The sequence below is a fragment of the Anabrus simplex genome, chromosome 8 (genome assembly GCF_040414725.1).
Source record: "Anabrus simplex isolate iqAnaSimp1 chromosome 8, ASM4041472v1, whole genome shotgun sequence".
Classification (NCBI taxonomy): Eukaryota; Metazoa; Arthropoda; class Insecta; order Orthoptera; family Tettigoniidae; genus Anabrus; species Anabrus simplex.
In genome coordinates, this window is record NC_090272.1 from 121,521,041 (window position 1) to 121,665,219 (window position 144,179).

The 144,179-nt window shown below is 39.7% G+C and overlaps 2 protein-coding genes across 2 annotated transcripts; one reads left to right on the plus strand and one right to left on the minus strand.

Annotated features, from left to right (window-relative positions):
- Nucleotides 1-21,120: 21,120 nt before the first annotated feature.
- LOC136878873 (dipeptidyl peptidase 1) lies at nt 21,121-99,955 on the plus strand. Its single transcript, XM_067152431.2, has 10 exons — nt 21,121-21,252; nt 47,043-47,222; nt 60,757-60,911; nt 66,783-66,932; nt 74,124-74,269; nt 79,335-79,460; nt 83,224-83,410; nt 92,407-92,515; nt 94,893-95,044; nt 99,324-99,955. The coding sequence occupies exons 2-10, from the start codon at nt 47,057-47,059 to the stop codon at nt 99,507-99,509; spliced, it is 1,377 nt and encodes a 458-aa protein (XP_067008532.2). The 5' UTR covers nt 21,121-21,252; nt 47,043-47,056; the 3' UTR covers nt 99,510-99,955.
- Nucleotides 99,956-123,021: 23,066 nt separating this feature from the next.
- Nucleotides 123,022-141,711, minus strand: mRpS28 (mitochondrial ribosomal protein S28). The gene is made up of 3 exons (XM_068228825.1): nt 141,387-141,711; nt 132,912-133,033; nt 123,022-123,403 (listed from the first exon to the last, which is right to left on the minus strand). The coding sequence occupies exons 1-3, from the start codon at nt 141,687-141,689 to the stop codon at nt 123,247-123,249; spliced, it is 582 nt and encodes a 193-aa protein (XP_068084926.1). The 5' UTR covers nt 141,690-141,711; the 3' UTR covers nt 123,022-123,246.
- Between the last annotated feature and the right edge of the window lie 2,468 nt (nt 141,712-144,179).

Sequence of the window (144,179 nt, forward strand, 5' to 3'; positions counted from 1 at the left end):
ATTAATTGCGGAAGCATTTATAAGATTTTAGTAATTTGGTTGGTTGCAATTTCAAAATTTTGTTGTTGCCGGTGCAGTAAAGTTTTTATGTTTGTAGAATTTGTATTTCTGAAGATAAACTTTTACTACTTAAAGGTGAAGAAAAATTTTGCAATGTCCACCCAATATTGCTGCTGAATTTCCAAGAGTAGTTATTGCTTAGGGTGACAGTCCATATAGCTGATGTAGATTAAGAAGGATGGCCAGACCGGCCGTTGCAGCTTGCGTCCAAAAGGAGGCCGCTCGGACCCCTCAAGTACCCTGAGATACCGCTCGCCCGCACTATGAGGGGAGCAGAGGTGTTGGAGTACGCCGCGCCCGCGGTGAACAGATACAGGCTGCGGGCCAGTAGCAGGGCGTGCGCCGCACATCAGCCTTGGCCGGGAGGTGAGCTCCGGCTCGCCGTGCACATGTCGTCCTCGCTGGAGAGGAGGGGGCCCATCCCCCTCCCCAGTCGCTGCACGGCGCTGCGCGGCTGCGGGGGCGCTGAAACATTAAAGCTAGGCGGCAGAATTGTGTTGGACAATTATTTTCTTTGAGGGTACAGGCTTGTAGAGAGAGTGAGGGGCCAGCGGCGTGCAGATATTCATGGTATTCATTACGCCACTGTGTAGAGAGGAGCAGGAGACGGGAGCGTGGTAATGGCCGTGGCAAGAACAGGATGGCAGTTTAACGGGTCGGGGCAGGTTTTACATAAGGCTTACATCTAAAACCAAAATATTACAGAAGGGGCAGAATGCCTTAAAAGTGAACTCAAAAAAAATATAACCTTCATATCCTTTCGAAATAATATGGAGCAAGTTAACACAGAAATTACACCGGTTTCACCTGGGACAAGTGAACTCTAAATATCCTCTCGGTGGCTGGATTACTTAGCAATAAGGTAACCGGCGTAAGAAAATCGAGAATGATACAAGGCCCATGAAATCTGGGGGCAAGCTTGCCCGCGGGAACAAAATTTTTGACCATAACCTGGTCACCTACCTTCAAAGTGGTGGGTCTCCGTCCACGATCATACCTTTCCCTAACCTTTTCATGAGATACTTTAAGATTAGCTTTAGCCTTCTTCCAAAGATCTTTAATGTTGTCCGGATCTATTGTCTCGGGTAGAATGTCACTCAGAGACCAGAGGTTAGAGAGCGGCGAGTTGGGAACAAACTTGAACATCAAAGAAGCTGGAGTAAACTTGTGAGATTCATGAACCGCCGAATTCAAAGCAAAAGCTAACCAATGCAGGGACGTGTCCCACCTGGAAGGGTCTTCATGATGATAAGCAATGAGAGCGGACCTGAGATTACGGTTAACTCGTTCAGCCAGAGATGGTTGCGGGTAATAAGCAGAAGTAGTTACATGAGAGATGGACAAGTCAAAACAGAATTTACGAAATGAATTAGATGTAAAAGCCTTAGCATTATCAGATACAATGTATTGGCACGGACCAAAAGAAGCGAAAATAGAATTTAGGCAAGTAATGGTGGACTGAGCGGTAGCCAGCTTAGTCGGAAATAACCAAGAAAATCTGGTAAAACCATCTACGCATACAAAGATAAATTTGTTGGCATTTCCCTTCGACTGGGGGAAGGGTCCTACATAATCAATATACAGGCGTTCCATGGGGCGCGACGCTTGATGAGAAGACAAAAGGCCTACTTTAGTGGACATGGTGGGTTTACTGATCAAACAAGATTTACAAGCTTTTACAAGTTCACGAATTTCACCGTCCATACCTTTCCAGATGAACATTTCACGAATCTTTTCACGAGTTTTAAAGATTCCAAGATGCCCCCCCAATGGGGTCTCATGATAGTATTTGAAGATCATAGGTACAAGAACCGCTGGAACAACAACTTTCATCAACTTATCATGCCTCGAAGGGCAACATAGAACACCATTCCTCAGAACATAAGGGACAACATGTTCCCCAGAAGAAAGGGTTTCCATTATAGGAGCCAGCGTCGGATCTTCACGTTGGTATTTCTCAATATCCCTAAAAAGCATGGGAGCACCTGTTAAGATGGCATTAACACCAGATAGTATGGACTCGGAAGGTGATGAACTATCGACCGGTTCGTGGGTCTCGACGTCGTTATGAAACATACGGCTGAGTCCATCAGCAACAACATTTTCGGTACCTCTGATATGTCGTACATCAAATTGGAAGGCAGAAATACGGATGGCCCAACGGGCTATACGACCAGTACGACGCGGCCTACCTAAGACCCAGCTTAAGGCTTGATTATCTGTCTCCAGGTCGAATTTGACATGTTCCAGATAGAGACGAAACTTTTCTAAGGCGAATAAGACTGCCAACCCTTCGAGCTCATAGATGGAATACTTGGCTTCTTGAACCGATAGAGTCCTAGATGCATAGGCGATGGGACGCCTCCCTAGTTCAGTCTCTTGAAGAAGGACTGCAGCTACAGCTGACGACGACGCGTCCGTTTGGACGATGAATTTCTTCGAGAAATCAGGCATAGCAAGTACAGGGGCATTACAGAGAGCTAATTTAAGATCTTCGAAAGCGGCTTGTTGAGAAGGTCCCCACTCGAATTTGATGCCTTTCCTACGAAGAAGGTTTAAGGGCGCCGCTCTATTAGCGAAGTTAGGAATAAACTTCCTGAAGAAATTCACCATACCAATGAATCTAGCGATACCTTTGATGTCCTTGGGAGGTTTAAAATCACGGATGGCCTGAGTTCTAGAATGATCGACAGCTACACCATCAGGTGACACAATATGCCCAAGGAAAGACATAGAGGGCTTAGCGAAGGCAACCTTGGACAACTTAACAGTTAACCCCGCCTTACGAAGGCGATCGAGAACTTCTCGCAGATGATCTAGATGCTCTTCAAAAGTCTCGGAAAATACGACGACATCATCCAAGTAGTGATATAAGTACTCAAATTTGATGTCGGAGAAGACCCTATCTAGTAGCCTAGTGAGTACAGCTGCTCCCGTGGGGAGCCCGAAAGGCACGCGGTTGTATTCATATAAATTCCAGTCCGTGGCAAACGCTGTAAGGTGTTTAGACTCTTCGGCAAGGGGAATTTGATTATAGGCCTGATTCAAGTCCAAGATGGTGAAGAACTTGGCCTTACGAAACCATGAAAAGCAAGAATGAAGGTCGGGAAGGGGCACAGATTGCAACACCACCTTCCGATTGAGAGCCCTGTAATCAATGACAGGCCTGAAGCCTCCTTGGGGTTTCGGGACTAGAAAAATAGGCGAAGAATACGCTGACTTAGAGGGCCTAATAATACCATCCTTCAACATCTGATCGATGATTTCTTTCAGAGCCTTCATTTTAGGTGGAGATAGCCTATACGGTGGAAAACGGACAGGAATCGAATCCGTAACCTCAATTTTGTATTCAATAAGGTCAGTAACACCAAGAGAATCAGAGAACACCTCGGGAAACGACTGACACAGTTTGCGAATACTATCAGCCTGCTCCTCAGGTAGATGTCTAAGGTCTAACAACATCTCATCCTGGGTAGGCGAAATAGAAGAACATGACACAGAATTACACTTTAATAGTGGTATTTTACAACTAGAAGCAAATTTGAATGTGCACGACCTAGACTGGAGATCGAGCACAAGACCAGTGTGAGAAATAAAGTCCGCTCCCAGTATGATGGGGCAAGACAAGTGCTTAGCCACAAACAATTTGATCTTCCATGTAAATTTAAAAACCCGAATTTTGACATGTATGGAACCTAGAATTTCTAATGGAGATGAATTAGCCGAAACATATTGAACAGGAGAAGAGACATAGTCAGGGAGTTTACAAACAGATTTCAATTTAGAATACCAATCAGCCGAAATAATGGAACAAACACTGCCTGAATCTAAGAGAGCTGTTATAGGCTCGTTATTTAACTCAATCTTAAGAAAAGGAACAGGTGCGGGGGTATCCGCCGCAATCCTAAGACACTCTTTAGGGCATTCAAAAGATGAATTTGAAGGCTGGTCGTTCTCTGCATTTACAACCTGTTTACTAGGGGCTAAGTCTCGGGAAGATGGATTAGTCGGCTCAGCCGACGCCACTAGTCACTTTTTATTATTGGAATAGCTGGAATTTGCACCAGAAGTTGAGCAGGAGGGGGTGCTATTTGAGTTTGGGCAATTCTTGGCGATATGTGAGAAGGCCCCACACTTAAAACAGCCTTGTGATGACCCTACTCCATTCCTTGTCCCACTTGACTTGATCAGAGGACACTTATTCCGCAGATGGTCAGGCGACCCACAAGCATAACATTTACGGGGATTGACTGGTCGGCGAGGTGGAGGCCGAGTGTTACTAAAGGAAGGCGGGGGTTCTTTCGCCACACGCAAGGAATCGGCATACCTAACTCCTTCCGCAGAGACGGCTAATGCTTCCAGTTCAGAGAAGGTTTGCGGGCACGCCGCGAAACACAAATATGACCTGTAGGGTGGTGAAATCCCTTCAACAATAGCTTGCACGATCTGATCCTCAGGGAAGTGGAGAGCAAACACCCTAGTATAAAACTTAATATCTTGGATGAAGTCTGCCAGGTTTTCATCCAAGCGCTGTACCCGATAATAGTATTTCTGAATAAGGGAGGACCTGGCCCTAGCCGGGATGAAGTTAGCTAGCAAATGGGCGTGGAAATCCTCAATAGAAGATTGCTCGGCAATGGCTCTAACTATTTTGTCAGATAGAACACCAATAGCATAAGGATAGATAATTTGCAAAATTTGACATGGGGAAAGAGAAAACACAAGGGCATGATCCTGAAATTCCACTAGAAATCTTAAAAATGAAATTACGTCACTGGTGGTGTTGACGGAAAACTTAGAGATACCTCTAAGCAACATTGCCAATGGATGAGGCAAGCTGCTGAACCCAGGTGACATAGTCGTTAAAGGTTTCAAGGGCAAGGAAGTTAATTCAGAGCGGATGTTACTCAATGACGCACGGCGTTCAGATTCGTTGTTCGATGGGGCAGAGATAGTTTGAGCAGCAACTGTTATCCTATTGACTTCTCCCTGAGGAGGCTCTTCCTCGTTACCTACATTCACCGTGGCGGGTTGATCAGTTTTGGGAGGAGCTTCGCCGGTTAGCAATTGAGTGACCTTATTAGACAATTCAGAAATAGTTTCAAGGAGCGTATTAGCTTGCTTCCTCTGAACGTCATTCACCTTTAGAGACAACAGATCATTAACTCTATTTGAAAAGTGATATAGTCTGCCTTGCACACGCTTAATTTGATTAGGAGATGGATCATTTTCATCAAAAAAACTAACTACAGAAGCTAGCCCAGTAATATTCTCGACAATCGTGGAAAGAGAGTCGTCAATTTCTTTCTCTCCCAAATTGGGGATGGAAATGGGCAAATCAAGGGACTCTCTAAGCTTGTTAGTGTCTATTGCAACCGTGCCTCCAGATTGAACGTTTCTGATAGTTAACTCATATATCAACTCCTCTTTGCGCAAGTAGTTAAGGAGGAGAACATCGCGAGGGCCGGGCATGATGACAGAACAATTTTGAAAAACTCAAAAAATTCCAGCAACTGAGAAAATTGTTAGAGTTCGAATCAAAGCAATGTTTAGCCGTCAAAAGGGGCTAAATTGAGACCCATTCAACCACGCTCTGCTACCACTTGTTACCGTGTTTTAGCGGTAGTTAAGCATGAAAGAAGGTGCTGGGTGGTGAATAGGTCTCAAGCTACTAAAGAGAAATTAAATTTTAAAATTTAACAAGGTTATATTTTCTTTTCAAAATTAGGTAACAACAAATAGAACAGGTACTTAGTAGCCGAAATACAACTTGAAATGTACAATTACAGGGATTAAAGAATTTGGGCTTCGAGCCCTGAAAACACAATTCTTGAGCAACTAGCTCAACTTTACGATATACCAATTTCAACAAAAGGGGCAGAAGACCCCACTCAAACCCTGGAGCCCTTGCTCCAAATTACACAGCAAAGCCTCCTCGAGGCATACAACTCTCAGTTTTAGAAAAGAGCCACTCGCTCTTAAAGTTAAGCCTCTTCCAGGCCACACCAAACTCAACTTTCAAGTTGTCCTCAAAGGACATATACACAGGGGTAAAATACCCAACCTACTGAGGTCTATTAGGTGAGAAAAGATTAATACGTGACCTCTAAAATACAACTTGAGAGGAGGCGAACTTGCACTCCTAATACACTTTGCTTTTAAAACCTAATCTGGCTCTGGGCCACTAACGCAAGGGCTAATCCCATACTACAGAGGTGGCTTAGAGAAGAACACTTTACATTACATAAACGAAGAAAAGTTTGAGAAAATAAGTTCACCTCAAAACAAATGTGAGTGGGAGCTCGAGAGGGTTAGCACTCTCTATCCCAATATGTAACTTTACAAGAAAAAGAAGAAAAGAGTAGTTACATTTTAGGAAAAGGTTACATGATGGAAAACGCTTCGAACCCGCCGCGAGAGTTAAACTGCCGACCTAGCAAGAAAAGAAGATATTAATAGGCCATTACCTGGTAGTAGATCGCTGCCGAGGAAAGAGGCGCTTCCCGCCTCCTGCTATGTACTTAATACACTGAAAGATGGAACAGAAGTGGCCCGGAGACCCCAAAATCAGCAGTTTATATCCCCTCGCGGAAGATTCTAGGCGTTAGGGGAAATAAAACACCCTCCCACAAAATTTTTATTGGTTCGGGAAAAGAAACCCCTACATAGAGGAAAAAGAAACACATTATTGGTGGAAAATTAATTAAAGAAATTCGGGATTGGCTAGATCCAAACTAAGGGGAAAAAGAGGGGTATACAGCCAACTTAAACAATGACAGAAGGAAATTTAACAAAGAACAAACTCTTGAAATAAAAATTTCTCCAACAACATAGTTCTTTAACTCCGCACTAGGTCGCACTATTGTTGATCTTCAGTAGTGTCCTCTAGAAGAGAAAGTTCACACTTCTTACTTCAAGCGAAACAAAAACACATCAAAAGTGACACAGTTCAAAAACTCAAAATTTTCCACGTGGTGACATCTTCTGAGAAAGTAGAGAATTAATAGAATAGATAAAGTTCAACCTTCCTCCAGAAGAGGAGTTTCAACTGGCGCAACTTTTAAATAAACAGAGTAGAGGTGTACCGCCCGGTACAATATTTATCATTGTTTATAATTTAAAATTTATTATTGTTATTTATTGTAGCTACTGCTAGGCTCGTGCAGCCCTTGCAAGGCAGATCCTCCGACGAGGTTGGGTGACATCTGTCGAGTGGAGGAAATTGCGTGTTATTGTGGTGGAAATAGTGTTGTGTGTGGTGTATAAGTTACGGCCGGTCGCCTTGCCCCCCAGGAATTAACCTGGTACTCATTTTTGGTGTAGGCTGAGTGAACCCACGGTATCTGAACTTGGGAGCGTGGGTTGGCGAGCAAGGGGCCTTTAGCTGAGTCCTGGCATTGCTTCCACTTACTTGTGCCAGGCTCCTCGCTGTCATCTATCCTATCCGACCTGCCTTGGTCAACTCTTGTTCTTTTCCGACCCCGACGATGTTAGGTTTGCGAATTCTAGGGAGTCTTTCATTTTCACTCCCTTCATGGTCCTTGTCTTTCTTTGGCCGATACCTCCATTTTTCGAAGTGTCGGATCCCTTCAATTTTTCTCTCTCTCTCTCTCTCTCTCTCTCTCTCTCTCTCTCTCTCTCTGATTAGTATTATATATAGGATGGTTGCCTAGTTGTACTTCCTCTTAAAACAATAATCACCACCACCATCATCACCTCAGGGCCATGTCCACCTCCGAAGGTGGAAATCTCGTTTCTTAAATTTTTGGACTTCCTGACGGGCAATATATAAACACTGGTGGAAAATAAAATCCCAACAATAAAAAGGAGTTGTGCGATATAAACGAAATTCGAAGGCGTGTTTGCACATCTGAAGGATGACGCCTATTTCAATTTAGTGCTAGTAGCGCCACTATGACCTTGCGAAGTAAGTTTGCGTTAAATGCGCGCTGTACACTTCGTAAGAGCTGGTCATCGTCCAGTATTGACGTTATGGGGTAGGTGTGAGTCAAGCACGCATTTAATGATACGAAGAAGGCAGTATCAGCAACTTACTGAGTTTCAACGAGGCCTTATCTACAGTGCATCGGAGTTGTCTCAAGAAGACCGGGGTACAGCCGCATACGGGCCACTAGAAGACGAAAGACCTCTGTATTCGCCGCATGCCTGTTGTGGATCGTACTGCATCTGCGGAAGCCATTAGAGCTTCAGTTGTCACCAGAGTGACACAGTGAACAAACAGATTACTTGAGGGATAGCTCCGAGCCAGACGTCCTATAATATTCATACCACTAACTCCGAATCACTGCCATCTGCGAATTTAGTAGTGTCAAGCTAGAGCTCAGTGGAGGGTGAAATTGAGTTCTGCTGTGCTCTCAGATACCAGCCGTTTCTATCTTGGTGCCAGTGATCAGCAGGTTGGTAAGAAGGAGTCTAAGTGAACACTTGGAAGTAAGCTATCTGCAGCGTCGACGCACTGGACCTACACCAGGAGTTATATGAGGAGCAATTTCTTTTAACAGCAGGGACATTTTTGTCGTTATCCCAAGAAGCTTGATAGCGGATGTATACGTCAGACTGGTGATTGAACCGGTTGTGCTGCCATTCATTCGCAGTATTCAAGGGGGTGTTATCCAACAGGATAATGCTCGTCCGCATACCGCTGCTGTCACCCAACGAGACCTTTGGCCCAGTGAGCACGTATGGGGCATTACAGGATGACAAATCCACTGTCATACAATACCAACATTAACCGTTGCTGACTTGACTGAAAAAAGTGCAACAGGAGTGAAACTCCATTCCACAAAATGGCATATGGCACCTGAACTACACAATGCATGAACGTTTGTATGCTTGCATTCAAAATCATAGTGACCACAGCGGTTATTAATGTTTATTATTATTATTATTATTATTATTATTATTATTATTATTATTATTATTATTATTATTATTATTATTATTATTATTTCCTTTCTTTCTTAATCTGCTTACCCTCTAGGGTAGGTTTTCTCCTCGGATTCAGTGAGGGACCCCACCTCTACCGCCTCAAGGGCAGTCAGTGTCCTGGAGCGTGAGACTTTGGATCGGGGGATACAACTGGGGAAAGGACCGATACCTAGCCCAGGCGTCCTCAACTGCTATGCTGAACAGGGGCCTTGTGGAGGGATGGGAAGATTAGAAGGGATAGACAACGAAGAGGGAAGGAAGCGGCCGTGGCCTCAAGTTAGGTACCATTCCGGAATATGCCTGGAGAAGTGGGAAACCACGGAAAACCACTTCGAGGATGGCTGAGGTGGAAATCGAAGCCGCTCTACTCGGTTGACCTCCCAAGCTTGAGAAGACCCCGTTCCAGCCCTCGTACCACTTTTCAAATTTTGTGGCAGAGCTTAACCGGGCCTGCAGGGGTGGCAGCTAATCACACCAATCAGTACGTCATAGGGCGGATTATTATTATTATTACTATTATTATTATTATTATTATTATTATTATTATTATTATTATTATTATTATTATTATTATTATTATATCACAATCTATAATGCACCACTGTATGTGCAATATATCAGTCCTGAGATGATAGTACCATGACGGTTACCTTACGACCCTTAGGGACAACGCTATTCGGGAGAATTTCACTATTTTCTTTGTATGGACTCCTGTGTGTAAATTCCGACCCACGGCGTGCTTATCGCTGAATGGAGTATCTTACGCCCGACATAGCGGTAGCGCTGCGGTAGACTTAGGACAATTAGGACAAAAGTTACATGGTGTACGAAATTTTGAAAATTACTAAATGCTTTCAACAAATGCTCGGGCTATGTAATAAATTGGCCGTCCATGTCACTGAAGGGCCAAACAGATAAGTTAGTTCGCAACTGTGAACATAACAACAGTGAAGATAAAATTAGTTAACCGGTATTTATTTATTTATTTATTTATTTATTTATTTATTTATTTATTTATTTATTTATTTATTTATTTATTTATTTATTTATTTATTTATTTATTTACATGGCAATTGCTCACATCAATACCAGTCGTCTCTTAACGTAGGTCAGGGCGTTACAATAGGGCAGTCCCGTGCTTGGCCTAGGGCTAGCCAAGGCCACACTAGATAGACAGGCCACAAGGCTCGGAGCGTGACGTCACGCTAGTGGCTGGCGTTCATCATGGCAGTGTAGGGCCCGCTCTCACTTTCACCATGATATTGTTCATTTATTTTACCTTAACGATAAAATTGAACACTCCTTCAATTGTGGCTTTACTTAGGCTTGTATACTACACGAGTTTTATGCGGGGAGAAAACTGGAAGGGCAGTAGGCTACATGTACATTTCTTTACGTAAAATTATGATGACATCTGTCACTTGTAACTCAACACGGTATCTTTAAAAGATTAGAACGCATAATACGTATACAAAAAGTTTTAATGTTACTAGGAAAATGCATGATGGCAATTCACAACAAAAGTCCTGAAACCTTTCTTAGAAATTAAGCTGCAACTTAAAACTTACCTAAGAATTCCTAAGGTTTCAGTTTGTACATTTTTATTTTCCTGAGGATTTCTTCTTCTCAGCGATGAGTTTATCTACGGTAACTTTTCTATTGTTATTCAATAATATATTACAAAAGATGTATATACATCTGTCAACGAAATGTTTAAAACTATTTATTTAATCACAGCATGTTTAAACATTTTCGTTTTCCAGAACATTGTTGACAAGCGAAGTCAGAATTTTTCTCTGAGAATCCTCATGTAAAAACATTAGTATACAGGTTTACATTTTGTAGCTCTAAAAGAGTCTGGTACGACACCTTTTTATACAGGGCAGGAGCAAGCCAAGGCCGCACTAGATAGACTCAGACATTTGTCAAAGTCAGGATAAGTTGTCAGCTTGATTAAGCCAGTTATTTATTAATATTTTAAATAAATGACCAGTATCAAACAATTTTGTGTGTGTGTGTGTTTCGTCAAATAAATTTTGAAAAGTGGTTTGTAAATTGCTTTTGCACAGCTTTTCAAACATTTTCCTGTTATTATTAGAAATTATGCATGCTACCTTATAAGCTATAAGACTATCTGTTAATACTTTAAAGACTTGCAAAGTTAGTTCTTCTAAGAAATGTCATATTAGGTTCTTACATGGAAACAAATCAACAACGTCTTTATTTTTTTAAAGACTGGATGACAACATAAAAGTTTGTGCAGTTGTAGCTAATGTAGTGTTATTTTCTCCGCTTTTACTACTAAAAGCAACTCCCTCTACCTTTCCTCCTAGCGGGCGATCTGGCCGTGCGGCTGTGAACGTGCATCGGGAGATAGTGGGTTCGAATCCCACTGTCGGCAGCCCTGAAGAAGGTTTTCCGTAGTTTCCCCATTTTCACACCAGGCAAATGCTGGGGCTGTACCTTAATTAAGGCCACGGCCGCTTCCCTCCAGCTGTTATGCCTCTCCTATCCCATCGTCGCCATAAGACCTATCTGTGTCGGTGCGACGTAAAGCCACTAGCAAAAACAAAAATAAAACCTTTCCTCCTTTATAGTTCAGCTCACGTTTTATGTAGACTCCATTCAACAAGTTACAAAATATGTCATGCTCCTTTAACAATTTTAGTTTCTTTTTTCAAGTAATTCCAATGTGAATCATCAATACCCGAATTTCCCGTGCCTAGTTTTGCAGTAAAAGACTGTGAATAACCAAGTGGGGCATTGTAAGAAACGTTGACTGTCTTATCTTCTTTTACGCCCCAGGAAATGCGAAAAATATTGAAGTGAACCATGTTATTAGAATACAGGAGTAAGATACTTTCTTTGCAAAGGCTATATTTAACTGTTCCTTTAAAAAAATATAATTTATCAGTAATGATACACTCATTAACTTCACTTTCAATTTCATCGATTATTTTGTGTACAGATGTCCGCCTCTGTGGTGTAGTGGTTAGCGTGATTAGCTGCCACCCCCGGAGGTCCGGGTTCGATTCCCGGCTCTGCCACGAAAATTTGAAAAGTGGTACGAGGGCTGGAACGGGGTCCACTCAGCCTCGGGAGGTCAACTGAGTAGAGGTGGGTTCGATTCCCACCTTAGCCATCCTCGAAGTGGTTTTCCGTGGTTTCCCACTTCTCCTCCAGGCGAATGCCGGGATGGTACCTAACTTAAGGCCACGGCCGCTTCCTTCCCTCTTCCTTGTCTATCCCTTCCAATCTTCCCATCCCTCCACAAGGCCCCTGTTCAGCATAGCAGGTGAAGCCGCCTGGGCGAGGTACTGGTCATTCTCCCCAGTTGTATCTCCCGACCAAGAGTCTGAAGCTCCAGGACACTGCCCTTGAGGCGGTAGAGGTGGGATCCCTCGCTGAGTCCGAGGGAAAAGCCGAACCTGGAGGGTAAACAGATGATGAAGATGATGATTTTGTGTACAGATTCTATTTTATCGTGGACAGTCACTTTTGAGTTACGAGCAGGTCTAAACAGGAAGTTATAAATACTTTTCTAATTTGACCATTTTAATATGTTGCCCCCATCACCTAATGCACGTATATCAGGGTTATAACTCATGAAAATATCATGTTTAATGGATTTAAAATCAAGAGCCTCGTTTAATGTTAAGGAAGTACCCATTTTCGGAATATTTTGCTCAGTCACATACATTTTGAAAATACAGACTTTGGCTGTTAAAGTTGACGGAAACTTTGTTCAAATCTAATTTGCGTTTAATACTGAAATTACCCTGAACGTCGTCGAAGTCCTTGATCCTGTCATATTCTTCCTCAGCTTTCTTTCTTTCCTTCCTCTTCCCGTTTTTCAATTTCTTCTTGTCTTTGAATAGGATTTTTGCTCGTTGTTGGAAGATTTTTTATACAGATAGGCAGGCACATTTTAAAACTTAGGAATAGCATCGTTTGAGAGTTTTAAATGGTTAGGTTTTACAGTTAAAAGAGACTCATCAGGTCTTTTAACGGAATCGTCCCTAATTACGAAACTTCGTCGAAGTGTTTTATGCACACAACTGAGCTTGCTGAAGGGATGAATTCAGTTCGATGGATAGCTATGATCCACTTTTGTTTCCGAAACACGCCAGTAGGAAATTTAAACACTGAAATATTAGGCTGTTTTGAACTGTAGTTTATTCTACAACCAGGTATACAACACGACGTGGCCATAATTCACAATGTTCACACACGTTTAAATCATTCAACACCATCGATAGCCTCACTGCTGCGAAGTTCAGATCAGCTTATAAGTCACTGGCGAGAAGTGAAGCGGCTGGCGACTAGTGTGACGTAGCGCCCGAAGTGGAGGGGGAGCCTTATGGCCTGTATATCTAGTTGGCCTTGGGCTAGCCCGGGCAGTCAAAGCTTAGAGCAGGGCCTCTCAGGGTACATGCGCCGGTGCATTGCACGGCGCAAGGTGCAAAAGACGACTTCGCCAGTTTGACGAGAGTGCAGACCACCCACTTCTCGATTTCGAGAAATAGTGCGCGCTCTCTCTCTATCTATCTCTATCTCACTCTCTCTCCCTACACCTGTATCGCTCGCTCTGCAGCGCTCCACCATCCGAGCCGAGCTAAGGCGAGCTTAGCCGAGCCAGCTCGAGACAAAACGCTGTTCCGAACCAAGCCGAGCCGGACCGATGCACAGTGCACAGAACCCCTGCGCCTCAGTTTGCACGCGAGAGATTTTGGGCGTTTGAGAGGCCCTGGCTTAGAGTGAGGCCCGAAGGAGAGAGAGCGAGTGAGTGGGAAAGAGATGAATGGGAGTGAGTTGTATGGACAGAACATTTCATGAGACATAGAAAGAATCCTAGAATTTCAAACACCAGTCTTTTAAGAAATAATCCAACTACTCGTCTTTTTTCTCTGCATTTAGGACGACACCTGCTATTTCTTTGATTATTTTACAAGTTGCTTTACGTTGCATTAATACAGATAGGTCTTACGGCGACGATGGGATAGGAAAGAGTGGGATGGAGGTGGCCGTGGCCTTAATTAAGATTCAGTCTCAGTATTTGGCTGGGGTGACAATGGAAAACCACGGAAAACCATTTTCAGAGCTGCCGTTCGAACCCACGGCCAACTCGCTCAGTTTTCTTTGATTTAATCAACTTAATGACGTCAGGGAAAATTGAGCAGAATGAATGTGTAACCCTGCTTTAAACGCAGCAACGGAGAAACATGTCCAAATTTTACTCTCATTCAGTTCTCTTAGACAGGGCGAGTTGGCCGTGCGGTTAGGAGCGCGCAGCTGTGAGCTCGCATCCGGGAGATAGTGGGTTCGAACCCCACTGTCGGCAGCCCTGAAGATGGTTTTCCGTGGTTTCCCATTTTCACACCAGGCAAATGCTGGGACTGTGCGTTAATTAAGGCCACGGCCGCTTCCTTCCCATTCCCCATTCGTAGGCCTTTCCTATCCCATCGTCGCCATAAGACTTATCTGTGTCGGTGCGACGTAAAGCAACTAGCAAAAGAAAAAACGTTATCTTAGAATAGTAACTGAAGCTTTCTCAAAATTTACAGGAAAGGCATCATGTTGTTTGGGTCATCAGTCCATAGACTGATTCGAAGCAGCTCTCCATACTACCCTATCCTGCGTTAACCTTTCCATTTCTACGTAATTACTATATCCTACAACTACTCAAATATGTTTGTACTATCAGTCAATCAATCAATCAATCAATACTGATCTGCATTTAGGGCAGTCGCCCAGGTGGCAGATTCCCTATCTGTTGCTTTCCTAGCCTTTTCCGAAATGATTTCAAAGAAATTGGAAATTTATTGAACATCTCCCTTGGTAAGTTATTCCAATCCCTAACTCCCCTTCCTATAAATGAATATTTGCCCCAGTTTGTCCTCTTGAATTCCAAATTTATCTTCATATTGTGATCTTTCCTACTTTTATAGACGCCATTCAAACCTATTCGTCTACTAATGTCATTCCACGCCATCTCTCCGCTGACAGCTCGGAACATACCACTTAGTCGAGCAGCTCTTCTTCTTTCTCTCAATTCTTCCCAACCCAAACATTGCAACATTTTTGTAACGCTACTCTTTTGTCGGAAATCACCCAGAACAAATCGAGCTGCTTTTCTTTGGATTTTTTCCAGTTCTTGAATCAGGTAATCCTGGTTGTGGTCCCATACACTGGAACCATACTCTAGTTGGGGTCTTACCAGAGACTTATATGCACTCTCCTTTACATCCTTACTACAACCCCAAAACACCCTCATAACCATGTGCAGAGATCGGTACCCTTTATTTACAATCCCATTTATGTGATTACCCCAGTGAAGATCTTTCCTTATATTAACACCTAGATACTTACAATGATCCCCAAAAGGAACTTTCACCCCATCAACGCAGTAATTAAAACTGAGAGGACTTTTCCTATTTGTGAAACTCACAACCTGACTTTTAGCCCCGTTTATCAACATACCATTGCCTGCTGTCCATCTCACAATATTTTCGAGGTCACGTTGCAGTTGCTCACAATCTTGTAACTTATTTATCACTCTATAGAGAATAACATCATCCGCAAAAGGCCTTACCTCCGATTCCACTCCTTTACTCATATCATTTATATATATAAGAAAACATAAAGGTCCGATAACACTGCCCTGAGGAACTCCCCTCTCAACTATTACAGGGTCAGATAAAGCTTCACCTACTCTAACTCTCTGAGATCTATTTTCTAGAAATATAGCAACCCATTCAGTCACTCTTTTGTCTAGTCCAATTGCACTCATTTTTGCCAGTAGTCTCCCATGATCCACCCTATCAAATGCTTTAGACATGTCAATCGCGATACAGTCCATTTGACCTCCAGAATCCAAGATATCTGCTATATCTTGCTGGAATCCTACAAGTTGAGCTTCAGTGGAATAACCTTATGCCCAGGTCTACCCCTACCGTTCTTACCACCTACATTTCTTTCAAAAAGATTAACTTATCAAGTCCTGGGTGTCTTACGATGTGTCCTATCATTTTCATCTCGTCAAATTTCGTCAAATCCTTCTTCTCTCACCTATTTCATTCAGTATATCATCATTCGTGATTCGGTCTACCCATCTCACTTTCAGTATTCTTCTGTAACACCACATTCCAAAAGCTTCTATTCTCTTTCTTTCTGTGCTAGTTATTGTTCATACCCATGTTTCACTTCCATGTAGTCGATGCTTATCAACTTCGAATTGTTTATGGGCTCCATAGTTACCTAGTATCAGAGTTATAATAAAGATGGGGATACTTCAAAATCTCTCTCCTGTAATTAATTGTTTTTCGAACTGTGGAAGTTATACCTAAATAAGTACGAATTCTGTCCAACAAAATCGACAGAGTTTTGCCTTGGAAAATAAACGCATATATCACTAAAATGATTTTTTTTACAACTTGCTTTATGTCTCACCGACACAGATAGGTCTGATGACGACGATGGGATAGGAAAGGCTTAGGAGTGGGAAGGAATCGGCCGTGGCCTTAATTAAGGTACAGCCCCAGCATTTGCCTGGTGTAAAAATGAAAAACCACGGAAAACCATCTTCAGGGCTGCCGACAGTTGGAGCTCGAACCCACAATCTCCCAGATGCAACACATTATTTGTAATGCCGGCTAAAAAGGAAAGGTCAGGAAACCTGCGCGTGCATACTTGCATTGGCCCCGATATACTGCACCAAGAGGAAGAAAGTAGCGAAGGTCGCCGTGGGTCACCACGTGGCTGTCTCAGGGCTCCCAGCGTAGACCCACTTACACATGACGCTGTCTGCTGCACACTCCAGCCTCGTACACACTCTATGGTATTTGAATATGTTATTGTTAAGAATATCGTCAAGGACTGTCAGTTGCTGCAGAGTAACAAGTTGCTCAATTGATGTTTTAGTGGCATACAATTCAACAGTTGTAGTACAACAGCGGAAGTGAATTGGACCGTGCATCTTGGCTGTTTTGCCCCGAATTACTTTCTTGCTTTTTTTTTTTCATAGAGGAGAAACTCGCCCTGTATTAATTCCTTACTGCCAATCATCAGCAGTTCTCTCCAAGAAAGCCTGGATACCTGCAGTAGTTTTCCCACTGCTTTCCACATCAAGCCAGAAGTACTAGGCTCACACTAATTAACTCTGCAAACGACACCTCACAATTCATCAGAGAGAATGGCAGCATAAGGTGCGTCGTTTACTAACATCACTCGTAGAACTCTGTCACCAGGGGTGTTGTAGTCGAATGACAATGTCATCGACTTCTCACCGAAGTGGCCACGGTTCGAATCCCGCTTAATACTCGGAGGATTTTATATCAAAGTCACGTCCCAGTGGTTCGGATTCCGCATAAAACTGTAGGTCTTGTGGCTCTGATCACGATATCAAATATCACGTAAATCTGCAAGCTTGCTTTAGTCTACTTTTAACTCTGTCACGTTTAAATGACGAAAATTTAAAAATGAGTTCAACAAGAAACTTGTTCTAGGAATTTATAGGATTCCGTGGACACTACACCACTCAGCCTACGTGATTAGAATTGAGGAGCTATCTGACGGTAAGATGGCGGTCCCGGTCTCGAAAGCCCAGAATAACGGCCGAAAGGATGTGTCGTGCTGACCACATGACCCCTCGTAATTTGCAGGCCTTCGGGCTGAGCAGCGGTCGCTGGACATACCAAGGCCCTTTCAAGGGCGTTAAGTGCCGTGGGGTTTGGTTTGGTTTGGTTTGGTTTGGTTTGGTTTGGTTTGGTTTGGTTTGGTTTGGTTTGGTTTGGTTTGGTTTGGTTTGGTTTGGTTTGGTTTGGTTTGGTTTGGTTTGGTTTGGTTTGGTTTGGTTTGGTTTGGTTTGGTTTGGTTTGGTTTGGTTTGGTTTGTGGACACTACACCCCAGAAACATCAAGCGTTGTAATCGATATAATTTGTTCTTGCTGCATTTTAAATTTTAAATAAAAGTGTAAAATGAAATAAGAAAGAGAGGAAGGTGAAAGTTTCCACTATCGAGCCGATGGCCTAGATAATAATAAACACCATTGCATCCACTATTCGTAACCTCAGCACTAAATGGGATAGAATGATGAGTGGTGAGCACAATGACCTGTCTTTTCCCTCAGGATTAAACCTGTTGTACAGTGAGTGGATTCTCGTGGAAGTCTCATTTCTAAAGTCTTCGACATCCTAACGGGGATGAATCACACTGGCGAGAAGATACAGTACCCTGTATCCCTGTGTATTGTTATCCCAATGTTTTTACTATACTTATAGCCAGTCATCTAGACTCGACTTTAATAGATATGTACTTTCAATAGCACAACAATTTATTCCATATGACCTTTAATATAAGAATTGTACACAAAAGACGTTCAGTGGCTGGACGAAGGCTATCTATGCGGAGTCCAATAACGATCAAGAAGAAGACTTCCTAACGGGGAATCCAACCCATGTCCTCCAGGTGAACCGAGGATGGCTTCTCCCGTGTACATATACAGTATGATGTAAGTTAACCTAAACTGACAGCATATTTACCTGTCTTGCTCACTTATCGGCAGTGCATATGTTTTAATGTGTTACAAACATATTAGGTCTATGAAGTGAAGGCCTAAAGTAGTGACAGAGTAAATTATTTATCAGAAACCCGTCAAGGTGCAAAGATTATGAGTAGAGGTGTAATGAATATGATATAGCCCCGCCTGCAAAATTATAGTTGGGCCACCTCAAAGAAATTGTATAAAATCAATCAATAACACACATTAATTTAACCGCAGCTAATACAACAAAACTTTAGTGCAACCTATACCCAGTAAAGTATGTGCAAAAGACTAACTGTAAGATTACAAAACTAGCCTAATTCATCGATTCTATTTTAAACATTAAATATACTCTAGTCCACCTCTGTGGTGTAATGGTGAGCGTGATTAACTGCCACACCCGAAGGCCTGGGTTCGATTCCCGGCTCTGCCACGAAATTTGAAAAGTGGCACGAGAGCTGGAACGGGGTCCACTCAGCCTCGGGAGGTCAACTGAGTAGAGGTGGATTCGATTCCCACCGCAACCATGGATGACGTGGTTTCCCGTGTTTTCCCACTTCTCCAGGCAAATGCCGGGATGGTACTTAACTTAAGGTCACGGCCGCTTCCTTCCCTCTTCCTTGTCTATCCCTTCCAATCTTCGCATCCCCCCTCAAGGCCCCTGTTCAGCATAGCACGTGAGGCCACCTGAGCGAGGTACTGGTCCTCCTCCCCAGTTTTATCCCCTGACCCGAAGTCTCACGCTCCAGGTAAAGGTAGGATTCTTCGCTTAGTCCGAGGGAAAAACCAACCCTGGAGGGTAAACAGATTAAGAAAGAGAGAAAGAAATATACGGTAGGGGTTGAAATACACCAACAACTTCTATCTTTTGTGTCTATATTTTTAAAACTGTGCTGTAGTCTAGTGAAAATGGGCCATGCTAAAGTATTGATGAATTCCCTGACATCAGTGGATCTTGTCCTTTCACATTCGACGCTGAAGGAGGCTGAATCTGCCTTGGGTCATAACATTTCATAGTTCATTAAAAGTTCTAGTTCGAAAATGATCATTCGGCGAAAGAAGTAGTGACAGGAATACTTAGAATCTGGTAAAACTCCGTACGTAAGTCTGGGACACTAACTTACAGCTATGATTTTTAAGACATTTATAGAGGTTGTCATAGCGATTTCTTTTTTCAGTGCATTTTGTGAGAGAGCGTACCGCTCATTCACTAGAGACGGCTGTGCTAGACTAATAATAATAATACGAATAATAATAATAATAATAATAATAATAATAATAATGTCCGCCTCTGTGGTGTAGTGATTAGTGAGATTCCCATCTCTGTCATGAAATTTGAAAAGTGGCACGAGGACTGGAACGGGATCCACTCAATCTCGGGAGGTCAACTGAGTAGAGGGGGATTCGATTCCCACCTCAGCCATCTTCAAAGTGGTTTTCCGTGGTTTCCGATTTCTCTTCCAGGCAAATGCCGGGATGGTACCTTACTTAAGGCCATGGCCGCTTCCTTCCCTCTTCCTTGTCTACCCTTTCCGATCTCCCCCCTCCCCTACAAGGCCCCTGTTCAGCATAGCAGGTTTGGCCTCCTGGACGAGGTGCCGATCCTCCACCCAGTTTCATCCCTCATCCAAAGTCTCATGCTCCAGGACACTGCCCTTGAGGCGGTAGAGGTGGGATCCCTCGCTGAGTCCGAGGGTCTGGAGGGTAAACGGATTAAGAAAGAAAGAAAGAAAGAAAGAAAGAAAGAAAGAAAGAAAGAAAGAAAGAAAGAAAGAATTAATAATAATAATAATAATAATAATAATAATAATAATAATAATAATAATAATAATAATAATAATAATAATAATAATAATAATATTTGCACCTGATATATATTGCGACATGTAAAAATAATATTTTTCAACCTATTCTACCAAAGCATCATTATATAACCTTTCCCGTTCAGAATGTCATTCGGGTAAAATTCTATATTTTTATTTATTTATTTATTGCGGGAAAATATGAGGGCCCAGGTCCGCCTGCATTTTTTTAATTTAGTTATTATTATTTCATTCTCCCATGTGAGAGTGGGCCATCAGCTCAACTTGGAGCTCTTACGCCTAGAATACAGAATTATTTTATTTTTGTACGTATCTATAGAGAGTGTGTGCTGTCTCACACGTTTTGTAGTTTTGCAAAAAAATTAACTTAAGATCTACTTTGAACAAGGATTTGTTGGCACTTTCTGATAATAAATCATTCATTTCTAGTTAATAACTCATGAAAGAGAGTGGGAAGGAGCATAAACATTCTTTTCGTAAGAATATAAATAAACATTGGTTCAAGTTAAAATATTTTCAAATTTAGCCATGTCGTCATAGTTCTTTGAGAGTAAGACACTTTGTAGTGTTTATTGTTTTCTACAGATGGCGATGAACACCTCCACAGAGTCTGCAGCCATGACTGCAATGCCACTGAGTAGCTGGCGCTTTTGTGAGTGGATGGTGGGAATTTCCTTGTCTAGAGCAGACCCGTGACGAAGGTCATTAACTTCTGGATGACGCCAGTTCGTGGTCATGTGACCATGCACTACGGTTCAGGAAGTATGTGTTTCTCTTCACACCAGGCGCTAGTGTGCGATATCAGCGAGTTGTATATTAAAGGCCGCGCATCGCTAACGTCAGTCAGTCTGCCTGCATTCGCTCACGGGGATAGACCGGTGAGTACTGATTACGAAACATACCGCGTAGCTTTTGTTTGTGCTCGGGGGCCAAGACTGCGCAACTGTTCGCCGGCAATTTCTTTGTTACATTTGCTCCGTGGTTAATTGGTTAACATCCTGGCCTTTGCGTCAAGGGGTCTCGGGTTCGACTCCCGGCCAGGTCTCATCTGCCTCGGGGGATGGGTACTTTTTTTGCTTGTGGCTTTACGTCGCACCGACACAGATAGGTCTTACGGCAACGATAAGATAGGAAAGGTCTCGGAAGTGGAAGGGAGCATCCGTGGCCTTAATTAAGGCACAGCCCCAGCATTTGCCTGGTGTGAAAATGAAAAACCACGGAAATCATCTTCAGGGCTGCCGGCAGTGGGATTCGAACCCACTGTCTCCCGGATGCAAGCTCACAGCCGCGCGCCTCTAACCACACGGCCAACTCGCTCGGTTTAGTGCAGGTCTTGCACCACGCCTCCCCGGAGACCATGTACCATTAGTTTTGTTTTTTGCTCCATATTTCTTACATCTTCATGTTTCTTTGAGTCTGTCAAAAAAAGTTGAAAAAATATGTTAAACGGGCATCATTGCTTGTGCTTCATCTCAATGTTAAGTAATTAAATATACTGTACCAGTTAGAAATTTATTACCAGCATATGGCAGAAATATTATTTACGCAATATTTAATAGGCCTGCCATAATTGTCCAACAACGTATGTCTATAAATGCCATATTGTAACAGACTCGTTAATATTGAAATGTTAACTAATTTTTTTAATGGCGTTATGATCTCACTGATTCAGTTTACAGAGAAACACGGTAGTCGTGAATTAATGTAATCTAAAATCGTGAGGCTTTATTACAATAACAGCTGAGACTGGTTTTCAGATACATAGTTCCTTCTGATAGAACTACAACTACATGTGACCGAGCTCGATAGCTGCAGTCGCTTAAGTGCGGCCAGTATCCAGTATCCGGGAGATAGTAGGTTCGAATCCCACTGTCGGCAGCCCTGAAGATGGTGTTTCGTGGTTTCCCATTTTCACACCAGGAAAATGCTGGGGCTGTACCTTAATTAAGGCCACGGCCGCTTCCTTCCAACTCCTAGCCCTTTCCTGACCATCGTCGCCGTAAGACCTATCTATGTCGGTGCGACGTAAAGCAACTTGCAACTACATTTGAAGCGTTTCCTAGAGCTTTCTCACTTTATTTTAACAGTGCACATTCACTTAATCAAAATTATGAAGTACAGCATGTTTCCGATGACGAAACGAGGAAACCTTACTTCCTGTTGTGATTATATTATACTGTGTACGTGTGTTCCGTGGTGCGCTGGTGTCGAAGAGTGCTTGAACAGAACGTGTTTGAAAACTTAACAGCATGCATGAGCCACCTTACAGGGACGCGGTACGTTCTGACAGCTTACTTAACAATAATCATTGCATGCGTTTTGAACGTTTCTTATTTAGTAGTGTGTGGGAAAAAAATTAAATCAACTAGACAAATAATTCTCGATTATTGGAACATAGCGAGTATCTTAACGGACGCTCAAATTGAATTATTCCGTTACGAAAGTTCTGTATTTAGAGTATAATTACATACTTCTTCATATTTGTTCCTGCCAAAGTCCGAGATATGAGATGGCCTTTTGGACCTGTATCGTTCCACACCTTTCTCTACACTCTGGTGGGGTCGTGGTTGTGAACTGTGAGGCACGTGTGGACTTGGCCCTGTTTTAAGTCCTGATCCCCTTCCTGGCGCCAAGCCTATGTAAAGGGATGCATTCATTATTGCATATTTCGGTAGTGGTGGGCAGTGTGTGTTGTGAAAGGTGCGCATTGAGACAAACAAAAAACACCCAGTCCCCGAGCCAGACGAATTAACCAGCGTGGCTAAAATACGGGAAATGAACTTCGGACCCTCTGAACCGAAGACAGCAACGCTGATCGTTCAGCGAATGAACAGGACGGAGCAAGTAAATTATGCCTAATGCAGATTATGCTTGTTGTTTAAAGGGGCCTAACATCTAGGTCATCGGCCTCTAATGGTACGAAATGAGACAAAACGTAATGACAATTTAAAAATCCAAAATTCATCCAATGACCACAATTCAAAACGTGATGATGAAGAATGAATGGATCAATATGAATTTAAAATAATCAGCGGATCCAACTCACAATAATGAAAGTTAAAACTATTTACGGAATCAGTCCACTGGCTAGAATTCAAAAAGACGACGACGAACAATGATTATGAACTTAAAACAATCAGTGGATCCGGCCCACAATGTCCCACCATCCCAGAAACTATCTTAAAACAATAGTACTACTGCTTCCAAAGTACAATCTTGAAGCGATGATGCTTGTTGTCTAAAGGGATCCAAAATCCAGGTCAACGGCTCCTCATAATGGTATTTACCGCTACTAATTTAGAACCATGGTATTTGTCATGTTGCGGTACTAACCAAAAGTAGCGTAGACTCACGGTGCTCCACACATTATGGTATTACTCACAAGTTTGTACGTCGCACATGTAACGCAGACCTATGGTATTTCTCACTTAATGGCGCTACTCATAGGCAACGCAAACCCATGGTGCTCCTCACATAGGTGTACTAATCACGGGCGCCGGTATTCCCGTCGTGTTCCTCATATAGTGGGTACTAATCACAGGCAACGTCCATACGCGAGGTGTTTCTGTAAACCCACAGCGAACCATTCTCTGCTGCTGAAAAAAACCTACAACCTGTTTTCCAGTCACTGAACGGGTCAGGGATGTAATGAATGAATCATATATAGGCTATTATTACGATGGGGTCGCCACTCCCAAAGTGATATATTAATGAATGATAGATGCTACGAAATGAGAATGGAGAGTGTTGCTGGAATGAAAGTTGACAGGGAAAACCGGAGTACCCGGAGAAAAACCAGTCCCGCCTCCGCTTTGTCCAGCACAAATCTCACATGGAATGACCGGGATTTGAACCACGGTATCCAGCGGTGAGAGGCCGACGCGCTGCCGTCTGAGCCCCGGAGGCTCTATTCTCTGCTGGTACTAATCACACACCTATTGTGTACTTAATATAATGGTAGTACTCGCAAGTAAATGAAACCCATGGTGTTCCCCGCGTGATGGTACTAATTACAACTAGTCTCATGGTTCTTAACCAATCATCCCTTGGTCGCTCCTTGTAGTCGCCTCTTACGACAGGCAGGGGATACCGTGGGTGTATTCTTCGTCTGCGTCCCCACCCACAGGGAGTGGATCACGTAAAAATCACCGATAATTAGACTACAAATCCCGAATTATTCATAACGAGGTATTGCACTGCATTCTGTCCGGTCCCTTGGCTGAATGGTTAGAGTAGTACTCTTCGGTTCAGAGGACTCCGAGTTCGATTTCTCGCCGGGTCGGAGATTTGAACCCTAAACGTTTAATTCCCTTGACTCGGGGACTGGGTGTTAGTGCTGTTACCAACATCCCTAAAATGCGTATACAAAACACACGACAATACCCTCCACCATACTAAAACACAGTTTCCCATGCACGTCCACCCTCGTAGGAGGGTCTGCTTTACAAGGGCTACCACACGAAATTATTATTACTGCATTCTGAAAATAAATCGCAACAACTGGTAGGTATCAGACAACAGCCAAAACTTACTTTTAAACGGCCTTTAAAATTACGGCCTCCGTTACTAAATTGCAGATCTTCGGAAGTGGTACTGCAGAGGTGGCTTGCTTACCAGATTCGATATTCTGATCGTGCTACTATTTACAGGAGTAACGAAAATGAAATTCTTCTTGGACGGACACTATGATTTCTGTGATATTTTATGGGAAATAGAGCCATAGTTTATCCAGAAAGCCTCGATTAATTTTTCCGTTGTGTTTACATAATCAATCCATCAGTCAACCAACCAATCAATCACCATTGAAGTGCACTTAGGGCTGTCGTTCAGGTGGCAGATTCCATATGAATTGGCTACCTAGTCGTTTCTTAAGTTGGAGATTTATGGAGCATTTCCCTTGCACTGACGTACCTCTTGATGCGGCTCAAATACACAGCATTACAGGTTAGATTATGGTTTAAGACTCGTGCAGAGCGACTTGCATTGTATATCTCTGTTATGTAAGCAGACCGTTTAGCAACATGGGATAAAGACTTCAAACATGACATAGCGATAGGTGCAATACATATGACCGTCGAAGCATCTCTGAAACGTCAGACCTTGGGAGCTTTTTAACACAACAGTTTCAAGGCCAAATACAGAGTGCTGCAACGAACACCATGTATGTCCAACTCGTGTGCTATTTCTCTACGGATTCGGGTGTGAAGTGAGATGAATCTTCGTAGCGAGTTTTTACGAACGGATGCCTTCCTGACGCCCTCGTCAGAGGAGTTAACGAGATGCTGGCACATAGCCAGGGGGTTAGAACCCCCTCCCCACATGGAGTTTTCACAAAAATAAAATAAACAGAAACTGACAATAAACAATGAACTAAATAAACATTCAGAAACATAACATTTTTTTTCTCTTTGCTTTACGTCGCACCACTCTTCTCCATCACGTGCCGAGGTTACGAATAGTGAAAGCCGGTTGTGTCGCGCATTCCTATCTACGAAATGTCGCTATAAAATTTGTCACAAATGGAACATAATAATTGCTTTTACACAGTTGAAGTATAAAATCTGCGGTAAATTAAAAAATATTTTATTTTTGGTGAATATTATGTATACCTACTTTACAAGTACTTTTGGTGCTACGCTCACAGTAACACACGTGTGACCTTAGTTTGTCTTACACTTCCAATAATTTCGTGTGTGAAGTCTGTGTTCTTTGCTTTCGTTTTATTGCTTCAGCTGTCAATGACATCATTTCCTGAATTGTATCGCGATATGCAAGATTTAATAGGCGACGAAAAGCTATGGCCAATGTACATAAGAAGAATTCTGTGGAGTAGTGATTTATTGGTCTAGGGATCATGCTATTTTTCTTATCGTGAATGCTATTGACCTCCATTTTGCTGTTTCAACTGGCCGCTCTAGTCATATGGACAAAAATAATGAGAGTCCACAGACATAGCACTCCCCTTTCTCGGCGCTAGCCCTGGACCTCAAGAAATTAACAAAAGACGGCACCAGCAGCGAAATACGACATAAAGGAGTCCTGTATACAGGCTTTAAGTGTGTATTCATATTTCTCTAATAGCGACGGTATTTCTTAATTTACCGCAGATTTTTCACTTAATTTAAGTAAAAGCAATTATTATTTTCCATTTGTGACAAATTTTACAGTGACATTTCGTAGATAGGAATGCGCGATGTAACCGTGGAAACCTTTACCTTCCACTCCTCCAACAGCCTTCATGGCCTGTACGGAGATGGCTTTATTTTTTTAAAAATATATATATCATATAAATCGTGCAAGTTCGGAGGAAAAAGTCATCGAGGTCCGGACTCCGCCATTTGAGGACCCCTGCTCTACAGCATAGCCATGGGCATGGATAGTACGAATGGTACCACGATATCAAACATTGTGATATAAACAAAAAGATAAAATAAAATAAGGATACTTGGCTCAGCTTATCCTAGATTGTTCTGGGTTATAGTTAAGGTTTTAACTTTTTCAGAGCCAAGGGATGATTTTTCATTCCTCTGTGAACTCGCGGAAAGTGCCAGGAATGATATTTCATCCCTCGCAGTTCTTCCTTTTCCAGTAAATGGTAGCACATATCAGTATATAAGGAAGGTATATAGCCTAGAAGCTGCATGTTATTAATCCTTTTCGTGTGACGAATATTTAAAAATGTGAAGGTCGTTTCCGCACATCTCGCGCACATGTCAACGGTGATGGCGGACCTACGTGACGAAGAGTTTACAAATGATGACGATCTACAATAGCTGATTACATAAATACAGTAGTTTAGGGAATGACGATGATTGTGTTGAGTCAGAAAGTGAACTGGACTTCATAATAGTGCCGAAGACTCTTCTCGTGACGTTATAGTCAGTGAGAGTGATTCTGAAAACGATTTTTTAATAGGAACACCGCCAATTGCCGTGATTACAGATAATTCGGAAAGTAACAAAGACTTCCTTCTTTTTTTTTTTAGAATTTGCTTTACGTCGCACCGACACAGATAGGTTTTATCGCGACGATGGGATGGGAAAGGCTCTGAAGATGGTTTTCCGTGGTTTCCCATTTTCACACCAGGCAAATGCTGGGACTGTACCTTAATTAAGGCCACGGCCGCTTCCTTCCCACTCCTAGACCTTTCCTGTCCCATCGTCGCCATAAGACCTATCTGTGTCGGTGCGACACAAAGCAACTAGCTAGCCTTCTTAGGGCCACAAACACACTCATTCACACACAATTTGCATGAAAGAGTTTATTGAACGTACATTCCGTGCGGTACGTATTAAACAAATATTTAAAAAATTTGTAATCTTCGCCCCGGACTCGAACCTCCCACCTGACATGCAAGCCCACTCCACCACGCCTTTACCAACTACACTACAGCTCCGTACGGCACACTGGGCAGCTTATAGCAAGTAGGCCTATTAGGTTTACTGCGGTCACAATATCAATTTAGTGTTTCGCCGGCGTGTCAGGTTCATATGATCTAGAAGGAACATGCACGTCTTCCAGTGTTTAATACGAATATAACATTACGCCGTCCTAACATGGTGAGGCCGTAAATACCAAGATATCCGGTTGTGTTGTCTGAGCATACCGGCAGGGCAGATGTTTTCAGGACGGAATGGATATTATGGGTTGCATAAAACTACATCGGAAGGGGCGGCTGAATCACGCTGTGTACATTACTGAAGCACATTATAGTTATTATTGGGGAACAGGCTGGTGTAGTGGCTTAGCTGCTTGCCTGTCATCCCAGCGACAGTGGCTTGATTCCTAGTGCCAGGAAGGGCATGCGACCTTAACTCCCCGGCCACACCTCTTTTATTCCTCCGTGTGTGCAGGGTCCCTGAGCAAGCGGGATAAGCTGCGGAAGATGATGACGATAATGATATTTATTATTATTACTGATCCGGGGTTTCTGTGGCTTACAGAGGAATAAGAAGCGCCTGGGTTGAATAGCTGGACAAGGATATTTTTTTTTTTGCTAGGGGCTTTACGTCGCACCGACACAGATAGGTCTTATGGCGACGATGGGATAGGATAGGCCTAGGAGTTGAAAGGAAGCGGCTGTGGCCTTAATTAAGGTACAGCCCCAGCATTTGCCTGGTGCGAAAATGGGAAACCACGGAAAACCATCTTCAGGGCTGCCGACAGTGGGATTCGAACCCCCTAACTCCCGGATGCAAGCTCACAGCCGCGCGCCTCTACGCTCACGGCCAACTCGCCAGGTCGGACAAGGAATTAACTAGAGCAGAATTAACATAACAAATTTTGGAGCCGGGCTGAGTGGCTCAGACGGTTAAGGCACTGGCCTTCTAACCCCAACTTGGCAGGTTCGATCCTGGCTCAGTCCGGTGGTATTTGAAGGTGCTCAAATACGACAGCCCCGTGTCGGTAGATTTACTGGCACGTAAAAGAACTCCTGCGGGACTAAATTCCGGCACCTCGGCGTCTCCGAAGACCTTAAAAAGTAGTTAGTGGGACGTAAAGCAAATAACATTATTATTATTATTATTATTATTATTATTATTATTATTATTATTACAATTTTGGAAATTTCATTTCTTTCCTTTTTTAAAATTGAGAGATAGAATTTCTGAATGAATAACAAACAATAGAACAGGATATTACCGAAATCGTCAGCTCTTAACAATATCGAGGATATCAAGTACAAAAACTTGCAATAATTACAAGTTTGTTAAATTTACGTAGAGAAGAGCACAATCGCTCCGAACAGGTACAATATTTCACAAAAGCAAAGTTTGCTTCAAGCGGTTACATTACACAAGAGTCTGAGCTCCAAAATACCATAGTCTAGCTTCGCAGAGGCAAACAGTTACTTTCGATACACTTAATTACGCTAGGCTTTTTTTTTTTTTGTTACTGACTTTACGTCGCACCGACACAGATAGGTCTTATGGCGACGATGGGATAGGGAAGGCCTAGGAGTTGGAAGGAAGCGACCGTGGCCTTAATTAAGGAACATCCCCAGCATTGCCTGGTGTGAAAATGGGAAACCACGGAAAACCATCTTCAGGGCTGCCGACAGTGGGATTCGAACCCACTGTCTCCCGGATGTAAGCTAACAGCCGCGTGGCCCTAACCGCACGGCCAACTCGCCCGGTATTACGCTAGGCAACCACTTTAGAGTGTTCATACAGGGTCGTCCTTTGTTGGGTTTATCAATTGCTCCACAAGAAGATTGATCACTTTTCCTGAAGGAAACCAAAACCAAGAAACTGTTACAAAGTGAACATGGGCATAACAGCCCATACTACACAGCCTTAACAATAAAAGAAAAGGTTGCCTATGACCGGCCATAAACAAAAGGCAAGGAGGCGAAACACTCCTTATTGAAATTGCTAAAAACTAAGTGGGCTTATGGCCCGATGGTACAGAGGCTAATCCTATACTACACGGTGTGACTAGTTGAGGAACATTTTACTAAATTTTGAGGTCGAAAACTTTAGTCACACAATGCAAGGTTGAACGAGAAACGACAAACGCTCTTTGTTCCCTTGCATTACATATTTCCAGGTAGGAAACAGAAATGGATTCTTCAGACTTCGCCTACATTGAAACCACCCGTTTATAAAATTACATTAAAAGAAAAACGGCTGAAACCTTTCCCTCAAACTACCCGCAGGGACTCTCACATGTTTAGGTAAATTATGCCATTACTTTGTGTCGCTGGGTCTTCTTCAAGCAGGCCTAAACCCTGCCTCCTAGGCTTCCGACAGGTCGCACTGGCAAACATTGGGGCGATTCAGACAAGACGACCCTATAGTGCCCTGCCTTTATAGGTCTATAAGGCGAAGCTTCCAGAACTCTTTGCTGATAGGCTGGGTTTCTGTACACACCCCGGTTTTGATAGGCTAGAGAACATACTGTATTTACAAACCTCTGATAGGTACATCACAATCGAGGAGGAACCAGCTGAAGTATTGACAACTTCGGTACATTAAAAATATCTTCAGAAAATAGTTTACGAACTGCTAAAATAAACATTACACTACAAAGCAGTTAGTATTTAGTCCAGTAGAGGGAGCAAACAAATCGATGGTAGAGCCATCTAACTGTAGGAGACGAAATTCTTGGGAGTTTACAAGTTCAAGTCTGTTAGCATAAATGGCCGTAGAGATGGCGCGCAGTTTAAGTAGACGGGGAAGGTGTACCCCTGGTGCAATTATTATTATTATTATTATTATTATTATTATTATTATTATTATTATTATTATTATTATTATTATTATTATTATTATTATTATTATCATTACTTGGCATCCAGCAAAAATCATTTGTTATTTCTGGTATAATCGCAATTTACTCGTGCTTGGTGGGGGGGGGGGGGTTGTACGAAGGTAAAACAATTGGATCTTGGGGGTATGCCAACCGAAAAGTTTGAATACCACTGATTTAAAAAAAATAACAGTTTGGGCATGCGTATGTTGTTCAGTGATGGGATAATATAATTCGCATCACTCAGAATTCGTCTCTGCATCTATCACTGCCCGAAGAGAGTATGCAGGTATCTACAGTTCCTGGAATACATTTCAGAAGCACCTTTTCACAGCTAGTAGCGTCGTACCACTACGTAATGACAGTGAATCATATCCCCCTTAGCAGTGTTTCGTAACTGCCTTGTAAATAGGTTACGTCACACACAGTGCCAACCTATTTTAAGAGATTGTATAAGTAGTTTCCTGTAGGTTCTTATTTCAACTCCGTGCTTTAGTTGGGATAAAAAGAAATTGGGGTCCTCACCTTATTTTAGGATCTACCGTATTTAACAGGGCATAAAACAAAACATTTTTGTTACTATTATTATTCACCTTAGAAACAAATGCACGTCTATTGCCACCGGCGTCGTTAGCTATTATCTATTAGGGGGGACGTAATAAATGTCACGTGTTTGAATTATACCTTCAAGGTATAGTTTCTATTTGTAAACGTAAATTGAGGGAAATAACTTACATGCTGAAAAAAGCTGTTGTTCATAATGTATGAGGTTTTCTTTTGCTAGTGGCTTTACGTCGCACCGATACACGTTTTATGGCGACGATGGGATAGGAAAGGGCTAGGAGTGGGAAGGAAGCGGCCGTAGCCCTAATTAAGGTACAGCCCCAGCATTAATGTATAAGTTATAGCCTAAGCATACAAGTACACGATGTAGGCCTTCCATAAACAGTTATACTAACTCGATTGTTCTAACTGAAAAGAAAAATATAGGATATACACATTTAAGTCAAAATAATCTGCTTGATTGAAAAATCATAAGCTGACTCGCCAAAAGAGGCTCAGTACAGGACAGTAAATTCAGTTACAAATGGACTTAACAGCCAGTACCAAAGTGTTTCTATCTTCTATCATTTTTCGAGAAAAAACTGGTCGTGGCTACTTTTTTGCTGCCATAATAAGTGATCTTGGTGTGTTTACTAAACTGCCTATTGACGTAGTCTCTTTCGAGTTACAGTGTAACGCAAATACGTTTTTAAGCGGTAAAAAAATAGCCTAATACATCTCCGGAGAGGCCTAGTCGAATTGACATCTATAGGCGACCTGCGGATCTATGAGGATGAAGATGGCACACACAGCCAGTCCCAGAGCCAAATGAAAGCAAGTTGAAATTCCGACCCGGCCGGGAATCGAACTCGAGACTACTTGGACCTAAAGCCAGCACGTTAACCATTTAACCATAGAGCCGGACATTTAAGCTGTGAAAAGCACTGAAACTTATTTCTACTTCACAGCTTGAATTCAGTAAAATTAGTCGAAAACGTGTGCACACGTTTAAAACTAAATATATTTCTTCCGGGCCCATCAAATAGAAACAACCACTATTTTCTCATCACAGGCAATTATTTTATTCTTCAAAAACGATTTCAACTCTAAATCTAAAGATGCTGTTTAAGTCTCTGGATATAACCTGAGATTACGCAGTTTTCTCTCAGTTATACGTTTTACATCATTAAGATTTGTTTAATTCGTGACTAGTCAAATCTGTTCTTTAATCACAAAACAGCTACGTATATCATCTCGCAGTCGACTCGTCTGCATTAGTCTTCTATAGATGTGTATGCGTGAACAAGTTGAGATCCGTAAGTCTTAAGGCGAAGTCTTGATAGGTCTACATACTTCTTTACACGCTTTTTTAAAAGTGTAATTGATCCAAACTACATTTAAATGGCACTGTAAAAGAAACAAAATGTGGACATGGGACACGACACAGAACATTAATGGGACACGTCCCACCTGTTCCCCACTCTTAACGGCGCCCGTCTTAATGCCTACATGTAGGTGGATATTGACAACATCTATATCACATCGCGGCCAGCGAAGGCGAAAGTGAGATCCAAGTGGGGGCAGAGGACTCCATGACCTTGACCGACACACAGAGTTGGCCTGTTCTGCATAACGAGTTTAATTACTGCCGTACTGAACTCGCTCTTATACTGAACTAGCAGTTACTCGTGGCTTCCCTCGCGTGGATTTCGTCATCTGATGAAAGTAATCGTTCCTCGGTACTGTACTAAGACATTACCTGAAAATCCCTTAAGTATAAAAACTCACCGAAGAATTGAGTTTCATTTACTTCAGAAAGTCTTTGTAAACCACGTTTGTTCTATTGCCTTTTGGGGCTAAGATGCGACTTAGAACTTTAGGTGTGAGAAATAGTCTTCTCTCAAGTCGATTTTTTTAAAGGAGATTCCAAATACCAATTTTTACGTCTGTAAAATCTTCAATTTTTGAGATATCAGCATCCTAATAAAACGAATTCCACTCCCTTTTCAGTCCTTTTCACCCCTTCTCTTAAGTGTTTTTTTTTTTTCGGAAACAAAAAATATGTGCTTCTTTATTTTTAAAAGAGATTAAAAATACCAATTTTCACGTCTGTAACATGTTAAGTTTTTGAGATGTGTTGTCGATACGCTCATTTTAAAAATTCATCCCCTTTTTCAGTTCCCCTTAAGCGAATTTTCCGAAAACAAATCACCTGTGTTTCTTTACTTTCACAGGATATTCCAAATACCAATTTCCACGTGAGTAAAATGTTACCTTCCTGAGAAATACTGTAGATATATATAGTCTTTTAAAAAACTCACCCCCTTCGTCAATGCCGTTCACCCCTATTAAACTGGATTTTCCAAAAATAAAAAGATGTGTTTATTTTTAAAGAAGATTCCAAATACCAATTTTCACGTCTGCAACATCTTCAGTTTTTAAGATATAAGTACCTTCGTAAAAATTATTCAACCTCTTTTTAACCTCTTTTCACCGCACCTCCTTTAAAAGGAATTTCCGGAAACAAAAATATACGTATTTCCTTATTTTAAAAGTAGATTCCAAATACTACTGTTCATGTCTTTAAACTGTTAAGTTTTTGAGATATAGATACTCATTCTAAAAATTCGCTTCCCTGTTCACCCACTTAGCGGCGGAATATCCAAAAATCCTTCCTTAGCATGCACCTACATCGTAATATAAATTTAACATCTAAAATTTCATTTCTTTGTGTCCAGTAGTTTTGGCTCGGCGATGATGAATCAGTCAGTCATGACAGTCATTTTATATACTGTACGATCCTGCCCGTACGTGTGTCTTACCCTACAGTTTTCTTTCCCAAACAGTAAGTCATAATATGTTTACCATACCGATTGGGAACGAACTTAAACGGCATTCAGAGTGTCACAGTTCATCTCAGCTACCCCAAAGACTATTAATTCGTCACTAATATCGTCATTTTCGGGTTTTTAAGTTTCACCCCTTCCTTTAGGGGTGCTAGGTGTTTCTTGCCCCTACAGTAATTTTTCCAGATATTAAGTTATATGAGTATCAAATTTGGTTGAGAGCTATGCTGGAACATACACACATTCACCCGTAATCTCTGTAATTTGCGACATTTTCTCATCTTCTCACCCCCCCCCCCCCCTGTGCCTTAAGGACAGAATTTGGACATTTCGTTTTTATATAATTATATAGAAGATAAAAGCAGAGTTTTACCGGGCGAGTTGGCCGTGCGCGTAGAGGCGCGCGGCTGTGAGCTTGCATCCGGGAGATAGTAGGTTCGAATCCCACTATCGGCAGCCCTGAAAATGGTTTTCCGTGGTTTCCCATTTTCATACCAGGCAAATGCTGGGGCTGTACCTTAATTAAGGCCACGGCCGCTTCCTTCCAACTCCTAGGCCTTTCCTATCCCATCGTCGCCATAAGACCTATCTGTGTCGGTGCGACGTAAAGCCCCTAGCAAAAAAAAAAAGCAGAGTTTTAAGAAACACATCATAATCTTCACGTACTGATGGGTAGGCAACCCGCTGATCAGACTTGTCTTGCGGTTTTCTTATCTTCCCCTATTTTCTTTTTTGACCCCTTCTCATCGCCAGTGCCGAATTACCAATCAGATTTCGTTCAAACCACTTCATAATCCCTCTCAGATGTACTAAGAACAAACTGTGAAAATTTCAACGAAATCGGTCCAGTAGTTTTTGAATCTATTATCGTCAAATTTACCAACATCCAATTTTATATATAAGATGCAAGTCTTGCAAATCTTTCTTCCTTCGCTTTTCCCCTATCTGTGGGGTCGTGGGTGTGAACTGTGCCGTACCTGTGGATTTGACCCCGTTTACCGGCCGAATTCCCTTCCTGACGCCAACTTCAGTTAAGGAGCTAATGACGATGACATGAATGATGGTAAATGAAATTGGGTAAGGAGCTGGAAGGAATCGGATGTGGCCTATCAGTCGGAACTCTCCCGACATTTGCCTAGAACTGAAAATGGTAAAGCACAGAATACCATTCTCAAGACAGTTGACAGTGGCGTTCGAACCCACTCTCCATCCGAATGCAGAGCTTGGCTTACGCGTGGCCCCTCCGTTCGGTCATCGTACAAAACAATACAGACAGAAAACGTACCCTTTCGGCAAAAAAAAATATCGAAAAGCTACTTGTAGCTAGAGTCATCAGATAATTATTTTGTTCTCAGTAGGAGGGTTCTTTATTTATTTATTTATTTATTTATTTATTTATTCCCCAATCCGTTTAATGCACAGGATTGGTTTTTCCCTCGGACTCAGCGTGGGATCCAACCTATACCACCTCAAGGGTAGTTCCTGGAGCGTGAGACTTTGGGTCGGGGATACAAGTGGGCAGAACGACCAGTACCTTAACAGGGGCGGGGAAGGTTGAAATGGATAGACAAGGAAGAGGGAAGGAGGTTGCCGTGGCCTTACGCACCACCCCGGGATTTGCCTCGAGGAGAAGTACGAAACCACGGATGAGGATGGAAACTCCCTCTACTCAGTTGACCTTCAGAGGCTGAGTGGACCCCATTCCAACCCTCGTACCACTTTTCAAATTTCGTAGCAGAACCGGGAATCGAATCCGAGCCTGCAGGGTTGGCAGATAATCATACTAACCACTATACCACAAAGACGAACATATCAGGGTTCTATGATGCTAAAAAATTATAAAATTGTCATTTATTGTATTTAATTTTGTATCGTATTATGGCGTGTGGCCTCCGGAGAGGTCTGATGCAGATCTTTCGAGTTGACGCCCGATAGGCAACCTGCGCATCTGTGAGTATGGGGACCTACCTATGATGAATACTAATGCTGAAGACGGCACACACACCCAGCCCCCGAGCCATCGGAATTAACCAATCAAGGTTAAAATCCCCGACCCGGCCGGGAATCGAATCCACGACCCCTTGAACCGAAGGCCAGCCACGGAGCCGAACATAACACATACGATACAGTCCGGCTCCATGGCTTAAATTGTCAGCATAGTGGCCTTCGGTTCAGAGGACCCGAAGTTCGATTCCCGGCCGGGTCAAGGATTTCAACTGCATTTGCTTCATTCCTTTAGTTTGGGAGTTGGGTGTTTGTGATCGTCTTAATGCACTTCTCCATTTACATACAACACATCACACTACTCTACCAACCATATCAGAAACACGATATATTTAATACATCCCTCCAATCGGCCACGAAGTTGGGCTTAATCCACATACGAGACGACCACAGATAATTGGGAAAAGACTAGGAAAGAAGAAGATAAAATCTATCTATAAAGACTTTTTAATAATGCTCTAAACGAGTTAGAGACAAACATGTTTTAGCATTAAAATATGTACTTCATTTTTTGAATATTTTTGTATTTCCATGTTTTGGTAAAACATATTTCACATTTTGGAAGAATTGCCTTCATATTGTGCCTGTGCCTATTTATGAACCTATAAATAACAGAAGAAAAAATAAAATGTTATTTAGGAGAAGTACCAAATCGTACCAGTATATATATACTGTATATACAAGTTGCTTTACGTCGCACCGACACAGACAGATATTATAGCGACGATGGGACAGGAAAGGGCTAGGAGTGGAAAGGAAGCGTCCATGGCCTTAATGAAGGCACAGCCCCAGCATTTGCCTGGTGTGAAAATGCGAAATCACAGAATACCATCTTCAGGTATGTCGACAGTAGGGGTTCGAACCCACTATCTCCCGAATGCAAGCTCACAGCTGCGCGCCCCTAATCACACGGCCAACTCACTCGCTCGGTCGTACTAGTATACTACTTTTAAATGCACTTAACCCATTTACTTACATTCAGAGGTGACATGGTTTTCAAAAACATTACCTTAGCGTGACTAGAATGCAGTCAATTTTCTCAAAAGGATATGTAAATCGAGTGGTCTGGTTCCTTGGCTGGCTGAATGGTCAGAGTAATGAACTTATGTTCAGAGGGTCCAGGGTTTGATTCGCGACCGGGCTGGAAATTCTAGCCGCTTCTAGTTAATTCCTCTTGTCTTAATAAACACCATTTCATTCGCACACAGCACACCACACCACACCAATTACCACAGAGAGATGCAATAAATTCATCCCTTTACATACAGTTGACTCAGGAAGGGCATTCATAAGTAAAATTGAGCCAAATCCACATGTTACCCCCTGTGGGTGGGGGACGCAGACAAATAATACACCCACGGTATCCCCTGCCTGTCGTGAGAGGCGATTAAAAGGGGCGACCAAGGGACGATTGAATTAGAACCATGAAACTACTTTTGATTCGTACCATCACGTGGGGAACACCATGGGTTGCCTGTACCTGGGAGTAGTACCACCATATTAAGTACGAAATAGGTTTGTGATTAGTAGCAGCAGAGAGTGGTTCCGCTCTGGTTTTCCAGTACCCGTGCGTCGTACCCATGTGAGCAACACCGCGGGTCTGGGCGTTGCCCAGGTGGCAGATTCCCTATCTGTTGTTTTTCTCGATAACTTGAACTATGTGATCTACAAGCCAATACGTTCCTACAGACCAGACGAGAAAAGGGATCACACTTTTTTTAAAGCTATCCAGGGAAAAATACCCACACAATTTGATCTAAAATGACTTCAAATTTTAGGAGCACGTACATATGTGAAAGTGTTTTTTATTCAATGAAATTAATTAAAAATCAATATAGAAATCGACTTGCAGATTCTTGCTTGCTGCATCTTTGAGATTAGCAACAATAGAACTGGAGGTAGACATTCGTTCAATTGTAAATGCAGCTGATCGACCACACTACTCCTACTAAATTGTCCTTCTTTAAGTTTGGTTTCGACTACATTATTAATTTCAGTTTGTCTTTAGTTTTTTCTTTTTTTGTCATTTGTCAAATATGAATTCAAATGAACTGACATTGTTGGGTGCACTTCTTCAAAATTCAATTGTCCTGAGTATAATGGTATTTATTTTTAATTTCACTCTTTTATGTAATTGAAAAATAGACTTTAAGCAATTGAAATGATCAAATCTTCATTTTAATTGAACTATGCATACTGGTATCTCAGTTCTTTTTGCAGAATTTTACGAAAATTGGCCTATTATTAAAGTGCGGCCCGCGATCATGCCTAAGGTTTCCAACGTGGCCCTCGAGCCCGAACCAATTGGAAACCCCTGTTCTAGAGAGCTGCGAGATCTACAGTTTACCTACTACTGCGAGAGGAGCATTCTCTTATAAACCAGAGCGCTCGCTATGCATGTTACTTCGGTATTCACTGGAAACATTCGGAAATTCTCGCGATTATCACGATCCGCCCAATCAGTGCATTCGTGGAGCGATATGTTGCACTTTCTCTGTTGCAGGTCATTGGTTAGCTCTTGGCAGATATGTTTTTTGTGCCTATGTGTGATATCGTTACTGAACTTATTCCAAAGTTCAATATTCAGCGATATGGAACATATCCACACGTGGATAAGGTCGTTCAACTCCTACAGTGTCTGTAACGTGAGGTAAAGTTAATTTCTGAAACTCTCCTACGATTTCTTGGGAAATGAAGACGTATTTTTGGACATGATGTTTCATATTTCGGCCTGCTGGTAGGGATCCAGGCTAGAAAAGTTGGCGTGTCGTTCTGATGGATTTCGTCCGTTTACTTAACTATTAACGTGTAGGGCATAGGTCGGCGGTTGCAGAGTAGGCTTCGGCCTACAACAGGCCACGGCTGGTCCGTGTTCCGACAGCTCTGCACCCCGACCAACCAACCGAGCAGAGGAGGGGTGACCACGGACCAGCCGTGACTCTTCGCCTCTCTATTTGGGAGACGGAGGGGGACTGGTCCCCACCGTCGGCTGTCCTGAGAATGATTTTGTGTGGTTTTTTTTTCCGTTCTCCTGCACTAAAGCGAATGCCGGGTCAGTTCCTAGTATAGGCCACGGCCGCCAACCCTCTCACTTTCACTACAAATCTCCTCCATTTCAAATCTCCTGGCCTGAGAGACGGCGTCACCGTCTAAGAGGTCCGCCTCCCCCTTCAGGGGAAGAATGAAGGCAAGCCCAAGGTGTGCCAGGTGGGAGAGGTTCCGTGCACTGTCGGGGGATTGTGGATAACTGGAATACAATTTTGGGTGTACAAAAGGGACTGAGATTACACGCATTGTCCGATTTAGATGCAATAAATGACATTCTTTTGCTAATAAATATTATCCCTCATATTTAATCGGAAGTTTTGATGTAGGCATTGTGTGACGTACCCACTTGGCCCACAGATGTATGACAAAATTAGAACGTGGCGGGTCACTTTAATATTAAAATAAATAAATGATATGTCATTGTTTCTCCATAAACAGTATCCCAAGGGCGCCGTCTTCAAGCTTATGGCTTGAAAACAAAAGTAGATAATTAATAATAATAATAATAATACGTAATGAGACTCAAAAAACTCCCAGGAGTGAGGTGAACGGAACACAAATCATTAAGTACACTAACTTGGAATTTAAGGATCATTAATAATCACTTCATTAAATACAAATTAAAACAGCTATTTATTAAGATGAAAAACGTGACGTAACGGCGTTTTAACGACATCTGAACTTACGGAAGCAAAAGAAAAATTGAATGAAGTTAATTTTTAAAATGAACCGTTGCGCGAAGACTTGCAGTAACTTATGCCATAAGCTCACCATATGTAGACTCTGTTGTCTTGAAGCTGATGATATGTGGATCTCGTACCGGCTGCCTTCTCTGTTGTTGGATTCCAGTCCTACTTCTACATTTCCTGTCCTTAACACTTCCTACTGTACTCCTTACATAAAGTCATAATGAGTCCTAATTTTAAGTGCAAAACCACCATGGGTTATGTTCATGGAGAGAATACATTCGTATTCTTCCGTATTACGGAACAGTAGCGTAGCTAAATTCATAATAAAAGCTCTCCTCCCCTATACTAGTCAGAACCGGTCTCCCGTTGACTACCTCTCGTCATTGAGATAACAAGTCCCAATTAGAGTAACTTTTGAGTAGAATATACTCAGATGCGAAGTGAACTAAGTTAAAATCTTCTCCGATGTGTAGACGTAGAATCGTAGTAAGAGTATCTTCCAAGCGTGAGAATCAGCATCAGAATGTCCGAATACAAGTGACAATCTGCTCACGAGTTAAGAATACGAGTATGAATGTGAAAACGAATGCTAATGCTAATAAGAATCTGAATCTGAATGTCCTCTCCAGCCCTTGTCGGTGGTATATATCGGTTCAAAAGTCTCCTTCCATCAGCCATATCACATGGTCCAGTAAGATTCGAGGTCTCATCCCCTCTCCAATGTATTGCTGTGAATCCATCACGTTGCTTCATTACGTTCATTCACATAGGCTGAACTTTCCCGCTGAAATAACGCGTCCCGAAGCGGAGTTTGAAAAGTGGGTGTTAATAATGTATCAACTGTCTCTTCATGAGGTAGAGAGGGTAAGGTCTCTCGTAACCTAGATGACGTACTTTTCCTGGAATTGGGCTGAAATTAGCCTGCTGACTCTGGTCACCTCACAACAGCTATTGGAAAATTTACTGCAAGTTATTAATATGCATGATGTTGAAATACTTTACCCAATAATTTGTTCGTTCAGAATACGTTATAACTGCGATACAAAGAAATGAAATGATGATTGAAATGGATGATAAAAGCCCTATATATATATATATATATATATATATATATATATATACATATTAATTTAAACATGACCTATCAGTGATTAAATATATACATCTTATCAATTAAATATATAGTTCAATAATTAAAAACATTCAGTGATGTCCCAAACATCACAATTGTAATAGTGTAAACAACTTTTAGTGTAAACATTTGTATAAAATTCCTTTTGTTTTGTTGGTAATGCGAAACTCCTGTGATGGCTGTAGGCCTACTCGGTCCACTGCTCTCCCCGCTGTTCTCTACTGTAACGCCACGTGTTATACATTATAGGTATATAATTAACAGCCGGCCCCGTGGTGTAGGGGTAGCGTGCCTGCCTCTTACCCGGAGGCCCCGGGCTCGATTCCCAGCCAGGCCAGGGATTTTTACCTGGACCTGAGGGCTGATTCGAGGTCCACTCAGCCTACGTGATTAGAATTGAGGAGCTATCTGACGGTGAGATAGCGGCCCCGGTCTAGAAACCCAAGAATAACGGCCGGGAGGATTCGACGTGCTGACCACACAACACCTCGTAATCTGCAGGCCTTCTGGTTGAGCAGCGATTGCTTGGTAGGCCAAGGCCCGTCAAGGGCTGTAGTGCCATGGGGTTTGGTTTGGATATAATTAACAGGGTTAGGATTTTTAGGTGCAAAGTTCAGATGAAAAAAGTTAGGGAAAAGGTGCTCGAATAAGGTAAATAAAAGGACAAAAGGTGCTAGTTTATTCAACTAATTCAACAATTTATCTTTCCTCTATTCTAGTGCATTAAATTATCACTCATTAAAAGAAGGAAAAACATGAAGCTGTTGTACTTCAAGACATTAAGCGTCTCTACATTATTAAAAGTAAGTCTGTTTCTATTAGGAGATAGAATGTCTTTCTAGATGCTAAAGCTTCTTTCGACGTCCACAGACACCAGTGGGGCAAACCTTGTATTCACTCGGAATGGCAACTCTAGAAATGTGATATGGCGAATTCCTCAATGTTTGTATTCTTCTGAAGACTAGACTCAACTTTGTCTTTGACAAAGCCATCTAACTGCTCCCTCACGGAAGTAAAAATATCCCATTGTTTTTTCTTTTCCAAACCTTGTTCTTCTAATCGTTTAATAACTTCAGTCAGGTACTTTTAACTATGGGCACAATATAGTTCTGTCTGCAAATTATGTAATTTCTCGGGTAACAGAAGTTGCTGTGCTTTGGAAATTGCACCTGCGTCGGCTGGATCCAAAGAAAGCACAAACTCTCTAATTTTGTCAAAATTCTCACACAACATAGCAGCACTCATTCCACGATCCCCAGCGAGTAATGAGCGGGAGATTTGGAAGGGGCAGGCCAGTTGTTTTCCTGTAGGCGACAACAGGACTCGGATCTTTTAGTAGAATCTTCTTCAGGGCAGAGATGAATTGATTTGCGATGTCGTATTCGTTCCTTATGGATTCACAAATCCTGTGAAGGTCATGAACCAAGCATGTCACATGCTTCAACTTAGGAAATAAAAGTTTCAATTGGTTAACAACTGAAACCACGTATGGAGGTTGGTCCGTAACCACAAGAAGAAGTTTTTCAAACTCGATACCAGTAGGTCAGAGTTTTGGGCAGAAGTCCATAATCGATTGCATTACTGTACTGGCATTGGCTTTCTGCACCTCATAGGCCTACATTTTTAACAACATGGGCTTAACGTTCTCCCTGCTAAGGAAAAAAAAAATGTTCAAAACATATTGTTCCACTGAGTCTATGGTTTCATCCACCACGATTCCCACATCACAATCAGACACTTTCTCCTTGATTCTGTGTATGGTTTCTTGGTAAACAGGCTCCATGTAGTTTTTCTTAAAGTACTCTCATCGGGCATTGACATCTTTGTGTATTTTTCCAATAAATCCTGTGAAGGCTGGATGGTTCACCTTATTGAGTGGAATTCCTGCTTGTGTAAGAGCTGCACACAAATCAATGTTTAGTTCCTTCAAATTTTGACTTTTTGAAGAACTCTGTTGAAACGCATTTCATAATAGAGGTTGCTGCGATTTGTTTGCTTGAAGAGTCTTGTTCGTTTGAAGCTTAGAGTTGGAAATGTGTTGTTTGATGCAATCTCGCTGGTGTTTTTCATCTAACAAAATTCTTGAATCACAAATAGTATATCGCATAACAGTTACATCAGTGTCTATGAAATCTTGTTTGAATTCCTGAACCAGAGCAATAAATTGGGCACTGGACACCTTTGTCATGGTAAAATTTACTCGTAGTAGTACACTCGTTTAGTAATGTAACAAGGTGCCAACACCAGTTCACTTGCTAACTCAATGCGACTATCACACAACTCACTCTTGCGCTCGCTCGCTCACTTGCTGCCTACACTCTCTTATAACACCGCGACAGTTACCAGAATGTTCTCATTCATGCTGGAACTGCAGTAGAGATGGGCGGTATTTAACATAACAGTTAAGATAACAGTGCTCCAGCCTGGTAACATATTACCAGAATAACATATTACTCAACTAACCCTGTTATATTTGTAATAGATAGCTGTTCTTCCTCAACCCTTCATTATTTCATAGTCATTCCGTCATTCTACATTACTTGATAATTGCTGAAGGACCGAGCTCGATAGCTGCAGTCGCTTAAGTGTGGCCAGTATCCAGTAATCGGGAGATAGTGGGTTCGAGCCCCACTGTCGTCAGCCCTGAAGATGGTTTTCCGTGGTTTCCCATTTTCACACCAGGCAAATGCCGGGGCTGTACCTTCATTAAGGCCACGGCCGCTTCCTTCCAATTCCTACGCCTTTCCTATCCCATCGTCGCCATAAGACATATCTGTGTCGGTGCGACGTAAAGCAAATAGCAAAAAAAATTGCTGAAGTTGTTTTAGTTCATTACAACTTAGCATGGTTCTTGATTGAATACCGTGTACTTGGAACACTGTTCCACCGTAACGAGTTTTCTGCTGAGGTAACAACCGCGCGTCCTAATACGTTTCGTTGTTATTCTATGGAACATTGTTCCATCGCAACGAGAGTTCTGTTGAGGTAACAGTCTGAGCTCTGTGGAACACTGTTCCATCGCAATGAATGTTCTGTCGAGATAACAGCCCAAGGTCTATGGAACATTTTTCCATTGCAATGAATGATCCGTGGAGGCAACAGCCTAAGCTCTGTGGAACACTGTTCCATTGCAATGAATGTTCCGTGGAGGCAACAGCCTAAGCTCTGTGGAACACTGTTCCATTGCAATGAATGTTCCGTGGAGGCAACAGCCTAAGCTCTGTAGAACACTGTTCCATTGCAATGAATGTTCCGTGGAGGCAACAGCCTAAGCTCTGTAGAACACTGTTCCATTGCAATGAATGTTCCGTGGAGGCAACAGCCTAAGCTCTGTAGAACACTGTTCCATTGCAATGAATGTTCCGTGGAGGCAACAGCCTAAGCTCTGTGGAACACTGTTCCATTGCAATGAATGTTCCGTGGAAGCAACAGCCTAAGCTCTGTGGAACACTGTTCCATTGCAATGAATGTCCCGTGGAGGCAACAGCCTAAGCTCTGTAGAACACTGTTCCATTGCAATGAATGTTCCGTGGAGGCAACAGCCTAAGCTCTGTAGAACACTGTTCCATTGCAATGAATGTTCCGTGGAGGCAACAGCCTAAGCTCTGTGGAACACTGTTCCATTGCAATGAATGTTCCGTGGAGGCAACAGCCTAAGCTCTGTAGAACACTGTTCCATTGCAATGAATGTTCCGTGGAGGCAACAGCCTAAGCTCTGTAGAACACTGTTCCACCACACCGAGGACAACCACAGTATTATAATTTCTGAAGCGTATCGTTATTCTGTAAATTCGTAACGTTAAGAAAGAACTCTGCTGAGGTTTATAATGAATAAAAGATCGAACACAGGTTATCCGACATAAAGGCATATTTCTCAGTGAATGACAATGTCAATAAATTCACTTCCTATGATATTCCTGATTAAGGCTGTTTTAAGTCTGCCGGACTGAGTGGCTTAGACAATTGAGGAGCTGACGTTCTGGCCCTAACTTGGCAAGTTCGATCCTGGCAGTCCGGTGGTATTTGAAGATGCTCAAATACGTCAGCCTCGTGTCGACAGATTTACTGGCAAGTAACAGAACTCCTGCGGGACTAAATTCCTGCACCTTGGCGTCTCCGAAAACCGTGAAAGTAGTTAGTTGGACGTAAAGCGAATAACATTATTGTATTCGTTTTCAGTCTACAGTCACTAATTTCAAAATTCCCAGTCTAAATCTGGGAGCCCACTCAAACCCATTCTCTTCAATTTCTACCGGTAGTCACAATGTAACGAAGATGACTCTGCATCAACTAGGGCCTGCTATGCAGTCAGTTTTTAATGAAAATATTGGAACAGTCATTGACATACCCACCGCATCCACAGGCGAAACCCCAGTCATCTCAACCACCACCACAATCTGTCACAGGGAAACAGACATCCGTTGTTTTTAAAACATTCATCCTGATAAATTTGTTCCTAAAATGTGTGGTCTTGTTCCAGTGTGTGATATTTTGTATTGCCTTCTCCTTCTCGATTTACTGATCACCGAATGTGATCTTAAACCGGTACGATTGTCAAGTGAAGAATTTGATTACGCACATTGTGCGGTTTGTTAATTGTTTCAACTTATTTGTTTTGTGTACTAATTCGAGACCTGATTTTCACGACAAAAGGCATTTATAACCATTTGCAATCTATGCCATATGCACTTTATGTTCACTGACTTTATATGTGATTATATATGATTATTGCTTTATTAAACTGGCTTTACGTTGCACCGACGCAGTTAAGTATTTTGGCGAAGATCAGATAGGGAAGGAATAGGAGTGAGAACTGGCCACCTCCTTAATTTAGGTACAGCCCAAACATTTGCCTGGTGTGAAAATGGGAAACCACGGAAAGCCATATTCAGGGCTGCCGACAGTGGGATTCGAACCCACTATCTCCAGGATGCAAGCTCACAGCCGCGCCTAATCGCACGGCCAACTCGCCCGGTGGTCTAGTACAAGGGGCGAGCCAAGTGTACATATAAAATGCTTCTTAGATTCAGTTTTGTCCTATTTCTGTATCATCTATTTTTTTTATCGGCAGTAATTAATCGAAACCGTCACGTCGCGGCTATAAGTGGAGGGTTTCCGGTTATTTTCACACCCAATTCATACAGCTGTCGATGTAGTATACTATAAATACACGTGAGTGTATGGTCAGAGACCATCCCTTCCACTGATAGCGCTGTATCACTCACCCGTCAAGATATCTGGCGCCTTCTAGTAACAACTTCGTTAAGTAATATTATGCTTTGCTAGTTTTGGAACATGCTATTTTTATAACATGTTTCTGGAACATGTTATCTCAGTGAAACTGGAATGTTGGAACATGTTATTGGAAAATAACAGTTTAGCCCACCTCTAAACTGCAGTCTCAGCTATTTCTAGTAGCTTTGAGCAGAACCCAGTCTCAATTCTCGGAGCTACGCGGGTGCGGTTGCTGACATCTCTGCGTCACCGTTCTCCGCCTCCATGCGAACAGATGATGTCTCCCACAGTAACAAACTCACATTCACGAACAGCAGGCTACTGATTCTGCTGGGATAGAATCACTCATCGTCAATTGCATTACTGCAGGCAGGCTACATTATAGCGGCAAAGCGAGAGAAAGAGTTTTTGTCGAACACACAATTATTTTCCATTCTTGCAGGTGTGCTTTCAACTCCCGCGCAGTGTTTACTGAAAGAGGTAGGCTTACTATTCGCACGTACACAGTAAGCTGAGGAGACGTTAATTGAAAGTTATATATTTTATATTGATTAGAAACCTTATAGAATACATTGGAATTAAACTTAAAAGAAAAAAAAGGGGGGACGGGATTATGGGCATAGTTGGGGGAAAAGGGGATAAAGGTCCCAAAAAAGGGGAAAAGGTGAGTGAAAAATGCCTTTTTCGCAACTAGAAACAAAATTTCACACTGTGATATATTTCCAAACAGCTTTAATTTACCCTAACAAAAAAAAGGTGTGCACCTAAAAATCCTAACCCTGATAATTAACGTATATTTTGAGAAGCTAGCTGTTGTTTGACGTCATCACGCCTAAAAGCCGCGGCAATGCCAGCAACAACTTTTTTTAATTTTGCTTGATGTTTTTGATTATTTATTTATTAACGTTATTTCTTTCCAGTGAGTTTCTGAACCATGGTTAGAGAACGTATTGTCTTCGTGCTGGCTGTAGCTGCACTCTTCGTCTGTCAGAGCGCAGCAGACACGCCCGCCAATTGCTCATACAATGATGTGCAAGGCAAATGGATCTTCTATGAAGGAGTTCGTAACAATACGAAAACGGAAGACTGTGATGAAATGGGTAAGTATCCTAACAGTAATCTAAAACAATTAAGAACAAACTAATGATGAGAATGGAGACAAACTAGCAGTGGCGTGCACTGAACCCCAGCATTTTCTTATTATTCCTTAAAACGTTTCTTTATCAAGTTATAAAAACTGCAAACAACTAAGTCAAGGCAAGTTGGCCTACAGCTGTCTCGATAATCATCTGTTCGCTTTTGCTGCAGTCCGGGTTTCTCCAGCGAGCTGGGTTTCTTTATCGGCGCGAAAGAGAGCTACCCCAGCGAAATTCAAGTCGCTTGGTTGACGCATGAGCTTCAAGTCTCTTTCTCTTGGGGTTGCGAGGTAATAGCTGTTGGCCTCACTCGAGGTTACGGCGGCAGAGCAGCTAGGGATAAATGTCGTTATAGTTAACACTCGAAGTGTTTAGCACCACACACCAGAGGCTACAAGATAAAACACTACAGCCACTTGCAGATAGTCTTACAATTAAAATAGCCATTTTATGAATAATCAATTGTAATAACAATATTGATTTTATTCTTGGATTTCGGCATGTATGAAGTTTTTGGTAGGGATTCATTGATGGCACGTGTGGAGTACGTTTTTCGATGCACGCGGAAAAATATTTAGGTTGCCCAGCATGGATACAAAGCCAAGCGCGAAGTAAAATAATTTTGTATTTGGTTGGTTGTTCTGTACGAGTGGGTTTGCCTGTAATCGTGGTATATTGTGAATTTTTTGTAGCGTTCCTCTTGGATTATAGGTGAAGTTTTTGCGAGTTCCGTGGCATTATTCGTGAATATAGCAGTGGTATACGTCGTGAGGAATATTTCCCCTCGTTTGTTTACTCTCAGTAAGCGAGCGAAACTGTAAAACTTCGGCAACGGTAAAATACCTGCTAAATTTTGCTCATTCAGTTTAGACAAATACAGTAGAGACAATACCCGGCACTTACAAATTTAGCCTTGTTAAAAAGGGAGACAATTCGACGCTGGCGGCCCTAGTGACCTGACCTGAAAAGTAGCGCTAAATTCAAATATCAATGGAAATGCATATACGAAAATGGACAAATAAATTACGTCTAGAAAGAAAGTGTTATTGAGATATTACCTTCGAAGTTGCTAAAGCAATTCTGGATACATGAAAGAAGAATTATTTAAAAGGTTATTATTCAAAGACTGAAATTAGACATATAAACAAGATGTGAAATGGACTGCTTTGAAATGGCTTCATCTTTCAATTATGCATTACTTGTTTTGCTTTAGCATTCCTGCCTGAACTTTTGCGGTTAGATTTGTCATTTTTCTCATTTTAAAAACATTTTATCATCACATTAAGACATTTGTCAATAAAAATATCGGCACTTTCCTTACACACATGATGCAATGAATTAACATTTAAAAGCTGGACAATTTTCCTCTTAATATGAAGCCTACTAACAGAAAGAAAATCTATACAATTAGCATCAAAAACATTCAAAACTTCCCTATAAGCAATACCTGCTATTATATTAGGGTAAAACAAATTTGCACTATCATATTGCTTCAACAAAATGTATGCATTTCTTAGATCACCCATATTTTGTTCAGTGCTTGACAACGCATTACGGTATTCCAAATGGGGTAACTTGGAACACAAACAGCCACACACATATACATATGTATTTTCCTGAATTAAATCAAACCCACAAATCACACCTACAACAACACATCGGTATTGAAGGTTAACTGCTGCACGATACAATAAAATATGCGTATTATAATATTTTAAGCCAGTTAAAATATGGGTCGAGCAGGTAAGAAGGTTATGAAGTACTACAAACATCTCTTTGTCACTGGAAGAATATATATATGTACACAAACACAATATTACTTACCTACATTTTTTTGTCACGAGTGTAACGGAAGAAAGACCGCGCATTCTTCTCTACTTCATAGTTACTGCAGCCAAACACAGCACATACCTTTCCCCTCATGTTGAGAGGAGATATCAAGGAATGACACACGCTACTATTTAATTATATCAACTCACTGAAAACGCATAAATAACACCAAACACTTCACACACGAATACACGTACTCGTATGACAGGATCAGTAGTTCTCAGGTCAATCCCCTAGAGAGAGCTCTAATAGCTGTCCCACGATATCTCGCTGAGTGTCACGTATTGTCTCTGCTGTATCTGGTTTAGGTTAGGCTTTTAAAGTTAAAAACCAGTAAGTATATTTCTGTGAAAACCGTAACTGTACTATTACGAAGGTGTGTTTAATTCAAGTACGTTTAAAAAAAACTGCTGTAGCTTAAAATTTGATGGTACCGGTACCGTCACTGCCGTGAAAATCAATTTGGAAATACGTACGAGTATGTGGTTGAAAATATTCTTATTCAAGTGAGTCATAATAAGTGCGTTCTTTAATATCTTAATCTGTTTACCATCCAAGGTTGGTTTTACCCTCGGACTCAGCGAGGGCAGTGTCCTGGAGCGTGAGACTTTGGGTCGGGGGATAAAACTGGCGAGGAGGGCCAGTACCTCGCCCAGGCGGCCTCACCTGATATGCTGAACAGGGGTCTTGTGGGGGAATGGGATGATTGGAAGGGATAGATAAGGAAGAGGAAGGAAGCGGCCGTGGCCCTAAGTTACGTACCATCCCGGCATTTGCCTGGAGGAGAAGTGGGAAACCAAAGAAAACCACTTCGAGGATGGCAGCTAATCACGCTAACCACTACACCACAAAGGACTAATACCGGAATCTTATTTATTTATTCTCTGATCTGTTGCTTTTTATATTCCCGCGTAGTTATCGAGTGAGTTTATAAAATAGTAGTGATGGGCTAGCGACGGAATCGAGTAGAATCGAGTAATGTGCTCTTAGAATCGGTATACTCGACTCCAGACTCGAGTCCAAGCATACTAGTGTCGCTATCTGTGGACATGTCTTAGAACTAAAATCTATTGTACTGTACTGGATTTCACGGCATTCAGGGTCACTCACAGAATATTTTTGTGATGTGGATTGCAATATGTTTGCTGCTGATGATTGGTTTTATTGAGTCATCGGTCGTCAATCATTTGATTGTTACGATAATTATCATAATCATAGGCAAAATATTTATGACTTACTAACAAGCAGTCAACTTGAATGATAGACACATAGGACCGAAGATGAGCGTGGGATGGGGACAATTTCCACACTGTGGTGGGGACCTTTTCTAATGTCGATAACGGCAGTGTTCTATTATTATTATTATTATTATTATTATTATTATTATTATTATTATTATTATTATTATTATTATTATTATTATTATTATTATTATTATTAATTTGCAGCCTGGAATTACCCACCAGGGATTTGTTGATAACTGTGAAATTTTATTCTCGCGACGCCCTTGTAGGAAAACCGTAATAATATTGTGCGAAATAATGACAATATTACTGCCAGAGAATTTATTGCAAAGATACATGTGTAGGGCGTTCAGAAACATACATGTGCTGTAGTATCACTTATTGTTATTGTCCAACTCGTTGTCTGAATGGTCAGAGTACTGGCCTTCGGATAAGAGGGTCCCGGGTTCGATTCCCGGCCGGTTCGGGGATTTTAATCGCTTCTGAATAATTCTCCTGGCTCGGGGACTGGGTGTTTGTGTCCGTCCCAACACTCTCATCTTCATATTCACACACTACACTACAAATCACCACAGAAACACGCAGTTCAGTTAGGGGCGCGCGGCTATGAGCTCGAATCCCACTGTCGGCAGCCCTGAAGATGGTTTTCCAAGCAAATGCTGGGGCTGTACCTTAATTAAGGCCAAAGCCGCTTCCTTCCACTTCTTAGGCCTTTCCTATCCCATTGTCGCCGTAAGACCTATCTGTGTCGGTGCGACGTAAAGCAAATAGCAAATATATATATATATATACTGCTTACATCCCGCAGCTATTCTTCGACCTTCGCTCAACTTCTAAAGACTACACTCGATTTTGTTCCTTTGTACAGTCATGTGTTGCAATGATAAACGTCAAAACGGAGGGTGTATTTTGTTCATTGCGTTCATTGTTTAGCTAGAACAGAATGACGTTCTATCTGATGATTTGCTTCGTGTACAATTCTGGACGCCTAATCTTAATACCCTACATTATATCTGCCGAAAGTATGATGTAAGTATAAACTATTCACCTGTCCCCTCGGACGATTGTAGGCATACCGTGACAGTGAAAAAAAAAATGAAATGGCGTGTGGCTTTTACTGCCGGGAGATCCCAAGACGGGTTCGGCTCGCCAGGTGCAGGTCTTTTGATTTGACGTCGTAGGCGACCTGCGCGTCGTGATGAGGATGAAATGATGATGAAGCAACACACACACCCAGCTCCCTTGCCAGGAAAATTAACCAATGATGGTTAAAATTATCGACCCTGCCGGGAATCGAACCCGGGACCCCTGTGACCAAAGGCCAACACTCTAACCATTTAGCCATGGAGCCGGACACCGTGACAGTGATTTTAAATAATAATAATAATAATAATAATAATAATAATAATAATAATAATAATAATAATAATAATAATAATAATAATAATAATGTTATGAGTTTTACGTCCAACTACATATATTTTTATGGTTTTCGGAGATGCCGTGGTGCCGGAATTAGTCACCCAGGAGTTCTTTCAAGTGCCAGCAATTCTACCGACACGAGGCTGACGTATCTGAGCACCTTCAAATACCACCGGACTAAACCAGTATCGAACCTGCCAAGTTGGGCTGAAGGCAAGATAATCTGTGCTATCATTATTGGAATATAGGGCATGTTCAGTGGAGTGGGTGAGAGACGCCATGAACGGATATTTTCATACTTTATTATGCGTATACTTGTAGTATTACTTTTCGCAAGTCATCATCAAATTCAGATTATTTATTTTGCTCCCTCATTAAGAATATTTATATCGTACCGGTCTATCGCAATCCCACAAAACCTCGGTGACCACTTGTACATATGCTCCATCCATCCAAGAGCGGGCGAGAGAACGAACGTGTGACGTCATGCTGTCATCGAGTCTTCGCAAGCGAAACGAGCCCGAGCCTGGGCTCGAAAGAGTCGAGTACCGCGATTCCAGGCACCACTCGCGCACATCACTATAAAATAGTAATGTTGGCTTTAGAGAGGGATTGCCTTTTAATAAATAATTTGCAGCTGGGGTAACGAATGTGTTCACCGCATGCCATTACATACTAGAGGAAAACTTAACGCTTCGCAGGTAGGGTCTATTTTTAAGATCACCGAGCTCAATAGCTGCAGTCGCTTAAGTGCGGCCAGTATCCAGTATTCGGGAGATAGCGGGTTCGAACCCCACTGTCGGCAGCCCTGCAGATGGTTTTCCGTGGTTTCCAATTTTCACACCAGGCTGTACCTTAATTAAGGCCACGGCCGCTTCCTTCCCACTCCTAGCCCTTTCCTGTCCCATCGTCGCCATAAGACCTATCTGAGTCGGTGCGACGTAAAGCAACTTGTAAAAAAAAAAAAGTTCAGGAAAAGCATCTGGGTGAACAGAGGAAATGTTATTTTTAGAGACGGAGAAATCAATACATGTTTTGAAACGGAATCTCTAATATTTGGATAATTTCGTTATTAACATGAATGATTATGTAAAATATGGTGGGGAGGGGGTAAAAGTTTTCATTCCGTGCCCGGACAGGGTACGGCGGGCCTCCTAGACGGGTACGCCGTCTCAAAGGGTCGGGAAATTTATGTTCATGATGTGAGTGCGGCAGTGGCCTATAATAGGAACTGTCCTGGCATTCGCCTTAGTGCAGGAGAATGGAACACCATGGAAAACCATTCTCAGGACAACCGACGCGACGATGGGGATGGGAACCAGCCCCTTTGCCTCCTGAATGTAGGTAGACCTACAAGACAAGCCAAAACCAGCCGCTGTTAAGTCAAAGCCTACTCTACTGTCATCATCATCATCTGTTTACCCTCCAGGTTCGGCTTTTCCCTCGGACTGAGCGAGGGATCCCACCTCTACCGCCTCAAGGGCAGTGTCCTGGAGCTTCAGACTCTTGGTCGGGGGATACAACTGGGGAGTATGACCAGTACCTCGCCCAGGCGGCCTCACCTGCTATAGTGAACAGGGGCCTAGTAGGGGGATGGGAAGATTGGAAGGGATAGGCAAGGATGAGGGAAGGAAGCGGCCGTGGCCTTAAGATAGGTACCATCCCGGCATTTGCCTGGAGGTGAAGTGGGAAACCACGGAAAACCACTTCGAGGATGGCTGAGGTGGGAATCGAACCCGCCTCTACTCAGTTGACCTCCCGAGGCTGAGTGGACCCCGTTCCAGCCCTCGTACCACTTTTCAAATTTCGTGGCAGAGCCGGGAATCGAACCCGGACCTCCGGGGGTGGCAGCTAATCACGCTAACCACTACACCACAGCTACTCTACTGTACTAGGTCATATATTAAATATATAGGTCATTCTTCTCGCCACGCCAGTAGTGAGAAGGCAGTGAGCGAGGTTGGAATTATATGAATATAATGAAATAAACAACTAAGAAAAACGTGATTTGGTTTTTATTGTTGCTATAATAATAATAATAATAATAATAATAATAATAATAATAATAATAATAATAATAATAATAATAATAATAATAATAATAATACCGTACCTGGTCAGCTTGTGTGGGGGTTTAGCTCTGAATTGAGTAAGAGTTAAGCATAACCTTGCATGAGACAATGGGATGGGGGCCCTCAACCCTGACACAGCACATCCCAATGGCTGATAGGAGAAGTTCCTGTAGATATGCAGGACAGGTGTGAATAAGGCATAGCCAAATTAGCACCTCCAGATCAACTGAGATAAAGGGAAAAATGGTCAACGGCCTCTAAGGCAGAAGAAGAAGGAAGAGCCAACTCAAATCCACTTCGCATCTGACTTGCAGCAAGCGGCAAAGTGGTCAGCGTCTGATCACCAGAGCTGCAGTTGGAAATTCATGTTCTGGAACTCACCACTCCAGTCCTAAAAACTGGACCATGATCTGAACTTGTGATAATTACCGGTAAGTACTATGAGGCATGTTAGAAATCAACTATTACCCCAGGTGGTAACCGATCCACTGCTGTCAAGAACAGTACAACCTGACTGTCGGATTCTGGGGAGTCTGGACTGACACGCAAACATAGGGAATCGGAGGCCTCTGGTCAACTTCACCCAAACAGCAAAACCTGTTTTTTTCGGAACACTAAACATAAATACTCTCATATGAGCTGGAAAATTGTATGAACTAGAGCAAACCTTAAACGAACAAAAAAATACAGATACTGGCACTAAAAGAAAAAAGACTGACTAATGAAAACACAATGGATTTCAGGAACTGCAGACTCTTCAAAAGTAAAAGAGACAAACGAATTCTCAAAAACACACCACTTTTTTGGAGTCGCTTTTTGCAATCAAGGAAAACATACTCAAGTCAATAACAAATGTGAAGCCTGTAAACAATAGACTAATGACAGTCATCGTAAAGTGTGCAAATAAAACATACACACTAATTAATGCACACATGCCAATCAATGAGGACAATAAAACAGATCACAAAAAGGTAGACAAATCCTGGGAAACACTAGAAGAAATAGTACCCAAAATTCCTCCAAACCACGTCAAAATCTTACTGGGCGACTTCAAAGCACAATTGGGCAAAGAAATAATATACAGAAAAGCAATAGGAAAATTCCCAGCTCATGAATGGACCAACCAAAATGGACAAAGATTCGTCAAACTCTGCAGGATATTCAACCTTAAAATCATGCCAACACACTTCAGAAAGAAAGCATCAAAACAAATAACATGGAGACCACCGAATACACTCATCGGCGAATTCCAAATTGACCATGTAGCAATCTCTTATCCAAACCACAGAGAAATTATGAATGTTTAAGTTAAAACGGGTGTGAACATAGACTCAGATCATTACCTGACAAGAATAAAACTACAGTTGAAACCTCAGAGATTCACAAAAAAGAACCCACTAATCCCAAAATTTGACCCCACTAGGATTCAACCATCCCTCACAGAAGAATTAGAGATAAAGGAGGCAAAACATTCGCAACAACTCAAAAGCATACTGATTGCATACAACAGCAAAAACACTAATTCCTCTGCAGAAAAGGAAGAGACACCCGTGGTGGAATGACGAATGTGAACAAGCAATCCAATCTCGACAGAAGGCATACAACAACTGGAACAGCAAAAAGATGAAGAATAACTACAAAACATTCCTGGCAGTGAGAAAAGAGGCAGCTCAATAGATCAGACAGACCAAAAGGAAATTTGAAAAGGATCAAATATTTGAAAATGAGAAAGACTTTGAAAGAAACAACACACAAAATTTCTATAAGAACTTCAAAACTAAGCTTGCAGGCTATCAACAACAAAGTCTCTGCTTCAGGAAAGAAAACGGACAGTTGGAACTAAACAACCAAGAAAACTGCGAGAAACTTGCAAGATATTTTAAAGAATTACTGTCCAGAACAAACACAAAGATTTTCCCCAGAAGAACCTGAAAATACTAATCCAAATTCATTACCACCAGATGAAGCAGAAATCATAAGACAGATCAAAAGACTTATAAACAATAAAGCATCAGGTGAAGATGGAATCATAGCAGAAGTCCTCAAATCAGCAGGCCCAAACACCATTAAAAAATCACAAAAATCATGCAAGACATTTGGAAAACAGAAAAAATCCCAGAAGACTGAAAAAATGCATTAACTCACCCACTAAACAAGAAGGGAGACAGAACAGATGTAAATAACTACAGAGGAATCTCACTAGTATTGGTTGCATACAAAATTCTACCCCAGTGTCTTCTTCATAGAGCACAACAACTAGAACCACAAATCGGAGAATATCAGGCAGGATTCAGACCAGGCCGATCAAGTCCAGAGGAAACCTTGAACCTAAAGCTAATCCTAAGACATCAGAGAATTTGTAGCAAAAATTTAGTCTGCACATTTGTTGATTTGAAAAAGTCTATGATTCAGCTGATTGCAAATCACTCTTCCAGATATTGAAAGAACAAGGTTTAGACATGAAAACACTTGCAATCATAAAACAGACACTAACAGACATGAAGTCCAAGGTTAAATTCATGGGAGAAACCTCAGATCCCTTAAAATCAAAACGGGAGTAAGACAAGGAGATGGACTCTCACCTATACTCTTCAATTGCGTCCTTGCAAAAGTGATACAGGATGGTGCAAAGAGAAATTGGTCCTCAAAATTCACCAACCAATCACTTTAGGCAGAGGAAAACTAGCGATAGATTGCCTATCATTAGTGGACGACCTAGGAATATTAACCCGATACATTTTAACGGCCCAAAATCAGATTGAACTCCTGAAAGAAATTGCAGAAAAAGTTGGCCTTCAGGTATATTTTGAAAAGACAGAACACTTTTTTTTTTTTTTTTTTTACAAGTTGCTTTACATCGCACCGACACAGATAAGTCTTATGGCGACGATGGGACAGGAAAGGGCTAGGAGTGGGAAGTAACCGTCCCCGGCCTTAAAAGGTACAGCCCCAGCATTTGTCTGGTGTGAAAATGGGAAATCACGGAACACATCTTTAGGGTTGCCGACAGTGGGATTCGAACCCACTATCTTCCGAATACTGGATACTGGCTGCACTTAAGCGACTGCAGCTATCAAGCTCGGTAGACAGAATACATGACCTGCAACAAACATGCACCAAAATTCGTGGAGACAAAATATGGCAAAATTAAACGAGTATCAAAATTTAAATATCTTGGTGAAACAATTCAGGAAAATGGACTCGAAACAAAAGCCAATTAAATTAGATGCCAAAAGATGGAAACCGCATATCGACTAACCCAAAATATCTATAACAGAAAAATGTATCTCCAAGCACATAAAACTAAGACAGTACAATACAGTTATTAAATCAGAATGTCTTTTTGGATCAGAGATGCTAATTTTGAACAGGAAAGCAGTCATTGAAATTATTGAGAAAAAGGAATGCAAATCATAAGAAAAATTCTAGGCCCAAAACTCACCAACGGACAATACCAACTTAGAAGCAGACAGGAAATCAAACAATACACAAATATTCACAGTAACACAGACTAAGATTCTATGGACATATTAAAAGAATGCATCCAGACATACTTACCAAACAAACAGTCGAAATCTATGAAAACAGGCGTAAAGCTAAAAAAGACAATGAAATGGATTGGCAAAATCAAAACTAATTTGAAACAGGCAGGAATTACACCAGCAAATGTCCAAAACAGGGGAATCTTCAGATCCAAAATTCACAAATGGCAAGTTGACCAAGTGGAAAGACCAAAGAAGAAGACTGGAACCATCTGGTGTGAAGAGAGAAAGGAAGCCCACAGTAACATAATGAATGAAATATGGGCACAGAAAAAGGCAAATGCACGCCTCTTAAGTACTTTGCGTAGTCTTAATGGGCTTATTCGCATATATAATACAGAGGTCATAACATTTATTTTTGCATTTTGTTTTCCCTTACTGAAGAGCATGCAGTTTTTTATGATGACGATAATAGTGGTGGTGATGATGAACTGATCTGTATTTCAGTTCCACATGATAAATAGATTGCAATGATTATTATTAGTATTTAAATACAGCATTATACTTAAATATAACAAGTACAGTAGTGATGGAACATTTGATTCATTTTACTGAATCGATTCATTTGATTCCGTTCACGTTACTGAATCGATACAGTGATCCGATTCACGGCATATTAGTCACCGCTCCTACTGCATCTGTGTAGTATGTACTGGTAAGACAGCATCAACAGCATTCAGTGCTCGCTGCTGCCATCTGGTCTTCATACTATGAACTCCTTTCTTTAAAAAAAAAAATGCTAGTTACTCTAATACATCGAAGGTTTCCGTCAACACAGGATGGAAAAGGTCTAGGATTGGGAAGGTAGCAGCCATGGCTTAATTAAGGTACAGTCCCAGCATTTCCTGGAGTGAAAATGGGAAACTACGGAAAATCATCTTAACGGCTGCCGACGGTGGGATTCGAATCCATCATCCCGCGAATGCAAGCACATAGCTACGCGATACTAAACGCACGTCCTACTCGCTCAGTCATTTTTGAAAATATGTACTTTTCTCTCAGCTGAGGTTTTTTTTAAAATCGTCATATTTTGTATAGGCTACCCGAGATGTACAGTAACCCGCTGGTTTTCTGATTCAACACACTGTTGGTTAAGTTATTGCGTCAATCAGCTCACTTACTGTCCACATATGATTGAAGTCTTGTGCAACGATGTGACATATGAACTGAGAGAATACTGAGCCGTTCTCCTCAACATAAAACAGGTACTTTTGAGTGGTCATGAGTATGACTCATAGTCATAGGGCAGGCTAGAGTCGAATTTAATTGTCAAAAGTCAACCAAGTTATAATACTAAGATTCATTAAACTAATAAATAGTATAACGTAATAGCCTACCAACTTACTAGCTACTTCAGAATTATGTTTTGACTACCTTTTTAACACTGAAAATAAATCCATCTATTATTTAAACCTCCCTGTAAGAAGAGGACAGTGAATGCAAGTGGGTATTATTTTCAAATGAGCCGAGCTCGAGAGTACATTATAGCATACGATTCTTTCAGTGTACCATTGTACAGATAATGAACCGTGTGTGTGTCTCACTGATCCGCGACTGCGTACGATTCTTTCGGTGTGCCATGGCTCACTGTAAATCTCGCAGCAGCGGAAGCTCGGCTCTCTGCCACCTGCCAGTGTCCAGTGTACCGATAAGGAGCCGTGTATAACTTGTGTCTCACTGAGCTGTGCTCGTTCACAATTCTTTCGGTGTGCCATGGCTCACTGTATGTCTCGCTGCAGCGGAAGCTCAGCTCTCCGCCAGTGTCCAGTGTGCCAATAAGGAGCCATGTGTATCTTGTGTCTCACTGAGCCGTGCTCATTCAGGATTCTTTCGATGTGCCATGATTCACTGTCTCGCTGCAGTGGAAGTTCGGCTTCCCGTCAACGTCCAGTGAGTGCGCCACTCAACACTGTCCGCTGGGAATAAGCTGAATCATGAGCCGTGAGCTCGCCGTTCCTGTGAATCGATTCACTCGGACACTTAAATGAATCGATACACTGCTTCGAATCATGTATTCAGTAGCCAACACTAAAGTACAGTACTAGTTTTCATCTTTTATCTCATTATTCTAAGACTGCATTTAATGTATAAAAACAATGGAAGACAGTAATGTTTTATATTTGGACACAGCCTTGTGGTTGCCAACATTATCTGTACCTGCTGCACTGTCATGTTTTGTCTTGACTTACTATGCCTGCTGTTGTTACATCATCTGCCCTGAACTCTCACACTTGTTCTGGTAACCTCTGACCTTGCCATAATTGATTTAGATCGAACGAGTTGGCCATGCAGTTAGATACGTGTAGTCATGAGCTTACATTCAGTAGGTGGTGGGTTCGAATCCCACTGTCTTCAGCCCTGAAGATGGTTTTTTTGTAATTCCTATTTTCATACCTGCCAAATGCTGAGGCTGTACCTTAATTAAAGCCACCGGCTGCTACATTCTTACAGTATCGCATATGGGTTTTTGGTGACACTGGGATAGGCAATGGTTGGCCAGGAAGGTGGCACGCATAGCCTTAATTAATTAAGATACAGCTCTGGCATTTGCCTGATCTGAAAATGGAAAAACCATCTTCAGTACAGATGATGACGGGGTTCGAATCCACCATCACTCAAATGCAAGCTTATTCGACCCATATCACATAACCTTTCCTAGAGCCTCCATGGCTCAGGCAGCAGCACACCAGCCTCTCACTGCTGGGTTTCGTAGTTCAAGTCCCGGTCTTTCCATGTAAGATTTGTGCTGGACAAAGTGGGGGCAGGACAGGTTTTTCTCTGGGTACTCTGGTTTTCCCCATCATTTTTCATTCCAGCAGCACTCTCCAGTATCATTTCATTTCATCTGTTAGTCAATAATCATTGCCCCAGAGGAGCATGACAGGCTTCGGCAGCCAGCAAAATTCCTATCCTCGCTGCTAGATGGTGGCTTCATTCATTACATTCCTGACCCAGTCGAATGACTAGAAACAAGATGTGGATTCTTTGCAGTCTTTTAGTTGGTGTTCTGCTTCCATATCTTTCAGCATAAAATGCATTGATTTTGCTTATTTTCTCCTGTGCTTTATTCTCATACCTCTATCAGCCACCAAGTTTTAGACCTCTCATTTCCCTTTTAGCTGACATTTTGGTCGTTATTGACATATTTTACAGAATTCTGTTAGTGTTCCCTTACTGTTATATACACCAGAAATGAGTAGGCTAATCACCTAATTCCTGAGGAAACAGGTATAGAGTTACCCACTCTTTCCCACTAAGTGCCAAGGTTATATGTAGTGCAAAACTTTCTCTTTCACTCCTTTTTCTTCCTTGCCTTCCTCTCAACACATTACCTTAAGTAGCACCATGAATATTTTTATAACTGATCTCATGATGAATCATTTCACAGGTGCAGTTTTACGGAAATTGAGAATAGATCTGCAGTATCCAAACCGTGCCATAGATGAATATGGAAATGAAGGCCGCTGGACCATGATATATAACCAGGGATTTGAAGTCACAGTTAATGAGAGGACATATTTTTCCTTTTCAGTTTACAAACAGGTAAGTGATTCTGTTTTACCTTATTTTGATGGTTTCAGTATTGTAGTGCAATAAGTGACTATGTTTCAAGTATAACATTGAGGTACACTAGTGGATTTTACATGATGAATATTTTTGGCATTCTAAACAAAAATGACCATGTATATTTGAAGGTGGTGTTTAACTATTTTGTTTAAAGGGGATATACATATATAACAATACCCTCAAATGAAAATATATTATCTGTACAGATTTACCTAGCCCCTAGCGTTCTTTACATTGAAATCTTCAAGGAACGTGAGGGATGGATTATAATATGGGCTGCTAGGGAAGGATTACTTCTTCTTCTTCTTCTTCTTCTTATTATTATTATTATTATTATTATTATTATTATTATTATTATTATTATTATTATTATTATTATTATTATTATTATTATTATTATGGGTTTTACAATCAATCAGCAAAAGTCAGCGAACAATATCAATTCGAACCATATCTTTGGAGAGAAGGTAAATGACGTGGAAGGATACAAATACCTAGGAATATTAGAAGACTCGAGAAATGTAATTAAACCCGAGAATAAAGTTATCATAGCCAACAAGATCGAATCACGGGTAACAAATGTATGCCAAACAAAGTTGAACGCGAGAAACCTGTTTGCAGCAATAAATGAGTACGCGTTGTCAACTATTAACTATTATATTGGCCCGATCCCGTACGAGCACGAAGAATTTAACAACATTGACCTGAAGGTGAGAGGAATCTTGAGAGAGCATAATATCGTCAGAACAGCAGGTAATATGGAACGACTGTACCTGAAAAGACATGAGTTAGGAAGAGGACTACAAAATATTTCTGAGAAGGCCGAATTGATTTTACTAGAACTATGTAAGTATTTGGCAACAAACACAAGAACGAAGTTTATCGCAGAAAGTGAAAGAAGAAATGCAACCCATCTTGGACCGAGTGAAGAACATTTGAAACGGAAGTACCTAATTGAGGAAGGAAACGATGTCACGGTAAAAGTAGTTAAGCAGAAACAAAAACAGATGCGAATGGATTGAATCATGGCTAAGTCAATGCATTCCACATTGTTCCGTGAACAACAGGAGAAATTTGTTGACGTAAAACAGTCATCGTTATGGCTAATGAGGGGGAATATATCTCCACAGGAAGAAGGAATGTTCTGTAAGATACAAGACAGAAACATCTTCTTTAGTCATGGGAATATATTCCAGAGGTGCCCACACTGCAACCAGGGCAATAAGACACTAGATCACCTGGCAACACAATGTGGACGAATGCTTAATTTGGACTACAAGAAACGCCACAATGATGTTGTCAGATGCTTGCATCTCATGTTCACCAAAAAGTATGGGCTGAATAATTCTAAGAAAATAAAGAATTATAAAGTTGAAAATGTCATATCCAATCAGCGGATTACAATAAAGTCGGACGTCATCATACAGACTGAGCTTCGCATTGAACACAATAAAACGGATCTGATGATACATCACCTTGTAAAGAATGAAATCCTATTAATTGAAGTTGGAATCTCAAACAAAAATATCCTAAAACAGACTGAAACCACTAAAGGAAGAAAGTACGAGATGCTAGCCAACGAACTCTCACTTATGTACAATGGGGCCAAGGTGACGATGGTCCCTGTGGTAATAACGTGGAACGGGCTAGTTACCAACTTGTTCAAGAAGCACATGGACAAATTGGAAGTGAGCAAACAGCTACAGGCCTACCTACAGACCATTGTACTAAAAAGAACATGTGAGAGTGTGCTAATCAACTTCAGACGAGGCAACTTGGATAACGAGTTGTGGACGGAGGACTTGCAAACAATGATGGACCAGATGGAGGCGGTCCTGGTACCATAAATGGTGTGCAAGAAATGTGTATACAAATGCGTAGAATTATTGGATGTAACATGGACTTAAAAACTAATTGAATAAATTTATTATTATTATTATTATTATTATTATTATTATTATTATTATTATTATTATTATTATTATTATTATTATTATTATTATTATTATTATTATTCATCCAGGTGGTGGTACACAAAGTGAAACAATCAGGGAGTAGTAAAGCTAATAGAGTGAACTTGCAGTTGTGATTAACGGTATTCTATAAGAAAGAAGTGAGTTCTCACACTAAATTATCTTTACATTGCTCTGTTTTCAGAGTGACTTTGCTGTATATGGGAGTTAACTCTGGGTCGACTCAGAATAGCTTCTTTATAAGTGGGAAATGATGTACATACATACATACATACATACAGAAGATAGGAAACTTAAAAGGGTCCACCTTTTCAATACAAATAAATTTTATAGTTTATTTACAACATGTATTTACACTTGGAACTAGTTTCGACGCTGTTTGGCATCATCTTCAGCCAAAATGTGGGAAATAGGCATAGCATGTAGACATTTATATTATACAAGGTGTTACATAAGTGTGATTAAATGAGAGAATATGAAGACGTGAAGTACAATGTCAGTTTCAAAATGGTCATGAAGGGCGAGTCAAAATTGTATAAACATGAGATAATGTAAACACATAAACAAAAAAACATATAAACATATAAACTGTAACAAAACCATGTGGAAGTACAGTTTATATGTTTATATGTTTTTTTTGTTTATGTGTTTATGTTATCTCATGTTTATACAATTTTGACTTGCCCTTCATGACCATTTTGAAACTGACATTGTACTTCACATCTTCATATTCTCTCATTTAATCACACTGATGTAACACCTTGTATAATATGAATGTCTACATGCTATGCCTATTTCCCACATTTTGGCTGAAGATGACGCCAAACAGCGTCGAAACTAGTTCCAAGTGTAAATACATGTTGTAAATAAACTATAACATTTATTTGTATTGAAAAGGTGGACCCTTTTAAGTTTCCTATCTTCCATTCTCAGTTCAATACAGACAAAAATGAAATTCTTAGATTTAAATACATACATACATAAGCTCACTGGCCAAAAAATTAGTCACCCCTGGAGAAATCATTAGAAGCATCATTTAATACCAGATAGGCCCTAACTCTGCCTCTGGATTTAATAACCACCTGGATTCAGTTAGGGAATGAGTCCACAAGGTTATGCAGGTATGTCACATCCAGATTAAGCCACTCGCTGAGGATTTGATCACGCATTTCCACCAAATTGAGGGGATGCTGATGTCAGCGTTTTATCCACTGTTCCAACATGTCCTACAGATTTTCAATGGGGTTCACGTCAGGGGATTTTGTAGGCCAATCAAGATGTAATAGGGTGAGGGAGTGTTGATAAAACCAGTCACACATGCGTCCAGCCCAATAAATAATGGTGTGTGGCCTCTGGAGAGGTCCGGTGAAGGTTTTTGATTTGACTCCCGTAAGCGACCTGCACGTCATGATGAGGATGAAATGATGATAAAGTTAACACGTACGCCCAGTCCCCGTGCCAGGGGAATTAACCAATTATGGTTCAAATTCTCGACCCTGCTGGGAATCGGACCCAGGACCCTTGTGACCAAAGGCCAGCACACTAACCATTTGGCCATGGAGCTGGACAGTCCGATGAACTTCGCTGTTGTCATCTAGAAAAATCGGGGTATCAATAGCATTCTCATCATGCAGATGTTGACTTAAAGGCAACACCCGATCATCATGAATGTTTAAATAAATATGCTGGTACATGTTAATGCTCACCTTATTGAGCAGGCCCAATTCATCATAAAAAAACACTCCCAAAACATAACAAACCCACCTCTAGCTTGAACCTGACCTTGCACATGTCCAGGTTGAAATGTTTCCTTTGGCCTTCGGTGAAATCAACAACATGCGTCATTGGAATACAGGCAAAAACACGATTTGTCAGACCACATTACATTCCGCCAGTCAGCTATTGTCCACATTCAATGATTTCTAGCCTGTTAAAGACGCTCAGCTTTATGTACCTGTGTGAGCAATGACCTCTTGCGAGGTGATTGACTCCAAATGTTTATTGCATGTAGTTCCCATTGCAATGTTCTCTCACTAACAGGTTAGGATGGACCTTCATTCACTGACTGCAGCAATTTCTATTGGTTATGGAAGCGATTTTGATTCACAAGCTGTGAAACACATCTCTGGTCTCTCTCAGTCAGGATCTTTTTCCGATCACAATTCTAACGTCGTCTTTCGTGGTTACGTGTAATACACCACTGCTTGTAAACACGCTGAACAGTCCGCTGTGAATCACCAACAAATCCAGCAACTTCATGCACTGTATTGCCATGGGCACAGCCAAACATGATTGCCCCTTTTTGCCACTCTGTCACATCCTTACATCTACCCATGTTGGCGTACACTGTCCGCTTAAAAGATCAGTGCCTCACTGATAGCTACTGCCTTATGCTCACATAGAGGCAGTGCGCATGCGGTTAAGCATGGGACTCGTTTGCTACGCCATCTGTATACGCTTAACAATCCATCTGTGCATGCGCACTCGGGTAACTCATTTTTTGTCCGGTGAGCTTATATACATCTTCATTATAGATTGTTATGCCTTTCAGCATTCAGACTGCAAGGTGTGTATTAACTAAGCCCCTTTACAATTTTCTATTTGCAAGTAGCTAAGTGGTCTCATTTAGTTCCAAACCTCTCATCATTAAATCATCAAAAATTGAAGCAGTCGCCTCCTCACTTTGTGGAAAAAACATTACATTTTTATTCCATTTTAGCTACCTGAAACTAGGAATTATTAAAAAAAAAAAAAAGCAATTTGTACAAACTCTGCTGTCTTATCAGCTAATATTTTCCTTTAATCACTTTCATTATTAAGAAAAGTACTAAACGGAAATACGCACAAAATGTCATTCGCCGCAGCTAACTGATTTGTACAGCGCCACAGCAAGTAGTGGAGATTCACGCAACAACAAGTAGCATGTGCTGTGAGGAAGGGTAGCAGGGGTATATTTTTGTCAAGTTCTATGACACTGAGGTAAAATTCACACTCTTGCCATGCACATTCAGCAGTCTGGCAGCCTCACTCAGTCAGAGGTCAGTTTTAATGACTTCATCATCATCAGCATCATCATCATCATCATTATTCACCATGAATCTTGATTTAGGGTTGTCATTCAGGTAACAGATTCTCTATCAATTGTTTACCTAGTCTTTTCTAAAATGATTTCAAAGAAGTTGGTAGTTAATTAAAGATCTCTTTTGTAAATTATTCCAATCCCTCATTCTTTTTCCTATTAAGGAATATTTGCTCCAATTTGTCTTCTTGAATTCTAATTTTATCTTCATATTACGATCTTTTCTACTTTTAAAATCTCCACTTAAGGTTATTCATCTACTGATGTTATTCCAGGCCATCTCTCCACAGACAGCTCAGAACATTCCACTTAGTCAAGCTGTGGCTCCTTACTCCCAGGTCTTTCCAGCCCAAAGTTTGCAACATCTTTGTAACACTCCTGTTTTGTTAGAACAGAACAAATCATGCTGCTTTACCTTGGATCTCTTCCACTTCTTGAATCAAGTAATCCTGGTGAAGGTCTCATGCACAGGAAACATACTCTAACTGGGGTCTTACCGAAAGGGTGAGAAGTGTGGAACTAGGTGGGGCAGCACTATTTGCAAAGAGAGGATTGTGAAAGAATGTATTTCACTCACAGAGGTTTGCGGACTAAATGCTGAAAGGCATATCAGTCTATAATGATGATAATGATGTATGTGGCCCATGTATATAATAATATTTATAATGTATGTATTCATTAGCAGACTCGTGAGCCGATCTTGGTTTGGTGTGCTTTTATCTGTGTTATGTGAATGTCATCATAATTATAGTGCTTTATCCCAACTTAGACATATGTATTTTGTAATTTTCATAGGATGGTGGAAACATAACAAGCTTGTGTGATCGAACCTTCCCTGGATGGTCTCATGATGTCACCCTGCGTCATTGGGCCTGTTTTTATGGACGAAAGCAGTCCGAAGTCCCTGCCAAAGTACACACCGATCCTTTCTACAATGATGCACAGGTAAATATGACTTTCTTCTATGCAAAATACTTCAGTGGTTATCAAGGGTACTGGTACTTATGTGTAGTAAAGACGCTATTCAGTTAACAAGATACCTAATTTTGTTTCCTTTTAAAAACTGCAGTTTAATTAAATAATTAAGCTAAACCCAGTTCTGACCTATATTTCTAATGTGGGTATTTTAAGGTTTTGAAATTTATTATATATGTATCATTGACATATTTAGATTTAGAAGCCACAAATGGAAAATGAATTATCATACATTTTAAGAACCACTGTCAGAGGTGGATGTTGTATTTGACTGTATTATGGTAGCACCCATTCCGTTTCAAATGGAATCACCAATATAGAATAGAAATATATTTATTTCAAGTTAATTACAAGAAGGACCAGAGGTCCCTTTGGCTGTAACTAACTGCCATTTTAACTTAAATATATCAATTAATATACAAAATCTAATAAAAAGAATACATAAAAAAGTGTAAGATACATTTTCCTACTGAGGATAAAAAAATAAGATTTAAAACTAAACATCTAGGAGATTACATATTACTTTTATCATTTCATAAACATACTCTATACTAACAAGAAAGAAAAGACATAAGAGAAACCTAAGAATTTTAATGGTGAGAATGAATTAAGAATAAAAATGAACATCTAAAATGTATCTACGAGATTATGATATTTTGTACTATTAAATTAATTCGGTGAAAATTCACTTACATGGTTTAATAAGTGGAAAGGTAGTGGTATTTAAGACATTTTTTCTGAGTACTGACACTACTTTGCTGTATTTCATATAAACTTAGTTTAAGGTTATTGTATAATTGACAGGCAGTGACAATAAACAACTTACTACACTTTACTGTATGTTGCTGTGTAACCCGAAGGATGTTAGCTGTAAACCTATTGTCCCGATCATGCACTTGACTCATCTGAACAAAGGACTTGGTCAAATATGAGGGAGCATTAGACTTTAAAATTCTCAGACGTAAGCAAACAGCTGAGTATGATCGTCTATCCCTGAGTTTCAACCACTCTGTGGCTTTGTAGTAAGATGTTACATGACAGTCTTTACGAATAATGAAGATGAGTTGCATACAGGCATTCTGAACTCACTGGAGTTTGGTATTATATTTCTCTGAGATATCACTGTAAATTACAGCGCCATAATCTAAAATAGGAAATACTCACTGAAAAAGGAAGATGAGGCAAGCTTCATCGTAACTGATGCAATATACCAGACACTTTCTTGACCAAATGCTTGACATGGAAGGTCCAGGAGAAAATGTTATCCATAAGAATACCTAAATTCTTAACATATTCCTGATACTTGACTATAGAAATGTTTACAATTACTGGAAATGTCCCTGTTGAAAATATTTGATAAATTTCTTCAATATCCAAGAAAATTACATAAGGTTTAGTTTTCATTTAATAGTAAATTATGACTTAGTGTATATTGATGTAGTCTTTCTATATCCAGATTTAATTTACTAATACTTTCGTTAACACAATTCACAGGAAAATGGTAATAGATCTGTAAATTATCGTGTACATATGATGTCCCATGAGGCGTAAAACTCCAGGCAGATCATTAATATACAGTGAAAACAAAACAGGACACAACATGGAACCCTGAGGTACACCAGAATTTACACTATACCATTTAGAGAAATTTTGTTTGTCAAATACTACACGCTGAGACCACCCTTCCAAAAATGCTTCAAACCAAGAAAGAGCTGATAGAGATATGTCCAATGCATGTAATTTAGTTAGAAAGAGGTCATGATGAACTCTATCAAATTCCGTGCTTAAAGTGAATAGTACCAGAAGTGTTAGTTCCTTTCTGTCCATTACAAACTTGATATCATCAGTGGCTTTGAGAAGTGCCGACATAGTGCTATGGCCTCAAAGGTGTTAAGAATAGAATGGGTATTTAAATACAAAGTGAGTTGTTGGTAAACAATCCTTTCTAATCCTTTACCTCCAGACAGCTGGAAAGACTGCTGATTGTAAACAGAAATTATACAGGTGAGCTATGACCGGAGTGATTATATCCAAACAGTTCATTAGGAGGGAGTGTGAGATACCATCTGGTCCAACAGCTTTGGTATTCATGCTCTTAAATACTTTGACTACATCCTCTGGGTAAATGTATGAAAAGTGAAAGAGATCATGTTGAGGTTCATTTGTGTTCATGTTCATTGGTAAAATTTTTAAGAAATAATTGTTTTGTAATTCTGCAGGTATGAATGAGGATGTAAGTAGTGAATTTTTCTTAACAATACTTAGTGATTTTATAGTTCCCCATAGAGCAGACAGAGTTGATCTGTTACTGAACAAAGAATGCATGTGTTTAACATTAGCATCTCGGATCGCAAGTTTGGTTTTATTACAAAAGATGCGATAGGTTTCAAAGTTTTCAGGTTTCCTGACCTTGATATGCTTTCTGTTTTGCCTTGTCCCATGCAGAGATTAATTTCTTAATTGCAGACATTATCCACAGGTTAGGTGGGTGTTTGGATCAAATTATTTTTAAAGGGGCATACTTATCATAGAACACAAAAATTAAATTATTTAATTTGGTGACTTTATCACCGATATTACACTGAGAAAATCCTTCATACCAGGGAACTGAAATGACGTCTTTTTAAAAGTCTTCAGGATTAAAATTGTGGAAATCTCTAAATGGGATCCATTTCCTTTCATATTTGGGTGTTGACATTGAGAAGACGGCATATAGCATATCATGCCCAGAAAATCCTCTTGCTGGGGTCCGCCCAAATTTCAGAAGGGTATCATTAGAATTTGAAGTTATGGTATTGAGACTAGAATGACAATATGCAGTATGGTATATGTCATCAAATGGTATTCTAGTCAGACTGCATGAGTCAAGTGCATCATCAATTACTACCTACATTCATATCATATCACCTGCAAGTATAACATATTGATGTATCCAAAATGATGCACACAAAATGTTGTCAATTGTATACCCTTATTTATTTAGAACTTATTTTCACATTATACACACATTAAACATACACATAACCTAAACAACTGCCGTCACAAACAAAACACTGCTACAAAAACATCACAAGACTACGACTGCCATCTTGAACAGTTGACTGCTGACTGCTTCTAGCATGTCAGGATAAGCACAACAACGAATTCACAAGAACAACTCCTGTTAAACAATAACTCCACTCCACTCCACCATCGAGACTGTCTCTTTATATAGGTGGCCTGGCCAGGCTTCTAGAAGGATATGTCACAATATAACTTCTCATAAATTCTAGAGTGCCTAAAGCCTAGTTATAATGTAAAAGAACATTCTAAAATCATCTAGTGTCAAAGATACGTTATTCTGGATGTTACAGTGTGTCGCACAATGTTACTGTGGATTATACATCATATATACAGGTAATAATAAATTATAAACTATTAGTTACAGGTTCTTACATTAACTAAACTCTTATATATATATATACAGCAGACGTTTCATGACATAACCTCACAAATAATACGCTTGTATCATCCGTACATATGACATAACTATGCAAATAATAATAATACTAAATGGATGTAAACACTTCATAACCATACCTCACAAGTAGTAATAATAATAATAACAATGATAATAATCATAAACATAAAATAATAAAAATAATTCGAGCTTGATATAGGCATTATTTACCAATGGGTTGAAAAATATTGTTTTCAAGTTATATCAGTCTATTACACTTGCATCAATATTTGTAATGAAAAACATAATTATACATCACCTCTACAAACAACTCCATGAAACCAATTTTGGGAGGATGGTAGATGCATGAAAATAATACTTCACCCACAGCTAATTCAAGTTTGAGAAAAATATTCTCTGGCTTACGACAATATTTTGCAGGGTAGGTGTGAACTATTTTACATTTTATGCTGCTCTTCACATATACAGCTACTCCTCCTCCTCCTCTCTTGCTCAGTCTATCATTTCTATATAAATTGAAGCCAGGAATGTTAATCTCTGTGTCTGGTATGGACTCCTTGACAAACAATTAAAAGTTCTATCTCCATCACTAAATGGTTAGCATGCTGGCCTTTGGTCACAGGGGTCCCAGGTTCGATTCCCAGCAGGGTCGGGAATTTTAACTATCATTGGTTAATTTCTCTGGCATGGGGACTGGGTATATGTGTCATCTTCATTATCATTTCATCCTCATCATGACACGCAGGTCGCCTAAGGGCGTTAAATCGAAAGACCTGCACCTGGCGAGCCGAACAGGTCCTCGGACACTCCCAGCACTAAAAGCCATATGCCATTTTATTAAAAAAAAAAAAAAAAAAAAGCCACAACTTAATGTTTAGTCCACCTTCCAACATGATTACATCTTGCAGTTGAGAGGACACAGTGTCCCAAACAAGCTTCCACAAGTCATCAGGACATCTTGGAGGGGGATTAGGTCAATTTTTCCACATATATTTCTTTTCTTGTGCCCTCATATTTTAAATTCACATCAAGTCTGGAGACTGACTAGGTCAGTCGATCAGTTTGATATTCTGTCTTCTTATGAACCAGTCTTAAATCAATTGAGATGTGTGGACTGAATGATTAACCTTCTGAAATTGAAGAATTCTAGCAGGATGTAACAACCTATCATAATTAATCATTTAGTGTTTCAGCAGCCATTGATATTTCTGCTGGTTCAGTTTCCCAGGAATGTGATGGATCATGCCCACTCCACAATAAGAAATTCACCCTGAACATGACAAAGACACTCTACCACTGTGGACACAAATGGCAGCATATCCGAGGTTGAATCGGGAGCCAGGAGGATGATGTAAAAAACTGGGTCTTCATTGGAAAAGATTATTCTTTTCCAATCCTACTCTTCATTTCCCACTGCTCTTCCTTATAAGCTAGGAATGTATATCAAAATCTCAAATTGGTAGCTCTTGAAAGATATCTCACGGTTTGGTCAAGGCGAGGAAAATTAATAACTGACTTGAAAGTAGCAGCAGTAGGAAAGGTATTCATTTCAGCACCTGCCACTAATCTGGCATCCTGTTGTGGTGTTGTAATTTTCCTTCTACCACTCCAAGCTTTTTGGCCAAATATCTTTGAATGTTGATAATTTTGCACCCATCTCTGAGCTGTTGAAATGTCTAGCTGCCTTGGATGCTGGAAAACCAAGGTGAACACACTTTCTGTCTTTACCGCATCACTAGTATTGTTCGTGATTATTGCTGCTCTTCGTATTCAAATATTGCACTGTTGGCACACAGTCAAGGAAACAAATATAATAATTAATCAGCTGATTCCTGTATTCTGATATTTGTAGTTCTGTATAGTTCAAATCTTCAGCATATTTCGTATTTTGAACCTTTGATCTTTCAGCAATCAAGGGCAGCTTTAATTTCAGTTAGCTTGTAGGAATAGAAAGAAACATATGTTTTCTTATATATATAAATGATATGAGTAAAGAATTGGAATCAGAGATAAGGCTTTTTGCAGATGATGTTATTCTGTACAGAGTAATAAATAAGTTACAAGACTGTGAGCAAGTGCAAAACGACCTGAATAATATTATGAGATAGACAGTAGACAATCCACATTTAAAATTTGAGGATTTTATAAAATAATTGGTGTGTTTTTTTGCAAAAACTGTTGTCAAGAAAATTTTTATGTGTCACTACTGCATGTTTATAAATCACACCTGGGTGACTGGAGTGGGACACTGATGATGATGACGACTATGTTTATACTTTGTTATCATAACCTATTATGTATTTTGCTAGTTTTGTAATTTACGCTGATGATGGCGCTTCAAAAATGTGTTGAAACCTGTCCCTTGAATAAAAACATGTTGTAAACACTATCCTGTACAACATACACTTTGGAACCCTCACTGAAATTTCAACTTTTGTGATCTCAGTTAAATACAGAACCATAATGAAGTATATAACTTTAAACATTTAAAAGTCTGAGTGGTGTTTTTAAAAGTAGGAAAGATCACAATATGAAGATAAAGTTGGAATTCAAGAGAACAAATAGGGGCAAATATTCGTTTATAGGGAGAAGAGTTAGGGATTGGAATAATTTACCTAGGGAGATGTTCATTAAATTTCCAATTTCTTTATGATCATTTAAGAAAAGGCTAGGAAAACAACAGATAGGAAATCTGCCACCTGGGTGAATACTCTAAAATGCAGATCAGTAGTGATTGATTGAGTAATTGATTGAGTGGAGATTGTTATCAGTGGGATACTGTGTATGAGGGATACTGACTGGAGAGTGTTTTTGGATGTAAATGAGACTGTGGATTGTGTATGTGGGAAATTGGGAGTGAAATTTATAGATCATAATGGGTGGGTAGGTTGGAGACAGGGATCTATAATCAAATGGCCTTCACTTGAGCCACAATGGTATGCGTAAGTTAGGGGGTTTATTTTAGAAGAATTATTGGGATATATTCAGGTAAACAGGGTGGATTAGACAGTGGTGATGATAGTATAGGCACCTGAAAGTCAAATAAGGATAGCACAAAGTTGTTAGTGCTAAATGTAGAAGTACTGTAAAGAAAGGAATAGAATGTGCATCAGTATGAAGTAAGTACTCTATAGCTTAGTCAGATGAACATCTGCATTTAGATGTCAACATCTCAGGTTCAAATGCTTGTCACCCCCTTTTCTTTTTGTATCAAAAAAAAAAATATATATATATTATGCTGCTGTATTGTTCCAAACCTAACCTCTATATTATTGATATTGCTAAAGAAGGCTAACACAATAAAAATGATACCTTGGATAAGACTTGAACTCACAACCTTCAAATCATTAAGCGGGTGCTGTACCACTGTTCTACAAGAAGCAGTTATCAAATGACTCTTTCCTAATCCCTGTAGTTCAGAAATTACTTCAACTCTCTGCAACTCCAAACTCATGCCTCATGAAACAGCATGTGATCCGTAGTGGAACTTAGAATATAAGTATTTGGTTTAGAAGTATCGTAGACTGCCAAATTTGATAGGAAGCTGATTCCCTTGCTTGTCAAGAGCAATTCTTTCTTACTACTATCCATAGTGAGTTGCTTTTTCTGGAAAACACCCTATAGATAACATTCATCTATTTCTATTTCTGCATGGTAATGAAAACTGAGATTAGTTATACTTTGATGATTATAAATTTCAGAGAAGAGCTCATGTTCCAACCAGGAAGAGTCATGAAGCTCTGGTCCGCATTATTAATGAGAAGCAGAGTTTGTGGAGGGCTAAAATCCATGAACCATTTGTGGGTAAAAGCCATGAGGAACTTCTGAAATTGAGGGGAGGACAAGGGTAAGTCTGTCTTAAGTATTTACCAATTGTAAGTCCAAGAAAAATATTTTTCTTTGCTATTGATTGTTGTTTTGTCCAGTTACTTGTCTGAATGGTCAGCATAGTGCTGTTCAGTTCAGAGATCCCCGGGTTCGATTCCCAGCCAGGTCGAAGATTCTAACATTTAATGGATAATTCCCTTGGCTCAGAGACTGGGTGTCTGTAATGTTGCTAACATCCCTGCAACACACAAACCCCACATAACACTATCCTCCACCACAATAACACTATCCTCCACCACAATAACACGCAGTTTCCTATACATGGCAGATTCCGCCCACCGTCATTGGAGGGTCTGTCTTACAAGGGCTACATCAGGCTAGAAATAGCCACACAGAATTAATTAATTCATTAATTAATTCTTGTTTTGTGAGTCAGATGATGAGTTTAATGCCACATTCATGATTTCATAATAATATTGTACCAGTACATGAGAATATAGGTCTACTACTTCTACTCCCCAATGAGCAGCTGTATGCGCCGACTGCTATGAGCATAGCCGGAAGGGGAGGGGGGTATATAGCAATCTATCTATCTATCTATCTATGTTCTTTTGACAATGGTCAAGAATGCTGCTATAGAGAAATCATTGCTATCGTTGCTATTTAACCATTAAAATGTTAACAATGAACTAAATGTAATAAATAAAGGTTAGCACTGATCTCAAAATTTACTTAGATTCTGCATTGTTATTGAAAATCCTGGTGGAGATACTTAACTGTTGGCATTGGCAAGGGAGGTGGGGTTCAGACATTGGGTATGACACTCTGTTGTCGTTTGATGTCCATAGCCTTGGAGACAGTGGTTGTTTTGTTTTGCTAACTTAGCACACTGGGGCGTAATGCTAGCAACCTGAAAAGAGTTAGCTGGAAAATTTATAATGTCCAATAACGGACCATTTATATTGGTATTATAAATTTACTCATTCGGGACAAATATTTCAGGTTCCCTATCGGAATCAACATCTATATCAACATACCACTTAGTCAAGCTGCTTGTCTTTTTTCTCCCAAGTCTTCCCAGCCCAAACCAAACCAAACCAAACCCCAAACCCCATGGCACTACAGCCCATGAAGGGCCTTGGCCTACCAAGCGACCGCTGCTCAGCCCGAAGGCCTGCAGATTACAAGGTGTCGTGTGGTCAGCACGACGAATCCTCTCGGCCGTTATTCTTGGCTTCCTAGATCGGAGCCCAAACTTTGCAATATTTTTGTAATGCTACTCTTTTGTCGGAAATCACCCAGAACAAATCAAGCTACATTTCTTTGGATTTTTTCCAATTCTTGAATCAAGTAATCCTGGTGAGGGTCCCGTACACTGGAACCCTACTCTATTTGGGGTCTTACCAGAGACCTGTATGCCCTCTCCTTTGCATCCTTACTAATCTAACCTAACCATATAGCACTACAGCCCTGAAGGGCTTTGGCCTACCAGGCGACCGCTGCTCAACCCGAAGGCCTACGGATTACGAGGAAGTCGTGTGGTCAGCAAGACAAATCCTCTCAGCTGTTATTCTTGGCTTTCTAGACCGGCGCTGCTATCTTACCATCAGATATCTCCTCACTTCTAATCACGTAGGCTGAGTGGACCTCGAACCAGCCTTCAGATCCAGGTAAAAATCCGACCTGGCTGGGAATCGAACCCGGGGCCTCCGGGTAAGACGCAGGGACACTATCCCCACACCACGGGACTGGCTTTTTACATCCTTACTACAACCCCTAAAGATCCTCATAACCATATGCAGAAATCTGTACCCTTTATATACAATCTCATTTATGTGATTACCCCAATGAAGATCTTTACCTATATTAATACCTAGGTACTTACAGTGATCCCCATAAGGAACTTTCACCCCATCAATACAGTAGTTAAAAGTGAGAGGACTTTTCCTATTTGTGAAACTCACAACTTGACTTTTAACCCCATTTATCATCATACCATTGCCTGCTGTCCATCTCACAACATTATCAAGGTCATTTTGCAGTTGCTCACAATCTTGTAGCTTATTTATTACTCTATACATAATAACAGCATCCGCCAAAAGCCTTATCTCTGATTCCACTTCTTTACACATATCATGTATATATATATATAAGAAAACATAAAGGTCCAATAATACTGCCTTGAGGAATTCCCCTCTTAATTATTACAGGGTCAGATAAAGCTTCACCTACTCTAATTCTCTGAGATCTCTTTTCTAGAAATATAGCAGCCTATTCAGTCACTTTTTTGTCTAGTCCAATTGCACTCGTTTTTGCCAGTAGTCTCCCATGATCCACCCTGTCAAATGCCTTCAATAAGTTAATCACGATACAGTCCATTTGACCTCCTGAATCCAAGATATCGGCGCTACTATCTTACCATCAGATATCTCCTCACTTCTAATCACGTAGGCTGAGTGGACCTCGAACCAGCCTTCAGATCCAGGTAAAAATCCGAGACATCTCTATTTCCTTTCTTATGAATTAGAATTATAATACTTGTATGCCATCGGTGAGGTATCTCTACAGTTTCAAGAATTTTGTTAAAAATTAGTTATGGTTGGGATCAATTCTTCCTTTCCCCACTTCAAGCGTTCACTGATGATGCCTTCGTCTCCAGGGCTTTTGTTATTTTTGAAGGATGCTATGCCGTCTTCTACTTCACTAACTAGAATTGATGGTAGTTCCTCCTCATTTTATTCCTTGGAAGATTAAGAGTCATTGTTGAGGTACTAACGTAAAGCTCCTTGTAATAATTTGTGGTGGCTTTGTGGGTAAGTGTATATTTGGTCTGCACAGTTGATGGGATAAGTCTGTGAATGGAACAAGTCAGAAGTGTAGAGAATTGTTTTCAGCTGTAGGCAGTGTTTAGTTTATTAAAATATAGTCATTTTAATGAAATTTATGAAATACAATCAATTAAATTAGGTAAATACCGGTACATATTCCCCTTGTCTGTTTGCCTTGAATAAGTCCAGATGTAAAAAATAATTTGAAAATAATATAAATAAGTTATATAAAATATTTAGGGAAAGTGTAAACTATACTAGCACTTATGAGTCATACTTCCTCCAGATGGTAGTTAATGGCTGGGGGTAAGAATACACTAAAGTAAACAATCCTAACAGGCATTATAAATATTCAAAATAATAACAACAAAAACATTAAAGAACATTTTAAACTGACTCAATTATATATATATAAAGCACTTGATTAACCAAACAATTTTCAACAGTACTAGAGATTTGAACACAATGTCTTCAAAACAAGACTGGGAGCTACCTTAATATAACATCTTCTGAACGTATTCAAGTTCCACAACCAATGGGATGAATGATTGATTGAAACCAAGTAGTGTGATAGTTGTCAGAACCATTGATAGCACTATCAAATTTCACAAAAGAATTATATTGAACTAGTGTAGATGTTGCAACTGATGAATCCGACCTGGCTACAAGTTGAGCTTCAGTGGAATAACCTTTCCCTAACCAGAACTACCTTCTATCGAACCAGTTATTAATTTTGCCGACATGTCTAATATAATTAGAAAGAATGCTTTCTGAAAAAGTATTTTGCCCATATCATACAATACCCAGAGAAATATAGTCTCTTGCACAGCATTAACTGCCTGCTCTGTAGTGTACGTTAGCATGCCTGTTTCCTATCTAGAGGGCCTGGGTTCGATTTAAAGCCAGTCTAGGGATTTTAATTCTTGACTGATAGCTGAAATAGGATTCAGTCATCCTCATGAAACAACGTGAGAAGGTGCCTGATATGAGAGATAATGCAGCTATTCTAGATAGCCATATAATATGGCTGAGGATGTCGTTACACTATGTGGCATTCTTGTATATGTAGGCCATCCTACTGGGCAGCAGCCATCTTGGCATGTGAAGGACCTAAAAGGCTTTTGTGCCACATATTTGCAAGGCAAGTATGTTCCCAGTGCAAGATGAACATTGTGGCTAAAGAATCTGAAGAACTAGCATGGTAATTCCATCTTCAAACTGGTTTGAGCATTGCCCAACAAAGGAATTGCTAAGTGAATATGGCACACAAAGAAGCAGAATTTTCAGTTTCACATTAATTCATTCATATGAAGGTTTGTTTTTAAATGTTAACTTTGTGAATACCAATAACACTATCCCACACAAGTAAAGTAAGCTGGAATGGGGGTAAGCCTGGACAAAAATTTAATTAGTTCAATTTTCAAAATTGAAAGAATCTGAAAGACTACTATGGAAATTCCATATCAAGATATCTCATTCTAAATTTGGCACATGTTAGCTTGAAGTTTCCTAAGTAAGTCATTATTGATGTCATTATTGACACTTAAATAATTTTATTGATTATATCAATTACAGGTTAATATTAACTTCCATACGAAGACTACTTAATGAATCTTCAAATGGGGTAAGTGTACTTACAAATTCATGGATGTCTGCAGCATGTTGCCAACTGTGAAAGTTACAAATGAAATGCCGCAACAGTAGACTTATCCCATCCCACTGTACAGGTATGATGGAAAAAGTGTCCCTCTTTGGCATTTCCAAAATCTGGCAACTTGGTTGTATGTGTAATGTAGAATCCACTCTGATCAAGTAATGAGTAACATTTGGAAGATTTGTATTTTGATACCTGAGTGATTTTATCTTAACTCTGTTTGGAATACCAGTACTTGAAGGTAAAATCTGTGGACAGTATCAAAATCCATGTCCAGTACAATGTTCTTTGATGATTCTAAGGAGAGCTTTAAGTTACACAATAATGCTAAAATATATTTTTTAATGAAAGGAAATTATAAAATGTAAATATTCATGAAAATGAAAATTCAAGGAAGGAGAATTTTTCATAAATCTACAAAATAACTTCTATCTCTTGTAATTTATAATAATCATATTAAGATCCTGACTGTAATCAGTTACCCTGCAAATACAAAACTTTACTTGTTTTCTCGACATTTCTACTGAATCACTTTTATCTAATAATTTGAGGTAATAATGATGTTGTAATACTGCTATTTATGTATACGTTTATTCTTTTAGATCTTGGTTGGGACATCGACCTGAACCAGCTCCAGTAACTCCTGAGCTTCTCCGAGAGGCTGCCTCCCTTCCGAAAAACTTTGACTGGCGGAATGTGAATGGAATAAACTACGTCTCACCAGTGAGGTAACTAACTCGTTCATTGTTAGAGAAAATGGAAAAACAGCAGCTTATTTTTCAGACAGCTATGACAAAAACACTAAATATTTTACTGTGCAAGAAAGGTATGGCAGAGAAGCAAAATAAACATTTCAATTCTTCCAGATTCCTTTTATCTCAGACCCCAATAAACTCTGAGGCATACACGTGGGTGGGTGAGTGTAACCGTGATTTGGCTGATTACAATAATAATACAAAATGTAAGCAAACAGGTTAGGAAACATGACTATTACAGAATGGATGTGGAAAGCGGCATGGAACCCTGAGAGGTAATGAAATGCAGCAGGCGAGTTGCCAACATAAAAGCTGCAACAGTAGACCTATCCCATCCCACTGTACAGGTATGATGGAAAAAATATCCCTCTTTGGCATTTCTGATATCTAGCAACTTCAGTTCTTCCAGATTCATTTCATTGCTATGATAGAAAATGGATAGGGTAATTGCCCTTGGATTACAACATTTATTTTAATTTTAAAAAGAGAGACAAAATCAAGAACTCGAAATTGAAAGACCTTAAGACACATAGTACAAGGGAAATTAAAGAGTTATTAAGCATGCCTGCAGACATGCACAGTGCTGTAAAGGAAATTTAATCACTTAATTCAAACCTAGAGAAACCCTAATCCGACGATACATGTCGACTAAATTGAGGGCTAGTCCCATTCTCCACAAATATAGAAATCAAACCAAACACAGGAGTACAGTAAACTTGCATCATTATCTAAAACTCTTCAAGTAATGTGCATAGATTTTACGTACTTACGCAAGGCAATACAGAAATACTGGGAGGCAAACCTGAGGGTAATTACAACATAACACGAAGGTTAAGAAAAACTCACATTTGAATGAAGTCAAAAATCAAAATAAACGTAGAAACACTGCTTACCCTGAGACCAGGTTTCCCACGAGGGGACCAAAGGACGAGCACGTCCGGTCGCTAAGTTGGTCAGATGATCAAAGACACAGATCCTACCTCGCTCCCACAGAAAATATGGGATAAGATCAAGAAACAGGAAACGGTGCAACCACCAAAGGGAACCAATCAGAATGCCGAATTCACCTTCGACCTTCACATTCACCAATTACATTTACTCTTATTTTCTGCAATCAAAAGTCTCTTCTTTCTTGCCGACACTGTGATAATAAATGTTTGAGAAAAGTCTTCATTTACGCAACAGGAAACGCGCTTCAAGAATTGCACGTGTAGTATAGTACAAGATGACACACAATAATTTGATCAAAAATGAAAATATTAAAATTCACAGATAGAATGATAATTTTGTTACAACCCATAAATAAGAGTTTTTAAAATAGGATTTAAAATGATCTGGATAGGTCCAGGTTTATGAAATCGAAACAATTCTTCCAAGTCCAAAAGTCTAAACAGAATAAAATCTTATACAAAAAAAAAAACAATAAAATAAGAATACAAACCTCCACTTTACCCTTACACAAAACAAACCAACAACACGCACATTTTCAACTGAGGAAAGGGCACGAAAATCAGAGCGTCTGAAGAAGTACTGGGAGGACCGCAAAGCCCGAACAATCCCTTCAAAGAGACCTGAACGACGGACTGACTAAAGTGATCCTATGTGGTCATAAAAGAAGAAGAAGAAAATAAGAAATTTCAAATCAATTCCCACTGCTGTCTTTACACTGCCACAGTGAAAATGAGTGATTGCTAAATGAGATTGCCACTTCGTCACTAAAGCAACGACTTGAGACTAATGCTTTTAATGGGTAATTAATCATAACAGTGCTCCATAAGAGCATTGGAAGTACAGTCTGGAAACTGAATGACTAGACCTCATACACGGCCATCTTCAAATAGATGGACTCTCTACATCCATTTCTTCTCATTCCACGACGAGCTCATTTCTGCTTCCCAGCTTAATTAAAAAGGCAGGCTTCAACACTCACTTAGGGGCAATTTGACTCTTCATGAGGAAAGGCAGATAATGACAAGAAAAAGCAAGATACAGAAAGATAAAAATGAATACAGGTTACAAAAGACTACGAACATGGGATGAGCACAAAGAAAAGGAACTCAATCAGAAAACAACAAACAAGTGATACGGTGTAAAGAAAAATGAAAACATGAAAAGGAACAAATAATATCCTCCTGTGGGTGAGGGTGGTAGAATAACACCCACGGTATTCCTTGCCTGTCATAACAGGCAACTAAAAGGAGCCCCAGGGGCTCTGAACTTTGGAGTGCGGGTTGGCAACTGTGGGACCCTTAGCTGAGTTCTGATATTGCTTTCACTTACTTGTGCCAGACTCCTCACTTTCATCTATCCTACCTGACCTCCCTTGGTCAACTCTTGTTCTTTTCTGACCCCAACGGTATCAGAGCACTGGAGGCCTAGGGAGCCTTTCATTTTCACACCCTTCATGGCTCTTGACTTTGGCTGATACCTTCATCTTTCAAAGTGTTGAAGCCAATCCATATTTCTCTCTTTGATTAGTGTTATATAGAGGATGGTTTGCCTAGTTGTACTTCCTCTGAAAATAATAATCACGACCGAATAAATAACAGGATAAACACTATGACAAGAAAGTTTAGGAAGAGGGAGATAGAGAAATAGGGAACAAGGAGAAACATGATAACACAAAAGCATGAGGACAATCTCCACGTCTTTGTACAGTGTCATCTTCAGATAAATAGACTCTCCCCTCATCAATCCCAGTTCTTCTATTATTATTGTTTTCTGGCCCCAACAAGCTTAACTTTCTCTACATTGCTTCAACACTGTATCTATTAAGAAGAAATGCACAGCCCTTCTGGTGGCCATTTATTTATTAGAACTCATCATTGCATGCCAAAAACCTGGATTTCAATCCCAGTGTTCATATGAAGTGAAGGCACGTAATGCTGCTGATAGTTATTTGTCCGTAGGCTGGATACATTGTCTTGAACAGACCTGTTGGTATTATTTGACAGAAGTAGGCTATGTGCCGACACCAGGTTTCATCCTCTCGTTCATTATCATAATCATCTCACTCCTAGACTGCACGTTAACAGGCTGATTGGACGAGGCAGTAGAGGCGTGCTTGGTTCACCCGGAAGGAAGTGGGTTCGGTTCGCCGTCAGGAAATCGAAAAATTTAAGACTGCTTAGACTGCAGGTTGCCCATGGGCATCAAATAGAAAGACTTGCAATGGGTGAGCTGAACATGTTCCTGGACACTCCCGGCACTAAAATCCATAGACTAAATAAATAAATAAATGTAAATGCACATACCGTACATTAGGTATTTCGTTCTTCCTGTAATTAGTGTGGTAAAGTCATAATTATTTAATTTTATATTGTATACAACATCAATTCTACTCTGAGATTTGTGCAAGCCACCAACTTACTCTTCTCTTTATAGAACTCTATGCAGAATATATCAGTTATGGGGGCAAGGATGCTCGTGACGGGGGAAATTTCTGTATGCTCACGACATTTGCTCATTTTCCTTAATTCCTGAGTAAATTATTTCCTGTATGATGAGTGTAATACACAATTATCATAATGCTGGATGATAACATCGCTAGGAAATGTACTATTTATTGTCAACATAACTGTTTTACAGTGGAGCACGTTATACCTATCTTCTTTACTCATTAAATGTGTATAGATTTGCAGTTCTTTCATAATATAGCTATCTGTATCCAATGTAACTCTTCTGTGAGAGCATTTCTGAGATATATTATACGAGAAATAATTTTTTTCTTCCACAGGAATCAAGGTAGCTGTGGAAGCTGCTATGCATTTTCAGCACTAGGTATGCTTGAGTCAAGATTAAGAGTGAAGACTAACAATACAGTCCAAGTTGAACTCTCTCCTCAGGACATTGTAAGCTGTAGTCAACTGTCTCAGGGTTGTGCTGGAGGATTCCCTTTCCTTATTGCTGGAAGATATGGCAAGGTGAGCTAACTCATTCCCACCCACGACAATCAGCATACGTACATTTATTTGCATTTATATTTTTCAGTTGGCTAATACAGTGAGTGGCCAAAAGTCACAGGAAGGGGTGCCCATTAGAAAATGTGCTGTGTATCACCCCTGAGCGGTTGCAGCTAGCTGTGGCGTAGCTGAGCAGTCTGTCACAGACACCAATGTCGTGAAGATGGCAACACGTTGCGAGATAACTGCCATTGAATGTGGGATGATCATCACGCACAGCACATGGGTCATAGCATTGCGGAGATTACACGCGAGTTTGGGTTTCCAAGGTCAACACTGTCGAAGGTGGATCTTCAATATCGCAGAGAGAATATTACCACTGGCGTAAACCACCATACGGGAAGACCACAGGTGTTTAACGAACGGACATCATGTCGCTTGACGGGCTACTGTGAAAATCTATTAAAGAAACCATTTAAAATAGTTTATGTTGGGTCCACCTTGTCAATACACATTTAATGATTGAAAATTATGTATTCTATCATACATGTTCCAAGAACAATATGCATTCCCTTCATCAGTGAAGTCAAATCAAGGAATAAAAAACAATATAACACTATCTTTTGTTTAGCCCACAATTTAAAGAAGTCTATCTATCTATCTATCTATCTATCTATCTATCTATCTATCTATCTATCTTTCCCTTTCCTTATTGCTGGAAGATATGGCAAGGTGAGCTAACTCATTCCCACCCACGACAATCAGCATACATGAGATGAGGAGATGGATAATGATGACAATTTCCAGTACTTAGGTAGTGTTCTGTCCTCAGACGATACCATACATCAAGAGATTAGTGACAGAATACAGAAAGCTTCCACATTCTATCATGCTGTACGTCACAACACTTTGGGATGAAACATTTCCGTTAGTTTCCAAGATCAGCTTGTACAAAATATATCTGGTACCTATATTGATGTATGATCTGGAAGCAGCAACACTTACTGGATCAACAAAGAGTTGTCTTCAGGCAACAGAAATGATGTTCCTCCATTCTTGGCTACAAAAATTAAAATTTGATAAAAAAATAAGGAATGTGGACATCCGGCAACAGCTTGGATTGGAAAGAAGCTTGCTGCAGAGCCTCAGAGTGAAGAGATTGCAGTGGTATGGTCGCAAGGAAAGAATGGATTATCACAGGACTCCTCGAGCATACTTTGATCACAGTGTTCCTGGGAGGAGACCAAAAGGAAGACCTCGTGATGTTTGGGAGAAGCAGATTTTCAAGGACCTTGAAATCAGAAGTGTAAACTGGCATCGCAAATATGAACGTCATCTGAGAATGGACAGGACAAACTGGAGGAGGCTTGTACACAACCGCACCCAGCTTGCTAGAGCAAAGAGATGATGATGATGACGACGATGATGATGATGATGATTACTGGCTTCTCATCAAGATGCGTATAGTCTAAATCCTGATCAAATGCATGTGGGAATTTTAGAATGACAAGTCCTACCCGCTTGGTTTGGATTCCACGGAAAACTGGAGTTCTCATGGCTATGACTATGATACCAATATAGTTGGTCTGTTACTGGACATTATAAATTTTCCAGCTAACTCATTACTGGTTGCCAGCATTTCACCCCAGTTTGCTAAGTTGGGCTCATCAGTTGGTAAATAGCACACCTACCATGGTGCATGGCTAGTGTATACCATGGAGACTACTGCGTAGGCTATTTGGAGCCACCGGCAGTGCCAATGCACGATGAGAGACTTTGTCTCATATGACCATGATATCAATAAAGTTGTAAATGTGGTTTATATACCGAGTATGTATACACAGTGCTCTTTTGCTGGGAGAGAGGTGCTGGTACTCACCATGTAGGTGCTATTAGAGCAATTTCCATACTTCTTAACATAAACTCCAATATACTCTTGTCAGCACCTTCCACTCCTTTCTCTCACATAAACTTATTTCTTTTTTTTTTTTTTTGTAAGTGTCCAACATTCTGGACAGTCATTATCAGAATCTGATTCATTTTAACTGTGGATGTTTGGTCTTGGTTTTGTGATTCTCTTCACCACATTTGTTTTTGTTGCTAGTTTTGTGTTTTACAGGATCACATGTAGGTTCAAGATATTCTATTTCTTCAACTTTCCTTATTTTACTCATTGATATAAAGTAACTACTTATTTATTGATTGATTGATATCTATCTATATCCCTCGTCGTTCCATCTTAAGCGATGGGTCAGCGAACGAGGCTTCTCCACCAGTTGCAGCCTCTGAACTTCTCTCCTTCTTCGATGCTTTCCAAAGTATGTCCTCGCTGTTGAATGTCAATCTTCACCATGTCCTTCCACCTGAGTCTTGGTCGCCCTCTTGGTCTTTTGTCTTCAAGTTTTAGATCATACATTTTTTTCGGTAATCTGTTATCTCCCATGTATCGCATATGTCCATACCATCTCGTGGGCATTAGAATCCTTTGCCCCTTACAAAAGCCCAGGTGTGGATAGGATCTTCCCGGCGCTTCTTCAGGAGGCGGGAGAGGTCCTTATACCATACTTGGTTAGAATTTTTAGAGCCTGTCTCACTATGGGGTACGTGTACTCCTTGTGGCGTCAGGCGAAGGTGGTATTTATACCTAAACCCGGAAGGTCTTCATATACTACCTAAGGATTATAGACCCATTAGTCTAACGTCTTTTCTACTTAAGACTTTGGAAAGACTGGTGGTTAGACATATCAGGGAGAAAGTATTAAGAGACTTTCCCCTGCATTCCCACCAACATGCATATCAACCAGGGAAGTCGGTTGAGACGGCACTGCACCAGCTGGTTTCTAGGCTGGAGAGTGCCTTGGATCAACAACAACTTGCCATGGTTGTATTCCTAGATATAGAAGGGGCCTTTAACTATATATCTTTGGGCTCCATAGAACGTAGTCTAGAGAGAAGAGGAGTGAGCAGCATGCTCATAAAATGGATTATGGCCTCACTGCAGGGCCGTCAAGTTCTGTTTACCCTCAACGCTGTAATGTTGAGAGCTAATATAGACAGGGGGTGTCCACAGGGAGGAGTATTATCACCAACATTATGGTGTCTGGTAGTGGATGAACTACTTACCAGGTTAAATGTTGGAGGAATATACGCCCAAGGTTATGCAGACGACATAAGCCTGATGACGGTAGGAAATTTCCCTAGTACGGTTTCCGAACTTGTACAGAGCTCTCTACGTAGGGTGGAAAGATGGTGCCACGAGACAGACTTGTCGGTTAATCCCGATAAGACGGAGCTTGTGGTATTTACCAAGAGGAGGAGGCTAGACGGACTGTCAGAGCCATTCCTATTTGGGAAAAAATTAGTTAAGACAACCTCGGTTAAGTACCTAGGGGTAATCCTTGAGGCAAGACTGAGTTGGAAGAAACACATAGATCATAAGGTGGATAAGGCTTGCAAGATTATGTGGGCCTGTCGCAGGGCCGTCGGGAAGACTTGGGGCCTAAGACCTAAGGTGGTCCAGTGGCTCTATATCTCCATTGTACGGCCCACGATCACCTATGCATCTATAGTTTGGTGGCCAGGCTCAGAGAGTAAAACTGTGAGCACCAAGTTAAACAGTGTCCAAAGACTTGCGTGTCTAGGAATAACAGGGGCACTGGATACTACACCATTATGTGCAATGGAGGCCATCCTAGGTTTTCCCCCATTACATTTATATGTTAAGGTAATAGCGGGAATGAGTGCCTATCGCCTTTGGTCACTCGGAGGATGGTCCTTCAAAAACCCGAATAGAGGTCATGCCTCTATTCTTACAAGGCTTCACCAGACTTGCCCTATGACAATGATGATCGGGGATCTGATGAAGCCTAGCTTTAATTTGAATTATAAATTTACAGTGGTGATACCTACAAGGGAGGAGTGGGCCGCGGACGCTGGGGCCCGTCTTAAGTCTGGGGGCTGTACGTGGTACACAGATGGCTCGCGCACGGAGACGGGCACAGGCGCCGGGGTCTGGGGGCCTAAGACAAGGCTCTCCCTTCCTATGGGTAAATATGCTACTGTTTTCCAGGCTGAAGTATACGCAATACTAGCCTGTGCTGTAAATATATGGAATATGCCTGGACACAGAAGACATATCACTATTTGTAGTGATAGCCAGGCAGCGCTAAAAGCACTATGTGCAGTTAAAACAACATCAAAACTGGTATGGGAATGCCAAAGGATGTTAGATCAGCTGTGTGAGCTTAGCTCAGTTACCCTATTATGGGTTCCTGGGCACACAGGTATCAGTGGAAATGAAGAAGCTGACAAACTAGCGAAACAGGGCTCAATGGGTTCCTTCATAGGACCAGAGCCCTTCCTGGGAGTGTCACTCCGAAGTGTGAGACTGGCAATATCCCAATGGATAAACCAGTCTCACCTAGATATTTGGAAGAGGTTAACCATAGCAAGACAGGCACGTGAACTTATCAAAGGGCCTAGTCAAAGCTATAAAAAGGTCCTAATGAATTTGAATAGGACCAGAATGAGAATGGTAGTTGGACTGTTAACAGGCCACAATACCTTACAGAGACACCTACACATCATGAAAATCACCCAGGATCCGATGTGTAGAAGATGCGGTAAGGAGGAGGAGACCTCCGCGCATGTGTTATGTCAGTGTGAGGCTTTTGCAAGCACTAGACATCGATTCCTGGGCTCACATTTTGTGAGCCTGGACGACATCAGGAATGCCAAAATCCGGACACTGGCATCCTTTATAGGAGCACTAGGGCTGGACTAGGCAAACCCGTTCAAGGGGCACAAAGGGTCTTCATAGACCTACGTGTGGAGCTCTGCGAAAACAGGGCTCACCCATTTCTTATCTATCTATCTATCTATCTATCTATCTATACCATCTCAGTCACTGCGCTGTTATTCTGTCCTGCAATCTTACAACTTGAGCTTGCTTGCGGATTTCCTCATTACGGACTCTGTCCCTCCGTGTTTTACCGATCATGCTATGGACAAATCTAATTTCTGCTGCCTGGATTCTACTAACATCTTTTATTTCTTATGGTCCATGTTTCGCAACCATAGGTCAGGATTGGTACGTAATAGGTTTCATATATGACTCTCTTACATTTTGTTGGTATTTTCTTGTTCCATATTATATATTTAACTATTTTGTAAACGTTGCTACCTGCCTGAATTCTGTGGGAAATTTCCTTGCCTATAGAACCAGTATCAGAGATAACACTTCCAAGATATTTGAATTGATGGTTCATCTGTAGCTGTTTCCCCTTTATTGGTTGTCTGTATCTCTTCATGACCATAACCTCACTTTTCTTTTGGCTGAAGATGAGCCCATATTTTTTAGCAGCTTCTGTCCAGGAGTTTATTTGTCCTTGAAGGTCTTCTTTAAAGTCTCACCACAAGCATATATCGTCCACGAACAAGATAACTTTCATTTTCTTACCTCCAATGGTTTGGTGAACTTTTCTCTTAATCTCTTTCATCACAGTGATGAAAAGAAGAGGAGACAAAACACCACCCTGTCTTAACCCAGATTTTATATCAAAGGTTTCAGTCATTCCTACAGGTGTTTTGACTTTACTTCAGGTATCTTCATACAAATTCTTGATCCTGTGTATCATGTCATCCTGTATTCCAATTTTCTTCAGTGTTTCCCACACCTTCTCTCTGTTCACAGCATCAAATGCTTTCTTGATATCTAGAAAGGCTAACCACAAATCTCGGTTGTGTTCATAGTATTTTTCCATTAACTGACGGACTGTAAAGATTAAATCAGTTGTTGATCTCCCCTTCCTGAATCCATACTGTTCTTCGAAGAGGTTCTCTTCAATAAGGGGTCTGATTTTATGCTCTATAATTCTTTCATAAAGTTTACCAACTTGAGATGTTAAAGTGATGCCTCTATAGTTGAAACATTTCTTTCTATCTCCTTTCTTATAAATTGGAATGATGATGCCTGTTTTTCAATCGACTGGTATGTCTCCTTCTTTCCAAATCTTATGAAAGAGTCTGTAGATCCAATGTTTTCCTGAAATGCCCACAGCCTTGATTATTTCTCCATTAATTTCATCAGCACCAGCTGATTTTTCAGTTTTGATGTATTTCCAGGCATATTCTACATCACTCCATGTTAAGTCTAACCCATTGTCAGAGGCAGACTTGCATGAGATAGTACTGGTACTGTCTTTTTGTGTAGGCTGCATGGAATTCACATTTAGCAATTCATCAAAGCAAGACCTCCAAGTCTCTTTGATCTTCTCATCTTCAGTGATCAGATTTTCATTATCATCTCTTAGGTATTTGGAGTGTTCTTTATCTCTTTTTCTATTTTTCATCATCCCATATAACATTTTCTTATTACCATTAACATCCTCTTTCAATTTATCACTCCACTTGTTCAACCAATTCTCTTGTTCTGTAACAACTTTGTTTGCTTGTTTTTTAGCAACCCGGTATAGTTCCTTATTATGGTCAGACCGGTCCTTGAATTATTTTCTGAACATGTTGTTCTTGTTTAGGACAGCACTTCATGCTCTGTCATTCCACCATGGAGTTTCCTTCCATCTCCTTGTGCCATTGGTTTGTCCACATACCTTCTCAGTTATCATTATTAGATTTTCTTTCAGATCCTTCCATTCCTCCTTAACTGTTCTTTCATCTGTCTTTGGTATTACTGTTTTGATGTTTTCTTGGAACTCTATTATTCTATCATTGTTCTTCAGCTTCCAAGTCTTGAGTTTCTTTACCTGTGTGGTTCTTACTTCTTTTAACTTGTTAAACTTGAAGTATCCAATGAGGAGTCTATGATCACTTTCCAGAGAGACACTAGGAATCACTTTTACATCTAACAGTCTATTTTGTAGTTGTTTCTCGATTAAAAAGTAATCTATACAAGATTCACCTTTTCCATCCCATCCATATCTTGTGACCTTATGGCTTTTTTGTTTTTGATACCATGAGTTCCCTATTACAAGGTTGTTCCTCAGACAGAGATCAAGTAGTCTAGTTCCTTCTGGGTTTCGTGGACCCCATCCATGTGCTCTTAGAATACTTTCATATCCATCTCTCACAGTTCCTACTTGAGCATTCATCCCCTATGATAATCGTTCCATCTCCTAATTCACCATATCAATGAATAAACACAAACTATTGAAATATTATGAAAATTATCATTACATAAAATTTTAATATTTTGATGAATTGAATGAGAATACCTAAATAAATTTAAGATCTTCAAGTTTTCTTCTTTTTCTTCCTCAAATGATCAAATGGTAGTTTATAAAATGGGTTCTCTTCTGTACTTCTTTCATTTAAAATTGATTCAGTCATTTTTTAGAGCAAGATAAATTTCTAAACTTTCTAAAACATTCATGAATTTTTGCTTTTTGGCTGAATGTATTAACTCATTTCATAATATTTCACTAGTTTGTTTGTTCACTGATATGGTGAATTAGGATATAATACTCCTTTAAATTGTGAGCTAAACAAAAGATAATGTTATATTGTTTTTTATTCCTTGATTTGACTTCACTGATGAAGGGAATGCATATTGTTCCTGAAACATACATGATAGAATAAATAATTTTCAATCATTAAAAGAGTACTGACAAGGTGGACCCAACATAAACTATCTATTTTAAATAGTTTCTTTAATAGATTTAGACAAGTGAATATAGGATAAAATAAAATACCTACTATGGTTAAGTTTATCAACAGGGCTACCGTGAGTCAGATCAACGCCCAGTTCAATGTTGGGAGTCAGGAACCCATTTCTACCAGGACTGTAAGGAGGCAACGGCACTGCATGGGCTTCACCAACCAACAACCAATCGTGTCCCTCTGCTGACATCTCAACATAGAGCTCAACGACATGCACGGGCCCGCGAACATCGGCAATGGAACAGTGATGGCGCGTCGTATGGTCCAATGAATCCCGGTTTCAGCTGTATCGAGCTGATGGGCGCGCGAGAGTGTGGCGTATGCCCCATGAAGCTATTGATCCTGAGTGTCAACAAGGCTGTGTCCAGGTGGGAGGTGGCTCAGTTCTGGTCTGGGTTGCATTCTCATGGTCACAATTAGGTCCCACTGTCCAGCTGTAGGGAACACTGACATGTGCACATTATGTGGACATTCCTTCAGACCATCTGCATCCCTTTCTGGCTCTAGAGTACCTTGATGGAGATGCCATGTCTCAACAGGACAATGCACTATGTCACCACACCTGGTGGCACGCAGGTGGTTGGAGGAGCACTCCAGTGAAGTTATGACCATGGATTGGCCCTCCAGATACCCCCATCTTAATCCAGTCGAGTACTTATGGGATGCTGTCGGTGCTGGCGTACGCTCCATGAGCCCCGCACCAACTACACAAGACCAATTGTGGGTAGCAGTGCAAGATGCGTGGGTCCAGATTCCTTCAGAATGATTCCAACACCTTGTAGAGTTGATGCCTCACCATATTGCTGTCGTTTTGAGGGCTTGCGGAGGAGTAACTCGTTATTAACATCACATTCAGTGTCTTCCCACGACTATTACTACTTGCTTTACATCACACCGACACAGATAGGTCTTATAGCGACAATAGGAGAGGAAAGGTCTAGGAGTGGGAAAGAAGCGGCCATGGCCTTAAGATAACAGCCCCAGCATTTGCCTGTTCTGAAAATGGGAAACCACAGAAAACCATCTTCGGGCTTGCTGACAGTGGGATTCGAACCCACTATCTCCCGGATACAAGTTCACAGCTGCAAGACCCTAACCGCACGGCCAACTCACCTTGTCTTCCCATGACTTTTGGCCACTCAGTGTAAATAGTCTAATGAATGTGCACAATGGAAAAAATCATAACTGAAACTCTCTTTGCCTGGTTATTAGTAATGGTGCGGCTATTCATACTGTTTCAATAAATTTAATGTTGGTTAAGTAATGGAAAGGAGCAAGTATGAGACATATAAATACATAGCTTTTTATTTTGAGTACAATCAATGAACATTTATTGCATTTAGGACTATGGTGTTGTGGAAGAGCAGTGCAATCCATATCAGGGCCAGGATGGTCCCTGTACATTAGACGTGTGCCCACGCTACTACACATCTGAATATCAGTACGTAGGAGGTAAGCATATATAAATACTGTATTTAGTATAAGGAATTGTTACACTGACCAACATTGCAGAAATTTATTTTCAACTTGTACCATAAAATAAGAGTACATACATTAACAAACCTAACACTGAAGTTCATCGAATAATTTAGTACAAGTTCATCAAAGTTTATAGTAGGAAAAAAAGAAGTCTTGCTGTCCATAAGAGAGTTTCACTTTCTTTTAAATTTTATTTTAAATCATAGATTATTCATATAATCTGGGAATGGGAAAAAGAACTGGACAGAAAAGAACTCCTTAACCAAATATACATTGGAGGATCAAAAAGTGGTGTCATGATTAATTGCTTTGCCTTTGTTGGAATACTGACACAGCAATAGAACAGCTGAATGTACTAAAACTACAAGCAGAAAAGGCAAGACTAAAGATTTCTTTTGAAAAAACTAAATATATAACAAACATCAAAATAGCCTCTCGGTACCTGAAGACAGAACACGGTTAAAATAGAAAGAGTTGATAGCTTTAAGTACTTGGGTGAAATAGTGCAACTGAAAACTAATGAAAGAGAAGCACACAACATTAGATGGGAGAAGATGGCTGCAGCTTTTTGTAGGACATATCCTATATACAAGAAGAAAGCCATCTCCAGGCAAGCTAAACTAAGGCACTACAATACAGTGATTTAAACGGAATGTCTGTACGCTAGTGAATGCCCACCAAATGACAGGGAAAGCGGGACTGAGAGAAGCTGAAAAATTTGAATGAGGGATCCTTCACAAAATAATGGGTCCAAAGATTTTGGATGGACAGTATAGGTTGCGAGGAAGGGAAGAACTTTACAATGACAATGAAAGACTAATTGAGTCCATGAAAAAACAGAGACTTAAATTCAATGGGCATTTATTTAGAATGGATGAGAAGAGACTAATGAAAATGATTTTCACAATACTAGACAGCAGAACTAAAGTGTCGGACAATTGGTTCAGGGAGGTGAGAAAGGATTTCAAACAGGTGGGACTAAATTCAGAAGACATCTTAAACCAAACAAAGTTTAGGTCAGTGATCGACAAATTCCAGGGATTCCATGATGAACCAAAACTTAACCGTGGGTGGACGGAAGAAAGAAGACAGGCTGCCAGAGAAAGGATGCTAAAGTTTTGGGCTGTGAAGGAGGTTTCTAGAAACATGTAACTGTTACCTAATGTGGTCTCTAATGGCCATAAATGAAAATATATATGAAAATGAAAACCTACAACCTGTTTTGCAGTCACTGACCGGGTCAGGGATGGAATGAATGAAGCCCCCATCTTGCGGCAAGGATAGGAATTGTGCCACCTGCCAAGGCCTGTCGCACTCCTCTGGGGCAATGATTAATGCCTGACAGATGAAATGAAATGATAATGGAGTGTGTTGCTGGAATGAAAGATGACAGGAAAACCGGAGTACCCAGAGAAAAACCTGTCCCGCCTCCACTTTGTCCAGCACAAATCTCACATGGAGTGACCGGGATTTGAACCACGGAACCCAGCGGTGAGAGGCCGACGCACTGCCGCCTGAGCCACGGAGGCTGTGAATATATATATATATAATTATAAAAGTAGCTACTTTCTTCTTATAAGGCAGTTTCATATACCTCTGAATGTGGTATAATGTTTTTCTATTCAAACGGAAATCTTTACATTTTTTGTCATGGCATTTGATTTTTATTTTTGACCAAAAAAATTTCCGCCACAGAAACACACAGTAGTGAATAAATCCCTCCACATAGGGTTGGCATCAGGAAGGACATTTGGCAATAAAACTGGGCCAAATCCACATCTAGTACTGACCTGACCTTAATAAATTGGGAGAAAAGTTGGGAAGAAGAAGAAGAATGAAGATGACTATCAAAAGGAACAAGCACTCAGAGAGGGAATCTTAAAGAAGAGGGAGGGGCAGAAGGGACTCCCTAGGTCTCAGATGCATTTATACTGCAGAGATGGAAGGAAAAAACAATGTGAGATGGCCTACAATGTCCAAGGTCCCTAAAATTGATCAACAATAGCATAACAGTGACTGACTGTCTCTTCAGCTTTTCTCTATTTTACTGATGAGATTTCTCTTTTCATACTTCTCTTAGCACTATGGTGCTTTTTCCTTTCAGTCCATCTAGTTTGGTTTAATTTGTCCAAAACCACACCGCAGCTGCTTCAAAGCCTGTCCTTCTCTTATTTTCTCAGCGTCCACGTTCCACTTCAATATCTTAATACATTTGACACTTAAAACTTAACAAACCTCTTCCTGGTTTCAAGACTTATGTTTTTATTGATTAACAAATTCTCTATTCTTAATATAATCTATTAAACAATGCTGCACTCCTATTATTACTCTTCTATTAATCTATTTCCAGGATATTATGGTGGCTGTAATGAACTGCAAATGCAACTGGCCTTGGTCCGAGAAGGTCCCTTGTCAGTTTCGTTTGAAGTGGAGAGTGACTTTTATCATTATGAAGGAGGAATATACCACCATACAAATGCTTTCAGCTTTGATCCCTTTGTGGTGAGTACAATTTCCTTGGTTACATCAGTACATAATCAAATAAATATGCTCAACTTGACAGTCTCATTTCATATTTAAGGAAATATTTTTAACTACATTGGAATTTAAGAAATAAAATATTATGTTTAGAGCATAATTCTAACTAACCAATCCATGCCTACTTAAGGAACTGTTCTGAGTACACATATTGTGGACCACAAGCGGACATTTGGAACTGTCCCATATGAGTTTTTCTTCGCATTTAATTAATTTGTTAGGCTAGAGGTGGGTGACGCAGTTCTTCTGTTTTTTCCAAACAATTTTAAAAGCTTCCTAAATGGAACACATTCTTTAAACTTCAAAAAAAAAAATGAAAAAATGAAAAGGGCTCTGAAAAGAATCATATTATTGTCAGTTTCTAAACAATACAATATTGAGAAGGATATTTAGAAGTATCGTAAAAGTGACTAATCACGAATCCATGTCAGAAGAAAGAGAATTTTCTGATGAATATAATTACAATGACAGGAACAGTTTACTTGAAAAAATGACATAATTATAACCATGCAAGGAAGGATGGTACATACAAAGAGGAGTTGTGAACAGGAAATAGTCAAATATTTCCAATATACAATCTACAGCTCAGGAATATTCAAACATTGATTTATGCAAAAGAAAATAGAAATAAAAATGTATAAATATTTTTATTCTGGTTTATTAAATATACAGTATATTTAAAAGTAAATCTACTTTCCAAGAAATAAATAGAAGATATCTTGGTCTATAGGTGATAAGGTTCCAATAGGTTAAGGACATGCTGTATCTCAGTATTATCTATCTTTAATGCATTTAATAATAGCATTTTTTTTAAATCTTGACAAAATGGTATTGAAACTGAACTTTTGTTGAATTGTTGAACTTGGTCCAACAGCAAGTTTTCAATGGTGTTTACTCATTGGGTAGTGGGTGATTATTGTTTAAAGGTGAAATACAATAAGACAGTTGTCCTCTTACATCTCATTTACTGTAGACAACCAAGGTTTCATCACACATGATATTGTTGGAAAGAACTTTTGAATTTAAGATCAGAGCAAATGCCAGGTTTCTGGTCAACAGTCAGAAGTCTGGATGATAATTCCCACTTGTACAGTTCTGGAAAATAATTTTACAGTCACTTTCAAAGATTGTACCACAGTTCTACAAAATAATTTGACAATTACTTTCAAAGATTGTTCTTCTCTATATGCAAAAGAACAACTTTTGAGTATTAATCAGTATATTAAGCAAGGTGTTTACAGGAATTTTGTAAAGGAAGGAGTGATCAATGGTGGAGTGTAAATTAGATGAAAGCCAGGGTGGTTTCAGACGACAGATGGGCTGTCGGTACCATATTTTCAGCATGCATCAAGTAATTAAAAAAAAAAAAAGAAGAATAAACAGATGTTAATGTTCCACATATAAAGACAGAAGGAATATGACTGAGAACCAAGGGAAAAGATGTTCACTGTACTGAAAAATTATGGGACTAGCAATAGGTTATTACAGGCAATCAAAGGTTTTTAAGGTATATTGACAAGCAGGTTGCAGTGAGAACTGATGATAGAATGAGTCCTGGGTTGAAAGTAATTACAGGGGTTAGACAATGCTGTAATCTTTCACCTTCGTTGTTCTAGTATTCATGGATCGTATACTGTAAGATATAAAATGGCAAGGAGGGATTCAGTTAGGTGGAAATATATAAGCAGTTTGGTCTATGCCAATGACTTGATCTTAATAGCATATTGTGCTGAAAGCCTGCAATCTAATATCTGGGAACTTGAAAAGTAGTGCAGCAAGTTTGATGTGAAAATCAGTATTTCCAATAAGTTACTAAAGTAATGTCAGTAGGGAAGAAACCTAAGAGGATTGAATATAAGATCAAGAATGCAGAACTGGAACAGGTGGATTATTTCAAGTATTTAAGATATGGTGTATATTTTCTTAAATGGTGGTGTAGCTTACCAAGTAAAATTGAATAAAGGTGCAGCAAGGCTAATGCAGTGAGCTCATAGTTATGATCAACAGAATTCTGTAAGAAAGAAATCAGCTCCTGGATGAAACTATTGTATTTTTCCATCCGTCTGTTTTTGGACTGGTTCTACTGCGTGGGAGGGAAAGTTAGGTGGGCTCAGGATATCTTATTTATTAGTTGGAAGTTACAGACATGAAAGTAGCAAGAATTATTGCTGCTACAAACAGATGGGAACAATGGCAGGAGGATACTTAGAATAAGAAGGTAGAGGCTAAGTTAACAATAAACTTGATGGATGAAGCTGTAATGCATGAAGTGACTTCAGTGGTGGGGTTATGTGAGGAAAATGGAAGGTGATGGGTTACCAAGGAGATAATGGACTGAAGGGTAAGAGGGAGCAAAGGAAGACCACGACAATGATGGTTGGACTTAGTTTCTAATAATTGATAAGAGGTGTGGAACTAAACATGGCCATGAAGCTAGTTTTAAATAGAGGATTGTTGAGGAGAGAACCATTCTATTTGAAGATGGCAGTGTATGAAGAAGTGGAGATTGTCCTTGTCCTTCCTTGTGTTTTATTTTATTTCCTCTTCCCATGCTGACCTTTCATTGCATTCATCCTACAAAGTGGTGTCATAAAACAACTGGAACGATATTTTTGTGTTTCAATAATCCCGCGCTGGAGTTTGCAGGTGGTAGTATTGGAATGGTCTGACCCTCAGTGACACAGTGCAAAGCACGTCACTCGCCTCAGGCTTCTCAGTTGCAGAGGAGCAGCTGAGGAAGGAGGCCGTGTTCGTTGTACCCAACAGCATGCTTCAATTAGATTTTGTGTTCTCCTGGACAAAACTCCAACAAAAACAGTGGAAATGTTGCAGCAAGCTTACAGAGAGGAAGCCATGGAAAAGATGCAAGTTTTTGAGAGGCACAAACGCTTTAAGGAGGGTAAAGCTGATCTTGAGGATGCTCCACGCCCCAAAAGACCCTCAACTTCGAAAACCAACATCAGTGTGAACACAATTGATGTCATGTGGTGGAAAGACAGCCGTTTAACCATTGAACAGATTGCTGGAATGACAAACATCTCCTATGGATCAGCCAAAGACATACGCAATGTTCTAGGGCGTAGAAAACTTTCAGTGAAGTGGGTGCCACATGTGATGAATGATGAACAGAAGGCTCACCGTGTGATGGCATGTCAAGAATAGAAATGAACAGGGTTATCACATGTGAAGAGTCCTGGTTCCATCATTATGACCCAGTGACAAAACAGCAAAGTGCCCAATGGAAACATCCTTCTTCCAGTCCACGACCCAAAAAGGCCAAAGTTCAGGCGAGTGCAGGGGAAGTTTTTTCTTTTTGCTAGTGGCTTTACGTCGCACTGACACAGATAGGTCTTATGGCAATGATGGAATAGGAAAGGCATAGGAGATGGAAGGAAGCAGTCGTGGCCTTAGTTAAGGTACAGCCCCAGCATTTGCCTGGTGTGAAAATGGGAAACCACGGAAAACCATCTTCAGGGCTGCCGACAGTGGGATTCAAACCCACTATCTCCCGGAGGCAAGCTCACAGCCGTGTGCCCCTAACCGCATGGCCAACTTGCCCGGTTGCAGGGAAAATCATGCACCTTTCTGATAAGCAGTGTATTATGTACAATCATGTAGTGAAAATAAAAGCAACGTACTGTTACTGCTGTTTACTACTGTGAAGTGTTAAAGGGGCCACTGGAAAGAAAAATTGCAGGAAAAAATACAAAACTTTGCTCAAATGGGATGGATCCTGCACCAGGATAATGCACCTGCACATTGGCCAATCAAAACACAAGGCACAATAACCGGATTGGGCATTGAAGTGATGCCACATCCACCTTATTCACCAGACCTAGCACCATGTAACTTCTACCTATTTCCTGCAGTGAAAAAGGAAATTCGGGGTTGTCATTTTTAAAGTGATCAAGAAGTAAACAATGCAATTTCGGTTATACTCAACAGAGCATCAAGAAAGGGCTTCGAGAAGTGTTTTAAATAGTGGACTGAACGCTGGAACCATTGTATTGTGTCTGAGTGAGAATACTTTGAAGGTCTGTAAGTGAATTTGAATAAAGGTAGCCAGTATTTTACTGTAATAAAATAATTCTGGTTATTTTTTGACACCCCTTCAAATTATGTGTTTCTTTCAATGTTCCTATCTTTCTATTTATGACTTGATTTGCACTTGTTTGTTCCTTTCCATTAATTATACATCTATGATGATGACCTAATGATTGGCAATGTAATATTCTCTGTGCAGCTTGTGAACCATGCAGTCCTGCTAGTAGGATATGGAGTAGATGAAATTACTGGAGAGAATTACTGGATAGTGAGAAACAGCTGGGGAGACTCTTGGGGCGAGAATGGATATTTCCGCATCCGGCGAGGTACCAATGAAGTGGGTATCGAGAGTATTGCAGTCATTGCAACTCCCATTCCATTCTAACATTTCAAAGAGTGAAAAATGCATTGCATTTTGAATTACACAAGGACTTGGTAGATGCCAGTCACCACTATGGAGAAGAAAACAACACCAACATCTTTTTATATGTATCATCCTGGTCCTGAAAACAAAAAGACTAACTATTGTGCTTTCCTAATTGCCTAGTACGTTTGTGCCACCATTGGTTGTTACGGTTTCCCTGTAATTGCATAACCTCTGGTGGTGCTATTTGAGGATCCAGCCAGCCTCTGGGCTGATGACCTAACAGACAGACAATTGATAGACTTACCAAACAAGTGCTGTGAAAGTTATTTTAACATTTTTTTTTACTCTGTATTTTTCAGTTCTCTGGTATTTTTTTAAATGTAAAGAAGAAAATGAGCAAACAAAACCACAGATAAAAAAATGTCATATAAAACATTGAAATAAATTACAGTATTTTACCAGAATGCCTTTTCTTATATAAATGTATTGAGTACCTATCTAAACTAGTTATTATTTTCTTTTTGTACTATGGTTAACTTCCACCTTGTATGAAGGCAGCAGCCGAACATTTTGATCCATGTTTTTACTTTATATGCACTCTATCCACATGTGCTCACACAGTAAGTCACTGTTCACCATATCCTACCTTTACAGCTTTCTCTCCTGAGCATTCACCATTTATGTTGCATTTTGATAAATTCTAGAGAAATCTTTCTCTACAAGGACAATCACAACCTACTCACAACACATGATGTGTAACTGTTAAAGATGTTTATACAACACTGTCTCCATCTATATATTTTTTGTACATTTCAAATTTTTGTCTCATACAATGCTTTTATCTTGGATTAAGTACACAAAAGTCAAGTGCAGGTTCAATTAAAGTTTTGTCTGACTGTCTGTTTGTTTGTTTGTTTGTTTGTTTGTTTGTTTGTTTGTTTGTTTGTTTGTTTGTTTGCTTGTTTGTTTGTTTGTTACAACATAACTGGAAAATGGCTTAACAGAATTTCTTGAAACTTGGTACTTAAGTTCAGGAGTAGCCAGTCTATATATTACCTGATTATCATATAGTGATGTCGAAATAGTAAGGGTGCCAAAACAGGAAATCTCAAATTTCTCCATTAATGTTAGCTGTATTGAAAAATTGTAAATAACATGAGTAGAGCAAAATATTCATATATAAAAAAAGTTTTGCTTTACCCTTGTGTCATTTACTTGTGTTGCTAAATCAGCCTTCCTATGCAGACCAGAAAGATGACCTTTAGAATGTTTGTAAGCATACAACTGAACGTACCCCAAACCCACAGGCAGAATGCCACTTTCAAATGGGAAGCAGTATTTCAGCTGAAGTTGTAGCACTAGTCCGGAACCATTATAGGTACAGTAAAACTCAGTTAAGAAGTTCCTGCAGATTAAGACATGTGATATTCTCGGCACTTTGATCGGTCGCTTTAAGATATAGGCCTATGTCTATTTTTCCCATTTAAAGTGTTCTGGTGTAAAAAATTTTCCCGGCTCAGATTTTAGAGCATAAAATTTACGCACAAAGCAGCTCATGGTTAGAATTCTCCCATCTCCACGCAAGTTGCACGCTGCAAGTTGTTAGTTGCAGCGAATCCCTGACATCACTGAGCCAGTCCGTGCTACCAAGTCTATGTGTTTTCACACTGCGATGACACCAATACCAGTTCTCTCTCTCTCTCGCACACACACCCCCAAATTCAATACGATATTTTGATATCAATACTCAAGTCACAAAATATTTTGATACTACAATAACAACATTCAATAGTGACAGTATTGCTCATGACAGTATCAAGCCTGGAGATAAAAAGAGCAGTAATGAATTAACGATCAATAAAACCTTCATAATATTATTTGCAAATGCATTATGTACCAAAACTAAAAATATCAAATAACAAGTCTAAAACTGATACCAGTAGTATAGTTAATGAATTAACGATCAATAAAACCTTCATAAATATTATTTGCAAATGCATTATGTACCAAAACTAAAAATATCAAATAACAAGTCTAAAACTGATACCAGTAGTATAGTAATGTCCCTCCACACACAAAAAACTAAGCACTACGATGGCACGATGTGCAATGTTGATATGAGAATGTGTTTGCATAATTACATTATGTCAAGGAAGATAGTCAACTAGGGCAGTTGCTCAGCATGTGGGCTGTAATAAAGCACAAACATCTACACCTGAGGTGCTCAGCTGGGCGCCCGTTGCCGCTAGTCCAGTGTGGCCGGGCTGGCCTGACGTAACTGCTGGCAGCTTGCATAGAAAAGCATACGTCACAGCGAAGTGAGAGAGCGAACACACTTTGAAGGGAGGAACATTGACGTTCGATTGTGATTACGAAGCTCTCCTCCGCTACTCAGTGATTGGGGTACATTATTTAAAATAAAACTTTGCAATTGCAACAACAAGAACTGACCTTTTCAAGATATTATTCCAGTTTGATTTATACTGCACTCGATATATACAGTCAGTTTTATTTTCTTACATTACCTTAATTCATTCAAAGAAAACTGACACGTTATAATTTTTGTGTTACAGTCTACAAAGGTACAGGGTTTAAGTGTACGAGATACTATTTACAATTCCTTGGATAGGAATGACAGTATTTCCACTTTAAAAAAAAGTAAAATTCCCATTATTCATTAAGTTAAAAGTAATATAATTACATAAGGCAACATTAAGGCAGTGTTGTAGTGTTGTGTGACTTTTCCTGTTCATTGAATTTCTGAAAATAGTATTTAAAATTTAACAGGCGTCCGGTAATGATAGCTAGCCTCTAAATGGCGAGAGGGAGTTTCATCACAAGCTCCTTTTTTTTTTTTTTTTTTTTTTTTTTTTTTTAAACGTAGCACTGACACACACAGGTCTCTTGCCAATGATGGGATAGGAAAGTGCTAGGAGTGGGAAGGAAGTGGTTGTGGCCTTAATTAAGGTAAAGTCCCAGCATTTGCCTGATGTGAAAATGGGAAACAGGAAACCACAGAAAATCATATTCAGGGCTACCGACAGTGGGGTTCAAACCCACTATCTCCCCGTGCAAGTTCACAGCTGCGCGTCCCTAACCGCACGGCCAACTCGCTCAGTTCATCACAAGTAACGACATAGATATTTACTATCCAAGATTAAAGTACAACAACTACATAAATGTATCTACGCCTTCAAATAAATAACCTCACTGATTTTATCAATCAGTCACTACTGATCTGTATTTAGGGCAGCCGCCCAGGTGGCAGATTCCCTATCTGTTGTTTTCCTAGCCTTTTCTTAAATGATTGCAAAGAAATTGGAAATTTATTGAACATCTCCCTTGGTAAGTCCAATCCCTAACTCCCCTTGCTATAAACGAATATTCCACAATTTGTCCTCTTTAATTCCAACTTTATCTTCATACTGTGATCTTTCCTACTTTTAAAGACACCACTCAAACTTATTCATCTACTGATGTCCTCCCACGCCATCTCTCCATTGACAGCTTGGAACATACCACTTAGTTAAGCAGCTTGTCTCCTTTCTCCCAAGTCTTCCCAGTCCCAACTTTGCAACATTTTTGTAACGCTACTCCTTTGTTGGAAATCGTCCAGAACAAATTGAGCTGCTTTTCTTTGGATTTTTTCCAGTTCCTGAATCAAATAATCCTGATGAAAGTCCCATACACTGGAACCATACTCTAGTTGGGGTCTCACCAGAGACAAATATGCTCTCTCCTTTATTACAGCCTTACTACAACCCATAAATACCCTCATAACCATGTGCAGAGATCTGCACCCTTTATTTACAAACATATTTATGTGATTACCCAATGAAGATCTTTCTTTATATTAATACCTAGGTATTTACAATAATCCCCAAAAGGGAACTTTCACCCCATGAACACAGTAATTAAAACTGAGAGGACTTTTTCTATTTGTAAAACTCATCATACCATTGCCTGTCCATCTCACAACATTAAAAGGTCATTTTTGCAGTTGCTCACAATCTTGTAACTTATTTATTACTCTGTACAGAATAACATCATCTGCAAAAAGCTTTATTTCTGATTCCACTTCTGTACACATATCATTGATATATATAAGAAAACATAAAGGTCCAATAATACTGCCTTGAGAAATTCCCCTCTTAATTATTACAGGGACAGATAAAGCTTCAGCTACTCTAATTCTCTGAGTTCTTTTTTTTTTTTTTTTTTTTTTTTTTTTTTGCAACGCACCGACAAAGATAGGTCTTATGGCGACGATGGGACAGGAAAGGCCTAGGAATAGGAAGGAAGTGGCCGTGGCCTTAAGTAAGGTACAACCCCAGCATTCGCCTGGTGTGAAAATGGGAAACTACGGAAAACTATCTTCAGGGCTGCCGACAGTGGGATTCAAACCCACTATCTCCCAGATGCGAGCTCACAGTTGCGCACCCCTAACCGCACGGCCAACTCGCCCGGCAGTTCTATTTTCTAGAAACAGAGCCACCCATTCAGTCACTCTCTTGTCAAGTCCAATTGCACTCATTTTTTCCAGTAGTCTCCCATGATCTACCCTATGAAATGCCTTAGACAGGTCAATTACAATACAGTCCAACTGACCTCCTGAATCCAGGATATCTGCTATATATTGCTGGAATCCTACAAGTTGGGCTTCAGTGGAATAACCTTTCCTAAACCCAAACTGCCTTCTATCAAACCAGTTATTAATTTCACAAACATGTCTTATATAATCAGAAAGAATGCTTCCCCAAAGCTTACATACAATGCATGTCAAACTGACTGGCCTGTAATTTTCAGCTTTATGTCTACCACCCTTTTCTTTATATACAAGGGCTTCTATAGCAACTCTCCATTCATTTGGTAATGTTCCTTCATGCAAACAATAATCAAACAAGTACTTCAGATATGGTACTATACCCCAACCCATTGTCTTTTGTATATCCCTCGAAACCTTATCAATTCCAGCTGCTTTTCTAATTTTCACCTTTTGTATCTTACTGTAAATGTCATTGTTGTCATAGGTAAACTTTAATACTTCTTTAGTATTAGTCACCTCCTCTATCTGGACATTATCCTTGTAACCAACTATCTTTACATACGGCTGACTGAATACTTCTGCCCTTTGAAGATCCTCGCATACACACTCCCCTTGTTCATTAATGATTCCTGGAATGTCTTTCTTGTAACCTGTTTCTGCCTTAAAGTACCTATACATACTCTTCCATATTTCACTAAAATTTGTATGGCCATCAATTATGCTTGCCATCATGTTATTCTTAGCTGACTTCTTTGCTAGATTCAATTTCCTAGTAAGTTCTTTCAATTTCTCCTTACTTCCACAGCCATTTCTAACTCTATTTCTTTCCAACCTGCACCTCCTTCTTAGTCTCTTTACTTCTCTGTTATAATATAGTGGATCTTTACCATTCCTTACCACCTTTAAAGGTACAAACCTATTCCAGGTAAGCATGACTGGATTGTTGGTGAATCAGATAATTTAAACCCGAACAACCACAAGCCATTACTTATCCACCTTAACTCCGTATTATAATAGAACTCTTTCTAAAGCACCTTCTAAATTGTAATAGTGAAAATTGTAATTCATTACGTACATTATAAAAATATTTGAGGTTGTAGGCCTAACTTTATTGTATCTGGTCAAAATACATAAACTGCAATGAATATAAATAACTTATTTCTTACAGTGTACCTTGAAAATAATGTGGATTTTTGCCCTCACTTTTTCATTATTTCTGCCAATATAATGGTCCGTTGTTGGACATTATAAATTTTACAGCTAACTCATTCTTGGTTGCCTGCGTTTCGCCCTCGTGTGCTAAGTTGGGCTCATCAGTTGGTACTTAGCACACCTACCAAGATGCAAGGCTACTGCATACCATGGAGGCCACTGCATAGGCAACTTGAAGCCACCAGCAGTGCCAATGCACTATGAGAGACTATGTCTCACTTCCAAAAATTGATGCCTGCCTGGCCATCATATGATATAGCAGATTGAGAGTGACTGGGAAAACTTCACCCAACCTTCACAGCCTGTGACGTAGCCACGTCACTGTGGATGAATAGCATATGCTCCTCGCCTGCCAGCCCGCCCGCTTACAGTGCTGGGTGCCTGCAGGACGGAATGCCCAGCGTGAGCACCTCTGATCTGCACAATGGAACATTTCAAATCTTTGGGGAAGCTCCACTATTCCCCATTATCTAGCACATTTGCCTGACCTGGCTGATACTGACTATGCTCTCTTTATTAAAATGAACAAGTGCACCACAGATGAACTTATACTGTTGTCTGGGCCTTCAGGCTACATTATCTCTAAAAAATAATTCAATACTGGCATTCACAGACTCCCAGATTGTTGGCAACAGTGTGGACCTAGATGAGGAGTAGTTTAAACAGTAGGGATGGGAATTATTCTTTCTTAAGAGTTTTAAGAACAGCAGCCAAAATGTTGATAGTGAATTCTTAAAAATCAAATTAAATACAGTATTATTTGCAAATAAATAAAAATGTAATGTTATTTTACCATTGATTTATACTTCCTAAAGTTTCTTAAATAAAAATTTTGTGTTTAACTGCTTAAGGGGACACGGAACGCCCTATGCTTACAATGTTAAATCATGCTTCACAAAGGTACATTTTTCTATAAACCTATTACAGCTATCAATTTGAAAATTACACAGCATGTACCTACATACCTTGGCTTGGTACTGAAATAACTGGTTTTGAGTAATATGAAATACTTTCTGATTTTTGAATTATTATTTGGAAGTTACAAATTTTGGCAATTTTTTGCCACTTTTTACTCTAATAAAATACTTAATATCTGACCTACAACAATAATAATTCTTTCAGCACGTGCACAACAACATTAGAAAGTAACCCTGAAAGTTTGAATCCTCCATATCTCACACAACCTGAGAAAATGTTCCTTATGTATTAAAAACAATTACTTTCCGGAAATGGACTTTAAAGTCACAGCTTTAGTGCATGCCTGCTCCATAGCTTGGATTATCTTTATCCTCTTCCATTTCATCTTCTAGGCTTCTCTTACTAGCTCTTCGGACTTGTCTGGCCTTCTGGTGCAAGTTTTTAACAGCCATTTCAGCATATCTCAGTCTTTCCAAGTCAAGTTTTAGCATGGCGTCAAGGGTATGAGAGCCAATGCCCAGCCCCAGTCTTTGCAGCACTTCACATTTTGTGATTATTTCCATGGTTAAATGATGCCGCATCATCATAGACACCAAAATGAAGTATCCTTATTGACACAAACACAGCTTTTTGCAAACGGCTCCATATAATGCTATTTACACACTCATTAGTATATTGTGTGCGACCATGGAAGCATTTTTTCAAAAGGTTGATGTATGACAGATCCCTGAAAATAGATTGTATTTCCTCCATAATATCATATGGCAGACTGTGAGGATGGCTGTAAGTTTCTCCTGTCTCTATTCCTCTGTTGAACTTACATCAGCTGTCTTCTCCCCGTGGACACAGTCCATGCTGGAGCTTGTCATCAGTTGATGACATATCACAGAACATAGTAGTAGGACTGGTTATTAAACGGTCAGCAACCAAGTTCTCTCCAACTCTGGCCTTCTTCTTCGAATTAACACGCTTTTTAAACACTCTAGTAGTAACACGAGGAATACTGGATCATCAAAATACAGTAAGAACACCGAAGTAAAGAGAAACAGATGTCATGTAATCATATCAACTATAAACAAAGCAAACAAATGACAGTCAACAACCAAATCCATGACAATGCTGCCAACAGTGAAATTCCACAATATATTTCCCTCATCTACTTAAATCTACCACTCTATTGGCATATATATATAAAAAATACTGCTTCCATCAGTCTAAATGTCAAATTACCTGCTTTGCGGGAGCCTGAAACCTATGCATCATATTATATAAGAATTAATTAAAAATACTTCCAGCAGGAGGATTATCAAAATTGATACACCATTGGAAAGGGGAATGGACACAGATACAAAATTCAAAATAATAAAATAAAAAGTTATTTTTCATTTTTTTCGTTCCGTGTCCCCTTAAATATTTAAAATATATATTCAAATAAGGGAACTTGAAATGAGGAGATAAAGGCTAAGGAATGAACTCGATGGATGAAGTGATACACAAATATTGGCTTCGGTGGTGAGGTCATGTGAGACGAATAGAAGAGGATAAGTTACCTAGGAGGATAATGGTTTGATCATAGAAGGTAAGAGAAATAGAGGGAGGTCAATGCAACAATGGTTAGACTCAGTTTCTGATGATTTAAAGGCTGCGGAGCTAGAGGTTTGTGGAGGCGTTTAATAAATTCACAGAGGCTTGTGGTCTGAATGCTAAAAGCATAATAGTCTATGTATGTATGTATGTATGTATGTAGGTAGGTAGGTATGTATGTATGTATGTATGATCAACTCTGGCTATAATGAACATCTACAGACTCAAATATTTGGTTCATTATAGCTGAAGTTCACTTAACCAGAAATAATCTTCCAGGCAGAATTAGGTAAGTAAAAAAGTGACAAAAAATTTGATTATCGTAAAAAAATACTATAGGAACAAGAATATAGGCCTATAACTCTAGAAACAGTTCTGTTAATGACATACAGTACATTGTTCAATAAAAAATATAATTTTCACACAGTTTACTCACGGTTACTGAGCCCTGCAAAAGTCTGTTTTTTGCAGCTGCTTATTGCAAATTGTTTTAATTAAAATATTTTGGTAAATCCTTCTTAAGGCCTATACCTTCTCTACACTAGATTCTGCATTATTCACAGTTTTTAAAAATGTTACAACATTCTTTATACCCTCTATGCCTCATTGCCCCATATTTGCTTAAAAGAAAGAGGAAGAGGATACAGGCAGAAGCATTCATTAAATGGCTCTCCTTCTGTTACATGCTCCCGATATATATGTGTTTTTTCTTACCTTGTGCATATTTCTTCGCTCCTATAGACATTGAACTGCTATGTTTTCCATCCATCTGCTGCCTTGTCTGCCTTACGACTGTTGCGCTCGCTCCCCTTCTCCGCACCACCCCCCCTGACGTCACCTATTTCCAGTACTTTCCACGCCTGCCCTCTCCGGCCTATATTAACTCGCCGCTTCACCTTGATCGGCGATCAGGTGTGTGCTTCATGTTGTGATAAGCCATGGGAGGTTATACCGTTCGCGCGGCTGGTCCGTGCTGGCTTTAAAACCTGTGTGGAACTTTCTTCTTCTGGCTGGGTGAGCAGACTCATATTTTATCATGTTTTCATGTTAACATCTTTCTTGCTCCTGGTAGACTTTGTTACGATTATCAACTTCGAACCTTGGTCTCTTTTGGACTTAACTGCGATATCGAGCACTGCCCTCACATCTGTGAATGTTAACAACGGTGATGAGGGAGTTATGGTTAGCAGACTAACAAGTGACTTGGAACTTAACTCATGTGTTGAAATAAACCTTATTTTGAACTGGGTATTCGCAGCCTGATTCCTGCCTGTTCTATCACACCTTTACCTGTGTTATTGTTTTTTCTTATCCTTTCCCTTGCTCTCTTTCTTCTCGTGTTTTGCCTTTATCACTTCCTATTCTCCTTTTTCTAATGCGAAATTGTAATGGTACTAAATGGTTAATCGTGGTCTGTGAATCTGATAGGTGTTCTTTCCATTCAATTGTTTAAAATGGTGCCAATCTTGTTCTTTGAGGTTGAATGAATTCAGTTCGGGGGATTAATATAATAAAATACAATAATAAATGTGTAATTGCATCTTGGCATCCCAATGCTTACGGAATGTATAATTCCTTTTGAGTAAAAATTAATAGGACCCCTTTTTCTAAAATATCTTCGTGGCACGTACTTGTTACGATGTTGGTATCGTGAGAATTTGGATTTAGTCATCTATGTGCTACTATAAATGTACTTGTACATATAGCCATTTTTAACTTTATCTTCTGTAATTTCTACTATTCTTGTACCTGTGAAATACCAAAGATAATGAGTTCAATTACTATGTACCATGTCTGTAAGTCCTTTCTCTTGATACCGTAATACATGTCCTGCTTTCTTAAAACCTGCTCCCTTGAGTTTTATTATTTATTTGATGTCCCTTTCACATTATTTCTAATGTTCCTACCACGGAACACTTCTAGGAAAGGGCCTTGCTTTGTGTTCTGCGCGCTGTGTTTGTGATGAATTGCATATTGCCTCGTGCACGCTTCCTTCTGCTCTGCTTGGCCTGTTACCTAAATATTGTTCATTACCTTAAGATTAACTGGGTTCTCCCCTTCTCCTAGCTTGACATCGTGGGTGACCTGATCTAACTAAAAGATACGTAACAGTTCTTCCTTACCCGGTGACCCAGATGTATCCGGTATGGTCAGGACAGTGACAAGGGCATAATTTACAACGCGGAGGACAGAGAAGGTTTACCTTTTCCCAAAGTTGTCTTCTGTACAGAGATTAGTAGGGAGCTCCATCTGTTCCTAATTATATCAAAAGAAGGAAGACGAGAAAGTTTTTCTTCTGTAAAGCAAGTTTATACAGAAAAAATATATATATTTTAGAATGCATTGTACTATGTAACATCCTTCCCTTTAAATTTTTAATTTGCATGTTCACTATAATCAAAGTGGTAGTTCATCATAAGCTAAATTTTTAGTATGAATTATAATGTATGTGTTTCGGGACCAGATGTTACAATTCACTATAGCTGAATATTCATTATAACCGAGTTAACTATATCCAGAGTTGACCGTATTTAACCATAAAATTATAACTACTTAACTGCACGAAAGGATTGAAGAGCACAATGTAGTTTAGGCTATAAACATAGCCTGCAAAGTAGAAGAGCCACTAACCTACTTAGCTAGTACTAGAGCTTCTAGGACCGAGCTCGATAGCTACAGTCGCTTAAGTGCGGCCAGTATCTAGTATTCGGGAGATAGTAGGTTCGAACCCCACTGTTGGCAGCCCTGAAGATGGTTTTCCGAGGTTTCCCATTTTCACACCAGGCAAATGCTGGAGCTGTACCTTAATTAAGGCCATGGCCACTTCCTTCCCAGTCCCAGCCCTTTCCTGTTCCATTGTCGCCATAAGACATATCTGTCTCGGTGCAACGTAAAGCCTATAGCAAAAAAAAAAAAAAAAAAAAAAAAAAAGAGCTACTAGGCTCTTCATCTGAGCAATTGCTCGTATCTGAAATGGTAACACAGCAAGCGAACAGACAACCACTTAACACAACATTCTCTATTTGTCGTGTGCTTAGTTGTGTTCCTGCACGATCGCTATTGTGACTTCTCACCCAGTCTGCAGATTATGCCTTCAACGTTCAACCTACAAGCCTCAAGTTCCTCCACAATATATTTACATTTAGCAGCGTGACCTCTTCTATTTTCACGCCATTTACGTTGAAAACTGAGTCTGACCATCCTCTCCTAGACCTCCTTTATCTTCTCTTACCCTCCACCTTGATTGTCAACATAAGTGTCTTTGATCACCTGTAATAATCTACAGTACTCCTGATCCCATAATCCCTCAGGATGGCCAGTGTCTATTACCTTGTCTGTCTCTCTCATATGTCTTCTTTAGATCTATGAAATATATGCGTTAACTCTCTATTCCTCTCATAGTATTACTCCATAACTTGAGCATACTAAAAATCTAGTCTCAATAGCCCCTCTGTGGTTTGAAACCAGTGGCAGATAGTGCCCTCTATTGTATCAAGCACTCTAAAAGCACTTCAATGTTTTATGAGAACTAGAAAACCTATAGAGAGAATGAACTTGTAAATTAAATGGGGGAGAATTATTGTAGCCGGCAGTGCTATGATATTCTGAACAAAAGACGATTATCATTCCACTTTTGAAAATTGTTTTTATTATCTGCATAGTAATATGTAAACAAGCTTAATGTCTAATTAAAATTACCCTTATAGTAAATATTTTACTTAAAAAGATCAGAAAAATCCTGTTATAAATGAGTGTCATAGTTATCTAGGAGTTCATTAATGTTATCAAGCAAAAAAGTTTTTAAATTTTTTTTTTTTTGCTAGGGGCTTTTACGTCGCACCGACACAGATAGGTCTTATGGCGACGATGGGATAGGAAAGGCCTAGGAGTTGGAAGGAAGTGGCCGTGGCCTTAATTAAGGTACAGCCCCAGCATTTGCCTGGTGTGAAAATGGGAAACCACGGAAAACCATCTTCAGGGCTGCCGATAGTGGGATTCGAACCTACTATCTCCCGGACGCAAGCTCACAGCCGCGCGCCTCTACGTGCACGGCCAACTCGCCCGGTGCAAAAAAGTTAAAACACCAAGGTAACTGGCCAAGCAATACAAGTCATATAGGTGTACACTTGCAGTCAACAGATGGAGGGTTTAAAGCCCACCATTGACAATGCTGAGGATGGTTTTCCACTTTCACACCAGGTGAAAGCAGGCTGGGACTGTACCTTGATTAAGGCTTTTGCTACTATTTTCCTCAGTCTTACTCCTTTCCTATCCGAGAGTCATCAAAAATCTATATGCGTTAGTGTAATGTTAAACGGCTAGGATATTGAAAATTATAAAAAATAAAATAAAGGAGGCAATATAAATACTGCAAAATAGCTAACCAGAATAATACACACCTAAAAGATTTCCCACTCTTTACACTACTAAACCAAATCACGTATCAGCAACGCACAACAATTCAAACTCCATTAAATTATATCATTTACTAGCTGACCTCCCAAGGCTTCACACAGGCAGCCTTACACATTAAATATCTCCGTATATACAGTACTACGTCATGCGACACCATCTGGGGCCACCATAAACAAATTTTCTCTGGAAGTAACACGTGACAGGGCCATGTAGAGATCAACATGAGAAAAACATTCAATGCTCAGGTCTAAACCTGTAATGTTTAATTTGGCCCTGTGCTTTATTAATGGTCATACTAAAACATACTTTTACTGGAAATTGGAGCCTTTTAAACTGAAATGGTACATCAGTGGGTATCATTGCTCTCTCCTCAAACAAATTCTACGTCTTAATAGAAATGTTTGAAAGAGCCATGCATCTTGGTAGGTGTGCTATTTACCAACTGATGAGCCCAACTTAGCACAGTGGGGTGAAACGCTGGCAACCAGGAATGAGTTAGCTGGAAAATTTATAATGTCCAATAACGGACCAACTATATTGGTAATATAAACTTTTTCTATCAAGTCCTGTAGATTTGAAGACAAAAAACACAGGTCACTCAAATCAAATGTTCCATTTCTGGTTGCAATTCATCATTACCTATTTGAAGTAAAACATAAGCAAAGGCCCTACCATTTTGTCCACATGAGAAAACCATCATGTTGACTTTTAGGTCCAGTTTGGTTACATCTGGCCAAAGGTAAGACCTCTTTAGTGATGCGTTAACTTCATCAGCTCTCATCCCTCTTGCTACAACTGGTATTCATCATCATCATCTGGGTATCCTTCCAGCAGGCCGGGTAGGATTTTTTTGGACAGTATGCCTCTATCGGATCCTGTCATTATAGAGTTCCTCTCCTTTCACATCCTGCAGTGTTGTTCCTTTCTCGATTTTAAGGTCTGCATTTATTTGGTCCAGCCACCTTCTGCGGCGTCCAAACTGCCATTTCCAAGTATTGTCCGGGGGTTCTGGTCTCTTCCATCCTTTGCACATGCCCAAACCATTTCAACTGTGCAATGCGTAGTCTTTCTTCCATCGTACAGGTCACTTGCATGTCATTTCTGATGCACTCATTTTTGATTTTCTCTCTTCTTGTTTTTTGCATAGCAGATCGTAAAAATTTCATTTAACATGCTTGCAGTTTGTTGATGTCTCTTTTCTATAACACACAGTCTCAAACCCATATGTCATGATTGGCAGGAGGTAAGATTTGAACATTGTTTGTTTGGCTTTTATGGGAACTGCTTTGACCCACACTAGATTTTGTACCTGATAGAAGAATGTGGAACCTTTAGTCACCCTGTCCTGGATTTCCAATTTAATACTCCTCTGGTTCGATACAAAACTTCCAAGATAACTGAAGCTTTATACACATTCAATTCCCTCTCCATGAAGTTTGAGTTCACATTCGCTGGGTGTTCTACTCAATTTCATTGCTACCATTTCCTTCTTACTCACAGTTAACTTATATTCTTTAAATTTGTTGACCCAGCAATCTAATTTCCTTTGGACTTCTTGCTCCATTTCTCCCCAAATGGCAACATCATCTGCAAAACACTAATGCATTCAAATCTCCAGGTTCTGCAGCTTTAATTTTATTAATGATTACATCCACGAGTGCAAGGAAAAGTAATGGAGATAGTGCACTGCCTTGTTGTACACCTCTCTTTGTTTGGAACCATTCAGATCTACCATTCCCTATCTGTACACTACTTTCAGAGGCTCCAAGTTCTCTAATTCGTAAAGGGCCCCAAACAAGCGCATCGGAGGTAAGTCTGTGCAAACCAGTCTCTTCAGACATGTCTCTGTGTGTATGACCGATAAATCTGCCGGCAAGTCTCTGACATTCTGGCGCTGCTTGAATTCAGCGGGAGACTTTGCAACGAAAGCGCTATCTCAGAGTATTGAATTAGGAAGACTTTGACCCCCTTTAGGTGTCCAACCTTTTAATCCCCTCTGGTCTCACTATGTTTATAGCGGGCCTAGGAGCCAATTTTGAGTTTGATTTAAAAAATACTGAATTAAATTCATTTCTTGGAGAACCAGATATCTTAAAAACCAACTAATATTTCATTACAAATTTGTTATTCTTGATAATAATATTACATTAACCAACATAACCACAAAGCGCAAGATTAGAAATATTAAAACAAACAGCCGTTAATGGCATTTGATTACAAATATTTCCTATGAACCGAATATCCTGAGAATCCTTTATATTTGTGGTAACCTACAAATATGAAAACTGAAAAAAAAATTGCGCATCTTCTTCATGCAGAGCGCTACATTGTGTCCAAATAACAACTCATCTTCTATACCGACTATCTAATTAATTTCAATCCGTATACATATTTCAACCATCCCAAGCGCATAATCTTGTCTATGGGCAACTGCATACTTCCGACTTACCTCCCGGAGGCAAGTCTGTGCAGGTAAGTATTCCAGAAATCTGCGCGTGTATGGGGCCCTTAAGATTCAACTTGGAGTCCCTAGTTTATGCAGACATTCCCACATTCCCACATTTTGCTCCTTAGAACACTGTCATAGGCTTTTACTATATCTAGGAACACTAGTATCGCCTAGCTCAGTAGCTGCAGTCGCTTAAGTGCGGCCAGTATCCAGTAATTGGGAGATAGTGGGTTCGAGCCCCACTGTCGGCAGCCCTGAAGATGGTTTTCCATGGTTTCCCATTTTCACACCAGGTAAATGCTGGGGCTGTACCATAATTAAGGCCACGGCCACTTCCTCCCAATTCCTAGGCCTTTCCCATCCCATCATCGCCATGAGACATATCTGTGACGGTGCGACGTAAAGCACATAGAAAAAAAAAAAATAGCAACACTACTATCAGATCTTTCTTTTTTTCCCACTACTTTTCCATTAGTTGTCTAACGGCAAAAATTAGGTCTATTGTTCCTCTGTTGCCTCTGAAGCCATATTGTTCTTCTTCAAACTGATGTTCTATGCTTGTTCTTAATCTCTTCGCTATGATCTTTTCTAATATCTTGAAGTAGTGTGGTAGCAGGGTAATTCCTCTGTAGTTTGTACATTTTCTTCTGCTTCCTTTCTTGAATACTGGTATGATAAATCTTTTTTTCCATTCATCTGATATCTTATTTTCTCTGCAGATTACTCCTAGTGTTCGATGTAGCCACTGAAGACCTTGTATGCTGGCCGCTTTGATTTTATCTGCAGATGATCCATCTACTCCTTTTTTTTTTTTTTTTTTTTTTTGCTAGTTGCTTTACGTTGCACCGACACAGATAGGTCTTACGGCGACGATGGGATAGGGAAGGCCTAGGAGTGGGAAGGAAGCGGCCATGGCCTTAATTAAGGTACAGCCCCAGCATTTGCCTGTTATGAAAATGTGAAAACATGGAAAACCATCTTCAGGGCTGCCGACAGTGGGATTCAACCCACTATCTCCCGGATGCAAGCTCACAGCCGCGCGACTCTACCTGCACGGCCAACTCGCCCGGTCCATCTACTCCTGGTGATTTTCCTTTCATAGGCTTCAGGGCATTTTCTGTTTCTGACACGTAATTGGTCTTTCTTCTTCTCCATATTTCATAAGTTCATTGTTTTCGTGCTCCTCTTCTTCATTGCCATTTAACAACTTGCCGAAATAGTTTCCCATTTCTTCTCTGATGTTTCCTATATTCTGGATTAGGATTCCATCCTCTGGTTCAATATCCTCTTTGTCTGATCTCCCAATCTTCAATATTCCATACAACATCTTTTGATTACCTTTTGAGTCCTCCTCTAGTTTTTGTGTGAACATCTCCCAACTCTTATCCTTCTCTTCCTTCACAATTCTCTTCACTAATAAGTTTTAATCTCTATATATTTGTTTGGGGTCGGCTATTTTTTTTGTTATCTTGTGGTAAGAGACCTTAAATTTAGTTTTTGCTTCTCAACATCTTTATGTTTCTTTGCCATATTTCGGTCTTTAATAGCTTCTCTTACTTTTTCACTCCACCAACTGATCTCTTTCTTCTTTCTTCCTCCTCTTGTTTCACCACACACTTCTGCTGCACAACTCACTAGTGTTGTTTTGAATAGATTCCATTCCTCCTGTGCACTTTGTATTTCATTCTTCGCTACCTTTTCCATTACTAGCTCTTGAAAAGCATTTTTATTTGCCTCATCTTTCAATTTCCGATCTTTTATTCTTGGTATTTTCTCTGTACTTGGTGTTCGCACAACCTTATAGTTGAAGTCAGCTATTAGCAGCCTGTCATTGCTGTCTAAACATTCACTGGGAATTAACTTTTACATCTCTCACATCTTCTCCACGTTTTCTATCTATTATTACATAATCAATGACTGTTTTAGTTCTTCCATCCTAGCTGTATCTGGTTATTTTATGGCTGTCTTGTTTCTTGAAGGTGTTTTTTTATTATCATGTTATTCCTGGCACAGAAGTCTACGACATTCTCGCCTTCAGCATTTCTTCCCCCATATCCAAAAGTCCCCATTACCTCTTCATAGCCTACTCTATCTACTCCAACTTGGGCATTTAGATCCCCTATTATCATAATATTATCCTCTTGTACATGGTCCTCCAAATTTTCAAGGAACTCTTGCTTTTTATCATCATTACTTCCTGCCTGTGGGGCATATACTTAAGACTGTGAGACTGTTACTGCCAAGTTTTACTCTAGCTTTAATCATTCTTTCATTTATATATGTGATATCTGTTATGGCTTCAATATCTTTATGTAACACAAATCAAACTCCATTCTTTGTTTCCATGCCAGTATAGCTTGTAATCTTCCCTCAGTTTCTTTGATTTCATCCCCTTCCATTTTGTCTCAATCCCAATATATGTATCACCGAGCTCGATAGCCGCAGTCGCTTAAGTGCGGCCAGTATCCAGTATTCGGGAGATCGTGGGTTTGAACCCCACTGTCGGCAGCCCTGAAGATGGTTTTCCGTGGTTTCCCATTTTCACACCAGGCAAATGCTGGGGCTGTACCTTAATTAAGGCCACGACCACTTCCTTTCCATTCCTATCCCCTTCCTGCCTCATCGTTACCATAAGACCTATCTGTGTCGGTGCGACGTAAAGCAAATAACAAGAAAAAAGTAAAATATATGTATCTTCCTCCTTTCCATCAAGTCAACTATCTCTTCACACTTGTTGGTCAATGTAATTATATTCAGGGCTCCTACTCTCAGTTTGGTTTCTTGGTAAGGTATATTCCGGTAGTTACGCCTTTGATCAGTATATCTTCTTGCATTTCCAGGATAAGCATCAGCCTTCTTAAGGTCATCATTAGTTCCTGAAGTGCCAGAAGTGAAGTCTTTATCTTGTATGTTCGATCAGAGTCTTGTCTGTACACTGAAAGCAATCAAACAATTACTTCCTTACTGGCTCGCTGGGCCTAACTGGTAGTTTTTGGCAAAAATTTCCAGAAAATAACACAGTGCAACCAGCCATTAATGTGTTATTTTGTAACTCTCGTAGAGTTCTATCTAATGCCTCAACAAATCTTTTATATGACATGGAAGCTTCATCCCAAATAATCAACTTGTTACCCTGAGAGAAGAGTAGTACACATGCTGGGCAAAACTCAATAATGCACTTATTTCTGTAATAACATATCACAGTGGTACCTAATTTCATTTCAAGTTTTGATGATATGTTTGTTGAATTTAATTGTAAATGGAGGAATTATTCTAGCTGCATCCCAGCAAATAGTTGTATGTTTCATTTTCTTATAGTTAATGCCCTTCAGGCAGAGAGATGTTAATAGCTGTGTTAAGCGATTTACAAAGAGCTAATAAATTTGAATATCCTATTTGGAGTAAGTTACTATATCAAGTCATACACAGAAAGATAGGAACAATGAAAGGAACATAAAATAAGACAAACACAATGACAAGCAGAGTGGGAATAAGGAGAAATGGAAAGAAAACACAAAAGGACAAGGATAATCTCCACATCTTCAAATAAATTGGCTCTTGCCTCATCAATCCCACTAAATATAACAATGTTTATTGCTCAAGTCGGCTCCATGGCTAAATGGTTAGCGTGCTGGCCTTTGGTCAGAGGGGTCCCGGGTTCGATTCCTGGTAGGGTCAGGAATTTTAACCTTCATTGGTTAATTTCGCTGGCACTGGGTGTATGTGTTGTCGTCATCATTTTATCCTCATCAAATCAAAAGACCTGCACCTGGCGAGCCGAACATGTCTTCAGACACTCCCGGCACTAAAAGTCATATGCGTCGTCGGTGCAACGTTAAGCCAAAAAAAAAGAAAAAGCCATACGCCATTTCATTTCATTGTTCAGGCATCCTGTTCAATACAGCAAGTGATTGACTTAAAATTTACTTCTATACATGTTCAATCAATCAATCAATCAATCAATCAATCAATCAATCAATCAATCAATCAATCAATCAATCAATCAATCAATCAATCAATCAATCAATCAATCACTACTGATCTGCATTTAGGGCAGTCGCCCAGGTGGCAGATTCCCTATCTGTTGTTTTCCTAGCCTTTTCTTAAATGATTGCAAAGAAATTGGAAATTTATTGAACATCTCCCTTGGTAAGTTATTCCAATCCTTAACTCCCCTACCTATATACGAATATTTGCCCCAATTTGTCCTCTTGAACTCCAGCTTTATCTTCATATTGTGATCTTTCCTACTTTTAAAGACAATAGTCTTTGTTGGGTCATTTTTGCTCTGAATCATTGGTTCTGTTTTTTCAAACGATATCTGAAGTTCTGTCTTTACAGCAATCTCTTGAAGCATTTCAATCTGTACCTTAGCAGTTCCTGTGTCTTCTGCCAGAATTGCCATATCCTCTGCAAACGACAGACAGTCAATTTTGATTCCATATCTCCTCAGTATGATTCCATTTTTCACCACTATTTCTGTCAATCTCTTCCTCCACTCTCTGACCACTTTTTCAAGTATAACATTGCACAAGAGTGATGACATCCCGTCCCCTTGTTAGACACCTGTTTCAATCTTAAACGGTTTTGACAACGTACCCATAAACATTACTTGTGATGTAGTGTTAGTGATGGTTTCCTTGATTAAATTTTTAGTTTTTTCATCTACCCCAAATTACTACAAAGTGCTTATCAAGGTTGTTCTGTTGACCGAATTGTACGCTTTCTTGGTCAACAAACACAATCACTAAGTTCTTGGCTGTGAGTGCGTGCAATTGTATTATGGAGTTCAAATTGAAAATTTGTTCACTGCATGATCTTCCTTTCCAGAATCCTGACTGGTATTCGCCCAGTTCTTTTCGATTATCTCCTCAATCCCATTTTGTAATGCCTTAGATAAGATCTTAGAAGCAACTGGTGGTAACGATTTTAATAATTTCCTTATTGGTTAACTAAGCAGTTCATTACTCACATCCTTCTCAATCTTCCACAAGAAAAGGAGTAGCACACATTTGGATGCTTTTGCATTTATTGAATCACGTCTTCTGCACCATGATATCCAGATTTGGCATATATTTTTGTCTTTCAAAAATTGGTGATCAGTAACACCCAAAGATTTTTTGCCGGTGTTATTACACTGCGCAACTACAACACAATAGTGTTTACCTATTTTATCTTCACAGTGCAAAATAAATTAAAATTCGAAAAACTACACTGTTTTTGTGTATGAACACTAGGGAAGTTGCCACTGACCCCAATCAAACACAGAGAGGAAATACACCAAAGAGGATTCAACCCAACAGCATGGAGTACCATGCACTAAATGTGGGCAGAAGTGGAGTGTATTACTAGAAGGCTATGACAACTTGGATTCTGATGATAGTTTGTTGATAAGTGATATTGTTATTATGGATGTAATTGCAGAAAGTGAAAGCAATTGGGGGGAGAGGGGAGGGGCATGAAGTTGCATTACGTTTACATCACAGGTGTCTGTGCAAGCCAGTGGGAAGGTACATGGTTCACAGTAGTAGAAAGTGTGCTACATTGCACCAAAATTGTCTGTGCATATATGCATTAACGTTCAAGTTACAACGGCTTCAATATTGCTCCTAACTCCCGGTGAGTAATGCCCTCCTCCTGCACTAGCAAGTAACGTGTGTTGTGACTGCTCCTGCACTGAGGGATTAAGGGGGGAAATATATGTTATTCTCAATATTTGTTACTTGCCAACCCTCTGTTTTAATCCTAATTGTAGCCAACCCGTACCCTATTCATACACAAAGCATTAGCGCCACCTTGGCAGCCTATCTGGTGACATCATGTCTTTATTCCCTATTGACTCAGAGAGATGAGAGTAGAGTACAGGCAGCTGAAGTAAAATTCCTGAGCAGTATGGTACGGAAGACAAGGAGGGATAGTGTGAGAAATTAAGACATACGAAAAGAGCTAAATGTGCAAAAACTGAATGACAAACTAGAACAGAACAGATTGAGATGGTCTGGACATGTCAAGGAGATGAAAGAAGAAAGACAGATGGCAGCGAAGAGATGAGGAAGACCAAAATTACGATAGATGGACTGGGTGAAAAATAGCATAGGACGACGGAAACTTCAACTGGAACACAGTGTTGGATGAGGAACGGTGGAGAGACACAACAAAGTGGAGAGGAACCACATTTGCCCCAACCTGATGTCAGCTGGAAAAGGCAAAATGATGATGCTGATGATGAATACTAGCATAAATGATGATCGACTGATGTTGGTCTAAACAACTTTTATTCCTTAATAGAATTTAAACTTTGACTTCCAACTATTCAATACTTCAATACCTCATGGATCAGTGGTAGTGTGTCAGCCTCCGGATCCCAATATAGTGGGTTTAAACCTGGCAGAGGTAGTCGGATTTTTGAAGGGCAGAGAAAAGTTCATTCGATGCCCCGTCATGCGATGTTAGCATGTAAAAGATCTCTGGTGACACATCTGATGTTAACCCAACAAAATTCAATAAAACTCAGCTAGACGCCAGATAGAGATTTGGTTTACTCTGCCATCTAGAGGCCTAGAGTAAAGTGGAATGTCAAAAATTATGAGCAAACAGCAAGATGACATCAAATTAAAATGTTTGCACACAATACCTGAGGCCATATGATGATTATTATTCGAATAGTCATTATAAGAAAACTAGGACATAATTTGGCTATAATTTTGAGTCATTTTCAGCTAGAAAACAAAATTATTTATGAATATTGACAAAATTTTGTCATTAAAATTGATGTGTTGTAATAAAAGAATGTGTGGATAAATGTGTCTTTAAAAGTATTTAAAATATTCTCTCTTGACTAGTTGAAACATTTGAGATTGACACCACTTGTTGAAAGATCGATGTGGATAGAAATTAACGGTCTAATGGGTACTGGAAGGTATCACATTATAAGTGTTCATTTTTGTTGACAACATTGGAAGTTAAGAAAATTATTGTCAATAACGAAGCATGTGAAGTTTCTTGTTCTTGTTGATTCAATTAAGCAGGTCTTCTCTTAATTAGGTTATGTGAACATTCAGTCTTCCAGCCCCTGTTGTGGTTATCACGTGAAATGGTCACATGAAATGGTAATGTTGGTCTGTTGAACAAGTGCACTTTAGTATATAAAAAAGTGAGGGACAGTGGTTCTGCTGCTGCACCGTGCCTTTAGAATACCAAAAAGTGGGAGAGAGAGAGAGAAGTTCTGCTGCTGGAGTATCAATATGATAGCCATTGCAGACCACATCTAAGGAAACATCTTCATTATGACAAGATGTTATCAGAACATCTCTAACAGGAGTTTTCCTTACAAATGCTCCAGTTCCACACAAAGGACTTCCAGGCTTTGGAACGTACTGGTTGTGGATTTTCTTGACTTTCGTCACGTTTCTTCCTAAACGGGTAACATACTAACACACAGTACTAGCCACTGGAATACACCATGAGTGTAGATTAGTAAAAACAACAAATATTATGTTCGCTTCCACTGGATGAATGACAATTTTTTTCATAATTATGATGTTAAGGTAGAATACGAATTAACATTATGTTTTCATTTCAAAGCAGACACTTTGCTCAACATAGGTAAAATAAAGCAGTGAATACCTTCAAAAATATTTCCATACAGTAGGATTTGAACCATGGATTTATCTTCAGACCTCAAAGACGACCTATCTTGCCAAATCATTCACAAAAACGACATACATCCTGTTCACAGGAAGCGCCCTACTAATGCATGTTCCTTCCAAATTAACATTTCATTTCCATGTCATACCTCTGATTCATGTTTTACAGACCTAATTCAATTACCATTTTACCACAACAAATTACTTTGCACAACCTGTTAACTTCATAATATTAGTGGTAGATGCATTAAACAGCATGAAGACGCAGAGCAAAGTTCTCTCCGAAACGTAAAGGATTTCACCTTCTTTTCTTGACACGGCATTAGCCCGAAAAGCCGATATCATGTCTATAAGTACAAGCCGTGAAAGCATCAGTGGTAACAATAAAAAGCATGTCTGTCGAATGGACCTTTCATCTAGGTGTGACAATTGTATACAGCCCCCGCCTTTTTTTTTTTTCCTGGACAAGGTTGCTTCATTTTATATTGCTGACATATTCATAGAAAGCAGAGCAATACAGATTTTAAGAACTAACAGTATAAGTTGGGTTGAATATCTTTGTGAACAATTGTGAGAGGCTGGTGGACAACTCTGTATGTTCCTTTTCATGTTCCTAACTTTCTAAATATAATTTGACTATACACACAACTGAAATAAGCAAAAATACAATGTCAATAAGAGTACTTCCTTTTGGGCCAGCATCCCCATGTAAGTTTCCATACTTAAATTTAGTCTACTATATTATTTTACACCCAGAAATGAATTTGCAAAATACATTTATTTACAAAGTAATATTGGTGTATGTAGTTTAACATAACAAACAAACTCAAAACATCAATTATTTCATTATTGTACAATCCTTTAACAAAAACACTATACAGTCAAGTCATAGCAACTGACATTAACTAGATAAGTTTCTAGTGTGTCATACATTTCAGTTAAATATATCAACTTTAATCACTACTTTGAATGAGACATTTCACATCAACTTGATTGTTGAATTCTGGTTGGGGAATATACAAGTCCGAGAAGTGTGCAATCTGCCTCCAGTAAGGTTAAGTCTTTAGAAGAGCCCAAAAACTTTGACGACAACTCCAGGTCATTAATCCTTAACTTAACTTTAGCACCACGGACATACTCACTGTAAAAAATACAATGGAACAAATTAGGTTAGTACATAAGTGGACCACTTCCATTTGTTTGCATTAGGTCACTGATACATCAAGTGAGTGGAACAAAAACATACCAATTACAGTGAAATCTCTGTACAACAATAATCCCCTCTGTAGGCCTAATTATATTTTGCTCCCTTCATCAACCTTCAGAGTGCTATTTATGAAATGGCTCGTTGCTATGCGTACACCTTTTTATTCCAGCTGTCTTGTGACAGTCTATAGAACCTTTTACTTTACATTTACAATCTCTAATGGTGATGCAAAATATGCTATGCATTGCCATCTCTTTGAACAAATTACCTTTTTTAAAATTTGTTTTACGTTGCACCAACACAGATAGGTCTTATGGCGACGATGGGGAAAGGGCTAGGAGTGGGAAGGAAGCGATCGTGGCCTTAATTAAGGTACAGCCCCAGCATTTGCCTGGTGTGAAAATGGGAAACCATGGAAAACCATCCTGAGAGCTGCTGACAGTGGGATTCCAACCCACTATCTCTCAAATGCAAGCTCACCATTACGTGACCCAAACCACACAGCCACTTGCTCGGTGAACAAATTACTCTATGATGGCCATCAAAAGGTGTGATATGCAAGTTTATTTCTACAGTTCACATGAATGAGATGATATTTACTTGGACTGGACTACAAGAAAGTCTAAGGAAAAACAAAGTTGTGTGCTGGAGTACAACATGAAGATGGGCCTAGCAGATCGGTCAGCCATGATGTTAAGTCCCATGGACAGCATCAGAAAGACCATAAAATGTTACAAGAAATGGTTCTTCCACATGTTCGATTTCTCTACTGAATACTCATGTTCTGTACCTAATGAAGACTGGCAAAAATGAATCCTTACGAAGTTTTTGACTAGAAGTAATCAGAGAGCTGTTCCAGGATCATCACAAACCGAGGACACTTCAAAGGTGGAAGACCTTTACAAAGGGACAAACTCACTCCTTACAGCAAGGCATTTTACCAAGAGAGTTCCCCAAATCGAAGAGGAGGAGGATAATAAGAAGAAGAACCTACGAAGATGTGTGGTGTGTAGCAACAAGAAAATCAGGAAAGACTCAAAGTTCATGTGCAACGAATGAGATGTAGGGTTATGCATCGAAAATTGGCTTGAGTGGTACCACATGCTTCTGAATTGCTAAAAGTGAACAAAACTAATGTATTATATGGAACCAACTGGAGAAGAGAGAATGTGTTAAACTGATGTAGAATGAGACTATATGGTGTAAAAATAATTCAGCAAAGAGGTGTTTATGCATCTGGAGATAACATAGTTCTAAAGGATTAAAACTTCATTAATTCAATTTAAAATTTAATGATGCTCTCGATAACAATACATCTCTCTATTATGATTGCATTTTCAGACTCCATTGATGTACATTTCATCTGACACTACCAAAAAAACATGGAAGAGTTAGAAAAATACATTGCTTCCATTTGAAGAGTGCCTTCAACTGCTTTGATACTGACTGTACTGTGAACACAGGCAGCCAACTATTGTCATACTTACGCACTTGTTGAGCAACGTTTGGGGGCCAAAACAACGAGTTACTGCTACAGTACCAAATTTCAGGAAAATCTGATCCTCATGCCAGAAGGATTTAGAGCCATTTCAAAATTAAAATAGCCCTAGACATCTGTCCGTACATTCTAAACCTTAATCTCTTCTAAGAATTCCAAACAATTTTAGAAATCTGCTGTGTTATCTGTAGCAAAAATTGACTGTTATTAAGGACACACACTAGGGAATGGAAAAAAACTGAAGTTTCAAAAAGTATATATAGTATTATATTCTATGTAATCAGCATAAGTTTTTAAAGAAAGCAGAATAAGAAAAATCTGTGAATTAAAATAATCCTGCTAGATAACTGTGACATATAGTGATGTTATGCTGCTACATTTAAGTGGTTTCAGGAAGAGAGAACTCTTACTCTGTGTTCAAACTAAAAGGTTTGCTGACATGCTGGGTGTTTATGACTTTTATGCTAACACTGGGAGGCTGACTCATTTTAGAGATAACCACGTTATAACTTTGAAATCAATTCAGGCGTAAGAGAAATCCGCAGTGACAAATGACATGAATCTCTGGCGTAATAACAGATGCTGATGGAAGTGGCATATTTTATCAACTCCTCCCTGAGAAAACCTTATCCTTGAAAGGATAGAAATGTAGGGTGGCAAAAACTCAACCACTGGTTATTCGAGGAAGTCTACACCTTACCTGTTTCCAAAATGTTAAAAGTATGCCAGGTAGACCTAAGACATATTAAAAGCACGCTTTTCAAATTTATTTTTGTTAACATTTTAAATTTTGCTAATGTGTGTCCAAGTACATATTTTCTTTTTAAAATTTCAGTCCTACAATGCAAATGAATGATGAGTAGCATATTCTCGTGGTGGCTTCTGAAACTGGGTAAAGGTGGAATTGGCTGGGAAGTAACCTTCGCAGCAAACTGCACCTTTATCCTGAAGCCTTTGGACATGGGAGTAATAAAATGCCTGAAAGACTACCAGTAGTATAGCCAGGATTGGCCGAGGGGGGTTTATAGTTATAAAATGATAGTAGAACACAATGAAGGTGCATGCATGACGTGATATAAGTGAATTACAGATCTGTTGGTTCTACAATTATGTCTCTGCATGTTTATTTAGTTTATTGTCAGTTTTTTTTTTTTTTTTTTTTTGTAAAATGTCAAGGGTGGGGTGGTTCTAAACCACCAGTACCTCCTCCTCCCTGGCTACGCCCCTGAAGACTACTATAAAACCAATTTAATACAGAGTATTATCACCAGTTTGGACAGGCTTTGCTAAACCAGTACCTACTAATACTACAGGCCTCACAGCACGGCTGATAACGTCACAAGGATAGGCAGTCACTCCTGAAGCGCGCAACGGCACTTCAATGGTAGTTGAACGAATTACTTTGATGATGAGAAGATGCTCTTTCAGGGTATTAAAGCATATTGGTAACACATTTATTTCAGTTGTACCGAGACCAATTAAAGCAAAAGAAAGGCGGAGAGATGGCGCACTCCGATTTCTGGAAATATGGTAAAAGTTCAGATTGATAGTAAATAGCAACAAGGGGTTTTCATTTGATTGTTACTATTTTTTAGTTAATAATAATTTTATGACCCTTGGTCATTAGTAATTAACCTACATTTTACTCATGAAGAATCAGTTAACATTTTACTGGAAAATAAAATAATTATATGAATTAATAATTAAGGTCCTTCGTATATACTACTAATTAGAAGCCAAAGTAAACTGGAATTTCGTCCGATTTAACTCTTTAACGTGCCGGAAACCTCCCTTTATTTCTTATTTAGAACATTTTATTTGTACTATTTTGGTAAATATTTCTGTCTTAGTGTTGACTTAGAAACAAATCAGATATTATACATAATGGAAATTAGTTACAAATGAAAAATAGAATACAAAGGAGGGAATGATTCACAGAGGATGATGAAATTATGCTGGAATTCATAACAGCAAATACAATTTAACAATAATAACATAGTTTTAGTTAAATAACTTAATTCTTCTGTATAAATATTACATCAATACAAATTTCTGAACTGTTAATTCTTAATCAAGAGAATTTTCTCATGGAAACTTGTTTAAACTCATTTGTTGTTATTTAGATGAAATAAAACCCTTAAAATTTTCAAGGTTTCATATAAATAATATAATAATTCCACAAACATTACTGAAAATCCACTGAAATTTTCCTTAAGCCTTCCAATGAAATAATCTGACGTTTGTCCTAGATGTTCAGTATTTCTTTTCTCCATTACTGGCAAGATGCAATAATTTAATTTTTGACTTTTCAAGTAAAACCCTGTCAATCACATTCTGTTATTGTAAAAGCTCTCTTTCTCTCAAACACACTGGTTTAAACATATTTTGTTCAAATTGCAAGAAAAGTGTTAAATATGTTCTTATGGAAGCCAATTTAACTTAAAACTGGCATAACATAAGAAAAATTCTAAGCATAAGAAATCTAAAAATTCCAGTAAGTGCATATTTTGTTCAAATTGCAAGAAAGTTGTTAAATATGTTTTTTTGTGGAAGACAAATTAGGCTAACTAAGAAACTACCATAATATGGTAAAACATTCTTAGCATAAGAAATTTAAAATTTCAAAGAAGTGCATATTTTGCTCAAATTACAAGAAATTTTTTAAATATATTTTGTTGAAGACAAATTAACTTAGAAACTAGCATACAATTAGGATGGTGGATGAAAAGCCTTTTATGGCAATAGACTAACTTTAAAACAGTGAATCAACTACAGTACACTCAGAATATGAGTACATGGCCTCAATATTATCACAAAATTAGAGCCCAGAAATGCCTGATTAAATTCAGATTACATGAAAGTACTGTTACTGAATTACGTACTCTCAAAATGTCAAAAATTAAATGTATCTATTTGAAAATATTTTAAGAATGTTTGAAAAATATTTTTTCATTGGCAATAGAAATATAAAACTGTTTGGAGTATTTTTTTAAAGAAATAATTAACAGCATACATGGTAATATGGAAAGAAAGTCAATCATTAAGTGAGGTATTTCATTTCTGAAGGCTGCACCATTGATACCACCAGTCTCCAATTTGTATTGTTCTAAAATTTCCACATAATTCATAACCTACTCTATGCAAATTCTTACAACTCTTTTGCCTTCATCTCCTTCCCAACACACTATATTTATTGTTGAAATAATCATGCATCCAAACCATAGTCTCTGCAAGATATTATCTTAAAATTACAAGACACATTTAAAAGGGTATGCAAGCACTAATATTTTTTAAGGAAACCCATTAATGAATTGTGCAAAGATTTAGGTTCATTAAAAACATCATGTGATTTAATTTTTATTTCAACCTTGGCATAGAGCTCGGAAGTGAACTAGTAAGTTCTTCACGAAGGCAGTACTTTAAAATTTTAGGATTTTTTTTCTCCTTTGCATGAACACATACATCTTTTGGTTCTGTTGCCATTGTGATAGCAATGAACACTTTTATATTAATTGAAGAACACTTGACACTTTCTGAATTACACTACACTGCATGTATGAAGATGTCTGAACCAGTTTATCACTGACTAAAGAGTGGAATAAGACAACATAATAGCCAAGTTTACAGGGACAATACAGACACCCTTCCCCCCTGTCAACACTTTTTATAAGCTCATAATTACCTTGGTCATCTGTTAATGATAATATTCTATCCAAAATGAGTGATGTTTTACAAATTTCACACTTCAACCTTTGAAGAACTGCTCTTACACAATATCCTGACAAATATGTGATAACAGGCAAATATTCCTAAATGGATAAAAGTTGGTCTTCACTGATATCTACACAGAGATAAGAGGTGCAGTTGGGCATAATTGTTGGCACTGCTCCTGTTTCAGATGAGGTTTCTGAAGAGGTATACAATACTTATTTCCAGTCTTACTGTCATAGCAGTCACTATGTCTCAGGATTTGGTCCTCACTGAAATGCAGTTCACAGACCTTAAAAAGAAAAAGAAAAGTCTGATTTGTTATGCTAGTACATTAGAAAACAGTGAGGTAATTAATTAACAACGGATAATCATCTCAAAATGTGCAACAGGACAGCAACTTGATATGTGTGGTTCAAATTAGGGCGGTCTTAGTCTCAAATATTATAAATCTTAAATGTTTACGTTTATCACCTGGTTCAGTTTGAGAGATAATGAATACGGTATAACAAGCGTCCTAGACCTTTAAGTGAAAAATAAGAGCTCACAACCTAAAACGAACAGAATTTTCAAAATATCAGTACTGAGCTTACCTTTGAATTCTGCGTGGCCTGGAATTTGTCTCAACGGATTGCGTTAACCCACATCTTGCGAACGGAACATTTAAACACCATTCTTCTACGAACTGTAATACACTACACTCATTTTTCAACCATACGCCAGTATTAAACAGATTCAGCACAGCATTATTTTGTCACATGTTCCTCAACATAGCAGCCATGTTTGATGATACTCATAGCAGTAGTGCCAACATGGAAACTTCAATTTTTCTCCAGGTGAAGAGGCAGGGAAGGGAAAATAATTTGGTTCGAAGTACATTTAACCGTTTGTATTCATCAATGAACTTCGCTGTTCTTTGTAGTTCATCATAATCATATTTATTTACGATGCTGAGCGTGGAATTAATATTCCATATGTGGGGTGAAATCATAGACATTGGCACCTCTACTATGATTAGTTCCTCCTTTCACTGCCAGGGAATCTCTCTCATTGCTGTTATCTAAACGCTGGGTCGTCGACTGGCCACGTCTGCCTATCCCCGTGACGTCACATACCTCATGACACATCTGTTGTAAGGCCTGTAGTATTAGTAGGTACTGGCTAAACCCACACTGCACTGACGTAAAGCAAGTAGGCGACTGATGGCTGTAACGAGTAAAATCAGAGGCCATAGGGAACTATTGGAGAAAACAGATTTCTCATGCAAGGAACAAGCTGATGTCAATGATTCTTAAGATGGGAAAGAGGGCGTGGGAAGGATCATGTGATGCACTTTCAAACAATGGCGAACAGTTGATGACTTGTTGTAATTGTCCATTTTCTTTTTAACCGGTATGTATAGTGTCCTAAGAGTTACATTTCATGTTTCAACAGAATTGAAAGCTTGCAAGTTCTATTCTATATGCTGATGATGAGATCATTATTTTTCTGGAAAAAATGGAAGAAATCCAGTGCAGCTAGGTGGAAGATGAAGAAGGAGATGGATAAAATCTTAATGAACCATCATTAACTACGGTGTCTTACGATGCAACCCAAAATTTTCTTTCGAGTTTTGCGTGTGTTCCAAGGAATTATTAGGTGGCTCTAGATCCAAGAAGTTATACTGTAAGCTTCCCTGTCTGTAAAGAACGTGAAGCAGACTGTCATTTACAACTGTTTTAAATAGTTTATCTATACCTGAAAATGAAAACATTTAAAAACTGATTATAACTGAAACGATACTACTGATACTCTTGCAAGTTTTTTATATATTGATTTTATGCGGAATTAGTTTTGACAGACTGAAGAACCTCACATTTCTAAATTAACTAAAAAGAGAAGGGCGCGTACGAGGGAATTGCTGGTCTTATGTTAATTTTGCACACACGTTAAATGAGCCAAGAATAACACAATGGCCAAATTACTTCTTTCGGAAATTAACTTGTGCAACCTGCAGAAAGCATTAAATTTGAATTGGCATGCTCAGGTACGCAGTACTGTACCGTGCTCATCAAGAGGTTGCTACTCCATATTCTACCCGCAACCCGCACTGACCAACAGCTAATTTGAGGCCATGCTGACATATACTTAAATAGGAAGGCTTTTCAATTTTGGAGAAGTGGTAGTGGGGCTCGCATTTGTTTTTTTTATTTTTCGGTGAAACAAAAGTTCTATCATATCAAAAGCAAAAAAATATTTGTGGGAAAATCATCTAAAGAACAGTGGGATGTCCCACGAATAATTGAGGGCAATAGCACATACTGTCAGAAAATTAAAAAATCTATTTTTCCCATCACGTAACTTTAAGAAGCGCCATGGCATTGTGTCACGGAAAATAACATCCATAATGACGAAAAAGCAGATCAACAAAGAAGTGGAAACCACGGCAGCAGCAGAAATATTCGCAAAATAAGTTACATAAGTCAAAGAGTCCTACGGCTGTGGAAACGTATGTAACAGTGATCAGAGTGGGTTCGGCATGGAGTTGTGTACGGGAAGGACGTTGACTTTAAAAGGAGAAAAATCAGTTACTGCCGCAGTACAATCTGTGATGTCTACCACCCACAATTACACCATAATGCTGAGAGTTACTGCAAGTGGCAAACCATTATGGGGTCTTTATGCATCACTCTAAGAGAGTCAAAAGTTGTGTTTCATAAGACAGTGAAAAATAACATGTTTTTGCATGCAAATATTCATATTGGTTGCAATAAATCTGGAAAAATGGGGTCTACACAAGTGAACGAATAGTTTAATGGCATATTCAAGCAAAATACACCTCCTGGTAAAGTTGCGCTCATTATGGATTCCTTCTCTATACATAAATCTACACAAAGTAAAGATACCATACAGCTGAAGATGATCCCTCCTGGTGCCATAGCTTACTGTCAACCACTAGATGTATATGGGTTTAGAGTACTGAATGACTTTGTACGCAGATTACCTGATACTGTTTGATTATTGAATCTAGATATCAATCTCTGATATACCACAACTCCTTGTTTTCATTCCATGTGGCAAAACGCCTGGTACCAAAGCCAGTACTTGTCCAAAAGCCCGGGAGCCTTTGAGCATCCTGTGCACAATACTGTTTTGACAGCGGTGACTCAATATCACCCACTTGCCCATATCCTCACTTCGTTACATGTGGTTGGTGTAAAACCGCTTTATGCTTTCAACATTTCTACAATGAGCATCATTGTTGCAGAAACTAATAAAAGTCACTGATCGATATGCCTTCCTGTGTAATCCCTTGTTATACTGACTAACCTTTATTTTCAACATCACAATCATATTCTACTGCCTTTATTGACCCACAATCAATGCATGAATTACATTATTTCTCTTAAAGCCACTACATCATCTTCGCAATGTGCTATGCAATTACTAACAGAATAAGAAAGATCAGTGGTGCGGTCCCTCGAAGTGTGAACCCAGCATGCACCACAGTCTTGCGTAGCCAACCGCGCCAATTCCGACATGCAAACTTTAACGCTTTATAGGTCGCATAAGTTCATTTCGGAAAGAAATGTTTTGGCCGTTGTGTTATTCTTAGCTCTCTCTCTCTCTTTTTTTTTTTTTACAATTGGCTTTACATTGCACCAACACAGATAGGTCTTATGGCGACGATGAGATAGGAAAGAGCTAGGAGTGAGAAGGAAGCGGCCGTGGCCTTGATTAAGGTACAGTCCCAGCATTTGCCTGGTGTGAAATGGGAAACCACGGAAAACCATCTTCAGGACTGCTGACAGTGGGGTTCGAACCCACTATCTCCCGAATACTGGATACTGGCCGCACTTAAGCGACTGCAACTATCGACTTAGCTCATTTAACAAGTGTGCCACATTTATGTACAATCCGTGATTCCCCTGTACGCGCCCTTTTCTTGTAAGTCGAAACTGAAAAGAAATGGCTTCCACTATAACAAATTTTTCAAGTAGTGCTGAGTAGTGCTAACAACAATATAATGATTTAAATATTGTAGTTCTCTGCCTAGTGTGAAAACCAAGTTCAACCAAAGAGAACAAAACTGAGCTAACATAATACTGTAGGTATACAGAATCTTGTCTTTGTCAGAATTAAATGTTATGAAATGCACATACAGAAATGTACTGTGTAATCTAAATATATATTTCCCTTGATTTTGTACATTAGTAAATTTTGTCAAGAATTTATGCATTAGAGTATCTAGCTCACCTTCCATTTCTAGCAGGTCGCTGACACACACAGTGGAACTTCCATCCAAAGTCTATGTACAAGTCATCATTTACAACATGAAATATCTTTCCATATACTATTTTACCTTGTGGATCACCAAGCTGAAACCAATAAGGAATTCAAAATTACTACTTAAATTTCACTTTGATTAAATTATTTCTCTGGACAAATTTAACTTACAGTTTAAAATTAAAATAATACTGAATACAGGCTATTTAATCTAAAAATCACGAGTTTTCCCCAGTACAGTTAGTACACCAATTGGTTACAACTGCAAGATTGGTTTTCAAGCATATAACAATGACAATATACTAAGGGTAGGTAGTATTTTCACTTCCTGAATATGACTGCCTAGGCATTTTTAATCAAAGGTATATCAGTCAGTATCTCAGGTAGGTGTGACATTTCCAATGATGAGCCCTCTGGCATGAAAACACTGCATTTTTAGATTGGAGAGCCTTTATTTTTTTAATATACCTACTGATATTCTCGACGTGAAAAAGAAATGTTAGCTTCCTAATTTAATTTTTCATATAAAGAAAGCTGACTATCTTATACCACATAAATTTTATTATTACATGAGAACCAATAGAAAGCTTAAATTCTAGCAATGGAAGTAGCCAATCTTATAAATAATAATAATAATGCTATTTGTTTTACGTCCCACTAACTACTTTTTCGGTCTTCGAAGACGCCGAGGTGCCGGAATTTAGTCCCACATGAGTTCTTTTATGTGCCAGTAAATCTACCGACACTAGGCTGACGTATTTGAGCACCTTCAAATACCACCGGACTGAGCCAGGCGAACCTGCCAAGATGGGGTCAGAAGGACCAATCTTATAAGCAAGCCTGTATTTTAAGGCTCCCTACATTATGAATGATACTTAAAGCCTATGGTCACAGAAGGATTAGATAGACCAGGTGAATCCACTGCCCCTACCAATATTGTTTTATGCAAGCTGCAGTTTTATATATGTCCTGAAAACATCTGTCTTTCCGGTACAGACAGTAAAACGGATATCTTTGCATTTACGGCTTACACAAAAATAGAAAGCTGTTATGCGATATTATTATTTACATTTTATGGCCTTCATTGGACCACTCTAGCCAACTTTATACAAATAATTTTTTAGTTTCCTGTCAGCCCAGTACTTCTTCATTCTCTCTGATCTTATCCTTCTTTCTTCATCGGAAATCACCCTTCCTATTGTCTGTCTGTTGATTCGGATTTGCTTGTCTGTAAGTTTCTTGATTTTGTCAATTTAGTTTCTTAGGTCTTCCACTGTAATTTGTAATTCATCCTTATCTTCCTTGATTTCTGTAATCCACTTAATGTTGCACTTACTATTCCATAATTTTTCTACTATTCGCCTGATGATCCTGTTCTCTGGTGTCCTGATTAGATGTCCAGAAAATGAAATGCATTTCTTCCTGATTGTGCTCATTACTGGTTCTATTTCCTTGTAGACTGTTTCATTGGAAGCTACTCTCCAGTGTCTATCTTTTTGGTATGATTTGTCGATGCACGTTCTAATGATTCTTCTCTCTATCTTGAGTATTTTGTCTATTTGTGCAGTGTTAGTTGTTTTGAAGATGGTTTCGCTTGCGTATGTTATTTCTGGTTGAGTGACTGTTTTGTAATGTTTCAATTTTGTTGCTATTGACAGGCCCTTTTTGTTGTACGCGATATTATTAAATAATAGAAACCATGAGTGCAGAGCGGAGTAGTCACACATGTTAATGTGCTATGGCATTCGTGAAATGCATGGGTTCGAGCCCACCATCAGTTGTCCTGAGAATGGTTGTCTGTGGTTTCCCATTTTCACTTCCAAGACAAATGCCGGGACAGTTCCTATTCATAGGTCACAGTCATTTTCTTCCACTTCCTTCCCCAATTTCCATTTATCATCATTCATTTTGTCTTCATTACCTCCTCAGATGGCACCAGGAAAGGCACTTGGCCGTAAAACTTGGCATTTAAATTCATCTCATCTAATCCCCGGAGCCTCCATGGCTCAGGCAGCAGCGCACCGCCCTCTCACTGCTGGGTTCCATGGTTCAAATCCCGGTCACTCCATGTGAGATTTGTGCTGGAAAAAAAAGGAGGCGGGATAGGTTTTCTCCACGTACTCCAGTTTTCCTGTCATAGTTCATTCCAGCTACACTCTCCAATATCATTTCATTTCATCCGTCATTCATTAAACATTGCCCCAGAGGAGTGCGACAGGCTTCGGCAGTCGACACAATTCCTATCCTCGCCACTAGATGGGGGCTTCATTCATTCCTGACCCGGTCGAATGACTGGAAACAGGCTGGGGATTTTCATTTTCATCTCATCCCCGATGCCGTATCAAGAAACGACACTAAGGAGTAGACGACATACATACAATAGGAACCACAAGTGCAGTTTCTAAATGACGTGATACGTAAATGAAACGTCTGTGAAACATGAAGCGAACATCACGACGATGGTAAAACTATCACATGAACTGTAATCTACAAATACTGTGCTGCAGTACAGTACAGCATACATGGTAAAAGCTATTATGTTATAAACTAGCTAGCCAAACACTACGGTGCGCCAGTTTTACCTCTAACAAGTTCGAGTCCACGGCAGGGATGCTCTTTCATTATCGATATATTTAGGTAGTTTGAATGTCTCTTAACGTACATGAAACAGCCTCTTTTATGCACATTTTTAGTGAATGAAAGTGCATGTGGCCCTAAAAAGGGTCAATATATCATCAGAGTCCGATAAAGACAGGACCCGGTGGGAGGAACCACACTGCACTAGCAATGGTTAATTATGTTAGCAAGTGCTTGAAGTGACGACCTGCCTGCTTTATGCATATCTCGGCAAGTCACTGAATGGATACTCTAGTGCGATATAGCATAGCCGGTGTTATTGGTTTGCAGGTTTCGGCAATGAGTTGTCGAAGGCGCTAAGGATTTTCTGGCTCTTACGTGTAAAATGTTAGTTTCAAATGCCTGCATAGGAAGAAGTCTTAGGTGACCAAGCAGGCCAAGAGACAGGTCCTCCTCTTCCTTCCCATTATCCTGGTCGTGTCTAATATAGATGGTTATGGATAGCTAACTTCCGATATGGTGGAAATCCAACCTGCTGAAACCACATCATTAAACGTTCTCCAAGTGGCATATCCTACGGCACACGTGGGAGTTCATGGCGTAAAAATTGTAGGTAGGGTGCATCTGTTACATGGCCCTCAAAGTAATACAGTCCAATAAGACGATCAATAAAAATTCCACACCATATATCCACTCCCCATTGCACTTCATAGGCTGCATGTCACACCCAGTGAGGATTGTCAGCACTGATGGTAAAATTATTGTGGAATCACAATTTGTCCAAGAACAGGATTTTCAACAGGAATGCTGCATCATTTTCCAGATTTCCTAATAGCCAATGGCAGAAATTCATTCAAGCTTCGAAATCCCACTTGTGGAGCTGCTGCTTTAGCTGTAGATGGTAGGGGTGATGTTTATGTGCATGCTTTATTCATTGTACGGAAGACTGGCTGATGTTCACCTGATTTACAAGTATCTATGTACTTGTGTGTGGATTATTGTGAGCTGTGTTCAGAACAACCTCCTCATTCTTACCAGACATTATGTCTTCTCTCAGACAGGCGGTATCATCTGAATTAGTAAATGTCTTTCAGCACTGCGGAAAGTCTTTGCAGTCAGATATCGGCAGTCCGGATACCTTTCCTGATACAAATGTAATGCCTGCAACGAATTTTCCCTTGCTTCCCTGTAGATAAGGAAAACTTGGCATTATCGGATTTCAGTGAAAAGAGGCCCCATGATATAATTGCAAGATTAAAAGCCATGCAAAACGACAAGTTGAAGGACGGACTTTTACCAATCACAACTCTCATCTTAAATTGTGCAGATGCCTATGACAGGGTCCGAATGATTTCACTTTCTTTTCCAAAGAAATGCATGCTTAGTACTTCTCCCATCCTCACCCAAGTTTGAACCCAGAATATTGAGTGGGCCAGTCTCCAGCATTTGGCTGGTGTGAAAATGGGAAACCACAGAAAACCATCTTCAGGGCTGCCGACAGTGGGGTTCGAACCCACTATCTCCCGGATGCAAGCTCATAACTACATGCCCCTAACCACACGGCCAACTCACCCGGTGATCATATTTTTAAATGTGCCTTTCTGCCACTGAAATCTACCAATCATCCGACTGATAAAGGCCTGAGAGGAAAGGGAATGAGAAGTATGTCTTACAGTAATTGAGCTGAATAAATTACTGCTGAGCCACGTGGAATAATATGAACAATATTTAATATTATCCTAACGCTCCTATGATTCTTGTACAGAGCCTAGTGCAGAGCGAGAAGAGTTGATTGTGATGGTAGTAACATCAGCTGGAACATATGGCAGCACGGTGCTCCCACACCTTTGCTCGGTGCCATGAGCTGCAAGCTGTCAGAATATGCACGTTGTTCAAATAGGACTGTAAGTGCTGTGATGAGGAAGTCATAAAATAACATATTTTCTTCCCCACAAGTAACTCTACTAATAGGGCAGCAAGAATAGGAGTATTGTGACGTTTCTAATACAGCATATTAGGAAGGAATGTGCTTAGTGTGAAGACAGTGGTTCATTATAGACATCCGGGAAGACGAGACAACAGCCTGTAATTCAAAATGCAACTGTAGATGGTTATGATCTCCAAATAACAAAATATATTATTGAAGAATTCTGTTTTACGGAATGTATTTTTTTTTTTTTTTTTTTTTTGCCAGTGGTTTAACATGGCCCTAACCGCACTGAAGGTTTTCAACGATGCAAGGAAAGGAAAGGGCTAGGATTGGGAAGGTAGCGGCCATGGCCTTAATTAAGGTACACCCCTAGTGTTTGTCTGGTATGAAAATGGGAAACCAAGGAAAACCATTTTCAGGGCTACCAACAGTTGGATCTGAACCTACTATCTCCCGCATGCATGCTCACAACTACACGACCCTAACCACATAGCCAACTCACTCAGTAACAGAAAGTAGTGCTACATGTAGGAAGCTTCTGCCCGTCCTGAAAGAATGAGTTAACTTTCAGTGGGGCGTGGTGACATTAAGGCATAAAGGATTTTGTTGGAAAAGATGCACTTTGGCAAGGAGGCTATTAATAGAGAGGGAAAATACTCTACATCGCAGATATGCCTGCCTCCAGAAAATGCAGAAATTTTGGGAAGGCAGGCCCAAGTTCTTTTTTTTGGATGAAACTTCGGTTGACCGAAACTTAGCATTTCTTAGGTGCTGGCAACACAAATTTATGGGTGTAACAATCAATGTAAATGCTAGGTTGATTGCTGTACATCTCGGGGGGAGATACTGGCTTTGTTGAAGGATGTGAATTAATTAAGAGTGGGAACTACTATAGGTGACTACCAGAGTCAGATGAAGGCTGAAATTTTCGAGAGGATGGTTAAGGAGAAAGTTATTCCTAGCTTAGCCAAGCTGCAGAAATCGTGTGTTGTGGTTATGAATAATACTCATTACCATGGGAAACAGACTGACAATCCACCAACAAAGGGATTGCTGAAGATCAAGATCCTGGATATTTTGTGATGAGAAAAAAACGAAACACACTTTTCTCCCTAGCAGAAGAAATCTGTCTGAAGGAATAGGTTTAATGCATTGACAGACTCTTGGCTAGTCATGGACACAGAGTGGTAAGGATTGCCCCCTTATATGTGTGAACTTAATCCAATCGAGCTTGCCTGGTGCCAAGTTAATGATTATGTGCAATCACATAACACCATTGGAGACATGTCACTGAAAAGACTGCAAGAGCTAATGCAGAAAGGTATAGAAAGCAATACTCCAAATGACTGGGCTGTATTCTGTTGGAAGGTCATTCAAACAGAAGATTCCTAGCGGGAAAAAGATGCTATTATGGAGGACATTATAAACAGTCTGGTTATAAACCTTGGAGGCAAGAGTAGTGAAACTGATAGCAATGATGCTAGCGATGGTAATGACGGTGATGACAGTGATACCAAACATATAGCCATGTTTGCTGCTGCATTTGCCCCTCTATAAACCAGGTAAGCAAATATTTTTTTAGGATTTTAAATTGTTTAAAGTTTAAAATTGTATATGTTGATAAAATCAAAATGTTGATACACATTTAGATATTTAAAAGCTGCCTTTGTGGATCAGTGGTTGTGACGGTCCCTGGATCTCAATATACTGAGTTCAAAACTGGCACATGTAGCCTAATCCGATTTTTGAAGGGCAGGAAAAAGTTCACTGGACATTCCATGTTATACAATGTCTACACGTAAAAGATTTTTAGTAACACACTTTGTGCTTACCCGACAAAATTCATTAAAACTCAGCCATAGACGCCCAAGAGAGATTCAGTTTACTCTGCCATTTAGCAGACATAGTGTAAAATGGAACGTCAAAACTGACGAGCAGACAACCAGATGGTGTCAAATTAAACTGTCTCCACATGGCAGCTGAGGCCATACAATTAGTACTAAATGATGAAAGTATGCTTAATAATATCAGGTGCTATGTTAAAAATTGTATTATTTCAATTCATGGAGTAGAATTCCCTAATTAACATAAATGTATGTTCCCTTTGAGTCAAAGCATCAGCATACCTATATCTATGGAGCCATTCTAAAGCAGAAATCACGAACATTGGTTCATAAATAGAGTAAATGAACAGTTAAATAATGTACTTCTATCTGTTTCACAGATAGCCTACATTGTTCGGTGTACTCCCCAGAAATTTTTGTCAGCCGGGCGGCAGGAATGAGTAGCCAGGCAGGGAATACTACGTAAAAATGAATATGAAATAATTTCAATTTATTCCCCTCAAAGCTTTAACAGTAATATCAGACAGGTAAACACTAAATGCAAAACTGAACTATTTTAGAGCTATCACGAACAAGACATAACAGAGTATTTTGAACTTCTAGTGTTCTCCTGCTCATTCAATCACATAACACCAGGACTCACCACTCGATTTTTGTGGAGTGCCATACGGGTTTGTGACGTCCCAAAGAATCTATTGCTCGCATGCAATTCCATGCTAATACAGACACCGCTCGCACATGACACTATGCGACAGTCAAGCTAAATATTTAAACTCCTATGTCATTGATGCAATTATGCTGCCGATAATTATTTATCATTTATCGTCTCAAAAAATACCACAACAGGATGTAAATGGATCAGAGAAGTAAGAGAGGATCTGAAGGAAATAGGCCTTACAACAGAAGACACCAAAAATAAGATAAAATTGAATACAAAACTCAAGAATACAAACCTCCGCTTTACCCTTACACAAAACAAACCAACAACACGCACATTTTCAACTGAGGAAAGGGCACGAAGATCGGAGCGTCTGAAGAAGTACTGGGAGGACCGCAAATCCCGAACAATCCCTTCAAAGAGACCTGAACGACGGACTGACTAAAGTGATCCTATGTGGTCATAAAAGAAGAAGAAGAAGAAACAGTTTTACAGTTCTGAATGCGGACGAGTCCATGTAGTAAAGTGTGAGTGGGAGGGGAGGAAAGTTCACTTCGCTAACTGCTACCAGTGTGTTCACATCGGCTCCTGGAGACTATGTTATTGTGACAATGCTTCATTTGGCTACCTAGTAGCACAACAGTAGTTGCCCCCTCCAAGCTTGGAGCTTTGTGCAGATAGTAATCACACTCTTACCTTGTGTACTTCCTTGAGCTTAGATACACCACTGTCTAAATCTTAGCAACAAGCAGCTGAACTCCATTAGTGGCTTACCCTCGGCTCTCCTTAGTCAAGCAAAACACTAGTCACCACCTGCAGTTCCCCTACTTTCCCTTTCTTTGCAGACCTCTGTGCCATTTCATAGTAGCCTAATCAGGCTCTAAATGGTAATGGATGACAATTTGTGGCAAAATGGAGTAGAATGGAGAAGAACCACATTCACACCATTCATAACAGGGACTGGCTGCATAAGGAATGATATTACTAGAATCGCTCATACTTCGGTCACTTTCATGTCGTCAAAGCCAAGGATGAGACTGAGACATGTCAATGAAAGTAACAAATTTAAGAGCTCAAATACTGAGATATACAACATCAGAAGAAAAACTTTGATTGGCCACGACTGTAACTGTTCTAATTATTCGTCGTAGTCGTTCAAGTTTCTCTTCTGTGGAGTAAAGTCTTTACGAAACGATAAGATTTCCTATAGTTTCCCTCTTCATGTAGAAATAAATCATGTCTAAGCCTATAACAGACTCCATGTAATGGCAAACACAGGCCTAGCCATTGCTATATACTAAAACATATTAATACGTATACATTGGAAAAGGCGGCTGCAACTGATTGGTTACCAGCTGCGAATGCTATTTTGAAAAGGTTACGGCACGTTACGGACATAACCTAATTCTCTAAATTTCCACAAATCGGACCCTTACATCAATAAATTTAGAATTCTTCAATAAGGAGGCAAATGTTTTTGGAGGTTCAGAAGTTCCTGTTGGTTCTGGAGGATCAGTATATTTCTGAAATTTTTGAAAAGCTTTTGCAAAGCCACCCATTTTACGATCCGGCAAGTTTGATAACGTGTCCTCAGGAGAATTGGTAGTGTCATCCGGTCTACTTGTCATATTTCTGTTAAGAATGTTACAAGCTGCATTACGCTGCGATTGTTTTACGTGCGATAGATACGTAATACCACAAAATTTAAAACACCTTGAACACCTGTTTACACCAGCCATTTTCCTTGCCTTGTTTTGTCTTGATAATTTGATGGGCTTCGCGTAATAGCGGTGTACCCAGTCACAGATCTGATAATACAACACAAAGTATGGAGGAGGCGTAAACGCAAGGGCTTAAAAAAAAAAAAGGTAAGAATTCAACTACTAATCTACAACACACAGGAGTAACACACGGACAAAAGGCACTAAGCTTCACGCCAGATCGAACAATACTTAGCGACTTGCTACCACATGCACAAGACCGGGTCAACACATAAGGAGGTGACAAAGGGACAGAAATTAGAGGAAAGTGTTGGTGTCAGAAAGGAAATTCGATAAAGCTACGACCGTAGTGGACGTGGGATTGAGTATCCAACATGACAATTGGGTGGGCAACGCGAATTGTTTCCGGAAAAACGGCTGTAACCATCTTCGCCTACTAACTTCGAGCAACGGACACTGAAACAAAATATGATTCATTCATTCATTTATTTCAATTAATTCCAACGAGCCTGCAGGCTCATACATAGGAATTGGATAGGACATTACATACTGGCGGGCACTTACACATCAAAATATAGTTTGTGTACGTCAAGATTATAAGTAAATGGTTGAGCATATAAACACATACAATATATTACATATGTACATCATCATTATGAGGATTGCAGAGAATTATTTCTGACTGTATTTACATTTACATAGCATGAAAGTTGCAAAGGTACAAGAATAGAATACAGAGTATTTTCATTTACATAACATAAGAGTTGCAGAAGTACAAGAATAGATTTCAGATTATTTACAATTACATAACATAAAAGTTGCAGATGTACAAGAATTGATTACAGAGTATTTACAGTACATATACATAACATAAAAGTTGCAGAGGTACAAGAATAGTTCCGGACAGTTTGCAAGTTTGTTTGGGAGAATGACTTAAATTACAATTAATATTTTGATTTAAACAGCACTGTACCGTTCCCAAAAATAATGCTTGACACTTTGTTTGAATTTTTGCCAAAGTTGGAGCTGTTTTTACCTCCACAGGGATGTTATTAAATAACTGGATCGCAGAGAACTTCAAGCTGTTTATACCATATATATAAGAGCGAACGTTGTATAAGGCAAAGTCATTTGCGTGCCTAGTACTATATGGATGCTTGTCAGAATTCAGAGTATATGTAGTGTTGTGGTGTATAAATGTATTTTATATTTTATACATGAGTACAGCTGTATTGAATTCTGTACTCATGCTTAGGGGTGGTATTTTAGCACTTAGGTATAGATATTGTGTCGGCGTTAAGTAGGGAAGATTAAGTATATTTCTAACAGCTCTATTTTGTACTACCATTAGCTCATTCGAGTCTGACTTCTTACAGCGCATCCAGATTACATTCAAATATTGTAGGTGACTATGAATTAATGAGTGGTAGATCTGTTTTAGAAGATGTTGTGGGATAAGATAACTAAGTTTCTTTAAAATTCCTGCAACAGGTGTGATATTTTTAGTAATGTATTCAACATGGTCTGTCCAGTTCAAGTTCCTATCAATAACCAACCCAAGATTTTTGACAGTACTAACTAGTTTTATTTCAGTATTCTGAATATATATTTTACTGTGTGGGATTTCGTTCTGACCTTGTTTTGTCATTATCATATAATTAGTCTTTTGCACATTAATTGTTAATTTATTTGCTTGAAACCAAAAGCACAGAGTATTGAGGTCTTCCTGCATATCTTTAACAATGGAGTCTATATTGCAACCAGTATAGAACATGTTTGTGTCGTCGGCATATAGTGTGTACTCAAACGGCAAGTTGCAATGTCCTTGATGTAGACTAGAAAGAGTATCGGCCCTAATACCGACCCCTGTGGAACGCCAAGGGTTACCCTAATTGCTAAGCTCCTACAGTTATTCAGCACTACATACTGTTTTCTATCAGACAGATAATTATCAAACCACTTCAAAGCAACACCACGAACTCCTGATCTCTCTAATTTAGCTAACAATCTTTCATGGTCCACTCCACTGTATCAAAGGCCTTCCTTAGATCTATAAACAACCCACCAGCAAAATTATTAGAATCTATTGACTCTAGCAGCAGATTTATGAGATCTACGGTTGCTATTTCAGTGTTAGAGTTCTCACGAAAGCCATATTGTGCATTGTAAAAGATATTGTTTTTATTTAAGAAAGTGAGAACAATAGTTTCTAATATTTTGGAGATTATGGAGATAATGCAGATAGGCCTATAGTTACTAGGATTCCTCCCATCCCCACCCGTGAAGACAGGAACTACTTTAGCTACTTTTAGCTCACTAGGTAATGTACCAGATGCCAAGGATTCGTTAATGATCTCTGTTAGCATCCCACTTAAAGAATCCTGGAATTCTTTTAGAAAGTTGGCAGTTATACCATCCTGCCCACAGCTACTCTTGTTTTTTTAGATTTGATATTATAGATCTTACTTCTGTTTCATCAGTTGGATATAGGTAAAATGAGTTCAAGTA

What these genes read in the sequence shown, in the direction of transcription:
- LOC136878873 (XM_067152431.2), top strand. Translation starts at nt 47,057, where the DNA reads ATGGTTAGAGAACGTATTGTCTTCGTGCTGGCTGTAGCTGCACTCTTC. An exon ending in CCTTTTCAGTTTACAAACAG is followed by an intron (nt 60,912 to 66,782) that starts GTAAGTGATTCT and finishes TAATTTTCATAG; the next exon opens with GATGGTGGAAACATAACAAG. An exon ending in TCAGCTTTGATCCCTTTGTG is followed by an intron (nt 95,045 to 99,323) that starts GTGAGTACAATT and finishes TTCTCTGTGCAG; the next exon opens with CTTGTGAACCATGCAGTCCT.
- mRpS28 (XM_068228825.1), bottom strand. Translation starts at nt 141,689, where the DNA reads ATGGCTGGTGTAAACAGGTGTTCAAGGTGTTTTAAATTTTGTGGTATT. An exon ending in AGAATTCTAAATTTATTGAT is followed by an intron (nt 133,034 to 141,386) that starts GTAAGGGTCCGA and finishes TATTGGTTTCAG; the next exon opens with CTTGGTGATCCACAAGGTAA. An exon ending in CGACCTGCTAGAAATGGAAG is followed by an intron (nt 123,404 to 132,911) that starts GTGAGCTAGATA and finishes TATTTTTTACAG; the next exon opens with TGAGTATGTCCGTGGTGCTA.